Here is a 139,394-nt window from a genome sequence, read left to right as displayed (position 1 = left end):
AAAGCGATTTTTGCGAAGCAATGTGAACACTTCTGCTTCCCAGGCACAGAGAAGGTGTTAGCAGTGAATTCTCTGCATGCCTTTCCCCAGTGCTCTGCAAGCTCTCCAGGACAACATAAAATCTGGGGCTCTGTGCTTTCTTTCCTTCTGAACAAGTGTTACTGTTTTCTGCACAAAAGCGATTCTGCGAAGCAATGTGAACACTTCTGCTTCCCAGGCACATGGAAGGTGCTATCAGGGAATTCTCTGCCTGCCTTTCCCCAGTGCTCTGCAAGCTCTCCAGGACAACATAGAATCTGGGGCTCTGTGCTTTCTTTCGTTCTGAACAAGTGTTACTGTTTTCTGCACAAAAGCGATTCTTGCGAAGCAATGTAAACACTTCTGCTTCCCAGGCACAGAGAAGGTGCTAGCAAGGAATTTTCTGCCTGCCTTTCCCCAGTGCTCTGCAAGCTCTGCAGAAACATAGAATCTGCGGCTCTGTGCTTTCTTTCGTTCTGAACAAGTGTTAGTGTTTTCTGCACAAAAGCGATTCTGCGAAGCAATGTGAACACTTCTGCTTCCCAGGCACAGAGAAGGTGCTAGCAGGGAATTCTCTGCCTGCCTTTCCCCAGTGCTCTGCAAGCTCTGCAGGACAACATAAAATCTGGGGCTCTGTGCTTTCTTTCCTTCTGAACAAGTGTTACTGTTTTCTGCACAAAAGCGATTCTTGCGAAGCAATGTGAACACTTCTGCTTCCCAGGCACAGAGAAGGTGCTAGCAAGGAATTCTCTGCCTGCCTTTCCCCAGTGCTCTGCAAGCTCTGCAGGACAACACAGAATCTGGGGCTCTGTGCTTTCTTTCCTTCTGAACAAGTGTTAGTGTTTTCTGCACAAAAGCGATTCTTGCGAAGCAATGTGAACACTTCTGCTTCCCAGGCACAGAGAAGGTGCTAGCAGGGAATTCTCTGCCTGCCTTTCCCCAGTGCTCTGCAAGCTCTCCAGGACAACATAAAATCTGGGGTTCTGTGCTTTCTTTCCTTCTGAACAAGTGTTAGTGTTTTCTGCACAAAAGCGATTCTGCGAAGCAATGTGAACACTTCTGCTTCCCAGGCACAGAGAAGGTGCTAGCAGGGAATTCTCTGCCTGCCTTTCCCCAGTGCTCTGCAAGCTCTCCAGGACAACATAGAATCTGGGGCTCTGTGCTTTCTTTCGTTCTGAACAAGTGTTACTGTTTTCTGCACAAAAGCGATTCTGCGAAGCAATGTGAACAGGCACAGAGAAGGTGCTAGCAGGGAATTCTCTGCCTGCCTTTCCCCAGTGCTCTGCAAGCTCTCCAGGACAGCAGCAAATCTGGGGCTCTGTGCTTTCTTTAGTTCTGAACAAGTGTTACTGTTTTCTGCACAAAAGCGATTCTTGCGAAGCAATGTGAACACTTCTGCTTCCCAGGCACAGAGAAGGTGCTAGCAGGGAATTCTCTGCCTGCCTTTCCCCAGTGCTCTGCAAGCTCTCCAGGACAGCAGCAAATCTGGGGCTCTGTGCTTTCTTTAGTTCTGAACAAGTGTTACTGTTTTCTGCACAAAAGCGATTCTTGCAAAGCAATGTGAACACTTCTGCTTCCCAGGCACAGAGAAGGTGCTATCAGGGAATTCTCTGCCTGCCTTTCCCCAGTGCTCTGCAAGCTCTCCAGGACAACATAGAATCTGGGGCTCTGTGCTTTCTTTCCTTCTGAACAAGTGTTACTGTTATCTGCACAAAAGCGATTCTGCGAAGCAATGTGAACAGGCACAGAGAAGGTGCTAGCAGGGAATTCTCTGCCTGCCTTTCCCCAGTGCTCTGCAAGCTCTCCAAGACAACATAGAATCTGGGGCTCTGTGCTTTCTTTCGTTCTGAACAAGTGTTACTGTTTTCTGCACAAAAGCGATTTTTGCGAAGCAATGTGAACACTTCTGCTTCCCAGGCACAGAGAAGGTGCTAGCAGGGAATTCTCTGCCTGCCTTTCCCCAGTGCTCTGCAAGCTCTCCAGGACAACATAAAATCTGGGGCTCTGTGCTTTCTTTCCTTCTGAACAAGTGTTACTGTTTTCTGCACAAAAGCGATTCTGCGAAGCAATGTGAACACTTCTGCTTCCCAGGCACAGAGAAGGTGCTATCAGGGAATTCTCTGCCTGCCTTTCCCCAGTGCTCTGCAAGCTCTCCAGGACAACATAAAATCTGGGGCTCTGTGCTTTCTTTAGTTCTGAACAAGTGTTACTGTTTTCTGCACAAAAGCGATTCTTGCGAAGCAATGTGAACACTTCTGCTTCCCAGGCACAGAGAAGGTGCTAGCAGGGAATTCTCTGCCTGCCTTTCCCCAGTGCTCTGCAAGCTCTGCAGGACAACATAGAATCTGGGGCTCTGTGCTTTCTTTCATTCTGAACAAGTGTTACTGTTTTCTGCACAAAAGCGATTCTGCGAAGCAATGTGAACACTTCTGCTTCCCAGGCACAGAGAAGGTGCTAGCAGGGAATTCTCTGCCTGCCTTTCCCCAGTGCTCTGCAAGCTCTCCAGGACAACATAAAATCTGGGGCTCTGTGCTTTCTTTCCTTCTGAACAAGTGTTACTGTTTTCTGCACAAAAGCGATTCTGCGAAGCAATGTGAACACTTCTGCTTCCCAGGCACAGAGAAGGTGCTAGCAGGGAATTCTCTGCCTGCCTTTCCCCAGTGCTCTGCAAGCTCTCCAGGACAACATAGAATCTGGGGCTCTGTGCTTTCTTTCCTTCTGAACAAGTGTTAGTGTTTTCTGCACAAAAGCGATTTTTGCGAAGCAATGTGAACACTTCTGCTTCCCAGGCACAGAGAAGGTGTTAGCAGTGAATTCTCTGCATGCCTTTCCCCAGTGCTCTGCAAGCTCTCCAGGACAACATAAAATCTGGGGCTCTGTGCTTTCTTTCCTTCTGAACAAGTGTTACTGTTTTCTGCACAAAAGCGATTCTGCGAAGCAATGTGAACACTTCTGCTTCCCAGGCACAGAGAAGGTGCTATCAGGGAATTCTCTGCCTGCCTTTCCCCAGTGCTCTGCAAGCTCTCCAGGACAACATAGAATCTGGGGCTCTGTGCTTTCTTTCGTTCTGAACAAGTGTTACTGTTTTCTGCACAAAAGCGATTCTTGCGAAGCAATGTAAACACTTCTGCTTCCCAGGCACAGAGAAGGTGCTAGCAAGGAATTTTCTGCCTGCCTTTCCCCAGTGCTCTGCAAGCTCTGCAGAAACATAGAATCTGCGGCTCTGTGCTTTCTTTCGTTCTGAACAAGTGTTAGTGTTTTCTGCACAAAAGCGATTCTGCGAAGCAATGTGAACACTTCTGCTTCCCAGGCACAGAGAAGGTGCTAGCAGGGAATTCTCTGCCTGCCTTTCCCCAGTGCTCTGCAAGCTCTGCAGGACAACATAAAATCTGGGGCTCTGTGCTTTCTTTCCTTCTGAACAAGTGTTACTGTTTTCTGCACAAAAGCGATTCTTGCGAAGCAATGTGAACACTTCTGCTTCCCAGGCACAGAGAAGGTGCTAGCAAGGAATTCTCTGCCTGCCTTTCCCCAGTGCTCTGCAAGCTCTGCAGGACAACACAGAATCTGGGGCTCTGTGCTTTCTTTCCTTCTGAACAAGTGTTAGTGTTTTCTGCACAAAAGCGATTCTTGCGAAGCAATGTGAACACTTCTGCTTCCCAGGCACAGAGAAGGTGCTAGCAGGGAATTCTCTGCCTGCCTTTCCCCAGTGCTCTGCAAGCTCTCCAGGACAACATAAAATCTGGGGTTCTGTGCTTTCTTTCCTTCTGAACAAGTGTTAGTGTTTTCTGCACAAAAGCGATTCTGCGAAGCAATGTGAACACTTCTGCTTCCCAGGCACAGAGAAGGTGCTAGCAGGGAATTCTCTGCCTGCCTTTCCCCAGTGCTCTGCAAGCTCTCCAGGACAACATAGAATCTGGGGCTCTGTGCTTTCTTTCGTTCTGAACAAGTGTTACTGTTTTCTGCACAAAAGCGATTCTGCGAAGCAATGTGAACAGGCACAGAGAAGGTGCTAGCAGGGAATTCTCTGCCTGCCTTTCCCCAGTGCTCTGCAAGCTCTCCAGGACAGCAGCAAATCTGGGGCTCTGTGCTTTCTTTAGTTCTGAACAAGTGTTACTGTTTTCTGCACAAAAGCGATTCTTGCGAAGCAATGTGAACACTTCTGCTTCCCAGGCACAGAGAAGGTGCTAGCAGGGAATTCTCTGCCTGCCTTTCCCCAGTGCTCTGCAAGCTCTCCAGGACAGCAGCAAATCTGGGGCTCTGTGCTTTCTTTAGTTCTGAACAAGTGTTACTGTTTTCTGCACAAAAGCGATTCTTGCGAAGCAATGTGAACACTTCTGCTTCCCAGGCACAGAGAAGGTGCTATCAGGGAATTCTCTGCCTGCCTTTCCCCAGTGCTCTGCAAGCTCTCCAGGACAACATAGAATCTGGGGCTCTGTGCTTTCTTTCCTTCTGAACAAGTGTTACTGTTATCTGCACAAAAGCGATTCTGCGAAGCAATGTGAACAGGCACAGAGAAGGTGCTAGCAGGGAATTCTCTGCCTGCCTTTCCCCAGTGCTCTGCAAGCTCTCCAAGACAACATAGAATCTGGGGCTCTGTGCTTTCTTTCGTTCTGAACAAGTGTTACTGTTTTCTGCACAAAAGCGATTTTTGCGAAGCAATGTGAACACTTCTGCTTCCCAGGCACAGAGAAGGTGCTAGCAGGGAATTCTCTGCCTGCCTTTCCCCAGTGCTCTGCAAGCTCTCCAGGACAACATAAAATCTGGGGCTCTGTGCTTTCTTTCCTTCTGAACAAGTGTTACTGTTTTCTGCACAAAAGCGATTCTGCGAAGCAATGTGAACACTTCTGCTTCCCAGGCACAGAGAAGGTGCTATCAGGGAATTCTCTGCCTGCCTTTCCCCAGTGCTCTGCAAGCTCTCCAGGACAACATAGAATCTGGGGCTCTGTGCTTTCTTTCGTTCTGAACAAGTGTTACTGTTTTCTGCACAAAAGCGATTCTTGCGAAGCAATGTGAACACTTCTGCTTCCCAGGCACAGAGAAGGTGCTAGCAGGGAATTCTCTGCCTGCCTTTCCCCAGTGCTCTGCAAGCTCTGCAGGACAACATAGAATCTGGGGCTCTGTGCTTTCTTTCATTCTGAACAAGTGTTACTGTTTTCTGCACAAAAGCGATTCTGCGAAGCAATGTGAACACTTCTGCTTCCCAGGCACAGAGAAGGTGCTAGCAGGGAATTCTCTGCCTGCCTTTCCCCAGTGCTCTGCAAGCTCTCCAGGACAACATAAAATCTGGGGCTCTGTGCTTTCTTTCCTTCTGAACAAGTGTTACTGTTTTCTGCACAAAAGCGATTCTGCGAAGCAATGTGAACACTTCTGCTTCCCAGGCACAGAGAAGGTGCTAGCAAGGAATTCTCTGCCTGCCTTTCCCCAGTGCTCTGCAAGCTCTCCAGGACAACATAGAATCTGGGGCTCTGTGCTTTCTTTCCTTCTGAACAAGTGTTATTGTTTTCTGCACAAAAGCGATTCTTGCGAAGCAATGTGAACAGGCACAGAGAAGGTGCTAGCAGGGAATTCTCTGCCTGCCTTTCCCCAGTGCTCTGCAAGCTCTCCAGGACAACATAAAATCTGGGGCTCTATGCTTTCTTTCCTTCTGAACAAGTGTTACTGTTTTCTGCACAAAAGCGATTCTTGCGAAGCAATGTGAACACTTCTGCTTCCCAGGCACAGAGAAGGTGCTAGCAGGGAATTCTCTGCCTGCCTTTCCCCAGTGCTCTGCAAGCTCTCCAGGACAACATAGAATCTGGGGCTCTGTGCTTTCTTTCCTTCTGAACAAGTGTTAGTGTTTTCTGCACAAAAGCGATTCTTGCGAAGCAATGTGAACACTTCTGCTTCCCAGGCACAGAGAAGGTGCTAGCAAGGAATTCTCTGCCTGCCTTTCCCCAGTGCTCTGCAAGCTCTCCAGGACAACATAGAATCTGCGGCTCTGTGCTTTCTTTCGTTCTGAACAAGTGTTACTGTTTTCTGCACAAAAGCGATTCTGCGAAGCAATGTGAACAGGCACAGAGAAGGTGCTAGCAGGGAATTCTCTGCCTGCCTTTCCCCAGTGCTCTGCAAGCTCTCCAGGACAACATAAAATCTGGGGCTCTGTGCTTTCTTTCCTTCTGAACAAGTGTTACTGTTTTCTGCACAAAAGCGATTCTTGCGAAGCAATGTGAACACTTTTGCTTCCCAGGCACAGAGAAGGTGCTAGCAGGGAATTCTCTGCCTGCCTTTCCCCAGTGCTCTGCAAGCTCTCCAGGACAACATAGAATCTGGGGCTCTGTGCTTTCTTTCCTTCTGAAGAAGTGTTAGTCTTTTCTGCGCAAAAGCGATTTTTGCGAAGCAATGTGAACACTTCTGCTTCCCAGGCACAGAGAAGGTGCTATCAGGGAATTCTCTGCCTGCCTTTCCCCAGTGCTCTGCAAGCTCTCCAGGACAACATAGAATCTGGGGCTCTGTGCTTTCTTTCGTTCTGAACAAGTGTTACTGTTTTCTGCACAAAAGCGATTCTTGCGAAGCAATGTGAACACGTCTGCTTCCCAGGCACAGAGAAGGTGCTAGCAGGGAATTCTCTGCCTGCCTATCCCCAGTGCTCTGCAAGCTCTCCAGGACAACATAGAATCTGGGGCTCTGTGCTTTCTTTCCTTCTGAACAAGTGTTAGTGTTTTCTGCACAAAAGCGATTCTTGCGAAGCAATGTGAACACTTCTGCTTCCCAGGCACAGAGAAGGTGCTAGCAAGGAATTCTCTGCCTGCCTTTCCCCAGTGCTCTGCAAGCTCTGCAGGAAACATAGAATCTGGGGCTCTGTGCTTTCTTTCCTTCTGAACAAGTGTTACTGTTTTCTGCACAAAAGCGATTCTGCGAAGCAATGTGAACAGGCACAGAGAAGGTGCTAGCAGGGAATTCTCTGCCTGCCTTTCCCCAGTGCTCTGCAAGCTCTGCAGGACAACATAAAATCTGGGGCTCAGTTCTTTCTTTCGTTCTGAACAAGTGTTACTGTTTTCTGCACAAAAGCGATTCTTGCGAAGCAATGTGAACACTTCTGCTTCCCAGGCACAGAGAAGGTGCTAGCAAGGAATTCTCTGCCTGCCTTTCCCCAGTGCTCTGCAAGCTCTGCAGGACAACATAGAATCTGGGGCTCTGTGCTTTCTTTCCTTCTGAACAAGTGTTAGTGTTTTCTGCACAAAAGCGATTCTTGCGAAGCAATGTGAACACTTCTGCTTCCCAGGCACAGAGAAGGTGCTAGCAGGGAATTCTCTGCCTGCCTTTCCCCAGTGCTCTGCAAGCTCTCTAGGACAACATAAAATCTGGGGTTCTGTGCTTTCTTTCCTTCTGAACAAGTGTTAGTGTTTTCTGCACAAAAGCGATTCTGCGAAGCAATGTGAACACTTCTGCTTCCCAGGCACAGAGAAGGTGCTAGCAGGGAATTCTCTGCCTGCCTTTCCCCAGTGCTCTGCAAGCTCTCCAGGACAACATAGAATCTGGGGCTCTGTGCTTTCTTTCGTTCTGAACAAGTGTTACTGTTTTCTGCACAAAAGCGACTCTGCGAAGCAATGTGAACAGGCACAGAGAAGGTGCTAGCAGGGAATTCTCTGCCTGCCTTTCCCCAGTGCTCTGCAAGCTCTCCAGGACAACATAAAATCTGGGGCTCTGTGCTTTCTTTCGTTCTGAACAAGTGTTACTGTTTTCTGCACAAAAGCGATTTTTGCGAAGCAATGTGAACACTTCTGCTTCCCAGGCACAGAGAAGGTGCTAGCAGGGAATTCTCTGCCTGCCTTTCCCCAGTGCTCTGCAAGCTCTCCAGGACAGCAGCAAATCTGGGGCTCTGTGCTTTCTTTAGTTCTGAACAAGTGTTAGTGTTTTCTGCACAAAAGCGATTCTTGCGAAGCAATGTGAACACTTCTGCTTCCCAGGCACAGAGAAGGTGCTATCAGGGAATTCTCTGCCTGCCTTTCCCCAGTGCTCTGCAAGCTCTCCAGGACAGCAGCAAATCTGGGGCTCTGTGCTTTCTTTAGTTCTGAACAAGTGTTACTGTTTTCTGCACAAAAGCGATTCTTGCGAAGCAATGTGAACACTTCTGCTTCCCAGGCACAGAGAAGGTGCTAGCAGGGAATTCTCTGCCTGCCTTTCCCCAGTGCTCTGCAAGCTCTCCAGGACAACATAAAATCTGGGGCTCTGTGCTTTCTTTCCTTCTGAACAAGTGTTACTGTTTTCTGCACAAAAGCGATTCTGCGAAGCAATGTGAACACTTCTGCTTCCCAGGCACAGAGAAGGTGCTAGCAAGGAATTCTCTGCCTGCCTTTCCCCAGTGCTCTGCAAGCTCTCCAGGACAACATAGAATCTGGGGCTCTGTGCTTTCTTTCCTTCTGAACAAGTGTTATTGTTTTCTGCACAAAAGCGATTCTTGCGAAGCAATGTGAACAGGCACAGAGAAGGTGCTAGCAGGGAATTCTCTGCCTGCCTTTCCCCAGTGCTCTGCAAGCTCTCCAGGACAACATAAAATCTGGGGCTCTATGCTTTCTTTCCTTCTGAACAAGTGTTACTGTTTTCTGCACAAAAGCAATTCTGCGAAGCAATGTGAACACTTCTGTTTCCCAGGCACAGAGAAGGTGCTATCAGGGAATTCTCTGCCTGCCTTTCCCCAGTGCTCTGCAAGCTCTCCAGGACAACATAGAATCTGGGGCTCTGTGCTTTCTTTCCTTCTGAACAAGTGTTAGTGTTTTCTGCACAAAAGCGATTCTTGCGAAGCAATGTGAACACTTCTGCTTCCCAGGCACAGAGAAGGTGCTAGCAAGGAATTCTCTGCCTGCCTTTCCCCAGTGCTCTGCAAGCTCTCCAGGACAACATAGAATCTGGGGCTCTGTGCTTTCTTTCGTTCTGAACAAGTGTTACTGTTTTCTGCACAAAAGCGATTCTGCGAAGCAATGTGAACAGGCACAGAGAAGGTGCTAGCAGGGAATTCTCTGCCTGCCTTTCCCCAGTGCTCTGCAAGCTCTCCAGGACAACATAGAATCTGGGGCTCTGTGCTTTCTTTCCTTCTGAACAAGTGTTAGTGTTTTCTGCACAAAAGCGATTCTTGCAAAGCAATGTGAACACTTTTGCTTCCCAGGCACAGAGAAGGTGCTAGCAGGGAATTCTCTGCCTGCCTTTCCCCAGGGCTCTGCAAGCTCTCCAGGACAACATAGAATCTGGGGCTCTGTGCTTTCTTTCCTTCTGAACAAGTGTTACTGTTTTCTGCACAAATGCGATTCTTGCGAAGCAATGTGAACACTTCTGCTTCCCAGGCACAGAGAAGGTGCTATCAGGGAATTCTCTGCCTGCCTTTCCCCAGTGCTCTGCAAGCTCTCCAGGACAACATAAAATCTGGGGCTCTGTGCTTTCTTTCGTTCTGAACAAGTGTTACTGTTTTCTGCACAAAAGCGATTCTTGCGAAGCAATGTGAACACTTCTGCTTCCCAGGCACAGAGAAGGTGCTAGCAAGGAATTCTCTGCCTGCCTTTCCCCAGTGCTCTGCAAGCTCTCCAGGACAACATAAAATCTGGGGCTCTGTGCTTTCTTTCCTTCTGAACAAGTGTAAGTGTTTTCTGCACAAAAGCGATTCTTGCAAAGCAATGTGAACACTTCTGCTTCCCAGGCACAGAGAAGGTGCTAGCAAGGAATTCTCTGCCTGCCTTTCCCCAGTGCTCTGCAAGCTCTCCAGGACAACATAGAATCTGGGGCTCTGTGCTTTCTTTCCTTCTGAACAAGTGTTACTGTTTTCTGCACAAAAGCGATTCTGCGAAGCAATGTGAACACTTCTGCTTCCCAGGCACAGAGAAGGTGCTAGCAAGGAATTCTCTGCCTGCCTTTCCCCAGTGCTCTGCAAGCTCTCCAGGACAACATAAAATCTGGGGCTCTGTGCTTTCTTTCCTTCTGAACAAGTGTTACTGTTTTCTGCACAAAAGCGATTCTGCGAAGCAATGTGAACACTTCTGCTTCCCAGGCACAGAGAAGGTGCTAGCAAGGAATTCTCTGCCTGCCTTTCCCCAGTGCTCTGCAAGCTCTCCAGGACAACATAAAATCTGGGGCTCTATGCTTTCTTTCCTTCTGAACAAGTGTTACTGTTTTCTGCACAAAAGCAATTCTGCGAAGCAATGTGAACACTTCTCCTTCCCAGGCACAGAGAAGGTGCTAGCAAGGAATTCTCTGCCTGCCTTTCCCCAGTGCTCTGCAAGCTCTCCAGGACAACATAGAATCTGGGGCTCTGTGCTTTCTTTCGTTCTGAACAAGTGTTACTGTTTTCTGCACAAAAGCGATTCTGCGAAGCAATGTGAACAGGCACAGAGAAGGTGCTAGCAGGGAATTCTCTGCCTGCCTTTCCCCAGTGCTCTGCAAGCTCTCCAGGACAACATAAAATCTGGGGCTCTGTGCTTTCTTTCCTTCTGAACAAGTGTTACTGTTTTCTGCACAAAAGCGATTCTTGCGAAGCAATGTGAACACTTCTGCTTCCCAGGCACAGAGAAGGTGCTAGCAGGGAATTCTCTGCCTGCCTTTCCCCAGTGCTCTGCAAGCTCTCCAGGACAACACAGAATCTGGGGCTCTGTGCTTTCTTTAGTTCTGAACAAGTGTTACTGTTTTCTGCACAAAAGCGATTCTTGCGAAGCAATGTGAACACTTCTGCTTCCCAGGCACAGAGAAGGTGCTAGCAAGGAATTCTCTGCCTGCCTTTCCCCAGTGCTCTGCAAGCTCTCCAGGACAACATAAAATCTGGGGCTCTGTGCTTTCTTTCCTTCTGAACAAGTGTAAGTGTTTTCTGCACAAAAGCGATTCTTGCGAAGCAATGTGAACACTTCTGCTTCCCAGGCACAGAGAAGGTGCTAGCAAGGAATTCTCTGCCTGCCTTTCCCCAGTGCTCTGCAAGCTCTCCAGGACAACATAGAATCTGGGGCTCTGTGCTTTCTTTCCTTCTGAACAAGTGTTACTGTTTTCTGCACAAAAGCGATTCTGCGAAGCAATGTGAACACTTCTGCTTCCCAGGCACAGAGAAGGTGCTAGCAGGGAATTCTCTGCCTGCCTTTCCCCAGTGCTCTGCAAGCTCTCCAGGACAACATAAAATCTGGGGCTCTGTGCTTTCTTTCCTTCTGAACAAGTGTTACTGTTTTCTGCACAAAAGCGATTCTGCGAAGCAATGTGAACACTTCTGCTTCCCAGGCACAGAGAAGGTGCTAGCAAGGAATTCTCTGCCTGCCTTTCCCCAGTGCTCTGCAAGCTCTCCAGGACAGCAGCAAATCTGGGGCTCTGTGCTTTCTTTCGTTCTGAACAAGTGTTACTGTTTTCTGCACAAAAGCGATTCTGCGAAGCAATGTGAACATTTCTGCTTCCCAGGCACAGAGAAGGTGCTAGCAAGGAATTCTCTGCCTGCCTTTCCCCAGTGCTCTGCAAGCTCTCCAGGACAACATAGAATCTGGGGCTCTGTGCTTTCTTTCCTTCTGAACAAGTGTTACTGTTTTCTGCACAAAAGCGATTCTGCGAAGCAATGTGAACACTTCTGCTTCCCAGGCACAGAGAAGGTGCTAGCAGGGAATTCTCTGCCTGCCTTTCCCCAGTGCTCTGCAAGCTCTCCAGGACAACATAGAATCTGGGGCTCTGTGCTTTCTTTCGTTCTGAACAAGTGTTACTGTTTTCTGCACAAAAGCGATTCTTGCGAAGCAATGTGAACACGTCTGCTTCCCAGGCACAGAGAAGGTGCTAGCAGGGAATTCTCTGCCTGCCTATCCCCAGTGCTCTGCAAGCTCTCCAGGACAACATAAAATCTGGCGCTCTGTGCTTTCTTTCCTTCTGAACAAGTGTTACTGTTTTCTGCACAAAAGCGATTCTGCGAAGCAATGTGAACACTTCTGCTTCCCAGGCACAGAGAAGGTGCTAGCAAGGAATTCTCTGCCTGCCTTTCCCCAGTGCTCTGCAAGCTCTCCAGGACAACATAGAATCTGGGGCTCTGTGCTTTCTTTCCTTCTGAACAAGTGTTAGTGTTTTCTGCACAAAAGCGATTTTTGCGAAGCAATGTGAACACTTCTGCTTCCCAGGCACAGAGAAGGTGCTAGCAAGGAATTCTCTGCCTGCCTTTCCCCAGTGCTCTGCAAGCTCTCCAGGACAACATAAAATCTGGGGCTCTGTGCTTTCTTTCCTTCTGAACAAGTGTTACTGTTTTCTGCACAAAAGCGATTCTGCGAAGCAATGTGAACACTTCTGCTTCCCAGGCACAGAGGTGCTAGCAGGGAATTCTCTGCCTGCCTTTCCCCAGTGCTCTGCAAGCTGTCCAGGACAACATAAAATCTGGGGCTCTGTGCTTTCTTTCCTTCTGAACAAGTGTTACTGTTTTCTGCACAAAAGCGATTCTTGCGAAGCAATGTGAACACTTCTGCTTCCCAGGCACAGAGAAGGTGCTAGCAGGGAATTCTCTGCCTGCCTTTCCCCAGTGCTCTGCAAGCTCTCCAGGACAGCAGCAAATCTGGGACTCTGTGCTTTCTTTCGTTCTGAACAAGTGTTAGTGTTTTCTGCACAAAAGCGATTCTGCGAAGCAATGTGAACACTTCTGCTTCCCAGGCACAGAGAAGGTGCTAGCAGGGAATTCTCTGCCTGCCTTTCCCCAGTGCTCTGCAAGCTCTCCAGGACAGCAGCAAATCTGGGACTCTGTGCTTTCTTTCCTTCTGAACAAGTGTTAGTGTTTTCTGCACAAAAGCGATTCTGCGAAGCAATGTGAACACGTCTGCTTCCCAGGCACAGAGAAGGTGCTAGCAGGGAATTCTCTGCCTGCCTTTCCCCAGTGCTCTGCAAGCTCTCCAGGACAACATAGAATCTGGGGCTCTGTGCTTTCTTTCCTTCTGAACAAGTGTTAGTGTTTTCTGCACAAAAGCGATTTTTGCGAAGCAATGTGAACACTTCTGCTTCCCAGGCACAGAGAAGGTGCTAGCAAGGAATTCTCTGCCTGCCTTTCCCCAGTGCTCTGCAAGCTCTCCAGGACAACATAAAATCTGGGGCTCTGTGCTTTCTTTCCTTCTGAACAAGTGTTACTGTTTTCTGCACAAAAGCGATTCTGCGAAGCAATGTGAACACTTCTGCTTCCCAGGCACAGAGGTGCTAGCAGGGAATTCTCTGCCTGCCTTTCCCCAGTGCTCTGCAAGCTGTCCAGGACAACATAAAATCTGGGGCTCTGTGCTTTCTTTCCTTCTGAACAAGTGTTACTGTTTTCTGCACAAAAGCGATTCTTGCGAAGCAATGTGAACACTTCTGCTTCCCAGGCACAGAGAAGGTGCTAGCAGGGAATTCTCTGCCTGCCTTTCCCCAGTGCTCTGCAAGCTCTCCAGGACAGCAGCAAATCTGGGACTCTGTGCTTTCTTTCGTTCTGAACAAGTGTTAGTGTTTTCTGCACAAAAGCGATTCTGCGAAGCAATGTGAACACTTCTGCTTCCCAGGCACAGAGAAGGTGCTAGCAGGGAATTCTCTGCCTGCCTTTCCCCAGTGCTCTGCAAGCTCTCCAGGACCGCAGCAAATCTGGGACTCTGTGCTTTCTTTCCTTCTGAACAAGTGTTAGTGTTTTCTGCACAAAAGCGATTCTGCGAAGCAATGTGAACACTTCTGCTTCCCAGGCACAGAGAAGGTGCTAGCAGGGAATTCTCTGCCTGCCTTTACCCAGTGCTCTGCAAGCTCTCCAGGACAACATAAAATCTGGGGCTCTGTGCTTTCTTTCCTTCTGAAGAAGTGTTAGTCTTTTCTGCACAAAAGCGATTTTTGCGAAGCAATGTGAACACTTCTGCTTCCCAGGCACAGAGAAGGTGCTATCAGGGAATTCTCTGCCTGCCTTTCCCCAGTGCTCTGCAAGCTCTCCAGGACAACATAGAATCTGGGGCTCTGTGCTTTCTTTCCTTCTGAACAAGTGTTACTGTTTTCTGCACAAAAGCGATTCTGCGAAGCAATGTGAACACTTCTGCTTCCCAGGCACAGAGAAGGTGCTAGCAGGGAATTCTCTGCCTGCCTTTCCCCAGTGCTCTGCAAGCTCTCCAGGACAACAGCAAAACTGGGGCTCTGTGCTTTCTTTCGTTCTGAACAAGTGTTACTGTTTTCTGCACAAAAGCGATTCTTGCGAAGCAATGTGAACACGTCTGCTTCCCAGGCACAGAGAAGGTGCTAGCAGGGAATTCTCTGCCTGCCTATCCCCAGTGCTCTGCAAGCTCTCCAGGACAACATAAAATCTGGCGCTCTGTGCTTTCTTTCCTTCTGAACAAGTGTTACTGTTTTCTGCACAAAAGCGATTCTGCGAAGCAATGTGAACACTTCTGCTTCCCAGGCACAGAGAAGGTGCTAGCAAGGAATTCTCTGCCTGCCTTTCCCCAGTGCTCTGCAAGCTCTCCAGGACAACATAGAATCTGGGGCTCTGTGCTTTCTTTCCTTCTGAACAAGTGTTAGTGTTTTCTGCACAAAAGCGATTTTTGCGAAGCAATGTGAACACTTCTGCTTCCCAGGCACAGAGAAGGTGTTAGCAGTGAATTCTCTGCATGCCTTTCCCCAGTGCTCTGCAAGCTCTCCAGGACAACATAAAATCTGGGGCTCTGTGCTTTCTTTCCTTCTGAACAAGTGTTACTGTTTTCTGCACAAAAGCGATTCTGCGAAGCAATGTGAACACTTCTGCTTCCCAGGCACAGAGAAGGTGCTATCAGGGAATTCTCTGCCTGCCTTTCCCCAGTGCTCTGCAAGCTCTCCAGGACAACATAGAATCTGGGGCTCTGTGCTTTCTTTCGTTCTGAACAAGTGTTACTGTTTTCTGCACAAAAGCGATTCTTGCGAAGCAATGTAAACACTTCTGCTTCCCAGGCACAGAGAAGGTGCTAGCAAGGAATTTTCTGCCTGCCTTTCCCCAGTGCTCTGCAAGCTCTGCAGAAACATAGAATCTGCGGCTCTGTGCTTTCTTTCGTTCTGAACAAGTGTTAGTGTTTTCTGCACAAAAGCGATTCTGCGAAGCAATGTGAACACTTCTGCTTCCCAGGCACAGAGAAGGTGCTAGCAGGGAATTCTCTGCCTGCCTTTCCCCAGTGCTCTGCAAGCTCTGCAGGACAACATAAAATCTGGGGCTCTGTTCTTTCTTTCCTTCTGAACAAGTGTAAGTGTTTTCTGCACAAAAGAGATTCTTGCGAAGCAATGTGAACACTTCTGCTTCCCAGGCACAGAGAAGGTGCTAGCAAGGAATTCTCTGCCTGCCTTTCCCCAGTGCTCTGCAAGCTCTGCAGGACAACACAGAATCTGGGGCTCTGTGCTTTCTTTCCTTCTGAACAAGTGTTAGTGTTTTCTGCACAAAAGCGATTCTTGCGAAGCAATGTGAACACTTCTGCTTCCCAGGCACAGAGAAGGTGCTAGCAGGGAATTCTCTGCCTGCCTTTCCCCAGTGCTCTGCAAGCTCTCCAGGACAACATAAAATCTGGGGTTCTGTGCTTTCTTTCCTTCTGAACAAGTGTTAGTGTTTTCTGCACAAAAGCGATTCTGCGAAGCAATGTGAACACTTCTGCTTCCCAGGCACAGAGAAGGTGCTAGCAGGGAATTCTCTGCCTGCCTTTCCCCAGTGCTCTGCAAGCTCTCCAGGACAACATAGAATCTGGGGCTCTGTGCTTTCTTTCGTTCTGAACAAGTGTTACTGTTTTCTGCACAAAAGCGACTCTGCGAAGCAATGTGAACAGGCACAGAGAAGGTGCTAGCAGGGAATTCTCTGCCTGCCTTTCCCCAGTGCTCTGCAAGCTCTCCAGGACAACATAAAATCTGGGGCTCTGTTCTTTCTTTCCTTCTGAACAAGTGTTAGTGTTTTCTGCACAAAAGCGATTCTTGCGAAGCAATGTGAACACTTCTGCTTCCCAGGCACAGAGAAGGTGCTAGCAGGGAATTCTCTGCCTGCCTTTCCCCAGTGCTCTGCAAGCTCTCCAGGACAGCAGCAAATCTGGGGCTCTGTGCTTTCTTTAGTTCTGAACAAGTGTTACTGTTTTCTGCACAAAAGCGATTCTTGCGAAGCAATGTGAACACTTCTGCTTCCCAGGCACAGAGAAGGTGCTAGCAGGGAATTCTCTGCCTGCCTTTCCCCAGTGCTCTGCAAGCTCTCCAGGACAGCAGCAAATCTGGGGCTCTGTGCTTTCTTTAGTTCTGAACAAGTGTTACTGTTTTCTGCACAAAAGCGATTCTTGCGAAGCAATGTGAACACTTCTGCTTCCCAGGCACAGAGAAGGTGCTATCAGGGAATTCTCTGCCTGCCTTTCCCCAGTGCTCTGCAAGCTCTCCAGGACAACATAGAATCTGGGGCTCTGTGCTTTCTTTCCTTCTGAACAAGTGTTACTGTTATCTGCACAAAAGCGATTCTGCGAAGCAATGTGAACAGGCACAGAGAAGGTGCTAGCAGGGAATTCTCTGCCTGCCTTTCCCCAGTGCTCTGCAAGCTCTCCAAGACAACATAGAATCTGGGGCTCTGTGCTTTCTTTCGTTCTGAACAAGTGTTACTGTTTTCTGCACAAAAGCGATTTTTGCGAAGCAATGTGAACACTTCTGCTTCCCAGGCACAGAGAAGGTGCTAGCAGGGAATTCTCTGCCTGCCTTTCCCCAGTGCTCTGCAAGCTCTCCAGGACAACATAAAATCTGGGGCTCTGTGCTTTCTTTCCTTCTGAACAAGTGTTACTGTTTTCTGCACAAAAGCGATTCTGCAAAGCAATGTGAACACTTCTGCTTCCCAGGCACAGAGAAGGTGCTATCAGGGAATTCTCTGCCTGCCTTTCCCCAGTGCTCTGCAAGCTCTCCAGGACAACATAAAATCTGGGGCTCTGTGCTTTCTTTAGCTCTGAACAAGTGTTACTGTTTTCTGCACAAAAGCGATTCTTGCGAAGCAATGTGAACACTTCTGCTTCCCAGGCACAGAGAAGGTGCTAGCAGGGAATTCTCTGCCTGCCTTTCCCCAGTGCTCTGCAAGCTCTGCAGGACAACATAGAATCTGGGGCTCTGTGCTTTCTTTCATTCTGAACAAGTGTTACTGTTTTCTGCACAAAAGCGATTCTGCGAAGCAATGTGAACACTTCTGCTTCCCAGGCACAGAGAAGGTGCTAGCAGGGAATTCTCTGCCTGCCTTTCCCCAGTGCTCTGCAAGCTCTCCAGGACAACATAAAATCTGGGGCTCTGTGCTTTCTTTCCTTCTGAACAAGTGTTACTGTTTTCTGCACAAAAGCGATTCTGCGAAGCAATGTGAACACTTCTGCTTCCCAGGCACAGAGAAGGTGCTAGCAAGGAATTCTCTGCCTGCCTTTCCCCAGTGCTCTGCAAGCTCTCCAGGACAACATAGAATCTGGGGCTCTGTGCTTTCTTTCCTTCTGAACAAGTGTTATTGTTTTCTGCACAAAAGCGATTCTTGCGAAGCAATGTGAACAGGCACAGAGAAGGTGCTAGCAGGGAATTCTCTGCCTGCCTTTCCCCAGTGCTCTGCAAGCTCTCCAGGACAACATAAAATCTGGGGCTCTATGCTTTCTTTCCTTCTGAACAAGTGTTACTGTTTTCTGCACAAAAGCGATTCTTGCGAAGCAATGTGAACACTTCTGCTTCCCAGGCACAGAGAAGGTGCTAGCAGGGAATTCTCTGCCTGCCTTTCCCCAGTGCTCTGCAAGCTCTCCAGGACAACATAGAATCTGGGGCTCTGTGCTTTCTTTCCTTCTGAACAAGTGTTAGTGTTTTCTGCACAAAAGCGATTCTTGCGAAGCAATGTGAACACTTCTGCTTCCCAGGCACAGAGAAGGTGCTAGCAAGGAATTCTCTGCCTGCCTTTCCCCAGTGCTCTGCAAGCTCTCCAGGACAACATAGAATCTGCGGCTCTGTGCTTTCTTTCGTTCTGAACAAGTGTTACTGTTTTCTGCACAAAAGCGATTCTGCGAAGCAATGTGAACAGGCACAGAGAAGGTGCTAGCAGGGAATTCTCTGCCTGCCTTTCCCCAGTGCTCTGCAAGCTCTCCAGGACAACATAAAATCTGGGGCTCTGTGCTTTCTTTCCTTCTGAACAAGTGTTAGTGTTTTCTGCACAAAAGCGATTCTTGCGAAGCAATGTGAACACTTCTGCTTCCCAGGCACAGAGAAGGTGCTAGCAGGGAATTCTCTGCCTGCCTTTCCCCAGTGCTCTGCAAGCTCTCCAGGACAACATAGAATCTGGGGCTCTGTGCTTTCTTTCCTTCTGAAGAAGTGTTAGTCTTTTCTGCGCAAAAGCGATTTTTGCGAAGCAATGTGAACACTTCTGCTTCCCAGGCACAGAGAAGGTGCTATCAGGGAATTCTCTGCCTGCCTTTCCCCAGTGCTCTGCAAGCTCTCCAGGACAACATAGAATCTGGGGCTCTGTGCTTTCTTTCCTTCTGAACAAGTGTTACTGTTTTCTGCACAAAAGCGATTCTTGCGAAGCAATGTGAACACGTCTGCTTCCCAGGCACAGAGAAGGTGCTAGCAGGGAATTCTCTGCCTGCCTATCCCCAGTGCTCTGCAAGCTCTCCAGGACAACATAGAATCTGGGGCTCTGTGCTTTCTTTCCTTCTGAACAAGTGTTAGTGTTTTCTGCACAAAAGCGATTCTTGCGAAGCAATGTGAACACTTCTGCTTCCCAGGCACAGAGAAGGTGCTAGCAAGGAATTCTCTGCCTGCCTTTCCCCAGTGCTCTGCAAGCTCTGCAGGAAACATAGAATCTGGGGCTCTGTGCTTTCTTTCCTTCTGAACAAGTGTTACTGTTTTCTGCACAAAAGCGATTCTGCGAAGCAATGTGAACAGGCACAGAGAAGGTGCTAGCAGGGAATTCTCTGCCTGCCTTTCCCCAGTGCTCTGCAAGCTCTGCAGGACAACATAGAATCTGGGGCTCTGTGCTTTCTTTCCTTCTGAACAAGTGTTAGTGTTTTCTGCACAAAAGCGATTCTTGCGAAGCAATGTGAACACTTCTGCTTCCCAGGCACAGAGAAGGTGCTAGCAGGGAATTCTCTGCCTGCCTTTCCCCAGTGCTCTGCAAGCTCTCTAGGACAACATAAAATCTGGGGTTCTGTGCTTTCTTTCCTTCTGAACAAGTGTTAGTGTTTTCTGCACAAAAGCGATTCTGCGAAGCAATGTGAACACTTCTGCTTCCCAGGCACAGAGAAGGTGCTAGCAGGGAATTCTCTGCCTGCCTTTCCCCAGTGCTCTGCAAGCTCTCCAGGACAACATAAAATCTGGGGCTCTGTGCTTTCTTTCGTTCTGAACAAGTGTTACTGTTTTCTGCACAAAAGCGATTTTTGCGAAGCAATGTGAACACTTCTGCTTCCCAGGCACAGAGAAGGTGCTAGCAGGGAATTCTCTGCCTGCCTTTCCCCAGTGCTCTGCAAGCTCTCCAGGACAGCAGCAAATCTGGGGCTCTGTGCTTTCTTTCGTTCTGAACAAGTGTTAGTGTTTTCTGCACAAAAGCGATTCTTGCGAAGCAATGTGAACACTTCTGCTTCCCAGGCACAGAGAAGGTGCTAGCAGGGAATTCTCTGCCTGCCTTTCCCCAGTGCTCTGCAAGCTCTCCAGGACAGCAGCAAATCTGGGGCTCTGTGCTTTCTTTAGTTCTGAACAAGTGTTACTGTTTTCTGCACAAAAGCGATTCTTGCGAAGCAATGTGAACACTTCTGCTTCCCAGGCACAGAGAAGGTGCTAGCAGGGAATTCTCTGCCTGCCTTTCCCCAGTGCTCTGCAAGCTGTCCAGGACAACATAAAATCTGGGGCTCTGTGCTTTCTTTCCTTCTGAACAAGTGTTACTGTTTTCTGCACAAAAGCGATTCTTGCGAAGCAATGTGAACACTTCTGCTTCCCAGGCACAGAGAAGGTGCTAGCAGGGAATTCTCTGCCTGCCTTTCCCCAGTGCTCTGCAAGCTCTCCAGGACAGCAGCAAATCTGGGACTCTGTGCTTTCTTTCGTTCTGAACAAGTGTTAGTGTTTTCTGCACAAAAGCGATTCTGCGAAGCAATGTGAACACTTCTGCTTCCCAGGCACAGAGAAGGTGCTAGCAGGGAATTCTCTGCCTGCCTTTCCCCAGTGCTCTGCAAGCTCTCCAGGACAGCAGCAAATCTGGGACTCTGTGCTTTCTTTCGTTCTGAACAAGTGTTAGTGTTTTCTGCACAAAAGCGATTCTGCGAAGCAATGTGAACACTTCTGCTTCCCAGGCACAGAGAAGGTGCTAGCAAGGAATTCTCTGCCTGCCTTTCCCCAGTGCTCTGCAAGCTCTCCAGGACAACATAGAATCTGGGGCTCTGTGCTTTCTTTCCTTCTGAACAAGTGTTACTGTTTTCTGCACAAAAGCGATTCTGCGAAGCAATGTGAACACTTCTGCTTCCCAGGCACAGAGAAGGTGCTAGCAGGGAATTCTCTGCCTGCCTTTCCCCAGTGCTCTGCAAGCTCTCCAGGACAACAGCAAATCTGGGGCTCTGTGCTTTCTTTCGTTCTGAACAAGTGTTACTGTTTTCTGCACAAAAGCGATTCTTGCGAAGCAATGTGAACACGTCTGCTTCCCAGGCACAGAGAAGGTGCTAGCAGGGAATTCTCTGCCTGCCTATCCCCAGTGCTCTGCAAGCTCTCCAGGACAACATAAAATCTGGCGCTCTGTGCTTTCTTTCCTTCTGAACAAGTGTTACTGTTTTCTGCACAAAAGCGATTCTGCGAAGCAATGTGAACACTTCTGCTTCCCAGGCACAGAGAAGGTGCTAGCAAGGAATTCTCTGCCTGCCTTTCCCCAGTGCTCTGCAAGCTCTCCAGGACAACATAGAATCTGGGGCTCTGTGCTTTCTTTCCTTCTGAACAAGTGTTAGTGTTTTCTGCACAAAAGCGATTTTTGCGAAGCAATGTGAACACTTCTGCTTCCCAGGCACAGAGAAGGTGTTAGCAGTGAATTCTCTGCATGCCTTTCCCCAGTGCTCTGCAAGCTCTCCAGGACAACATAAAATCTGGGGCTCTGTGCTTTCTTTCCTTCTGAACAAGTGTTACTGTTTTCTGCACAAAAGCGATTCTGCGAAGCAATGTGAACACTTCTGCTTCCCAGGCACAGAGAAGGTGCTATCAGGGAATTCTCTGCCTGCCTTTCCCCAGTGCTCTGCAAGCTCTCCAGGACAACATAGAATCTGGGGCTCTGTGCTTTCTTTCGTTCTGAACAAGTGTTACTGTTTTCTGCACAAAAGCGATTCTTGCGAAGCAATGTAAACACTTCTGCTTCCCAGGCACAGAGAAGGTGCTAGCAAGGAATTTTCTGCCTGCCTTTCCCCAGTGCTCTGCAAGCTCTGCAGAAACATAGAATCTGGGGCTCTGTGCTTTCTTTCGTTCTGAACAAGTGTTAGTGTTTTCTGCACAAAAGCGATTCTGCGAAGCAATGTGAACACTTCTGCTTCCCAGGCACAGAGAAGGTGCTAGCAGGGAATTCTCTGCCTGCCTTTCCCCAGTGCTCTGCAAGCTCTCCAGGACAACATAAAATCTGGGGTTCTGTGCTTTCTTTCCTTCTGAACAAGTGTTAGTGTTTTCTGCACAAAAGCGATTCTGCGAAGCAATGTGAACACTTCTGCTTCCCAGGCACAGAGAAGGTGCTAGCAGGGAATTCTCTGCCTGCCTTTCCCCAGTGCTCTGCAAGCTCTCCAGGACAACATAGAATCTGGGGCTCTGTGCTTTCTTTCGTTCTGAACAAGTGTTACTGTTTTCTGCACAAAAGCGATTCTGCGAAGCAATGTGAACAGGCACAGAGAAGGTGCTAGCAGGGAATTCTCTGCCTGCCTTTCCCCAGTGCTCTGCAAGCTCTCCAGGACAGCAGCAAATCTGGGGCTCTGTGCTTTCTTTCCTTCTGAACAAGTGTTAGTGTTTTCTGCACAAAAGCGATTCTTGCGAAGCAATGTGAACACTTCTGCTTCCCAGGCACAGAGAAGGTGCTAGCAGGGAATTCTCTGCCTGCCTTTCCCCAGTGCTCTGCAAGCTCTCCAGGACAGCAGCAAATCTGGGGCTCTGTGCTTTCTTTAGTTCTGAACAAGTGTTACTGTTTTCTGCACAAAAGCGATTCTTGCGAAGCAATGTGAACACTTCTGCTTCCCAGGCACAGAGAAGGTGCTATCAGGGAATTCTCTGCCTGCCTTTCCCCAGTGCTCTGCAAGCTCTCCAGGACAACATAGAATCTGGGGCTCTGTGCTTTCTTTCCTTCTGAACAAGTGTTACTGTTATCTGCACAAAAGCGATTCTGCGAAGCAATGTGAACAGGCACAGAGAAGGTGCTAGCAGGGAATTCTCTGCCTGCCTTTCCCCAGTGCTCTGCAAGCTCTCCAAGACAACATAGAATCTGGGGCTCTGTGCTTTCTTTCGTTCTGAACAAGTGTTACTGTTTTCTGCACAAAAGCGATTTTTGCGAAGCAATGTGAACACTTCTGCTTCCCAGGCACAGAGAAGGTGCTAGCAGGGAATTCTCTGCCTGCCTTTCCCCAGTGCTCTGCAAGCTCTCCAGGACAACATAAAATCTGGGGCTCTGTGCTTTCTTTCCTTCTGAACAAGTGTTACTGTTTTCTGCACAAAAGCGATTCTGCGAAGCAATGTGAACACTTCTGCTTCCCAGGCACAGAGAAGGTGCTATCAGGGAATTCTCTGCCTGCCTTTCCCCAGTGCTCTGCAAGCTCTCCAGGACAACATAAAATCTGGGGCTCTGTGCTTTCTTTAGTTCTGAACAAGTGTTACTGTTTTCTGCACAAAAGCGATTCTTGCGAAGCAATGTGAACACTTCTGCTTCCCAGGCACAGAGAAGGTGCTAGCAGGGAATTCTCTGCCTGCCTTTCCCCAGTGCTCTGCAAGCTCTGCAGGACAACATAGAATCTGGGGCTCTGTGCTTTCTTTCATTCTGAACAAGTGTTACTGTTTTCTGCACAAAAGCGATTCTGCGAAGCAATGTGAACACTTCTGCTTCCCAGGCACAGAGAAGGTGCTAGCAGGGAATTCTCTGCCTGCCTTTCCCCAGTGCTCTGCAAGCTCTCCAGGACAACATAAAATCTGGGGCTCTGTGCTTTCTTTCCTTCTGAACAAGTGTTACTGTTTTCTGCACAAAAGCGATTCTGCGAAGCAATGTGAACACTTCTGCTTCCCAGGCACAGAGAAGGTGCTAGCAGGGAATTCTCTGCCTGCCTTTCCCCAGTGCTCTGCAAGCTCTCCAGGACAACATAGAATCTGGGGCTCTGTGCTTTCTTTCCTTCTGAACAAGTGTTAGTGTTTTCTGCACAAAAGCGATTTTTGCGAAGCAATGTGAACACTTCTGCTTCCCAGGCACAGAGAAGGTGTTAGCAGTGAATTCTCTGCATGCCTTTCCCCAGTGCTCTGCAAGCTCTCCAGGACAACATAAAATCTGGGGCTCTGTGCTTTCTTTCCTTCTGAACAAGTGTTACTGTTTTCTGCACAAAAGCGATTCTGCGAAGCAATGTGAACACTTCTGCTTCCCAGGCACAGAGAAGGTGCTATCAGGGAATTCTCTGCCTGCCTTTCCCCAGTGCTCTGCAAGCTCTCCAGGACAACATAGAATCTGGGGCTCTGTGCTTTCTTTCGTTCTGAACAAGTGTTACTGTTTTCTGCACAAAAGCGATTCTTGCGAAGCAATGTAAACACTTCTGCTTCCCAGGCACAGAGAAGGTGCTAGCAAGGAATTTTCTGCCTGCCTTTCCCCAGTGCTCTGCAAGCTCTGCAGAAACATAGAATCTGCGGCTCTGTGCTTTCTTTCGTTCTGAACAAGTGTTAGTGTTTTCTGCACAAAAGCGATTCTGCGAAGCAATGTGAACACTTCTGCTTCCCAGGCACAGAGAAGGTGCTATCAGGGAATTCTCTGCCTGCCTTTCCCCAGTGCTCTGCAAGCTCTGCAGGACAACATAAAATCTGGGGCTCTGTGCTTTCTTTCCTTCTGAACAAGTGTTACTGTTTTCTGCACAAAAGCGATTCTTGCGAAGCAATGTGAACACTTCTGCTTCCCAGGCACAGAGAAGGTGCTAGCAAGGAATTCTCTGCCTGCCTTTCCCCAGTGCTCTGCAAGCTCTGCAGGACAACACAGAATCTGGGGCTCTGTGCTTTCTTTCCTTCTGAACAAGTGTTAGTGTTTTCTGCACAAAAGCGATTCTTGCGAAGCAATGTGAACACTTCTGCTTCCCAGGCACAGAGAAGGTGCTAGCAGGGAATTCTCTGCCTGCCTTTCCCCAGTGCTCTGCAAGCTCTCCAGGACAACATAAAATCTGGGGTTCTGTGCTTTCTTTCCTTCTGAACAAGTGTTAGTGTTTTCTGCACAAAAGCGATTCTGCGAAGCAATGTGAACACTTCTGCTTCCCAGGCACAGAGAAGGTGCTAGCAGGGAATTCTCTGCCTGCCTTTCCCCAGTGCTCTGCAAGCTCTCCAGGACAACATAGAATCTGGGGCTCTGTGCTTTCTTTCGTTCTGAACAAGTGTTACTGTTTTCTGCACAAAAGCGATTCTGCGAAGCAATGTGAACAGGCACAGAGAAGGTGCTAGCAGGGAATTCTCTGCCTGCCTTTCCCCAGTGCTCTGCAAGCTCTCCAGGACAGCAGCAAATCTGGGGCTCTGTGCTTTCTTTAGTTCTGAACAAGTGTTACTGTTTTCTGCACAAAAGCGATTCTTGCGAAGCAATGTGAACACTTCTGCTTCCCAGGCACAGAGAAGGTGCTAGCAGGGAATTCTCTGCCTGCCTTTCCCCAGTGCTCTGCAAGCTCTCCAGGACAGCAGCAAATCTGGGGCTCTGTGCTTTCTTTAGTTCTGAACAAGTGTTACTGTTTTCTGCACAAAAGCGATTCTTGCGAAGCAATGTGAACACTTCTGCTTCCCAGGCACAGAGAAGGTGCTATCAGGGAATTCTCTGCCTGCCTTTCCCCAGTGCTCTGCAAGCTCTCCAGGACAACATAGAATCTGGGGCTCTGTGCTTTCTTTCCTTCTGAACAAGTGTTACTGTTATCTGCACAAAAGCGATTCTGCGAAGCAATGTGAACAGGCACAGAGAAGGTGCTAGCAGGGAATTCTCTGCCTGCCTTTCCCCAGTGCTCTGCAAGCTCTCCAAGACAACATAGAATCTGGGGCTCTGTGCTTTCTTTCGTTCTGAACAAGTGTTACTGTTTTCTGCACAAAAGCGATTTTTGCGAAGCAATGTGAACACTTCTGCTTCCCAGGCACAGAGAAGGTGCTAGCAGGGAATTCTCTGCCTGCCTTTCCCCAGTGCTCTGCAAGCTCTCCAGGACAACATAAAATCTGGGGCTCTGTGCTTTCTTTCCTTCTGAACAAGTGTTACTGTTTTCTGCACAAAAGCGATTCTGCGAAGCAATGTGAACACTTCTGCTTCCCAGGCACAGAGAAGGTGCTATCAGGGAATTCTCTGCCTGCCTTTCCCCAGTGCTCTGCAAGCTCTCCAGGACAACATAAAATCTGGGGCTCTGTGCTTTCTTTAGTTCTGAACAAGTGTTAGTGTTTTCTGCACAAAAGCGATTCTTGCGAAGCAATGTGAACACTTCTGCTTCCCAGGCACAGAGAAGGTGCTAGCAGGGAATTCTCTGCCTGCCTTTCCCCAGTGCTCTGCAAGCTCTGCAGGACAACATAGAATCTGGGGCTCTGTGCTTTCTTTCATTCTGAACAAGTGTTACTGTTTTCTGCACAAAAGCGATTCTGCGAAGCAATGTGAACACTTCTGCTTCCCAGGCACAGAGAAGGTGCTAGCAGGGAATTCTCTGCCTGCCTTTCCCCAGTGCTCTGCAAGCTCTCCAGGACAACATAAAATCTGGGGCTCTGTGCTTTCTTTCCTTCTGAACAAGTGTTACTGTTTTCTGCACAAAAGCGATTCTGCGAAGCAATGTGAACACTTCTGCTTCCCAGGCACAGAGAAGGTGCTAGCAAGGAATTCTCTGCCTGCCTTTCCCCAGTGCTCTGCAAGCTCTCCAGGACAACATAGAATCTGGGGCTCTGTGCTTTCTTTCCTTCTGAACAAGTGTTATTGTTTTCTGCACAAAAGCGATTCTTGCGAAGCAATGTGAACAGGCACAGAGAAGGTGCTAGCAGGGAATTCTCTGCCTGCCTTTCCCCAGTGCTCTGCAAGCTCTCCAGGACAACATAAAATCTGGGGCTCTATGCTTTCTTTCCTTCTGAACAAGTGTTACTGTTTTCTGCACAAAAGCGATTCTTGCGAAGCAATGTGAACACTTCTGCTTCCCAGGCACAGAGAAGGTGCTAGCAGGGAATTCTCTGCCTGCCTTTCCCCAGTGCTCTGCAAGCTCTCCAGGACAACATAGAATCTGGGGCTCTGTGCTTTCTTTCCTTCTGAACAAGTGTTAGTGTTTTCTGCACAAAAGCGATTCTTGCGAAGCAATGTGAACACTTCTGCTTCCCAGGCACAGAGAAGGTGCTAGCAAGGAATTCTCTGCCTGCCTTTCCCCAGTGCTCTGCAAGCTCTCCAGGACAACATAGAATCTGCGGCTCTGTGCTTTCTTTCGTTCTGAACAAGTGTTACTGTTTTCTGCACAAAAGCGATTCTGCGAAGCAATGTGAACAGGCACAGAGAAGGTGCTAGCAGGGAATTCTCTGCCTGCCTTTCCCCAGTGCTCTGCAAGCTCTCCAGGACAACATAAAATCTGGGGCTCTGTGCTTTCTTTCCTTCTGAACAAGTGTTACTGTTTTCTGCACAAAAGCGATTCTTGCGAAGCAATGTGAACACTTTTGCTTCCCAGGCACAGAGAAGGTGCTAGCAGGGAATTCTCTGCCTGCCTTTCCCCAGTGCTCTGCAAGCTCTCCAGGACAACATAGAATCTGGGGCTCTGTGCTTTCTTTCCTTCTGAAGAAGTGTTAGTCTTTTCTGCGCAAAAGCGATTTTTGCGAAGCAATGTGAACACTTCTGCTTCCCAGGCACAGAGAAGGTGCTATCAGGGAATTCTCTGCCTGCCTTTCCCCAGTGCTCTGCAAGCTCTCCAGGACAACATAGAATCTGGGGCTCTGTGCTTTCTTTCCTTCTGAACAAGTGTTACTGTTTTCTGCACAAAAGCGATTCTTGCGAAGCAATGTGAACACGTCTGCTTCCCAGGCACAGAGAAGGTGCTAGCAGGGAATTCTCTGCCTGCCTATCCCCAGTGCTCTGCAAGCTCTCCAGGACAACATAGAATCTGGGGCTCTGTGCTTTCTTTCCTTCTGAACAAGTGTTAGTGTTTTCTGCACAAAAGCGATTCTTGCGAAGCAATGTGAACACTTCTGCTTCCCAGGCACAGAGAAGGTGCTAGCAAGGAATTCTCTGCCTGCCTTTCCCCAGTGCTCTGCAAGCTCTGCAGGAAACATAGAATCTGGGGCTCTGTGCTTTCTTTCCTTCTGAACAAGTGTTACTGTTTTCTGCACAAAAGCGATTCTTGCGAAGCAATGTGAACAGGCACAGAGAAGGTGCTAGCAGGGAATTCTCTGCCTGCCTTTCCCCAGTGCTCTGCAAGCTCTGCAGGACAACATAAAATCTGGGGCTCAGTTCTTTCTTTCGTTCTGAACAAGTGTTACTGTTTTCTGCACAAAAGCGATTCTTGCGAAGCAATGTGAACACTTCTGCTTCCCAGGCACAGAGAAGGTGCTAGCAAGGAATTCTCTGCCTGCCTTTCCCCAGTGCTCTGCAAGCTCTGCAGGACAACATAGAATCTGGGGCTCTGTGCTTTCTTTCCTTCTGAACAAGTGTTAGTGTTTTCTGCACAAAAGCGATTCTTGCGAAGCAATGTGAACACTTCTGCTTCCCAGGCACAGAGAAGGTGCTAGCAGGGAATTCTCTGCCTGCCTTTCCCCAGTGCTCTGCAAGCTCTCTAGGACAACATAAAATCTGGGGTTCTGTGCTTTCTTTCCTTCTGAACAAGTGTTAGTGTTTTCTGCACAAAAGCGATTCTGCGAAGCAATGTGAACACTTCTGCTTCCCAGGCACAGAGAAGGTGCTAGCAGGGAATTCTCTGCCTGCCTTTCCCCAGTGCTCTGCAAGCTCTCCAGGACAACATAGAATCTGGGGCTCTGTGCTTTCTTTCGTTCTGAACAAGTGTTACTGTTTTCTGCACAAAAGCGACTCTGCGAAGCAATGTGAACAGGCACAGAGAAGGTGCTAGCAGGGAATTCTCTGCCTGCCTTTCCCCAGTGCTCTGCAAGCTCTCCAGGACAACATAAAATCTGGGGCTCTGTGCTTTCTTTCGTTCTGAACAAGTGTTACTGTTTTCTGCACAAAAGCGATTTTTGCGAAGCAATGTGAACACTTCTGCTTCCCAGGCACAGAGAAGGTGCTAGCAGGGAATTCTCTGCCTGCCTTTCCCCAGTGCTCTGCAAGCTCTCCAGGACAGCAGCAAATCTGGGGCTCTGTGCTTTCTTTAGTTCTGAACAAGTGTTAGTGTTTTCTGCACAAAAGCGATTCTTGCGAAGCAATGTGAACACTTCTGCTTCCCAGGCACAGAGAAGGTGCTAGCAGGGAATTCTCTGCCTGCCTTTCCCCAGTGCTCTGCAAGCTCTCCAGGACAGCAGCAAATCTGGGGCTCTGTGCTTTCTTTAGTTCTGAACAAGTGTTACTGTTTTCTGCACAAAAGCGATTCTTGCGAAGCAATGTGAACACTTCTGCTTCCCAGGCACAGAGAAGGTGCTAGCAGGGAATTCTCTGCCTGCCTTTCCCCAGTGCTCTGCAAGCTCTCCAGGACAACATAAAATCTGGGGCTCTGTGCTTTCTTTCCTTCTGAACAAGTGTTACTGTTTTCTGCACAAAAGCGATTCTGCGAAGCAATGTGAACACTTCTGCTTCCCAGGCACAGAGAAGGTGCTAGCAAGGAATTCTCTGCCTGCCTTTCCCCAGTGCTCTGCAAGCTCTCCAGGACAACATAGAATCTGGGGCTCTGTGCTTTCTTTCCTTCTGAACAAGTGTTATTGTTTTCTGCACAAAAGCGATTCTTGCGAAGCAATGTGAACAGGCACAGAGAAGGTGCTAGCAGGGAATTCTCTGCCTGCCTTTCCCCAGTGCTCTGCAAGCTCTCCAGGACAACATAAAATCTGGGGCTCTATGCTTTCTTTCCTTCTGAACAAGTGTTACTGTTTTCTGCACAAAAGCAATTCTGCGAAGCAATGTGAACACTTCTGTTTCCCAGGCACAGAGAAGGTGCTATCAGGGAATTCTCTGCCTGCCTTTCCCCAGTGCTCTGCAAGCTCTCCAGGACAACATAGAATCTGGGGCTCTGTGCTTTCTTTCCTTCTGAACAAGTGTTAGTGTTTTCTGCACAAAAGCGATTCTTGCGAAGCAATGTGAACACTTCTGCTTCCCAGGCACAGAGAAGGTGCTAGCAAGGAATTCTCTGCCTGCCTTTCCCCAGTGCTCTGCAAGCTCTCCAGGACAACATAGAATCTGGGGCTCTGTGCTTTCTTTCGTTCTGAACAAGTGTTACTGTTTTCTGCACAAAAGCGATTCTGCGAAGCAATGTGAACAGGCACAGAGAAGGTGCTAGCAGGGAATTCTCTGCCTGCCTTTCCCCAGTGCTCTGCAAGCTCTCCAGGACAACATAGAATCTGGGGCTCTGTGCTTTCTTTCCTTCTGAACAAGTGTTAGTGTTTTCTGCACAAAAGCGATTCTTGCAAAGCAATGTGAACACTTTTGCTTCCCAGGCACAGAGAAGGTGCTAGCAGGGAATTCTCTGCCTGCCTTTCCCCAGGGCTCTGCAAGCTCTCCAGGACAACATAGAATCTGGGGCTCTGTGCTTTCTTTCCTTCTGAACAAGTGTTACTGTTTTCTGCACAAATGCGATTCTTGCGAAGCAATGTGAACACTTCTGCTTCCCAGGCACAGAGAAGGTGCTATCAGGGAATTCTCTGCCTGCCTTTCCCCAGTGCTCTGCAAGCTCTCCAGGACAACATAAAATCTGGGGCTCTGTGCTTTCTTTCGTTCTGAACAAGTGTTACTGTTTTCTGCACAAAAGCGATTCTTGCGAAGCAATGTGAACACTTCTGCTTCCCAGGCACAGAGAAGGTGCTAGCAAGGAATTCTCTGCCTGCCTTTCCCCAGTGCTCTGCAAGCTCTCCAGGACAACATAAAATCTGGGGCTCTGTGCTTTCTTTCCTTCTGAACAAGTGTAAGTGTTTTCTGCACAAAAGCGATTCTTGCAAAGCAATGTGAACACTTCTGCTTCCCAGGCACAGAGAAGGTGCTAGCAAGGAATTCTCTGCCTGCCTTTCCCCAGTGCTCTGCAAGCTCTCCAGGACAACATAGAATCTGGGGCTCTGTGCTTTCTTTCCTTCTGAACAAGTGTTACTGTTTTCTGCACAAAAGCGATTCTGCGAAGCAATGTGAACACTTCTGCTTCCCAGGCACAGAGAAGGTGCTAGCAAGGAATTCTCTGCCTGCCTTTCCCCAGTGCTCTGCAAGCTCTCCAGGACAACATAAAATCTGGGGCTCTGTGCTTTCTTTCCTTCTGAACAAGTGTTACTGTTTTCTGCACAAAAGCGATTCTGCGAAGCAATGTGAACACTTCTGCTTCCCAGGCACAGAGAAGGTGCTAGCAAGGAATTCTCTGCCTGCCTTTCCCCAGTGCTCTGCAAGCTCTCCAGGACAACATAAAATCTGGGGCTCTATGCTTTCTTTCCTTCTGAACAAGTGTTACTGTTTTCTGCACAAAAGCAATTCTGCGAAGCAATGTGAACACTTCTCCTTCCCAGGCACAGAGAAGGTGCTAGCAAGGAATTCTCTGCCTGCCTTTCCCCAGTGCTCTGCAAGCTCTCCAGGACAACATAGAATCTGGGGCTCTGTGCTTTCTTTCGTTCTGAACAAGTGTTACTGTTTTCTGCACAAAAGCGATTCTGCGAAGCAATGTGAACAGGCACAGAGAAGGTGCTAGCAGGGAATTCTCTGCCTGCCTTTCCCCAGTGCTCTGCAAGCTCTCCAGGACAACATAAAATCTGGGGCTCTGTGCTTTCTTTCCTTCTGAACAAGTGTTAGTGTTTTCTGCACAAAAGCGATTCTTGCGAAGCAATGTGAACACTTCTGCTTCCCAGGCACAGAGAAGGTGCTAGCAGGGAATTCTCTGCCTGCCTTTCCCCAGTGCTCTGCAAGCTCTGCAGGACAACACAGAATCTGGGGCTCTGTGCTTTCTTTCCTTCTGAACAAGTGTTAGTGTTTTCTGCACAAAAGCGATTCTTGCGAAGCAATGTGAACACTTCTGCTTCCCAGGCACAGAGAAGGTGCTAGCAGGGAATTCTCTGCCTGCCTTTCCCCAGTGCTCTGCAAGCTCTCCAGGACAACATAAAATCTGGGGCTCTGTGCTTTCTTTAGTTCTGAACAAGTGTTACTGTTTTCTGCACAAAAGCGATTCTTGCGAAGCAATGTGAACACTTCTGCTTCCCAGGCACAGAGAAGGTGCTAGCAAGGAATTCTCTGCCTGCCTTTCCCCAGTGCTCTGCAAGCTCTCCAGGACAACATAAAATCTGGGGCTCTGTGCTTTCTTTCCTTCTGAACAAGTGTAAGTGTTTTCTGCACAAAAGCGATTCTTGCGAAGCAATGTGAACACTTCTGCTTCCCAGGCACAGAGAAGGTGCTAGCAAGGAATTCTCTGCCTGCCTTTCCCCAGTGCTCTGCAAGCTCTCCAGGACAACATAGAATCTGGGGCTCTGTGCTTTCTTTCCTTCTGAACAAGTGTTACTGTTTTCTGCACAAAAGCGATTCTGCGAAGCAATGTGAACACTTCTGCTTCCCAGGCACAGAGAAGGTGCTAGCAGGGAATTCTCTGCCTGCCTTTCCCCAGTGCTCTGCAAGCTCTCCAGGACAACATAAAATCTGGGGCTCTGTGCTTTCTTTCCTTCTGAACAAGTGTTACTGTTTTCTGCACAAAAGCGATTCTGCGAAGCAATGTGAACACTTCTGCTTCCCAGGCACAGAGAAGGTGCTAGCAAGGAATTCTCTGCCTGCCTTTCCCCAGTGCTCTGCAAGCTCTCCAGGACAGCAGCAAATCTGGGGCTCTGTGCTTTCTTTCGTTCTGAACAAGTGTTACTGTTTTCTGCACAAAAGCGATTCTGCGAAGCAATGTGAACATTTCTGCTTCCCAGGCACAGAGAAGGTGCTAGCAAGGAATTCTCTGCCTGCCTTTCCCCAGTGCTCTGCAAGCTCTCCAGGACAACATAGAATCTGGGGCTCTGTGCTTTCTTTCCTTATGAACAAGTGTTACTGTTTTCTGCACAAAAGCGATTCTGCGAAGAACTGTGAACAGGCTCAGAGAAGGTGCTAGCAGGGAATTCTCTGCCTGCCTTTCCCCAGTGCTCTGCAAGCTCTCCAGGACAACATAGAATCTGGGGCTCTGTGCTTTCTTTCATTCTGAACAAGTGTTACTGTTTTCTGCACAAAAGCGATTCTGCGAAGCAATGTGAACACTTCTGCTTCCCAGGCACAGAGAAGGTGCTAGCAAGGAATTCTCTGCCTGCCTTTCCCCAGTGCTCTGCAAGCTCTGCAGGAAACATAGAATCTGCGGCTCTGTGCTTTCTTTCCTTCTGAACAAGTGTTCTTGTTTTCTGCACAAAAGCGATTCTTGCGAAGCAACGTGAACAGGCACAGAGAAGGTGCTAGCAGGGAATTCTCTGCCTGCCTTTCCCCAGTGCTCTGCAAGCTCTCCAGGACAACATAGAATCTGGGGCTCTGTGCTTTCTTTCGTTCTGAACAAGTGTTACTGTTTTCTGCACAAAAGCGATTCTGCGGAGCAATGTGAACAGGCACAGAGAAGGTGCTAGCAGGGAATTCTCTGCCTGCCTTTCCCCAGTGCTCTGCAAGCTCTCCAGGACAACATAAAATCTGGGGCTCTGTGCTTTCTTTCCTTCTGAACAAGTGTTAGTGTTTTCTGCACAAAAGCGATTCTTGCAAAGCAATGTGAACACTTTTGCTTCCCAGGCACAGAGAAGGTGCTAGCAGGGAATTCTCTGCCTGCCTTTCCCCAGGGCTCTGCAAGCTCTCCAGGACAACATAGAATCTGGGGCTCTGTGCTTTCTTTCCTTCTGAACAAGTGTTACTGTTTTCTGCACAAAAGCGATTCTTGCGAAGCAATGTGAACACTTCTGCTTCCCAGGCACAGAGAAGGTGCTATCAGGGAATTCTCTGCCTGCCTTTCCCCAGTGCTCTGCAAGCTCTCCAGGACAACATAAAATCTGGGGCTCTGTGCTTTCTTTAGTTCTGAACAAGTGTTACTGTTTTCTGCACAAAAGCGATTCTTGCGAAGCAATGTGAACACTTCTGCTTCCCAGGCACAGAGAAGGTGCTAGCAAGGTATTCTCTGCCTGCCTTTCCCCAGTGCTCTGCAAGCTCTCCAGGACAACATAGAATCTGGTGCTCTGTGCTTTCTTTCCTTCTGAACAAGTGTAAGTGTTTTCTGCACAAAAGCGATTCTTGCGAAGCAATGTGAACACTTCTGCTTCCCAGGCACAGAGAAGGTGCTAGCAAGGAATTCTCTGCCTGCCTTTCCCCAGTGCTCTGCAAGCTCTCCAGGACAACATAGAATCTGGGGCTCTGTGCTTTCTTTCCTTCTGAACAAGTGTTACTGTTTTCTGCACAAAAGCGATTCTTGCGAAGCAATGTGAACACTTCTGCTTCCCAGGCACAGAGAAGGTGCTAGCAGGGAATTCTCTGCCTGCCTTTCCCCAGTGCTCTGCAAGCTCTCCAGGACAACATAAAATCTGGGGCTCTGTGCTTTCTTTCCTTCTGAACAAGTGTTACTGTATTCTGCACAAAAGCGATTCTGCGAAGCAATGTGAACACTTCTGCTTCCCAGGCACAGAGGTGCTAGCAGGGAATTCTCTGCCTGCCTTTCCCCAGTGCTCTGCAAGCTCTCCAGGACAACATAAAATCTGGGGCTCTGTGCTTTCTTTCCTTCTGAACAAGTGTTACTGTTTTCTGCACAAAAGCGATTCTGCGAAGCAATGTGAACAGGCACAGAGAAGGTGCTAGCAGGGAATTCTCTGCCTGCCTTTCCCCAGTGCTCTGCAAGCTCTCCAGGACAACATAGAATCTGGGGCTCTGTGCTTTCTTTCCTTCTGAACAAGTGTTACTGTTTTCTGCACAAAAGCGATTCTTGCGAAGCAATGTGAACACTTCTGCTTCCCAGGCACAGAGAAGGTGCTAGCAGGGAATTCTCTGCCTGCCTTTCCCCAGTGCTCTGCAAGCTCTCCAGGACAGCAGCAAATCTGGGGCTCTGTGCTTTCTTTCGTTCTGAACAAGTGTTAGTGTTTTCTGCACAAAAGCGATTCTGCGAAGCAATGTGAACATTTCTGCTTCCCAGGCACAGAGAAGGTGCTAGCAAGGAATTCTCTGCCTGCCTTCCCCCAGTGCTCTGCAAGCTCTCCAGGACAACATAGAATCTGGGGCTCTGTGCTTTCTTTCCTTCTGAACAAGTGTTACTGTTTTCTGCACAAAAGCGATTCTGCGAAGAACTGTGAACAGGCTCAGAGAAGGTGCTAGCAGGGAATTCTCTGCCTGCCTTTCCCCAGTGCTCTGCAAGCTCTCCAGGACAACATAGAATCTGGGGCTCTGTGCTTTCTTTCCTTCTGAACAAGTGTTAGTGTTTTCTGCACAAAAGCGATTCTTGCGAAGCAATGTGAACACTTCTGCTTCCCAGGCACAGAGAAGGTGCTAGCAAGGAATTCTCTGCCTGCCTTTCCCCAGTGCTCTGCAAGCTCTCCAGGACAACATAGAATCTGGGGCTCTGTGCTTTCTTTCCTTCTGAACAAGTGTTACTGTTTTCTGCACAAAAGCGATTCTGCGAAGCAATGTGAACAGGCACAGAGAAGGTGCTAGCAGGGAATTCTCTGCCTGCCTTTCCCCAGTGCTCTGCAAGCTCTCCAGGACAACATAGAATCTGGGGCTCTGTGCTTTCTTTCCTTCTGAACAAGTGTAAGTGTTTTCTGCACAAAAGCAATTCTTGCGAAGCAATGTGAACACTTCTGCTTCCCAGGCACAGAGAAGGTGCTAGCAGGGAATTCTCTGCCTGGCTTTCCCCAGTGCTCTGCAAGCTCTCCAGGACAACATAAAATCTGGGGCTCTGTGCTTTCTTTCCTTCTGAACAAGTGTTACTGTTTTCTGCACAAAAGCGATTCTGCGAAGCAATGTGAACCCCTCTGCTTCCCAGGCACAGAGAAGGTGCTGGCAAGGAATTCTCTGCCTGCCTTTCCCCAGTGCTCTGCAAGCTCTCCAGGACAACATAGAATCTGGGGCTTTGTGCTTTCTTTCGTTCTGAACAAGTGTTACTGTTTTCTGCAGAAAAGCGATTCTGCGAAGCAATGTGAACACTTCTGCTTCCCAGGCACAGAGAAGGTGCTAGCAAGGAATTCTCTGCCTGCCTTTCCCCAGTGCTCTGCAAGCTCTCCAGGACAACATAGAATCTGGGGCTCTGTGCTTTCTTTCCTTCTGAACAAGTGTTACTGTTTTCTGCACAAAAGCGATTCTGCGAAGCAATGTGAACAGGCACAGAGAAGGTGCTAGCAGGGAATTCTCTGCCTGCCTTTCCCCAGTGCTCTGCAAGCTCTCCAGGACAACATAAAATCTGGGGCTCTGTGCTTTCTTTCCTTCTGAACAAGTGTTACTGTTTTCTGCACAAAAGCGATTCTGCGAAGCAATGTGAACACTTCTGCTTCCCAGGCACAGAGAAGGTGCTAGCAAGGAATTCTCTGCCTGCCTTTCCCCAGTGCTCTGCAAGCTCTCCAGGACAACATAGAATCTGGGGCTCTGTGCTTTCTTTCCTTCTGAACAAGTGTTACTGTTTTCTGCACAAAAGCGATTCTGCGAAGCAATGTGAACCCCTCTGCTTCCCAGGCACAGAGAAGGTGCTAGCAAGGAATTCTCTGCCTGCCTTTCCCCAGTGCTCTGCAAGCTCTCCAGGACAACATAAAATCTGGGGCTCTGTGCTTTCTTTCCTTCTGAACAAGTGTTACTGTTTTCTGCACAAAAGCGATTCTGCGAAGCAATGTGAACACTTCTGCTTCCCAGGCACAGAGAAGGTGCTAGCAAGGAATTCTCTGCCTGCCTTTCCCCAGTGCTCTGCAAGCTCTCCAGGACAACATAAAATCTGGGGCTCTATGCTTTCTTTCCTTCTGAACAAGTGTTACTGTTTTCTGCACAAAAGCAATTCTGCGAAGCAATGTGAACACTTCTGCTTCCCAGGCACAGAGAAGGTGCTATCAGGGAATTCTCTGCCTGCCTTTCCCCAGTGCTCTGCAAGCTCTCCAGGACAACATAGAATCTGGGGCTCTGTGCTTTCTTTCCTTCTGAACAAGTGTTAGTGTTTTCTGCACAAAAGCGATTCTTGCGAAGCAATGTGAACACTTCTCCTTCCCAGGCACAGAGAAGGTGCTAGCAAGGAATTCTCTGCCTGCCTTTCCCCAGTGCTCTGCAAGCTCTCCAGGACAACATAGAATCTGGGGCTCTGTGCTTTCTTTCGTTCTGAACAAGTGTTACTGTTTTCTGCACAAAAGCGATTCTGCGAAGCAATGTGAACAGGCACAGAGAAGGTGCTAGCAGGGAATTCTCTGCCTGCCTTTCCCCAGTGCTCTGCAAGCTCTCCAGGACAACATAAAATCTGGGGCTCTGTGCTTTCTTTCCTTCTGAACAAGTGTTAGTGTTTTCTGCACAAAAGCGATTCTTGCAAAGCAATGTGAACACTTTTGCTTCCCAGGCACAGAGAAGGTGCTAGCAGGGAATTCTCTGCCTGCCTTTCCCCAGGGCTCTGCAAGCTCTCCAGGACAACATAGAATCTGGGGCTCTGTGCTTTCTTTCCTTCTGAACAAGTGTTACTGTTTTCTGCACAAAAGCGATTCTTGCGAAGCAATGTGAACACTTCTGCTTCCCAGGCACAGAGAAGGTGCTAGCAGGGAATTCTCTGCCTGCCTTTCCCCAGTGCTCTGCAAGCTCTCCAGGACAACATAAAATCTGGGGCTCTGTGCTTTCTTCAGTTCTGAACAAGTGTTACTGTTTTCTGCACAAAAGCGATTCTTGCGAAGCAATGTGAACACTTCTGCTTCCCAGGCACAGAGAAGGTGCTAGCAAGGAATTCTCTGCCTGCCTTTCCCCAGTGCTCTGCAAGCTCTCCAGGACAACATAAAATCTGGGGCTCTGTGCTTTCTTTCCTTCTGAACAAGTGTAAGTGTTTTCTGCACAAAAGCGATTCTTGCGAAGCAATGTGAACACTTCTGCTTCCCAGGCACAGAGAAGGTGCTAGCAAGGAATTCTCTGCCTGCCTTTCCCCAGTGCTCTGCAAGCTCTCCAGGACAACATAGAATCTGGGGCTCTGTGCTTTCTTTCCTTCTGAACAAGTGTTACTGTTTTCTGCACAAAAGCGATTCTGCGAAGCAATGTGAACACTTCTGCTTCCCAGGCACAGAGAAGGTGCTAGCAGGGAATTCTCTGCCTGCCTTTCCCCAGTGCTCTGCAAGCTCTCCAGGACAACATAAAATCTGGGGCTCTGTGCTTTCTTTCCTTCTGAACAAGTGTTACTGTTTTCTGCACAAAAGCGATTCTGCGAAGCAATGTGAACACTTCTGCTTCCCAGGCACAGAGAAGGTGCTAGCAAGGAATTCTCTGCCTGCCTTTCCCCAGTGCTCTGCAAGCTCTCCAGGACAGCAGCAAATCTGGGGCTCTGTGCTTTCTTTCGTTCTGAACAAGTGTTACTGTTTTCTGCACAAAAGCGATTCTGCGAAGCAATGTGAACATTTCTGCTTCCCAGGCACAGAGAAGGTGCTAGCAAGGAATTCTCTGCCTGCCTTTCCCCAGTGCTCTGCAAGCTCTCCAGGACAACATAGAATCTGGGGCTCTGTGCTTTCTTTCCTTATGAACAAGTGTTACTGTTTTCTGCACAAAAGCGATTCTGCGAAGAACTGTGACCAGGCTCAGAGAAGGTGCTAGCAGGGAATTCTCTGCCTGCCTTTCCCCAGTGCTCTGCAAGCTCTCCAGGACAACATAAAATCTGGGGCTCTGTGCTTTCTTTCATTCTGAACAAGTGTTACTGTTTTCTGCACAAAAGCGATTCTGCGAAGCAATGTGAACACTTCTGCTTCCCAGGCACAGAGAAGGTGCTAGCAAGGAATTCTCTGCCTGCCTTTCCCCAGTGCTCTGCAAGCTCTGCAGGAAACATAGAATCTGCGGCTCTGTGCTTTCTTTCCTTCTGAACAAGTGTTCTTGTTTTCTGCACAAAAGCGATTCTTGCGAAGCAACGTGAACAGGCACAGAGAAGGTGCTAGCAGGGAATTCTCTGCCTGCCTTTCCCCAGTGCTCTGCAAGCTCTCCAGGACAACATAAAATCTGGGGCTCTATGCTTTCTTTCCTTCTGAACAAGTGTTACTGTTTTCTGCACAAAAGCGATTCTGCGAAGCAATGTGAACACTTCTGCTTCCCAGGCACAGAGAAGGTGCTAGCAAGGAATTCTCTGCCTGCCTTTCCCCAGTGCTCTGCAAGCTCTCCAGGACAACATAGAATCTGGGGCTCTGTGCTTTCTTTCGTTCTGAACAAGTGTTACTGTTTTCTGCACAAAAGCGATTCTTGCGAAGCAATGTGAACACTTCTGCTTCCCAGGCACAGAGAAGGTGCTAGCAAGGAATTCTCTGCCTGCCTTTCCCCAGTGCTCTGCAAGCTCTCCAGGACAACATAGAATCTGGGGCTCTGTGCTTTCTTTCGTTCTGAACAAGTGTTACTGTTTTCTGCACAAAAGCGATTCTGCGAAGCAATGTGAACACTTCTGCTTCCCAGGCACAGAGAAGGTGCTAGCAAGGAATTCTCTGCCTGCCTTTCCCCAGTGCTCTGCAAGCTCTCCAGGACAACATAAAATCTGGGGCTCTATGCTTTCTTTCCTTCTGAACAAGTGTTACTGTTTTCTGCACAAAAGCAATTCTGCGAAGCAATGTGAACACTTCTGCTTCCCAGGCACAGAGAAGGTGCTATCAGGGAATTCTCTGCCTGCCTTTCCCCAGTGCTCTGCAAGCTCTCCAGGACAACATAGAATCTGGGGCTCTGTGCTTTCTTTCCTTCTGAACAAGTGTTACTGTTTTCTGCACAAAAGCGATTCTTGCGAAGCAATGTGAACACTTCTCCTTCCCAGGCACAGAGAAGGTGCTAGCAAGGAATTCTCTGCCTGCCTTTCCCCAGTGCTCTGCAAGCTCTCCAGGACAACATAGAATCTGGGGCTCTGTGCTTTCTTTCGTTCTGAACAAGTGTTACTGTTTTCTGCACAAAAGCGATTCTGCGAAGCAATGTGAACAGGCACAGAGAAGGTGCTAGCAGGGAATTCTCTGCCTGCCTTTCCCCAGTGCTCTGCAAGCTCTCCAGGACAACATAAAATCTGGGGCTCTGTGCTTTCTTTCCTTCTGAACAAGTGTTAGTGTTTTCTGCACAAAAGCGATTCTTGCAAAGCAATGTGAACACTTTTGCTTCCCAGGCACAGAGAAGGTGCTAGCAGGGAATTCTCTGCCTGCCTTTCCCCAGGGCTCTGCAAGCTCTCCAGGACAACATAGAATCTGGGGCTCTGTGCTTTCTTTCCTTCTGAACAAGTGTTACTGTTTTCTGCACAAAAGCGATTCTTGCGAAGCAATGTGAACACTTCTGCTTCCCAGGCACAGAGAAGGTGCTAGCAGGGAATTCTCTGCCTGCCTTTCCCCAGTGCTCTGCAAGCTCTCCAGGACAACATAAAATCTGGGGCTCTGTGCTTTCTTTCCTTCTGAACAAGTGTTACTGTTTTCTGCACAAAAGCGATTCTTGCGAAGCAATGTGAACACTTCTGCTTCCCAGGCACAGAGAAGGTGCTAGCAAGGAATTCTCTGCCTGCCTTTCCCCAGTGCTCTGCAAGCTCTCCAGGACAACATAAAATCTGGGGCTCTGTGCTTTCTTTCCTTCTGAACAAGTGTAAGTGTTTTCTGCACAAAAGCGATTCTTGCGAAGCAATGTGAACACTTCTGCTTCCCAGGCACAGAGAAGGTGCTAGCAAGGAATTCTCTGCCTGCCTTTCCCCAGTGCTCTGCAAGCTCTCCAGGACAACATAGAATCTGGGGCTCTGTGCTTTCTTTCCTTCTGAACAAGTGTTACTGTTTTCTGCACAAAAGCGATTCTGCGAAGCAATGTGAACACTTCTGCTTCCCAGGCACAGAGAAGGTGCTAGCAGGGAATTCTCTGCCTGCCTTTCCCCAGTGCTCTGCAAGCTCTCCAGGACAACATAAAATCTGGGGCTCTGTGCTTTCTTTCCTTCTGAACAAGTGTTACTGTTTTCTGCACAAAAGCGATTCTGCGAAGCAATGTGAACACTTCTGCTTCCCAGGCACAGAGAAGGTGCTAGCAAGGAATTCTCTGCCTGCCTTTCCCCAGTGCTCTGCAAGCTCTCCAGGACAGCAGCAAATCTGGGGCTCTGTGCTTTCTTTCGTTCTGAACAAGTGTTACTGTTTTCTGCACAAAAGCGATTCTGCGAAGCAATGTGAACATTTCTGCTTCCCAGGCACAGAGAAGGTGCTAGCAAGGAATTCTCTGCCTGCCTTTCCCCAGTGCTCTGCAAGCTCTCCAGGACAACATAGAATCTGGGGCTCTGTGCTTTCTTTCCTTATGAACAAGTGTTACTGTTTTCTGCACAAAAGCGATTCTGCGAAGAACTGTGAACAGGCTCAGAGAAGGTGCTAGCAGGGAATTCTCTGCCTGCCTTTCCCCAGTGCTCTGCAAGCTCTCCAGGACAACATAGAATCTGGGGCTCTGTGCTTTCTTTCATTCTGAACAAGTGTTACTGTTTTCTGCACAAAAGCGATTCTGCGAAGCAATGTGAACACTTCTGCTTCCCAGGCACAGAGAAGGTGCTAGCAAGGAATTCTCTGCCTGCCTTTCCCCAGTGCTCTGCAAGCTCTGCAGGAAACATAGAATCTGCGGCTCTGTGCTTTCTTTCCTTCTGAACAAGTGTTCTTGTTTTCTGCACAAAAGCGATTCTTGCGAAGCAACGTGAACAGGCACAGAGAAGGTGCTAGCAGGGAATTCTCTGCCTGCCTTTCCCCAGTGCTCTGCAAGCTCTCCAGGACAACATAAAATCTGGGGCTCTATGCTTTCTTTCCTTCTGAACAAGTGTTAGTGTTTTCTGCACAAAAGCGATTCTTGCAAAGCAATGTGAACACTTCTGCTTCCCAGGCACAGAGAAGGTGCTAGCAGGGAATTCTCTGCCTGCCTTTCCCCAGGGCTCTGCAAGCTCTCCAGGACAACATAGAATCTGGGGCTCTGTGCTTTCTTTCCTTCTGAACAAGTGTTACTGTTTTCTGCACAAAAGCGATTCTTGCGAAGCAATGTGAACACTTCTGCTTCCCAGGCACAGAGAACGTGCTATCAGGGAATTCTCTGCCTGCCTTTCCCCAGTGCTCTGCAAGCTCTCCAGGACAACATAAAATCTGGGGCTCTGTGCTTTCTTTAGTTCTGAACAAGTGTTACTGTTTTCTGCACAAAAGCGATTCTTGCGAAGCAATGTGAACACTTCTGCTTCCCAGGCACAGAGAAGGTGCTAGCAAGGAATTCTCTGCCTGCCTTTCCCCAGTGCTCTGCAAGCTCTCCAGGACAACATAGAATCTGGTGCTCTGTGCTTTCTTTCCTTCTGAACAAGTGTAAGTGTTTTCTGCACAAAAGCGATTCTTGCGAAGCAATGTGAACACTTCTGCTTCCCAGGCACAGAGAAGGTGCTAGCAAGGAATTCTCTGCCTGCCTTTCCCCAGTGCTCTGCAAGCTCTCCAGGACAACATAGAATCTGGGGCTCTGTGCTTTCTTTCCTTCTGAACAAGTGTTACTGTTTTCTGCACAAAAGCGATTCTTGCGAAGCAATGTGAACACTTCTGCTTCCCAGGCACAGAGAAGGTGCTAGCAGGGAATTCTCTGCCTGCCTTTCCCCAGTGCTCTGCAAGCTCTCCAGGACAGCAGCAAATCTGGGGCTCTGTGCTTTCTTTCGTTCTGAACAAGTGTTACTGTTTTCTGCACAAAAGCGATTCTGCGAAGCAATGTGAACATTTCTGCTTCCCAGGCACAGAGAAGGTGCTAGCAAGGAATTCTCTGCCTGCCTTTCCCCAGTGCTCTGCAAGCTCTCCAGGACAACATAGAATCTGGGGCTCTGTGCTTTCTTTCCTTCTGAACAAGTGTTACTGTTTTCTGCACAAAAGCGATTCTGCGAAGAACTGTGAACAGGCTCAGAGAAGGTGCTAGCAGGGAATTCTCTGCCTGCCTTTCCCCAGTGCTCTGCAAGCTCTCCAGGACAACATAGAATCTGGGGCTCTGTGCTTTCTTTCCTTCTGAACAAGTGTTACTGTTTTCTGCACAAAAGCGATTCTTGCGAAGCAATGTGAACACTTCTGCTTCCCAGGCACAGAGAAGGTGCTAGCAGGGAATTCTCTGCCTGCCTTTCCCCAGTGCTCTGCAAGCTCTCCAGGACAACATAGAATCTGGGGCTCTGTGCTTTCTTTCCTTCTGAACAAGTGTTAGTGTTTTCTGCACAAAAGCAATTCTTGCGAAGCAATGTGAACACTTCTGCTTCCCAGGCACAGAGAAGGTGCTAGCAGGGAATTCTCTGCCTGGCTTTCCCCAGTGCTCTGCAAGCTCTCCAGGACAACATAAAATCTGGGGCTCTGTGCTTTCTTTCCTTCTGAACAAGTGTTACTGTTTTCTGCACAAAAGCGATTCTGCGAAGCAATGTGAACACTTCTGCTTCCCAGGCACAGAGAAGGTGCTAGCAGGGAATTCTCTGCCTGCCTTTCCCCAGTGCTCTGCAAGCTCTCCAGGACAACATAGAATCTGGGGCTCTGTGCTTTCTTTCCTTCTGAACAAGTGTTACTGTTTTCTGCACAAAAGCGATTCTTGCGAAGCAATGTGAACACTTCTGCTTCCCAGGCACAGAGAAGGTGCTATCAGGGAATTCTCTGCCTGCCTTTCCCCAGTGCTCTGCAAGCTCTCCAGGACAACATAGAATCTGGGGCTCTGTGCTTTCTTTCCTTCTGAACAAGTGTTACTGTTTTCTGCACAAAAGCGATTCTTGCGAAGCAATGTGAACACTTCTGCTTCCCAGGCACAGAGAAGGTGCTAGCAGGGAATTCTCTGCCTGCCTTTCCCCAGTGCTCTGCAAGCTCTCCAGGACAACACAGAATCTGGGGCTCTGTGCTTTCTTTCCTTCTGAACAAGTGTTAGTGTTTTCTGCACAAAAGCGATTCTTGCGAAGCAATGTGAACACTTCTGCTTCCCAGGCACAGAGAAGGTGCTAGCAGGGAATTCTCTGCCTGCCTTTCCCCAGTGCTCTGCAAGCTCTCCAGGACAACATAGAATCTGGGGCTCTGTGCTTTCTTTCCTTCTGAACAAGTGTTACTGTTTTCTGCACAAAAGCGATTCTGCGAAGAACTGTGAACAGGCTCAGAGAAGGTGCTAGCAGGGAATTCTCTGCCTGCCTTTCCCCAGTGCTCTGCAAGCTCTCCAGGACAACATAGAATCTGGGGCTTTGTGCTTTCTTTCGTTCTGAACAAGTGTTACTGTTTTCTGCAGAAAAGCGATTCTGCGAAGCAATGTGAACACTTCTGCTTCCCAGGCACAGAGAAGGTGCTAGCAAGGAATTCTCTGCCTGCCTTTCCCCAGTGCTCTGCAAGCTCTCCAGGACAACATAGAATCTGGGGCTCTGTGCTTTCTTTCCTTCTGAACAAGTGTTACTGTTTTCTGCACAAAAGCGATTCTGCGGAGCAATGTGAACAGGCACAGAGAAGGTGCTAGCAGGGAATTCTCTGCCTGCCTTTCCCCAGTGCTCTGCAAGCTCTCCAGGACAACATAAAATCTGGGGCTCTGTGCTTTCTTTCCTTCTGAACAAGTGTAAGTGTTTTCTGCACAAAAGCGATTCTTGCAAAGCAATGTGAACACTTCTGCTTCCCAGGCACAGAGAAGGTGCTAGCAAGGAATTCTCTGCCTGCCTTTCCCCAGTGCTCTGCAAGCTCTCCAGGACAACATAGAATCTGGGGCTCTGTGCTTTCTTTCCTTCTGAACAAGTGTTACTGTTTTCTGCACAAAAGCGATTCTGCGAAGCAATGTGAACACTTCTGCTTCCCAGGCACAGAGAAGGTGCTAGCAAGGAATTCTCTGCCTGCCTTTCCCCAGTGCTCTGCAAGCTCTCCAGGACAACATAAAATCTGGGGCTCTGTGCTTTCTTTCCTTCTGAACAAGTGTTACTGTTTTCTGCACAAAAGCGATTCTGCGAAGCAATGTGAACACTTCTGCTTCCCAGGCACAGAGAAGGTGCTAGCAAGGAATTCTCTGCCTGCCTTTCCCCAGTGCTCTGCAAGCTCTCCAGGACAACATAAAATCTGGGGCTCTATGCTTTCTTTCCTTCTGAACAAGTGTTACTGTTTTCTGCACAAAAGCAATTCTGCGAAGCAATGTGAACACTTCTGCTTCCCAGGCACAGAGAAGGTGCTATCAGGGAATTCTCTGCCTGCCTTTCCCCAGTGCTCTGCAAGCTCTCCAGGACAACATAGAATCTGGGGCTCTGTGCTTTCTTTCCTTCTGAACAAGTGTTAGTGTTTTCTGCACAAAAGCGATTCTTGCGAAGCAATGTGAACACTTCTCCTTCCCAGGCACAGAGAAGGTGCTAGCAAGGAATTCTCTGCCTGCCTTTCCCCAGTGCTCTGCAAGCTCTCCAGGACAACATAGAATCTGGGGCTCTGTGCTTTCTTTCCTTCTGAACAAGTGTTACTGTTTTCTGCACAAAAGCGATTCTTGCGAAGCAATGTGAACACTTCTGCTTCCCAGGCACAGAGAAGGTGCTAGCAGGGAATTCTCTGCCTGCCTTTCCCCAGTGCTCTGCAAGCTCTCCAGGACAACATAAAATCTGGGGCTCTGTGCTTTCTTTAGTTCTGAACAAGTGTTACTGTTTTCTGCACAAAAGCGATTCTTGCGAAGCAATGTGAACACTTCTGCTTCCCAGGCACAGAGAAGGTGCTAGCAGGGAATTCTCTGCCTGCCTTTCCCCAGTGCTCTGCAAGCTCTCCAGGACAACATAAAATCTGGGGCTCTGTGCTTTCTTTCCTTCTGAACAAGTGTAAGTGTTTTCTGCACAAAAGCGATTCTTGCGAAGCAATGTGAACACTTCTGCTTCCCAGGCACAGAGAAGGTGCTAGCAAGGAATTCTCTGCCTGCCTTTCCCCAGTGCTCTGCAAGCTCTCCAGGACAACATAGAATCTGGGGCTCTGTGCTTTCTTTCCTTCTGAACAAGTGTTACTGTTTTCTGCACAAAAGCGATTCTGCGAAGCAATGTGAACACTTCTGCTTCCCAGGCACAGAGAAGGTGCTAGCAGGGAATTCTCTGCCTGCCTTTCCCCAGTGCTCTGCAAGCTCTCCAGGACAACATAAAATCTGGGGCTCTGTGCTTTCTTTCCTTCTGAACAAGTGTTACTGTTTTCTGCACAAAAGCGATTCTGCGAAGCAATGTGAACACTTCTGCTTCCCAGGCACAGAGAAGGTGCTAGCAAGGAATTCTCTGCCTGCCTTTCCCCAGTGCTCTGCAAGCTCTCCAGGACAGCAGCAAATCTGGGGCTCTGTGCTTTCTTTCGTTCTGAACAAGTGTTACTGTTTTCTGCACAAAAGCGATTCTGCGAAGCAATGTGAACATTTCTGCTTCCCAGGCACAGAGAAGGTGCTAGCAAGGAATTCTCTGCCTGCCTTTCCCCAGTGCTCTGCAAGCTCTCCAGGACAACATAGAATCTGGGGCTCTGTGCTTTCTTTCCTTATGAACAAGTGTTACTGTTTTCTGCACAAAAGCGATTCTGCGAAGAACTGTGAACAGGCTCAGAGAAGGTGCTAGCAGGGAATTCTCTGCCTGCCTTTCCCCAGTGCTCTGCAAGCTCTCCAGGACAACATAGAATCTGGGGCTCTGTGCTTTCTTTCATTCTGAACAAGTGTTACTGTTTTCTGCACAAAAGCGATTCTGCGAAGCAATGTGAACACTTCTGCTTCCCAGGCACAGAGAAGGTGCTAGCAAGGAATTCTCTGCCTGCCTTTCCCCAGTGCTCTGCAAGCTCTGCAGGAAACATAGAATCTGCGGCTCTGTGCTTTCTTTCCTTCTGAACAAGTGTTCTTGTTTTCTGCACAAAAGCGATTCTTGCGAAGCAACGTGAACAGGCACAGAGAAGGTGCTAGCAGGGAATTCTCTGCCTGCCTTTCCCCAGTGCTCTGCAAGCTCTCCAGGACAACATAAAATCTGGGGCTCTATGCTTTCTTTCCTTCTGAACAAGTGTTACTGTTTTCTGCACAAAAGCGATTCTGCGAAGCAATGTGAACACTTCTGCTTCCCAGGCACAGAGAAGGTGCTAGCAAGGAATTCTCTGCCTGCCTTTCCCCAGTGCTCTGCAAGCTCTCCAGGACAACATAGAATCTGGGGCTCTGTGCTTTCTTTCCTTCTGAACAAGTGTTACTGTTTTCTGCACAAAAGCGATTCTTGCGAAGCAATGTGAACACTTCTGCTTCCCAGGCACAGAGAAGGTGCTAGCAAGGAATTCTCTGCCTGCCTTTCCCCAGTGCTCTGCAAGCTCTCCAGGACAACATAGAATCTGGGGCTCTGTGCTTTCTTTCGTTCTGAACAAGTGTTACTGTTTTCTGCACAAAAGCGATTCTGCGGAGCAATGTGAACAGGCACAGAGAAGGTGCTAGCAGGGAATTCTCTGCCTGCCTTTCCCCAGTGCTCTGCAAGCTCTCCAGGACAACATAAAATCTGGGGCTCTGTGCTTTCTTTCCTTCTGAACAAGTGTTAGTGTTTTCTGCACAAAAGCGATTCTTGCAAAGCAATGTGAACACTTTTGCTTCCCAGGCACAGAGAAGGTGCTAGCAGGGAATTCTCTGCCTGCCTTTCCCCAGGGCTCTGCAAGCTCTCCAGGACAACATAGAATCTGGGGCTCTGTGCTTTCTTTCCTTCTGAACAAGTGTTACTGTTTTCTGCACAAAAGCGATTCTGCGGAGCAATGTGAACAGGCACAGAGAAGGTGCTAGCAGGGAATTCTCTGCCTGCCTTTCCCCAGTGCTCTGCAAGCTCTCCAGGACAACATAAAATCTGGGGCTCTGTGCTTTCTTTCCTTCTGAACAAGTGTTACTGTTTTCTGCACAAAAGCGATTCTTGCGAAGCAATGTGAACACTTCTGCTTCCCAGGCACAGAGAAGGTGCTATCAGGGAATTCTCTGCCTGCCTTTCCCCAGGGCTCTGCAAGCTCTCCAGGACAACATAAAATCTGGGGCTCTGTGCTTTCTTTCGTTCTGAACAAGTGTTACTGTTTTCTGCACAAAAGCGATTCTGCGAAGCAATGTGAACACTTCTGCTTCCCAGGCACAGAGAAGGTGCTATCAGGGAATTCTCTGCCTGCCTTTCCCCAGTGCTCTGCAAGCTCTGCAGGACAACATAGAATCTGGGGCTCTGTGATTTCTTTCGTTCTGAACAAGTGTTACTGTTTTCTGCACAAAAGCGATTCTGCGAAGCAATGTGAACAGGCACAGAGAAGGTGCTAGCAGGGAATTCTCTGCCTGCCTTTCCTCAGTGCTCTGCAAGCTCTCCAGGACAACATAAAATCTGGGGCTCTGTGCTTTCTTTCGTTCTGAACAAGTGTTACTGTTTTCTGCACAAAAGCGATTCTGCGAAGCAATGTGAACATTTCTGCTTCCCAGGCACAGAGAAGGTGCTAGCAAGGAATTCTCTGCCTGCCTTTCCCCAGTGCTCTGCAAGCTCTCCAGGACAACATAGAATCTGGGGCTCTGTGCTTTCTTTCCTTATGAACAAGTGTTACTGTTTTCTGCACAAAAGCGATTCTGCGAAGAACTGTGAACAGGCTCAGAGAAGGTGCTAGCAGGGAATTCTCTGCCTGCCTTTCCCCAGTGCTCTGCAAGCTCTCCAGGACAACATAGAATCTGGGGCTCTGTGCTTTCTTTCCTTCTGAACAAGTGTTACTGTTTTCTGCACAAAAGCGATTCTTGCGAAGCAATGTGAACACTTCTGCTTCCCAGGCACAGAGAAGGTGCTAGCAGGGAATTCTCTGCCTGCCTTTCCCCAGTGCTCTGCAAGCTCTCCAGGACAACATAAAATCTGGGGCTCTGTGCTTTCTTTCCTTCTGAACAAGTGTTACTGTTTTCTGCACAAAAGCGATTCTGCGAAGCAATGTGAACACTTCTGCTTCCCAGGCACAGAGAAGGTGCTAGCAAGGAATTCTCTGCCTGCCTTTCCCCAGTGCTATGCAAGCTCTGCAGGACAACATAGAATCTGGGGCTCTGTGCTTTCTTTCATTCTGAACAAGTGTTACTGTTTTCTGCACAAAAGCGATTCTGCGAAGCAATGTGAACACTTCTGCTTCCCAGGCACAGAGAAGGTGCTAGCAGGGAATTCTCTGCCTGCCTTTCCCCAGTGCTCTGCAAGCTCTCCAGGACAACATAGAATCTGGGGCTCTGTGCTTTCTTTCCTTCTGAACAAGTGTTACTGTTTTCTGCACAAAAGCGATTCTGCGAAGCAATGTGAACACTTCTGCTTCCCAGGCACAGAGAAGGTGCTAGCAGGGAATTCTCTGCCTGCCTTTCCCCAGTGCTCTGCAAGCTCTCCAGGACAACATAGAATCTGGGGCTCTGTGCTTTCTTTCCTTCTGAACAAGTGTTAGTGTTTTCTGCACAAAAGCGATTCTTGCGAAGCAATGTGAACACTTCTGCTTCCCAGGCACAGAGAAGGTGTTAGCAGCGAATTCTCTGCCTGCCTTTCCCCAGTGCTCTGCAAGCTCTCCAGGACAACATAGAATCTGGGGCTCTGTGCTTTCTTTCCTTCTGAACAAGTGTTACTGTTTTCTGCACAAAAGCGATTCTGCGAAGCAATGTGAACAGGCACAGAGAAGGTGCTAGCAGGGAATTCTCTGCCTGCCTTTCCCCAGTGCTCTGCAAGCTCTCCAGGACAACATAAAATCTGGGGCTCTGTGCTTTCTTTCCTTCTGAACAAGTGTTACTGTTTTCTGCACAAAAGCGATTCTGCGAAGCAATGTGAACAGGCACAGAGAAGGTGCTATCAGGGAATTCTCTGCCTGCCTTTCCCCAGTGCTCTGCAAGCTCTCCAGGACAACATAAAATCTGGGGCTCTGTGCTTTCTTTCCTTCTGAACAAGTGTTACTGTTTTCTGCACAAAAGCGATTTTTGCGAAGCAATGTGAACACTTCTGCTTCCCAGGCACAGAGAAGGTGCTAGCAAGGAATTCTCTGCCTGCCTTTCCCCAGTGCTCTGCAAGCTCTCCAGGACAACATAAAATCTGGGGCTCTGTGCTTTCTTTCCTTCTGAATAAGTGTAAGTGTTTTCTGCACAAAAGCGATTCTTGCGAAGCAATGTGAACACTTCTGCTTCCCAGGCACAGAGAAGGTGCTAGCAAGGAATTCTCTGCCTGCCTTTCCCCAGTGCTCTGCAAGGTCTCCAGGACAACATAGAATCTGGTTCTCTCTGCTTTCTTTCCTTCTGAACAAGTGTTACTGTTTTCTGCACAAAAGCGATTCTTGCGAAGCAATGTGAACACTTCTGCTTCCCAGGCACAGAGAAGGTGCTAGCAGGGAATTCTCTGCCTGCCTTTCCCCAGTGCTCTGCAAGCTCTCCAGGACAACATAAAATCTGGGGCTCTGTGCTTTCTTTCCTTCTGAACAAGTGTTAGTGTTTTCTGCACAAAAGCGATTCTTGCGAAGCAATGTGAACACTTCTGCTTCCCAGGCACAGAGAAGGTGCTAGCAAGGAATTCTCTGCCTGCCTTTCCCCAGTGCTCTGCAAGCTCTCCAGGACAACATAGAATCTGGGGCTCTGTGCTTTCTTTCCTTCTGAACAAGTGTTACTGTTTTCTGCACAAAAGCGATTCTGCGAAGCAATGTGAACAGGCACAGAGAAGGTGCTAGCAGGGAATTCTCTGCCTGCCTTTCCCCAGTGCTCTGCAAGCTCTCCAGGACAACATAGAATCTGGGGCTCTGTGCTTTCTTTCCTTCTGAACAAGTGTTACTGTTTTCTGCACAAAAGCGATTCTGCGAAGCAATGTGAACAGGCACAGAGAAGGTGCTATCAGGGAATTCTCTGCCTGCCTTTCCCCAGTGCTCTGCAAGCTCTCCAGGACAACATAAAATCTGGGGCTCTGTGCTTTCTTTCCTTCTGAACAAGTGTTACTGTTTTCTGCACAAAAGCGATTTTTGCGAAGCAATGTGAACACTTCTGCTTCCCAGGCACAGAGAAGGTGCTAGCAAGGAATTCTCTGCCTGCCTTTCCCCAGTGCTCTGCAAGCTCTCCAGGACAACATAAAATCTGGGGCTCTGTGCTTTCTTTCCTTCTGAATAAGTGTAAGTGTTTTCTGCACAAAAGCGATTCTTGCGAAGCAATGTGAACATTTCTGCTTCCCAGGCACAGAGAAGGTGCTAGCAAGGAATTCTCTGCCTGCCTTTCCCCAGTGCTCTGCAAGGTCTCCAGGACAACATAGAATCTGGTTCTCTGTGCTTTCTTTCCTTCTGAACAAGTGTTACTGTTTTCTGCACAAAAGCGATTCTGCGAAGCAATGTGAACACTTCTGCTTCCCAGGCACAGAGAAGGTGCTAGCAAGGAATTCTCTGCCTGCCTTTCCCCAGTGCTCTGCAAGCTCTCCAGGACAACATAAAATCTGGGGCTCTGTGCTTTCTTTCCTTCTGAACAAGTGTTAGTGTTTTCTGCACAAAAGCGATTCTGCGAAGCAATGTGAACACTTCTGCTTCCCAGGCACAGAGAAGGTGCTAGCAAGGAATTCTCTGCCTGCCTTTCCCCAGTGCTCTGCAAGCTCTCCAGGACAACATAGAATCTGGGGCTCTGTGCTTTCTTTCGTTCTGAACAAGTGTTAGTGTTTTCTGCACAAAAGCGATTCTTGCGAAGCAATGTGAACACTTCTGCTTCCCAGGCACAGAGAAGGTGCTAGCAAGGAATTCTCTGCCTGCCTTTCCCCAGTGCTCTGCAAGCTCTCCAGGACAACATAGAATCTGGGGCTCTGTGCTTTCTTTCCTTATGAACAATTGTTACTGTTTTCTGCACAAAAGCGATTCTGCGAAGAACTGTGAACAGGCTCAGAGAAGGTGCTAGCAGGGAATTCTCTGCCTGCCTTTCCCCAGTGCTCTGCAAGCTCTCCAGGACAACATAGAATCTGGGGCTCTGTGCTTTCTTTCCTTCTGAACAAGTGTTACTGTTTTCTGCACAAAAGCGATTCTTGCGAAGCAATGTGAACACTTCTGCTTCCCAGGCACAGAGAAGGTGCTAGCAGGGAATTCTCTGCCTGCCTTTCCCCAGTGCGCTGCAAGCTCTCCAGGACAACATAAAATCTGGGGCTCTGTGCTTTCTTTCCTTCTGAACAAGTGTTACTGTTTTCTGCACAAAAGCGATTCTGCGAAGCAATGTGAACACTTCTGCTTCCCAGGCACAGAGAAGGTGCTAGCAAGGAATTCTCTGCCTGCCTTTCCCCAGTGCTATGCAAGCTCTGCAGGACAACATAGAATCTGGGGCTCTGTGCTTTCTTTCATTCTGAACAAGTGTTACTGTTTTCTGCACAAAAGCGATTCTGCGAAGCAATGTGAACACTTCTGCTTCCCAGGCACAGAGAAGGTGCTAGCAGGGAATTCTCTGCCTGCCTTTCCCCAGTGCTCTGCAAGCTCTCCAGGACAACATAGAATCTGGGGCTCTGTGCTTTCTTTCCTTCTGAACAAGTGTTACTGTTTTCTGCACAAAAGCGATTCTGCGAAGCAATGTGAACACTTCTGCTTCCCAGGCACAGAGAAGGTGCTAGCAGGGAATTCTCTGCCTGCCTTTCCCCAGTGCTCTGCAAGCTCTCCAGGACAACATAGAATCTGGGGCTCTGTGCTTTCTTTCCTTCTGAACAAGTGTTAGTGTTTTCTGCACAAAAGCGATTCTTGCGAAGCAATGTGAACACTTCTGCTTCCCAGGCACAGAGAAGGTGCTAGCAGCGAATTCTCTGCCTGCCTTTCCCCAGTGCTCTGCAAGCTCTCCAGGACAACATAGAATCTGGGGCTCTGTGCTTTCTTTCCTTCTGAACAAGTGTTACTGTTTTCTGCACAAAAGCGATTCTGCGAAGCAATGTGAACAGGCACAGAGAAGGTGCTAGCAGGGAATTCTCTGCCTGCCTTTCCCCAGTGCTCTGCAAGCTCTCCAGGACAACATAAAATCTGGGGCTCTGTGCTTTCTTTCCTTCTGAACAAGTGTTACTGTTTTCTGCACAAAAGCGATTTTTGCGAAGCAATGTGAACACTTCTGCTTCCCAGGCACAGAGAAGGTGCTAGCAAGGAATTCTCTGCCTGCCTTTCCCCAGTGCTCTGCAAGCTCTCCAGGACAACATAAAATCTGGGGCTCTGTGCTTTCTTTCCTTCTGAATAAGTGTAAGTGTTTTCTGCACAAAAGCGATTCTTGCGAAGCAATGTGAACACTTCTGCTTCCCAGGCACAGAGAAGGTGCTAGCAAGGAATTCTCTGCCTGCCTTTCCCCAGTGCTCTGCAAGGTCTCCAGGACAACATAGAATCTGGTTCTCTGTGCTTTCTTTCCTTCTGAACAAGTGTTACTGTTTTCTGCACAAAAGCGATTCTGCGAAGCAATGTGAACACTTCTGCTTCCCAGGCACAGAGAAGGTGCTAGCAAGGAATTCTCTGCCTGCCTTTCCCCAGTGCTCTGCAAGCTCTCCAGGACAACATAAAATCTGGGGCTCTGTGCTTTCTTTCGTTCTGAACAAGTGTTACTGTTTTCTGCACAAAAGCGATTCTGCGAAGCAATGTGAACACTTCTGCTTCCCAGGCACAGAGAAGGTGCTATCAGGGAATTCTCTGCCTGCCTTTCCCCAGTGCTCTGCAAGCTCTGCAGGACAACATAGAATCTGGGGCTCTGTGATTTCTTTCGTTCTGAACAAGTGTTACTGTTTTCTGCACAAAAGCGATTCTGCGAAGCAATGTGAACAGGCACAGAGAAGGTGCTAGCAGGGAATTCTCTGCCTGCCTTTCCTCAGTGCTCTGCAAGCTCTCCAGGACAACATAAAATCTGGGGCTCTGTGCTTTCTTTCGTTCTGAACAAGTGTTACTGTTTTCTGCACAAAAGCGATTCTGCGAAGCAATGTGAACATTTCTGCTTCCCAGGCACAGAGAAGGTGCTAGCAAGGAATTCTCTGCCTGCCTTTCCCCAGTGCTCTGCAAGCTCTCCAGGACAACATAGAATCTGGGGCTCTGTGCTTTCTTTCCTTATGAACAAGTGTTACTGTTTTCTGCACAAAAGCGATTCTGCGAAGAACTGTGAACAGGCTCAGAGAAGGTGCTAGCAGGGAATTCTCTGCCTGCCTTTCCCCAGTGCTCTGCAAGCTCTCCAGGACAACATAGAATCTGGGGCTCTGTGCTTTCTTTCCTTCTGAACAAGTGTTACTGTTTTCTGCACAAAAGCGATTCTTGCGAAGCAATGTGAACACTTCTGCTTCCCAGGCACAGAGAAGGTGCTAGCAGGGAATTCTCTGCCTGCCTTTCCCCAGTGCTCTGCAAGCTCTCCAGGACAACATAAAATCTGGGGCTCTGTGCTTTCTTTCCTTCTGAACAAGTGTTACTGTTTTCTGCACAAAAGCGATTCTGCGAAGCAATGTGAACACTTCTGCTTCCCAGGCACAGAGAAGGTGCTAGCAAGGAATTCTCTGCCTGCCTTTCCCCAGTGCTATGCAAGCTCTGCAGGACAACATAGAATCTGGGGCTCTGTGCTTTCTTTCATTCTGAACAAGTGTTACTGTTTTCTGCACAAAAGCGATTCTGCGAAGCAATGTGAACACTTCTGCTTCCCAGGCACAGAGAAGGTGCTAGCAGGGAATTCTCTGCCTGCCTTTCCCCAGTGCTCTGCAAGCTCTCCAGGACAACATAGAATCTGGGGCTCTGTGCTTTCTTTCGTTCTGAACAAGTGTTACTGTTTTCTGCACAAAAGCGATTCTGCGAAGCAATGTGAACACTTCTGCTTCCCAGGCACAGAGAAGGTGCTAGCAGGGAATTCTCTGCCTGCCTTTCCCCAGTGCTCTGCAAGCTCTCCAGGACAACATAGAATCTGGGGCTCTGTGCTTTCTTTCCTTCTGAACAAGTGTTAGTGTTTTCTGCACAAAAGCGATTCTTGCGAAGCAATGTGAACACTTCTGCTTCCCAGGCACAGAGAAGGTGTTAGCAGCGAATTCTCTGCCTGCCTTTCCCCAGTGCTCTGCAAGCTCTCCAGGACAACATAGAATCTGGGGCTCTGTGCTTTCTTTCCTTCTGAACAAGTGTTACTGTTTTCTGCACAAAAGCGATTCTGCGAAGCAATGTGAACAGGCACAGAGAAGGTGCTAGCAGGGAATTCTCTGCCTGCCTTTCCCCAGTGCTCTGCAAGCTCTCCAGGACAACATAGAATCTGGGGCTCTGTGCTTTCTTTCCTTCTGAACAAGTGTTACTGTTTTCTGCACAAAAGCGATTCTGCGAAGCAATGTGAACAGGCACAGAGAAGGTGCTATCAGGGAATTCTCTGCCTGCCTTTCCCCAGTGCTCTGCAAGCTCTCCAGGACAACATAAAATCTGGGGCTCTGTGCTTTCTTTCCTTCTGAACAAGTGTTACTGTTTTCTGCACAAAAGCGATTTTTGCGAAGCAATGTGAACACTTCTGCTTCCCAGGCACAGAGAAGGTGCTAGCAAGGAATTCTCTGCCTGCCTTTCCCCAGTGCTCTGCAAGCTCTCCAGGACAACATAAAATCTGGGGCTCTGTGCTTTCTTTCCTTCTGAATAAGTGTAAGTGTTTTCTGCACAAAAGCGATTCTTGCGAAGCAATGTGAACACTTCTGCTTCCCAGGCACAGAGAAGGTGCTAGCAAGGAATTCTCTGCCTGCCTTTCCCCAGTGCTCTGCAAGGTCTCCAGGACAACATAGAATCTGGTTCTCTCTGCTTTCTTTCCTTCTGAACAAGTGTTACTGTTTTCTGCACAAAAGCGATTCTGCGAAGCAATGTGAACACTTCTGCTTCCCAGGCACAGAGAAGGTGCTAGCAAGGAATTCTCTGCCTGCCTTTCCCCAGTGCTCTGCAAGCTCTCCAGGACAACATAAAATCTGGGGCTCTGTGCTTTCTTTCCTTCTGAACAAGTGTTAGTGTTTTCTGCACAAAAGCGATTCTGCGAAGCAATGTGAACACTTCTGCTTCCCAGGCACAGAGAAGGTGCTAGCAAGGAATTCTCTGCCTGCCTTTCCCCAGTGCTCTGCAAGCTCTCCAGGACAACATAGAATCTGGGGCTCTGTGCTTTCTTTCGTTCTGAACAAGTGTTAGTGTTTTCTGCACAAAAGCGATTCTTGCGAAGCAATGTGAACACTTCTGCTTCCCAGGCACAGAGAAGGTGCTAGCAGGGAATTCTCTGCCTGCCTTTCCCCAGTGCTCTGCAAGCTCTCCAGGACAACATAAAATCTGGGGCTCTGTGCTTTCTTTCCTTCTGAACAAGTGTTAGTGTTTTCTGCACAAAAGCGATTCTTGCGAAGCAATGTGAACACTTCTGCTTCCCAGGCACAGAGAAGGTGCTAGCAAGGAATTCTCTGCCTGCCTTTCCCCAGTGCTCTGCAAGCTCTCCAGGACAACATAGAATCTGGGGCTCTGTGCTTTCTTTCCTTCTGAACAAGTGTTACTGTTTTCTGCACAAAAGCGATTCTGCGAAGCAATGTGAACAGGCACAGAGAAGGTGCTAGCAGGGAATTCTCTGCCTGCCTTTCCCCAGTGCTCTGCAAGCTCTCCAGGACAACATAGAATCTGGGGCTCTGTGCTTTCTTTCCTTCTGAACAAGTGTTACTGTTTTCTGCACAAAAGCGATTCTGCGAAGCAATGTGAACAGGCACAGAGAAGGTGCTATCAGGGAATTCTCTGCCTGCCTTTCCCCAGTGCTCTGCAAGCTCTCCAGGACAACATAAAATCTGGGGCTCTGTGCTTTCTTTCCTTCTGAACAAGTGTTACTGTTTTCTGCACAAAAGCGATTTTTGCGAAGCAATGTGAACACTTCTGCTTCCCAGGCACAGAGAAGGTGCTAGCAAGGAATTCTCTGCCTGCCTTTCCCCAGTGCTCTGCAAGCTCTCCAGGACAACATAAAATCTGGGGCTCTGTGCTTTCTTTCCTTCTGAATAAGTGTAAGTGTTTTCTGCACAAAAGCGATTCTTGCGAAGCAATGTGAACATTTCTGCTTCCCAGGCACAGAGAAGGTGCTAGCAAGGAATTCTCTGCCTGCCTTTCCCCAGTGCTCTGCAAGGTCTCCAGGACAACATAGAATCTGGTTCTCTGTGCTTTCTTTCCTTCTGAACAAGTGTTACTGTTTTCTGCACAAAAGCGATTCTGCGAAGCAATGTGAACACTTCTGCTTCCCAGGCACAGAGAAGGTGCTAGCAAGGAATTCTCTGCCTGCCTTTCCCCAGTGCTCTGCAAGCTCTCCAGGACAACATAAAATCTGGGGCTCTGTGCTTTCTTTCCTTCTGAACAAGTGTTAGTGTTTTCTGCACAAAAGCGATTCTGCGAAGCAATGTGAACACTTCTGCTTCCCAGGCACAGAGAAGGTGCTAGCAAGGAATTCTCTGCCTGCCTTTCCCCAGTGCTCTGCAAGCTCTCCAGGACAACATAGAATCTGGGGCTCTGTGCTTTCTTTCGTTCTGAACAAGTGTTAGTGTTTTCTGCACAAAAGCGATTCTTGCGAAGCAATGTGAACACTTCTGCTTCCCAGGCACAGAGAAGGTGCTAGCAAGGAATTCTCTGCCTGCCTTTCCCCAGTGCTCTGCAAGCTCTCCAGGACAACATAGAATCTGGGGCTCTGTGCTTTCTTTCCTTATGAACAATTGTTACTGTTTTCTGCACAAAAGCGATTCTGCGAAGAACTGTGAACAGGCTCAGAGAAGGTGCTAGCAGGGAATTCTCTGCCTGCCTTTCCCCAGTGCTCTGCAAGCTCTCCAGGACAACATAGAATCTGGGGCTCTGTGCTTTCTTTCCTTCTGAACAAGTGTTACTGTTTTCTGCACAAAAGCGATTCTTGCGAAGCAATGTGAACACTTCTGCTTCCCAGGCACAGAGAAGGTGCTAGCAGGGAATTCTCTGCCTGCCTTTCCCCAGTGCTCTGCAAGCTCTCCAGGACAACATAAAATCTGGGGCTCTGTGCTTTCTTTCCTTCTGAACAAGTGTTACTGTTTTCTGCACAAAAGCGATTCTGCGAAGCAATGTGAACACTTCTGCTTCCCAGGCACAGAGAAGGTGCTAGCAAGGAATTCTCTGCCTGCCTTTCCCCAGTGCTATGCAAGCTCTGCAGGACAACATAGAATCTGGGGCTCTGTGCTTTCTTTCATTCTGAACAAGTGTTACTGTTTTCTGCACAAAAGCGATTCTGCGAAGCAATGTGAACACTTCTGCTTCCCAGGCACAGAGAAGGTGCTAGCAGGGAATTCTCTGCCTGCCTTTCCCCAGTGCTCTGCAAGCTCTCCAGGACAACATAGAATCTGGGGCTCTGTGCTTTCTTTCCTTCTGAACAAGTGTTACTGTTTTCTGCACAAAAGCGATTCTGCGAAGCAATGTGAACACTTCTGCTTCCCAGGCACAGAGAAGGTGCTAGCAGGGAATTCTCTGCCTGCCTTTCCCCAGTGCTCTGCAAGCTCTCCAGGACAACATAGAATCTGGGGCTCTGTGCTTTCTTTCCTTCTGAACAAGTGTTACTGTTTTCTGCACAAAAGCGATTCTTGCGAAGCAATGTGAACACTTCTGCTTCCCAGGCACAGAGAAGGTGCTAGCAGGGAATTCTCTGCCTGCCTTTCCCCAGTGCTCTGCAAGCTCTCCAGGACAACATAGAATCTGGGGCTCTGTGCTTTCTTTCCTTCTGAACAAGTGTTACTGTTTTCTGCACAAAAGCGATTCTGCGAAGCAATGTGAACAGGCACAGAGAAGGTGCTAGCAGGGAATTCTCTGCCTGCCTTTCCCCAGTGCTCTGCAAGCTCTCCAGGACAACATAGAATCTGGGGCTCTGTGCTTTCTTTCCTTCTGAACAAGTGTTACTGTTTTCTGCACAAAAGCGATTCTGCGAAGCAATGTGAACAGGCACAGAGAAGGTGCTATCAGGGAATTCTCTGCCTGCCTTTCCCCAGTGCTCTGCAAGCTCTCCAGGACAACATAAAATCTGGGGCTCTGTGCTTTCTTTCCTTCTGAACAAGTGTTACTGTTTTCTGCACAAAAGCGATTTTTGCGAAGCAATGTGAACACTTCTGCTTCCCAGGCACAGAGAAGGTGCTAGCAAGGAATTCTCTGCCTGCCTTTCCCCAGTGCTCTGCAAGCTCTCCAGGACAACATAAAATCTGGGGCTCTGTGCTTTCTTTCCTTCTGAATAAGTGTAAGTGTTTTCTGCACAAAAGCGATTCTTGCGAAGCAATGTGAACACTTCTGCTTCCCAGGCACAGAGAAGGTGCTAGCAAGGAATTCTCTGCCTGCCTTTCCCCAGTGCTCTGCAAGGTCTCCAGGACAACATAGAATCTGGTTCTCTGTGCTTTCTTTCGTTCTGAACAAGTGTTACTGTTTTCTGCACAAAAGCGATTCTGCGAAGCAATGTGAACACTTCTGCTTCCCAGGCACAGAGAAGGTGCTAGCAAGGAATTCTCTGCCTGCCTTTCCCCAGTGCTCTGCAAGCTCTCCAGGACAACATAGAATCTGGGGCTCTGTGCTTTCTTTCCTTCTGAACAAGTGTTAGTGTTTTCTGCACAAAAGCGATTCTGCGAAGCAATGTGAACACTTCTGCTTCCCAGGCACAGAGAAGGTGCTAGCAAGGAATTCTCTGCCTGCCTTTCCCCAGTGCTCTGCAAGCTCTCCAGGACAACATAAAATCTGGGGCTCTGTGCTTTCTTTCCTTCTGAACAAGTGTTACTGTTTTCTGCACAAAAGCGATTTTTGCGAAGCAATGTGAACACTTCTGCTTCCCAGGCACAGAGAAGGTGCTAGCAAGGAATTCTCTGCCTGCCTTTCCCCAGTGCTCTGCAAGCTCTCCAGGACAACATAAAATCTGGGGCTCTGTGCTTTCTTTCCTTCTGAATAAGTGTAAGTGTTTTCTGCACAAAAGCGATTCTTGCGAAGCAATGTGAACACTTCTGCTTCCCAGGCACAGAGAAGGTGCTAGCAAGGAATTCTCTGCCTGCCTTTCCCCAGTGCTCTGCAAGGTCTCCAGGACAACATAGAATCTGGTTCTCTGTGCTTTCTTTCCTTCTGAACAAGTGTTACTGTTTTCTGCACAAAAGCGATTCTTGCGAAGCAATGTGAACAGTTCTGCTTCCCAGGCACAGAGAAGGTGCTAGCAAGGAATTCTCTGCCTGCCTTTCCCCAGTGCTCTGCAAGCTCTCCAGGACAACATAGAATCTGGGGCTCTGTGCTTTCTTTCCTTCTGAACAAGTGTTACTGTTTTCTGCACAAAAGCGATTCTGCGAAGCAATGTGAACAGGCACAGAGAAGGTGCTATCAGGGAATTCTCTGCCTGCCTTTCCCCAGTGCTCTGCAAGCTCTCCAGGACAACATAAAATCTGGGGCTCTGTGCTTTCTTTCCTTCTGAACAAGTGTTACTGTTTTCTGCACAAAAGCGATTTTTGCGAAGCAATGTGAACACTTCTGCTTCCCAGGCACAGAGAAGGTGCTAGCAAGGAATTCTCTGCCTGCCTTTCCCCAGTGCTCTGCAAGCTCTCCAGGACAACATAAAATCTGGGGCTCTGTGCTTTCTTTCCTTCTGAATAAGTGTAAGTGTTTTCTGCACAAAAGCGATTCTGCGAAGCAATGTGAACACTTCTGCTTCCCAGGCACAGAGAAGGTGCTAGCAAGGAATTCTCTGCCTGCCTTTCCCCAGTGCTCTGCAAGCTCTCCAGGACAACATAAAATCTGGGGCTCTGTGCTTTCTTTCCTTCTGAACAAGTGTTAGTGTTTTCTGCACAAAAGCGATTCTGCGAAGCAATGTGAACACTTCTGCTTCCCAGGCACAGAGAAGGTGCTAGCAAGGAATTCTCTGCCTGCCTTTCCCCAGTGCTCTGCAAGCTCTCCAGGACAACATAGAATCTGGGGCTCTGTGCTTTCTTTCGTTCTGAACAAGTGTTAGTGTTTTCTGCACAAAAGCGATTCTTGCGAAGCAATGTGAACACTTCTGCTTCCCAGGCACAGAGAAGGTGCTAGCAAGGAATTCTCTGCCTGCCTTTCCCCAGTGCTCTGCAAGCTCTCCAGGACAACATAGAATCTGGGGCTCTGTGCTTTCTTTCCTTATGAACAAGTGTTACTGTTTTCTGCACAAAAGCGATTCTGCGAAGAACTGTGAACAGGCTCAGAGAAGGTGCTAGCAGGGAATTCTCTGCCTGCCTTTCCCCAGTGCTCTGCAAGCTCTCCAGGACAACATAGAATCTGGGGCTCTGTGCTTTCTTTCCTTCTGAACAAGTGTTACTGTTTTCTGCACAAAAGCGATTTTTGCGAAGCAATGTGAACAGGCACAGAGAAGGTGCTATCAGGGAATTCTCTGCCTGCCTTTCCCCAGTGCTCTGCAAGCTCTCCAGGACAACATAAAATCTGGGGCTCTGTGCTTTCTTTCCTTCTGAACAAGTGTTACTGTTTACTGCACAAAAGCGATTTTTGCGAAGCAATGTGAACACTTCTGCTTCCCAGGCACAGAGAAGGTGCTAGCAAGGAATTCTCTGCCTGCCTTTCCCCAGTGCTCTGCAAGCTCTCCAGGACAACATAAAATCTGGGGCTCTGTGCTTTCTTTCCTTCTGAATAAGTGTAAGTGTTTTCTGCACAAAAGCGATTCTTGCGAAGCAATGTGAACACTTCTGCTTCCCAGGCACAGAGAAGGTGCTAGCAGGGAATTCTCTGCCTGCCTTTCCCCAGTGCTCTGCAAGCTCTCCAGGACAGCAGCAAATCTGGGGCTCTGTGCTTTCTTTCGTTCTGAACAACTGTTACTGTTTTCAGCACAAAAGCGATTCTGCGAAGCAATGTGAACACTTCTGCTTCCCAGGCACAGAGAAGGTGCTGGCAGGGAATTCTCTGCCTGCCTTTCCCCAGTGCTCTGCAAGCTCTCCAGGACAACATAAAATCTGGGGCTCTGTGCTTTCTTTCCTTCTGAACAAGTGTTACTGTTTTCTGCACAAAAGCGATTTTTGCGAAGCAATGTGAACACTTCTGCTTCCCAGGCACAGAGAAGGTGCTAGCAAGGAATTCTCTGCCTGCCTTTCCCCAGTGCTCTGCAAGCTCTCCAGGACAACATAAAATCTGGGGCTCTGTGCTTTCTTTCCTTCTGAATAAGTGTAAGTGTTTTCTGCACAAAAGCGATTCTTGCGAAGCAATGTGAACACTTCTGCTTCCCAGGCACAGAGAAGGTGCTAGCAAGGAATTCTCTGCCTGCCTTTCCCCAGTGCTCTGCAAGGTCTCCAGGACAACATAGAATCTGGTTCTCTGTGCTTTCTTTCCTTCTGAACAAGTGTTACTGTTTTCTGCACAAAAGCGATTCTGCGAAGCAATGTGAACACTTCTGCTTCCCAGGCACAGAGAAGGTGCTAGCAAGGAATTCTCTGCCTGCCTTTCCCCAGTGCTCTGCAAGCTCTCCAGGACAACATAGAATCTGGGGCTCTGTGCTTTCTTTCCTTCTGAACAAGTGTTACTGTTTTCTGCACAAAAGCGATTCTGCGAAGCAATGTGAACAGGCACAGAGAAGGTGCTATCAGGGAATTCTCTGCCTGCCTTTCCCCAGTGCTCTGCAAGCTCTCCAGGACAACATAAAATCTGGGGCTCTGTGCTTTCTTTCCTTCTGAACAAGTGTTACTGTTTTCTGCACAAAAGCGATTTTTGCGAAGCAATGTGAACACTTCTGCTTCCCAGGCACAGAGAAGGTGCTAGCAAGGAATTCTCTGCCTGCCTTTCCCCAGTGCTCTGCAAGCTCTCCAGGACAACATAAAATCTGGGGCTCTGTGCTTTCTTTCCTTCTGAACAAGTGTTACTGTTTTCTGCACAAAAGCGATTCTTGCGAAGCAATGTGAACACTTCTGCTTCCCAGGCACAGAGAAGGTGCTAGCAAGGAATTCTCTGCCTGCCTTTCCCCAGTGCTCTGCAAGGTCTCCAGGACAACATAGAATCTGGTTCTCTGTGCTTTCTTTCCTTCTGAACAAGTGTTACTGTTTTCTGCACAAAAGCGATTCTGCGAAGCAATGTGAACACTTCTGCTTCCCAGGCACAGAGAAGGTGCTAGCAAGGAATTCTCTGCCTGCCTTTCCCCAGTGCTCTGCAAGCTCTCCAGGACAACATAAAATCTGGGGCTCTGTGCTTTCTTTCCTTCTGAACAAGTGTTAGTGTTTTCTGCACAAAAGCGATTCTGCGAAGCAATGTGAACACTTCTGCTTCCCAGGCACAGAGAAGGTGCTAGCAAGGAATTCTCTGCCTGCCTTTCCCCAGTGCTCTGCAAGCTCTCCAGGACAACATAGAATCTGGGGCTCTGTGCTTTCTTTCGTTCTGAACAAGTGTTAGTGTTTTCTGCACAAAAGCGATTCTTGCGAAGCAATGTGAACACTTCTGCTTCCCAGGCACAGAGAAGGTGCTAGCAAGGAATTCTCTGCCTGCCTTTCCCCAGTGCTCTGCAAGCTCTCCAGGACAACATAGAATCTGGGGCTCTGTGCTTTCTTTCCTTATGAACAAGTGTTACTGTTTTCTGCACAAAAGCGATTCTGCGAAGAACTGTGAACAGGCTCAGAGAAGGTGCTAGCAGGGAATTCTCTGCCTGCCTTTCCCCAGTGCTCTGCAAGCTCTCCAGGACAACATAGAATCTGGGGCTCTGTGCTTTCTTTCCTTCTGAACAAGTGTTACTGTTTTCTGCACAAAAGCGATTCTTGCGAAGCAATGTGAACACTTCTGCTTCCCAGGCACAGAGAAGGTGCTAGCAGGGAATTCTCTGCCTGCCTTTCCCCAGTGCTCTGCAAGCTCTCCAGGACAACATAAAATCTGGGGCTCTGTGCTTTCTTTCCTTCTGAACAAGTGTTACTGTTTTCTGCACAAAAGCGATTCTGCGAAGCAATGTGAACACTTCTGCTTCCCAGGCACAGAGAAGGTGCTAGCAAGGAATTCTCTGCCTGCCTTTCCCCAGTGCTATGCAAGCTCTGCAGGACAACATAGAATCTGGGGCTCTGTGCTTTCTTTCATTCTGAACAAGAGTTACTGTTTTCTGCACAAAAGCGATTCTGCGAAGCAATGTGAACACTTCTGCTTCCCAGGCACAGAGAAGGTGCTAGCAGGGAATTCTCTGCCTGCCTTTCCCCAGTGCTCTGCAAGCTCTCCAGGACAACATAGAATCTGGGGCTCTGTGCTTTCTTTCCTTCTGAACAAGTGTTACTGTTTTCTGCACAAAAGCGATTCTGCGAAGCAATGTGAACACTTCTGCTTCCCAGGCACAGAGAAGGTGCTAGCAGGGAATTCTCTGCCTGCCTTTCCCCAGTGCTCTGCAAGCTCTCCAGGACAACATAGAATCTGGGGCTCTGTGCTTTCTTTCCTTCTGAACAAGTGTTACTGTTTTCTGCACAAAAGCGATTCTTGCGAAGCAATGTGAACACTTCTGCTTCCCAGGCACAGAGAAGGTGCTAGCAGCGAATTCTCTGCCTGCCTTTCCCCAGTGCTCTGCAAGCTCTCCAGGACAACATAGAATCTGGGGCTCTGTGCTTTCTTTCCTTCTGAACAAGTGTTACTGTTTTCTGCACAAAAGCGATTCTGCGAAGCAATGTGAACAGGCACAGAGAAGGTGCTAGCAGGGAATTCTCTGCCTGCCTTTCCCCAGTGCTCTGCAAGCTCTCCAGGACAACATAGAATCTGGGGCTCTGTGCTTTCTTTCCTTCTGAACAAGTGTTACTGTTTTCTGCACAAAAGCGATTCTGCGAAGCAATGTGAACAGGCACAGAGAAGGTGCTATCAGGGAATTCTCTGCCTGCCTTTCCCCAGTGCTCTGCAAGCTCTCCAGGACAACATAAAATCTGGGGCTCTGTGCTTTCTTTCCTTCTGAACAAGTGTTACTGTTTTCTGCACAAAAGCGATTTTTGCGAAGCAATGTGAACACTTCTGCTTCCCAGGCACAGAGAAGGTGCTAGCAAGGAATTCTCTGCCTGCCTTTCCCCAGTGCTCTGCAAGCTCTCCAGGACAACATAAAATCTGGGGCTCTGTGCTTTCTTTCCTTCTGAATAAGTGTAAGTGTTTTCTGCACAAAAGCGATTCTTGCGAAGCAATGTGAACACTTCTGCTTCCCAGGCACAGAGAAGGTGCTAGCAAGGAATTCTCTGCCTGCCTTTCCCCAGTGCTCTGCAAGCTCTCCAGGACAACATAGAATCTGGGGCTCTGTGCTTTCTTTCGTTCTGAACAAGTGTTAGTGTTTTCTGCACAAAAGCGATTCTTGCGAAGCAATGTGAACACTTCTGCTTCCCAGGCACAGAGAAGGTGCTAGCAGGGAATTCTCTGCCTGCCTTTCCCCAGTGCTCTGCAAGCTCTCCAGGACAACATAAAATCTGGGGCTCTGTGCTTTCTTTCCTTCTGAACAAGTGTTAGTGTTTTCTGCACAAAAGCGATTCTTGCGAAGCAATGTGAACACTTCTGCTTCCCAGGCACAGAGAAGGTGCTAGCAAGGAATTCTCTGCCTGCCTTTCCCCAGTGCTCTGCAAGCTCTCCAGGACAACATAGAATCTGGGGCTCTGTGCTTTCTTTCCTTCTGAACAAGTGTTACTGTTTTCTGCACAAAAGCGATTCTGCGAAGCAATGTGAACAGGCACAGAGAAGGTGCTAGCAGGGAATTCTCTGCCTGCCTTTCCCCAGTGCTCTGCAAGCTCTCCAGGACAACATAGAATCTGGGGCTCTGTGCTTTCTTTCCTTCTGAACAAGTGTTACTGTTTTCTGCACAAAAGCGATTCTGCGAAGCAATGTGAACAGGCACAGAGAAGGTGCTATCAGGGAATTCTCTGCCTGCCTTTCCCCAGTGCTCTGCAAGCTCTCCAGGACAACATAAAATCTGGGGCTCTGTGCTTTCTTTCCTTCTGAACAAGTGTTACTGTTTTCTGCACAAAAGCGATTTTTGCGAAGCAATGTGAACACTTCTGCTTCCCAGGCACAGAGAAGGTGCTAGCAAGGAATTCTCTGCCTGCCTTTCCCCAGTGCTCTGCAAGCTCTCCAGGACAACATAAAATCTGGGGCTCTGTGCTTTCTTTCCTTCTGAATAAGTGTAAGTGTTTTCTGCACAAAAGCGATTCTTGCGAAGCAATGTGAACACTTCTGCTTCCCAGGCACAGAGAAGGTGCTAGCAAGGAATTCTCTGCCTGCCTTTCCCCAGTGCTCTGCAAGGTCTCCAGGACAACATAAAATCTGGGGCTCTGTGCTTTCTTTCCTTCTGAACAAGTGTTACTGTTTTCTGCACAAAAGCGATTCTTGCGAAGCAATGTGAACACTTCTGCTTCCCAGGCACAGAGAAGGTGCTAGCAGGGAATTCTCTGCCTGCCTTTCCCCAGTGCTCTGCAAGCTCTCCAGGACAGCAGCAAATCTGGGGCTCTGTGCTTTCTTTCGTTCTGAACAAGTGTTACTGTTTTCTGCACAAAAGCGATTCTGCGAAGCAATGTGAACATTTCTGCTTCCCAGGCACAGAGAAGGTGCTAGCAAGGAATTCTCTGCCTGCCTTTCCCCAGTGCTCTGCAAGCTCTCCAGGACAACATAGAATCTGGGGCTCTGTGCTTTCTTTCCTTATGAACAAGTGTTACTGTTTTCTGCACAAAAGCGATTCTGCGAAGAACTGTGAACAGGCTCAGAGAAGGTGCTAGCAGGGAATTCTCTGCCTGCCTTTCCCCAGTGCTCTGCAAGCTCTCCAGGACAACATAGAATCTGGGGCTCTGTGCTTTCTTTCCTTCTGAACAAGTGTTACTGTTTTCTGCACAAAAGCGATTCTTGCGAAGCAATGTGAACACTTCTGCTTCCCAGGCACAGAGAAGGTGCTAGCAAGGAAGTCTCTGCCTGCCTTTCCCCAGTGCTCTGCAAGCTCTCCAGGACAACATAAAATCTGGGGCTCTGTGCTTTCTTTCCTTCTGAACAAGTGTTACTGTTTTCTGCACAAAAGCGATTCTGCGAAGCAATGTGAACACTTCTGCTTCCCAGGCACAGAGAAGGTGCTAGCAAGGAATTCTCTGCCTGCCTTTCCCCAGTGCTATGCAAGCTCTGCAGGACAACATAGAATCTGGGGCTCTGTGCTTTCTTTCATTCTGAACAAGTGTTACTGTTTTCTGCACAAAAGCGATTCTGCGAAGCAATGTGAACACTTCTGCTTCCCAGGCACAGAGAAGGTGCTAGCAGGGAATTCTCTGCCTGCCTTTCCCCAGTGCTCTGCAAGCTCTCCAGGACAACATAGAATCTGGGGCTCTGTGCTTTCTTTCCTTCTGAACAAGTGTTACTGTTTTCTGCACAAAAGCGATTCTGCGAAGCAATGTGAACACTTCTGCTTCCCAGGCACAGAGAAGGTGCTAGCAGGGAATTCTCTGCCTGCCTTTCCCCAGTGCTCTGCAAGCTCTCCAGGACAACATAGAATCTGGGGCTCTGTGCTTTCTTTCCTTCTGAACAAGTGTTACTGTTTTCTGCACAAAAGCGATTCTTGCGAAGCAATGTGAACACTTCTGCTTCCCAGGCACAGAGAAGGTGCTAGCAGCGAATTCTCTGCCTGCCTTTCCCCAGTGCTCTGCAAGCTCTCCAGGACAACATAGAATCTGGGGCTCTGTGCTTTCTTTCCTTCTGAACAAGTGTTACTGTTTTCTGCACAAAAGCGATTCTGCGAAGCAATGTGAACAGGCACAGAGAAGGTGCTAGCAGGGAATTCTCTGCCTGCCTTTCCCCAGTGCTCTGCAAGCTCTCCAGGACAACATAGAATCTGGGGCTCTGTGCTTTCTTTCCTTCTGAACAAGTGTTACTGTTTTCTGCACAAAAGCGATTCTGCGAAGCAATGTGAACACTTCTGCTTCCCAGGCACAGAGAAGGTGCTAGCAAGGAATTCTCTGCCTGCCTTTCCCCAGTGCTCTGCAAGCTCTCCAGGACAACATAGAATCTGGGGCTCTGTGCTTTCTTTCCTTCTGAACAAGTGTTACTGTTTTCTGCACAAAAGCGATTCTGCGAAGCAATGTGAACACTTCTAATTCCCAGGCACAGAGAAGGTGCTAGCAGGGAATTCTCTGCCTGCCTTTCCCCAGTGCTCTGCAAGCTCTCCAGGACAACATAGAATCTGGGGCTCTGTGCTTTCTTTCCTTCTGAACAAGTGTTAGTGTTTTCTGCACAAAAGCGATTCTTGCGAAGCAATGTGAACACTTCTGCTTCCCAGGCACAGAGAAGGTGCTAGCAGCGAATTCTCTGCCTGCCTTTCCCCAGTGCTCTGCAAGCTCTCCAGGACAACATAGAATCTGGGGCTCTGTGCTTTCTTTCCTTCTGAACAAGTGTTACTGTTTTCTGCACAAAAGCGATTCTGCGAAGCAATGTGAACAGGCACAGAGAAGGTGCTAGCAGGGAATTCTCTGCCTGCCTTTCCCCAGTGCTCTGCAAGCTCTCCAGGACAACATAGAATCTGGGGCTCTGTGCTTTCTTTCCTTCTGAACAAGTGTTACTGTTTTCTGCACAAAAGCGATTCTGCGAAGCAATGTGAACAGGCACAGAGAAGGTGCTATCAGGGAATTCTCTGCCTGCCTTTCCCCAGTGCTCTGCAAGCTCTCCAGGACAACATAAAATCTGGGGCTCTGTGCTTTCTTTCCTTCTGAACAAGTGTTACTGTTTTCTGCACAAAAGCGATTTTTGCGAAGCAATGTGAACACTTCTGCTTCCCAGGCACAGAGAAGGTGCTAGCAAGGAATTCTCTGCCTGCCTTTCCCCAGTGCTCTGCAAGGTCTCCAGGACAACATAGAATCTGGTTCTCTGTGCTTTCTTTCCTTCTGAACAAGTGTTACTGTTTTCTGCACAAAAGCGATTCTGCGAAGCAATGTGAACACTTCTGCTTCCCAGGCACAGAGAAGGTGCTAGCAAGGAATTCTCTGCCTGCCTTTCCCCAGTGCTCTGCAAGCTCTCCAGGACAACATAAAATCTGGGGCTCTGTGCTTTCTTTCATTCTGAACAAGTGTTACTGTTTTCTGCACAAAAGCGATTCTGCGAAGCAATGTGAACACTTCTGCTTCCCAGGCACAGAGAAGGTGCTATCAGGGAATTCTCTGCCTGCCTTTCCCCAGTGCTCTGCAAGCTCTCCAGGACAACATAGAATCTGGGGCTCTGTGATTTCTTTCGTTCTGAACAAGTGTTACTGTTTTCTGCACAAAAGCGATTCTGCGAAGCAATGTGAACAGGCACAGAGAAGGTGCTAGCAGGGAATTCTCTGCCTGCCTTTCCCCAGTGCTCTGCAAGCTCTCCAGGACAACATAAAATCTGGGGCTCTGTGCTTTCTTTCGTTCTGAACAAGTGTTACTGTTTTCTGCACAAAAGCGATTCTGCGAAGCAATGTGAACACTTCTGCTTCCCAGGCACAGAGAAGGCGCTAGCAAGGAATTCTCTGCCTGCCTTTCCCCAGTGCTCTGCAAGCTCTCCAGGACAACATAGAATCTGGGGCTCTGTGCTTTCTTTCCTTCTGAACAAGTGTTAGTGTTTTCTGCAAAAAAGCGATTCTTGCGAAGCAATGTGAACACTTCTGCTTCCCAGGCACAGACAAGGTGCTATCAGGGAAGTCTCTGCCTGCCTTTCCCCAGTGCTCTGCAAGCTCTCCAGGACAACATAGAATCTGGGGCTCTGTGCTTTCTTTCCTTCTGAACAAGTGTTATTGTTTTCTGCACAAAAGCGATTCTGCGAAGCAATGTGAACAGGCACAGAGAAGGTGCTAGCAGGGAATTCTCTGCCTGCCTTTCCCCAGTGCTCTGCAAGCTCTCCAGGACAACATAGAATCTGGGGCTCTGTGCTTTCTTTCCTTCTGAACAAGTGTTACTGTTTTCTGCACAAAAGCGATTCTTGCGAAGCAATGTGAACACTTCTGCTTCCCAGGCACAGAGAAGGTGCTAGCAGGGAATTCTCTGCCTGCCTTTCCCCAGTGCTCTGCAAGCTCTCCAGGACAACATAAAATCTGGGGCTCTGTGCTTTCTTTCCTTCTGAACAAGTGTTAGTGTTTTCTGCACAAAAGCGATTCTGCGAAGCAATGTGAACACTTCTGCTTCCCAGGCACAGAGAAGGTGCTAGCAAGGAATTCTCTGCCTGCCTTTCCCCAGTGCTCTGCAAGCTCTCCAGGACAACATAGAATCTGGGGCTCTGTGCTTTCTTTCGTTCTGAACAAGTGTTACTGTTTTCTGCACAAAAGCGATTCTTGCGAAGCAATGTGAACACTTCTGCTTCCCAGGCACAGAGAAGGTGCTAGCAAGGAATTCTCTGCCTGCCTTTCCCCAGTGCTCTGCAAGCTCTGCAGGACAACATAGAATCTGGGGCTCTGTGCTTTCTTTCATTCTGAACAAGTGTTACTGTTTTCTGCACAAAAGCGATTCTTGCGAAGCAATGTGAACACTTCTGCTTCCCAGGCACAGAGAAGGTGCTAGCAGGGAATTCTCTGCCTGCCTTTCCCCAGTGCTCTGCAAGCTCTCCAGGACAGCAGCAAATCTGGGGCTCTGTGCTTTCTTTCGTTCTGAACAAGTGTTACTGTTTTCTGCACAAAAGCGATTCTGCGAAGCAATGTGAACATTTCTGCTTCCCAGGCACAGAGAAGGTGCTAGCAAGGAATTCTCTGCCTGCCTTTCCCCAGTGCTCTGCAAGCTCTCCAGGACAACATAGAATCTGGGGCTCTGTGCTTTCTTTCCTTCTGAACAAGTGTTACTGTTTTCTGCACAAAAGCGATTCTGCGAAGCAATGTGAACAGGCACAGAGAAGGTGCTAGCAGGGAATTCTCTGCCTGCCTTTCCCCAGTGCTCTGCAAGCTCTCCAGGACAACATAAAATCTGGGGCTCTGTGCTTTCTTTCCTTCTGAACAAGTGTTACTGTTTTCTGCACAAAAGCGATTTTTGCGAAGCAATGTGAACACTTCTGCTTCCCAGGCACAGAGAAGGTGCTAGCAAGGAATTCTCTGCCTGCCTTTCCCCAGTGCTCTGCAAGCTCTGCAGGACAACATAAAATCTGGGGCTCTGTGCTTTCTTTCCTTCTGAATAAGTGTTACTGTTTTCTGCACAAAAGCGATTCTTGCGAAGCAATGTGAACACTTCTGCTTCCCAGGCACAGAGAAGGTGCTAGCAAGGAATTCTCTGCCTGCCTTTCCCCAGTGCTCTGCAAGGTCTCCAGGACAACATAGAATCTGGTTCTCTGTGCTTTCTTTCCTTCTGAACAAGTGTTACTGTTTTCTGCACAAAAGCGATTCTGCGAAGCAATGTGAACACTTCTGCTTCCCAGGCACAGAGAAGGTGCTATCAGGGAATTCTCTGCCTGCCTTTCCCCAGTGCTCTGCAAGCTCTCCAGGACAACATAGAATCTGGGGCTCTGTGCTTTCTTTCGTTCTGAACAAGTGTTACTGTTTTCTGCACAAAAGCGATTCTGCGAAGCAATGTGAACAGGCACAGAGAAGGTGCTAGCAGGGAATTCTCTGCCTGCCTTTCCCCAGTGCTCTGCAAGCTCTCCAGGACAACATAAAATCTGGGGCTCTGTGCTTTCTTTCGTTCTGAACAAGTGTTACTGTTTTCTGCACAAAAGCGATTCTGCGAAGCAATGTGAACACTTCTGCTTCCCAGGCACAGAGAAGGCGCTAGCAAGGAATTCTCTGCCTGCCTTTCCCCAGTGCTCTGCAAGCTCTCCAGGACAACATAGAATCTGGGGCTCTGTGCTTTCTTTCCTTCTGAACAAGTGTTAGTGTTTTCTGCAAAAAAGCGATTCTTGCGAAGCAATGTGAACACTTCTGCTTCCCAGGCACAGACAAGGTGCTATCAGGGAAGTCTCGGCCTGCCTTTCCCCAGTGCTCTGCAAGCTCTCCAGGACAACATAGAATCTGGGGCTCTGTGCTTTCTTTCCTTCTGAACAAGTGTTATTGTTTTCTGCACAAAAGCGATTCTGCGAAGCAATGTGAACAGGCACAGAGAAGGTGCTAGCAGGGAATTCTCTGCCTGCCTTTCCCCAGTGCTCTGCAAGCTCTCCAGGACAACATAAAATGTGGGGCTCTGTGCTTTCTTTCCTTCTGAACAAGTGTTACTGTTTTCTGCACAAAAGCGATTCTTGCGAAGCAATGTGAACACTTCTGCTTCCCAGGCACAGAGAAGGTGCTAGCAGGGAATTCTCTGCCTGCCTTTCCCCAGTGCTCTGCAAGCTCTCCAGGACAACATAAAATCTGGGGCTCTGTGCTTTCTTTCCTTCTGAACAAGTGTTAGTGTTTTCTGCACAAAAGCGATTCTGCGAAGCAATGTGAACACTTCTGCTTCCCAGGCACAGAGAAGGTGCTAGCAAGGAATTCTCTGCCTGCCTTTCCCCAGTGCTCTGCAAGCTCTCCAGGACAACATAGAATCTGGGGCTCTGTGCTTTCTTTCGTTCTGAACAAGTGTTACTGTTTTCTGCACAAAAGCGATTCTTGCGAAGCAATGTGAACACTTCTGCTTCCCAGGCACAGAGAAGGTGCTAGCAAGGAATTCTCTGCCTGCCTTTCCCCAGTGCTCTGCAAGCTCTGCAGGACAACATAGAATCTGGGGCTCTGTGCTTTCTTTCATTCTGAACAAGTGTTACTGTTTTCTGCACAAAAGCGATTCTTGCGAAGCAATGTGAACACTTCTGCTTCCCAGGCACAGAGAAGGTGCTAGCAGGGAATTCTCTGCCTGCCTTTCCCCAGTGCTCTGCAAGCTCTCCAGGACAGCAGCAAATCTGGGGCTCTGTGCTTTCTTTCGTTCTGAACAAGTGTTACTGTTTTCTGCACAAAAGCGATTCTGCGAAGCAATGTGAACATTTCTGCTTCCCAGGCACAGAGAAGGTGCTAGCAAGGAATTCTCTGCCTGCCTTTCCCCAGTGCTCTGCAAGCTCTGCAGGAAACATAGAATCTGCGGCTCTGTGCTTTCTTTCCTTCTGAACAAGTGTTATTGTTTTCTGCACAAAAGCGATTCTTGCGAAGCAATGTGAACAGGCACAGAGAAGGTGCTAGCAGGGAATTCTCTGCCTGCCTTTCCCCAGTGCTCTGCAAGCTCTCCAGGACAACATAAAATCTGGGGCTCTGTGCTTTCTTTCCTTCTGAACAAGTGTTACTGTTTTCTGCACAAAAGCGATTCTGCGAAGCAATGTGAACACTTCTGCTTCCCAGGCACAGAGAAGGTGCTATCAGGGAATTCTCTGCCTGCCTTTCCCCAGTGCTCTGCAAGCTCTCCAGGACAACATAGAATCTGGGGCTCTGTGCTTTCTTTCGTTCTGAACAAGTGTTACTGTTTTCTGCACAAAAGCGATTCTGCGAAGCAATGTGAACAGGCACAGAGAAGGTGCTATCAGGGAATTCTCTGCCTGCCTTTCCCCAGTGCTCTGCAAGCTCTCCAGGACAACATAAAATCTGGGGCTCTGTGCTTTCTTTCCTTCTGAACAAGTGTTAGTGTTTTCTGCACAAAAGCGATTCTTGCAAAGCAATGTGAACACTTTTGCTTCCCAGGCACAGAGAAGGTGCTAGCAGGGAATTCTCTGCCTGCCTTTCCCCAGTGCTCTGCAAGCTCTCCAGGACAACATAGAATCTGGGGCTCTGTGCTTTCTTTCCTTCTGAACAAGTGTTACTGTTTTCTGCACAAAAGCGATTCTTGCGAAGCAATGTGAACACTTCTGCTTCCCAGGCACAGAGAAGGTGCTATCAGGGAATTCTCTGCCTGCCTTTCCCCAGTGCTCTGCAAGCTCTCCAGGACAACATAAAATCTGGGGCTCTGTGCTTTCTTTCGTTCTGAACAAGTGTTACTGTTTTCTGCACAAAAGCGATTCTTGCGAAGCAATGTGAACACTTCTGCTTCCCAGGCACAGAGAAGGTGCTAGCAAGGAATTCTCTGCCTGCCTTTCCCCAGTGCTCTGCAAGCTCTCCAGGACAACATAGAATCTGGTGCTCTGTGCTTTCTTTCCTTCTGAACAAGTGTAAGTGTTTTCTGCACAAAAGCGATTCTTGCGAAGCAATGTGAACACTTCTGCTTCCCAGGCACAGAGAAGGTGCTAGCAGGGAATTCTCTGCCTGCCTTTCCCCAGTGCTCTGCAAGCTCTCCAGGACAGCAGCAAATCTGGGGCTCTGTGCTTTCTTTCGTTCTGAACAAGTGTTACTGTTTTCTGCACAAAAGCGATTCTGCGAAGCAATGTGAACATTTCTGCTTCCCAGGCACAGAGAAGGTGCTAGCAAGGAATTCTCTGCCTGCCTTTCCCCAGTGCTCTGCAAGCTCTCCAGGACAACATAGAATCTGGGGCTCTGTGCTTTCTTTCCTTCTGAACAAGTGTTACTGTTTTCTGCACAAAAGCGATTCTTGCGAAGCAATGTGAACACTTCTGCTTCCCAGGCACAGAGAAGGTGCTAGCAGGGAATTCTCTGCCTGCCTTTCCCCAGTGCTCTGCAAGCTCTCCAGGACAACATAAAATCTGGGGCTCTGTGCTTTCTTTCCTTCTGAACAAGTGTTACTGTTTTCTGCACAAAAGCGATTCTGCGAAGCAATGTGAACACTTCTGCTTCCCAGGCACAGAGAAGGTGCTAGCAAGGAATTCTCTGCCTGCCTTTCCCCAGTGCTATGCAAGCTCTGCAGGACAACATAGAATCTGGGGCTCTGTGCTTTCTTTCATTCTGAACAAGTGTTACTGTTTTCTGCACAAAAGCGATTCTGCGAAGCAATGTGAACACTTCTGCTTCCCAGGCACAGAGAAGGTGCTAGCAGGGAATTCTCTGCCTGCCTTTCCCCAGTGCTCTGCAAGCTCTCCAGGACAACATAGAATCTGGGGCTCTGTGCTTTCTTTCCTTCTGAACAAGTGTTACTGTTTTCTGCACAAAAGCGATTCTGCGAAGCAATGTGAACAGGCACAGAGAAGGTGCTAGCAGGGAATTCTCTGCCTGCCTTTCCCCAGTGCTCTGCAAGCTCTCCAGGACAACATAGAATCTGGGGCTCTGTGCTTTCTTTCCTTCTGAACAAGTGTTACTGTTTTCTGCACAAAAGCGATTCTGCGAAGCAATGTGAACAGGCACAGAGAAGGTGCTAGCAGGGAATTCTCTGCCTGCCTTTCCCCAGTGCTCTGCAAGCTCTCCAGGACAACATAAAATCTGGGGCTCTGTGCTTTCTTTCCTTCTGAACAAGTGTTACTGTTTTCTGCACAAAAGCGATTTTTGCGAAGCAATGTGAACACTTCTGCTTCCCAGGCACAGAGAAGGTGCTAGCAAGGAATTCTCTGCCTGCCTTTCCCCAGTGCTCTGCAAGCTCTCCAGGACAACATAAAATCTGGGGCTCTGTGCTTTCTTTCCTTCTGAACAAGTGTTACTGTTTTCTGCACAAAAGCGATTCTTGCGAAGCAATGTGAACACTTCTGCTTCCCAGGCACAGAGAAGGTGCTATCAGGGAATTCTCTGCCTGCCTTTCCCCAGTGCTCTGCAAGCTCTCCAGGACAACATAAAATCTGGGGCTCTGTGCTTTCTTTCGTTCTGAACAAGTGTTACTGTTTTCTGCACAAAAGCGATTCTTGCGAAGCAATGTGAACACTTCTGCTTCCCAGGCACAGAGAAGGTGCTAGCAAGGAATTCTCTGCCTGCCTTTCCCCAGTGCTCTGCAAGCTCTCCAGGACAACATAGAATCTGGTGCTCTGTGCTTTCTTTCCTTCTGAACAAGTGTAAGTGTTTTCTGCACAAAAGCGATTCTTGCGAAGCAATGTGAACACTTCTGCTTCCCAGGCACAGAGAAGGTGCTAGCAGGGAATTCTCTGCCTGCCTTTCCCCAGTGCTCTGCAAGCTCTCCAGGACAGCAGCAAATCTGGGGCTCTGTGCTTTCTTTCGTTCTGAACAAGTGTTACTGTTTTCTGCACAAAAGCGATTCTGCGAAGCAATGTGAACATTTCTGCTTCCCAGGCACAGAGAAGGTGCTAGCAAGGAATTCTCTGCCTGCCTTTCCCCAGTGCTCTGCAAGCTCTCCAGGACAACATAGAATCTGGGGCTCTGTGCTTTCTTTCCTTCTGAACAAGTGTTACTGTTTTCTGCACAAAAGCGATTCTTGCGAAGCAATGTGAACACTTCTGCTTCCCAGGCACAGAGAAGGTGCTAGCAGGGAATTCTCTGCCTGCCTTTCCCCAGTGCTCTGCAAGCTCTCCAGGACAACATAAAATCTGGGGCTCTGTGCTTTCTTTCCTTCTGAACAAGTGTTACTGTTTTCTGCACAAAAGCGATTCTGCGAAGCAATGTGAACACTTCTGCTTCCCAGGCACAGAGAAGGTGCTAGCAAGGAATTCTCTGCCTGCCTTTCCCCAGTGCTATGCAAGCTCTGCAGGACAACATAGAATCTGGGGCTCTGTGCTTTCTTTCATTCTGAACAAGTGTTACTGTTTTCTGCACAAAAGCGATTCTGCGAAGCAATGTGAACACTTCTGCTTCCCAGGCACAGAGAAGGTGCTAGCAGGGAATTCTCTGCCTGCCTTTCCCCAGTGCTCTGCAAGCTCTCCAGGACAACATAGAATCTGGGGCTCTGTGCTTTCTTTCCTTCTGAACAAGTGTTACTGTTTTCTGCACAAAAGCGATTCTGCGAAGCAATGTGAACAGGCACAGAGAAGGTGCTAGCAGGGAATTCTCTGCCTGCCTTTCCCCAGTGCTCTGCAAGCTCTCCAGGACAACATAGAATCTGGGGCTCTGTGCTTTCTTTCCTTCTGAACAAGTGTTACTGTTTTCTGCACAAAAGCGATTCTTGCGAAGCAATGTGAACAGGCACAGAGAAGGTGCTAGCAGGGAATTCTCTGCCTGCCTTTCCCCAGTGCTCTGCAAGCTCTCCAGGACAACATAAAATCTGGGGCTCTGTGCTTTCTTTCCTTCTGAACAAGTGTTACTGTTTTCTGCACAAAAGCGATTTTTGCGAAGCAATGTGAACACTTCTGCTTCCCAGGCACAGAGAAGGTGCTAGCAAGGAATTCTCTGCCTGCCTTTCCCCAGTGCTCTGCAAGCTCTCCAGGACAACATAAAATCTGGGGCTCTGTGCTTTCTTTCCTTCTGAATAAGTGTTACTGTTTTCTGCACAAAAGCGATTCTTGCGAAGCAATGTGAACACTTCTGCTTCCCAGGCACAGAGAAGGTGCTAGCAAGGAATTCTCTGCCTGCCTTTCCCCAGTGCTCTGCAAGGTCTCCAGGACAACATAGAATCTGGTTCTCTGTGCTTTCTTTCCTTCTGAACAAGTGTTACTGTTTTCTGCACAAAAGCGATTCTGCGAAGCAATGTGAACACTTCTGCTTCCCAGGCACAGAGAAGGTGCTAGCAAGGAATTCTCTGCCTGCCTTTCCCCAGTGCTCTGCAAGCTCTCCAGGACAACATAAAATCTGGGGCTCTGTGCTTTCTTTCATTCTGAACAAGTGTTACTGTTTTCTGCACAAAAGCGATTCTGCGAAGCAATGTGAACACTTCTGCTTCCCAGGCACAGAGAAGGTGCTATCAGGGAATTCTCTGCCTGCCTTTCCCCAGTGCTCTGCAAGCTCTCCAGGACAACATAGAATCTGGGGCTCTGTGCTTTCTTTCGTTCTGAACAAGTGTTACTGTTTTCTGCACAAAAGCGATTCTGCGAAGCAATGTGAACAGGCACAGAGAAGGTGCTAGCAGGGAATTCTCTGCCTGCCTTTCCCCAGTGCTCTGCAAGCTCTCCAGGACAACATAAAATCTGGGGCTCTGTGCTTTCTTTCCTTCTGAACAAGTGTTACTGTTTTCTGCACAAAAGCGATTCTGCGAAGCAATGTGAACACTTCTGCTTCCCAGGCACAGAGAAGGCGCTAGCAAGGAATTCTCTGCCTGCCTTTCCCCAGTGCTCTGCAAGCTCTCCAGGACAACATAGAATCTGGGGCTCTGTGCTTTCTTTCCTTCTGAACAAGTGTTAGTGTTTTCTGCAAAAAAGCGATTCTTGCGAAGCAATGTGAACACTTCTGCTTCCCAGGCACAGACAAGGTGCTATCAGGGAAGTCTCGGCCTGCCTTTCCCCAGTGCTCTGCAAGCTCTCCAGGACAACATAGAATCTGGGGCTCTGTGCTTTCTTTCCTTCTGAACAAGTGTTATTGTTTTCTGCACAAAAGCGATTCTGCGAAGCAATGTGAACAGGCACAGAGAAGGTGCTAGCAGGGAATTCTCTGCCTGCCTTTCCCCAGTGCTCTGCAAGCTCTCCAGGACAACATAAAATGTGGGGCTCTGTGCTTTCTTTCCCTCTGAACAAGTGTTACTGTTTTCTGCACAAAAGCGATTCTTGCGAAGCAATGTGAACACTTCTGCTTCCCAGGCACAGAGAAGGTGCTAGCAGGGAATTCTCTGCCTGCCTTTCCCCAGTGCTCTGCAAGCTCTCCAGGACAACATAAAATCTGGGGCTCTGTGCTTTCTTTCCTTCTGAACAAGTGTTAGTGTTTTCTGCACAAAAGCGATTCTGCGAAGCAATGTGAACACTTCTGCTTCCCAGGCACAGAGAAGGTGCTAGCAAGGAATTCTCTGCCTGCCTTTCCCCAGTGCTCTGCAAGCTCTCCAGGACAACATAGAATCTGGGGCTCTGTGCTTTCTTTCGTTCTGAACAAGTGTTACTGTTTTCTGCACAAAAGCGATTCTTGCGAAGCAATGTGAACACTTCTGCTTCCCAGGCACAGAGAAGGTGCTAGCAAGGAATTCTCTGCCTGCCTTTCCCCAGTGCTCTGCAAGCTCTGCAGGACAACATAGAATCTGGGGCTCTGTGCTTTCTTTCATTCTGAACAAGTGTTACTGTTTTCTGCACAAAAGCGATTCTTGCGAAGCAATGTGAACACTTCTGCTTCCCAGGCACAGAGAAGGTGCTAGCAGGGAATTCTCTGCCTGCCTTTCCCCAGTGCTCTGCAAGCTCTCCAGGACAGCAGCAAATCTGGGGCTCTGTGCTTTCTTTCGTTCTGAACAAGTGTTACTGTTTTCTGCACAAAAGCGATTCTGCGAAGCAATGTGAACATTTCTGCTTCCCAGGCACAGAGAAGGTGCTAGCAAGGAATTCTCTGCCTGCCTTTCCCCAGTGCTCTGCAAGCTCTGCAGGAAACATAGAATCTGCGGCTCTGTGCTTTCTTTCCTTCTGAACAAGTGTTATTGTTTTCTGCACAAAAGCGATTCTTGCGAAGCAATGTGAACAGGCACAGAGAAGGTGCTAGCAGGGAATTCTCTGCCTGCCTTTCCCCAGTGCTCTGCAAGCTCTCCAGGACAACATAAAATCTGGGGCTCTGTGCTTTCTTTCCTTCTGAACAAGTGTTACTGTTTTCTGCACAAAAGCGATTCTGCGAAGCAATGTGAACACTTCTGCTTCCCAGGCACAGAGAAGGTGCTATCAGGGAATTCTCTGCCTGCCTTTCCCCAGTGCTCTGCAAGCTCTCCAGGACAACATAGAATCTGGGGCTCTGTGCTTTCTTTCGTTCTGAACAAGTGTTACTGTTTTCTGCACAAAAGCGATTCTGCGAAGCAATGTGAACAGGCACAGAGAAGGTGCTATCAGGGAATTCTCTGCCTGCCTTTCCCCAGTGCTCTGCAAGCTCTCCAGGACAACATAAAATCTGGGGCTCTGTGCTTTCTTTCCTTCTGAACAAGTGTTAGTGTTTTCTGCACAAAAGCGATTCTTGCAAAGCAATGTGAACACTTTTGCTTCCCAGGCACAGAGAAGGTGCTAGCAGGGAATTCTCTGCCTGCCTTTCCCCAGTGCTCTGCAAGCTCTCCAGGACAACATAGAATCTGGGGCTCTGTGCTTTCTTTCCTTCTGAACAAGTGTTACTGTTTTCTGCACAAAAGCGATTCTTGCGAAGCAATGTGAACACTTCTGCTTCCCAGGCACAGAGAAGGTGCTATCAGGGAATTCTCTGCCTGCCTTTCCCCAGTGCTCTGCAAGCTCTCCAGGACAACATAAAATCTGGGGCTCTGTGCTTTCTTTCGTTCTGAACAAGTGTTACTGTTTTCTGCACAAAAGCGATTCTTGCGAAGCAATGTGAACACTTCTGCTTCCCAGGCACAGAGAAGGTGCTAGCAAGGAATTCTCTGCCTGCCTTTCCCCAGTGCTCTGCAAGCTCTCCAGGACAACATAGAATCTGGTGCTCTGTGCTTTCTTTCCTTCTGAACAAGTGTAAGTGTTTTCTGCACAAAAGCGATTCTTGCGAAGCAATGTGAACACTTCTGCTTCCCAGGCACAGAGAAGGTGCTAGCAGGGAATTCTCTGCCTGCCTTTCCCCAGTGCTCTGCAAGCTCTCCAGGACAGCAGCAAATCTGGGGCTCTGTGCTTTCTTTCGTTCTGAACAAGTGTTACTGTTTTCTGCACAAAAGCGATTCTGCGAAGCAATGTGAACATTTCTGCTTCCCAGGCACAGAGAAGGTGCTAGCAAGGAATTCTCTGCCTGCCTTTCCCCAGTGCTCTGCAAGCTCTCCAGGACAACATAGAATCTGGGGCTCTGTGCTTTCTTTCCTTCTGAACAAGTGTTACTGTTTTCTGCACAAAAGCGATTCTTGCGAAGCAATGTGAACACTTCTGCTTCCCAGGCACAGAGAAGGTGCTAGCAGGGAATTCTCTGCCTGCCTTTCCCCAGTGCTCTGCAAGCTCTCCAGGACAACATAAAATCTGGGGCTCTGTGCTTTCTTTCCTTCTGAACAAGTGTTACTGTTTTCTGCACAAAAGCGATTCTGCGAAGCAATGTGAACACTTCTGCTTCCCAGGCACAGAGAAGGTGCTAGCAAGGAATTCTCTGCCTGCCTTTCCCCAGTGCTATGCAAGCTCTGCAGGACAACATAGAATCTGGGGCTCTGTGCTTTCTTTCATTCTGAACAAGTGTTACTGTTTTCTGCACAAAAGCGATTCTGCGAAGCAATGTGAACACTTCTGCTTCCCAGGCACAGAGAAGGTGCTAGCAGGGAATTCTCTGCCTGCCTTTCCCCAGTGCTCTGCAAGCTCTCCAGGACAACATAGAATCTGGGGCTCTGTGCTTTCTTTCCTTCTGAACAAGTGTTACTGTTTTCTGCACAAAAGCGATTCTGCGAAGCAATGTGAACAGGCACAGAGAAGGTGCTAGCAGGGAATTCTCTGCCTGCCTTTCCCCAGTGCTCTGCAAGCTCTCCAGGACAACATAGAATCTGGGGCTCTGTGCTTTCTTTCCTTCTGAACAAGTGTTACTGTTTTCTGCACAAAAGCGATTCTGCGAAGCAATGTGAACAGGCACAGAGAAGGTGCTAGCAGGGAATTCTCTGCCTGCCTTTCCCCAGTGCTCTGCAAGCTCTCCAGGACAACATAAAATCTGGGGCTCTGTGCTTTCTTTCCTTCTGAACAAGTGTTACTGTTTTCTGCACAAAAGCGATTTTTGCGAAGCAATGTGAACACTTCTGCTTCCCAGGCACAGAGAAGGTGCTAGCAAGGAATTCTCTGCCTGCCTTTCCCCAGTGCTCTGCAAGCTCTCCAGGACAACATAGAATCTGGTGCTCTGTGCTTTCTTTCCTTCTGAACAAGTGTAAGTGTTTTCTGCACAAAAGCGATTCTTGCGAAGCAATGTGAACACTTCTGCTTCCCAGGCACAGAGAAGGTGCTAGCAGGGAATTCTCTGCCTGCCTTTCCCCAGTGCTCTGCAAGCTCTCCAGGACAGCAGCAAATCTGGGGCTCTGTGCTTTCTTTCGTTCTGAACAAGTGTTACTGTTTTCTGCACAAAAGCGATTCTGCGAAGCAATGTGAACATTTCTGCTTCCCAGGCACAGAGAAGGTGCTAGCAAGGAATTCTCTGCCTGCCTTTCCCCAGTGCTCTGCAAGCTCTCCAGGACAACATAGAATCTGGGGCTCTGTGCTTTCTTTCCTTCTGAACAAGTGTTACTGTTTTCTGCACAAAAGCGATTCTTGCGAAGCAATGTGAACACTTCTGCTTCCCAGGCACAGAGAAGGTGCTAGCAGGGAATTCTCTGCCTGCCTTTCCCCAGTGCTCTGCAAGCTCTCCAGGACAACATAAAATCTGGGGCTCTGTGCTTTCTTTCCTTCTGAACAAGTGTTACTGTTTTCTGCACAAAAGCGATTCTGCGAAGCAATGTGAACACTTCTGCTTCCCAGGCACAGAGAAGGTGCTAGCAAGGAATTCTCTGCCTGCCTTTCCCCAGTGCTATGCAAGCTCTGCAGGACAACATAGAATCTGGGGCTCTGTGCTTTCTTTCATTCTGAACAAGTGTTACTGTTTTCTGCACAAAAGCGATTCTGCGAAGCAATGTGAACACTTCTGCTTCCCAGGCACAGAGAAGGTGCTAGCAGGGAATTCTCTGCCTGCCTTTCCCCAGTGCTCTGCAAGCTCTCCAGGACAACATAGAATCTGGGGCTCTGTGCTTTCTTTCCTTCTGAACAAGTGTTACTGTTTTCTGCACAAAAGCGATTCTGCGAAGCAATGTGAACACTTCTGCTTCCCAGGCACAGAGAAGGTGCTAGCAGGGAATTCTCTGCCTGCCTTTCCCCAGTGCTCTGCAAGCTCTCCAGGACAACATAAAATCTGGGGCTCTGTGCTTTCTTTCCTTCTGAACAAGTGTTACTGTTTTCTGCACAAAAGCGATTCTGCGAAGCAATGTGAACACTTCTGCTTCCCAGGCACAGAGAAGGTGCTAGCAAGGAATTCTCTGCCTGCCTTTCCCCAGTGCTCTGCAAGCTCTGCAGGAAACATAGAATCTGCGGCTCTGTGCTTTCTTTCCTTCTGAACAAGTGTTATTGTTTTCTGCACAAAAGCGATTCTTGCGAAGCAATGTGAACAGGCACAGAGAAGGTGCTAGCAGGGAATTCTCTGCCTGCCTTTCCCCAGTGCTCTGCAAGCTCTCCAGGACAACATAAAATCTGGGGCTCTGTGCTTTCTTTCGTTCTGAACAAGTGTTACTGTTTTCTGCACAAAAGCGATTCTGCGAAGCAATGTGAACAGGCACAGAGAAGGTGCTAGCAGGGAATTCTCTGCCTGCCTTTCCCCAGTGCTCTGCAAGCTCTCCAGGACAACATAGAATCTGGGGCTCTGTGCTTTCTTTCCTTCTGAACAAGTGTTACTGTTTTCTGCACAAAAGCGATTCTGCGAAGCAATGTGAACACTTCTGCTTCCCAGGCACAGAGAAGGTGCTAGCAGGGAATTCTCTGCCTGCCTTTCCCCAGTGCTCTGCAAGCTCTCCAGGACAACATAGAATCTGGGGCTCTGTGCTTTCTTTCCTTCTGAACAAGTGTTACTGTTTTCTGCACAAAAGCGATTCTTGCGAAGCAATGTGAACACTTCTGCTTCCCAGGCACAGAGAAGGTGCTAGCAGCGAATTCTCTGCCTGCCTTTCCCCAGTGCTCTGCAAGCTCTCCAGGACAACATAGAATCTGGGGCTCTGTGCTTTCTTTCGTTCTGAACAAGTGTTACTGTTTTCTGCACAAAAGCGATTCTGCGAAGCAATGTGAACAGGCACAGAGAAGGTGCTAGCAGGGAATTCTCTGCCTGCCTTTCCCCAGTGCTCTGCAAGCTCTCCAGGACAACATAGAATCTGGGGCTCTGTGCTTTCTTTCCTTCTGAACAAGTGTTACTGTTTTCTGCACAAAAGCGATTCTGCGAAGCAATGTGAACAGGCACAGAGAAGGTGCTATCAGGGAATTCTCTGCCTGCCTTTCCCCAGTGCTCTGCAAGCTCTCCAGGACAACATAAAATCTGGGGCTCTGTGCTTTCTTTCCTTCTGAACAAGTGTTACTGTTTTCTGCACAAAAGCGATTTTTGCGAAGCAATGTGAACACTTCTGCTTCCCAGGCACAGAGAAGGTGCTAGCAAGGAATTCTCTGCCTGCCTTTCCCCAGTGCTCTGCAAGCTCTCCAGGACAACATAAAATCTGGGGCTCTGTACTTTCTTTCCTTCTGAATAAGTGTAAGTGTTTTCTGCACAAAAGCGATTCTTGCGAAGCAATGTGAACACTTCTGCTTCCCAGGCACAGAGAAGGTGCTAGCAAGGAATTCTCTGCCTGCCTTTCCCCAGTGCTCTGCAAGGTCTCCAGGACAACATAAAATCTGGGGCTCTGTGCTTTCTTTCCTTCTGAACAAGTGTTACTGTTTTCTGCACAAAAGCGATTCTGCGAAGCAATGTGAACACTTCTGCTTCCCAGGCACAGAGAAGGTGCTAGCAAGGAATTCTCTGCCTGCCTTTCCCCAGTGCTCTGCAAGCTCTCCAGGACAACATAAAATCTGGGGCTCTGTGCTTTCTTTCCTTCTGAACAAGTGTTAGTGTTTTCTGCACAAAAGCGATTCTGCGAAGCAATGTGAACACTTCTGCTTCCCAGGCACAGAGAAGGTGCTAGCAAGGAATTCTCTGCCTGCCTTTCCCCAGTGCTCTGCAAGCTCTCCAGGACAACATAGAATCTGGGGCTCTGTGCTTTCTTTCGTTCTGAACAAGTGTTAGTGTTTTCTGCACAAAAGCGATTCTTGCGAAGCAATGTGAACACTTCTGCTTCCCAGGCACAGAGAAGGTGCTAGCAAGGAATTCTCTGCCTGCCTTTCCCCAGTGCTCTGCAAGCTCTGCAGGACAACATAAAATCTGGGGCTCTGTGCTTTCTTTCCTTCTGAACAAGTGTTACTGTTTTCTGCACAAAAGCGATTCTTGCGAAGCAATGTGAACACTTCTGCTTCCCAGGCACAGAGAAGGTGCTAGCAGGGAATTCTCTGCCTGCCTTTCCCCAGTGCTCTGCAAGCTCTCCAGGACAGCAGCAAATCTGGGGCTCTGTGCTTTCTTTCGTTCTGAACAAGTGTTACTGTTTTCTGCACAAAAGCGATTCTGCGAAGCAATGTGAACATTTCTGCTTCCCAGGCACAGAGAAGGTGCTAGCAAGGAATTCTCTGCCTGCCTTTCCCCAGTGCTCTGCAAGCTCTCCAGGACAACATAGAATCTGGGGCTCTGTGCTTTCTTTCCTTATGAACAAGTGTTACTGTTTTCTGCACAAAAGCGATTCTGCGAAGAACTGTGAACAGGCTCAGAGAAGGTGCTAGCAGGGAATTCTCTGCCTGCCTTTCCCCAGTGCTCTGCAAGCTCTCCAGGACAACATAGAATCTGGGGCTCTGTGCTTTCTTTCCTTATGAACAAGTGTTACTGTTTTCTGCACAAAAGCGATTCTTGCGAAGCAATGTGAACACTTCTGCTTCCCAGGCACAGAGAAGGTGCTAGCAGGGAATTCTCTGCCTGCCTTTCCCCAGTGCTCTGCAAGCTCTCCAGGACAACATAGAATCTGGGGCTCTGTGCTTTCTTTCCTTCTGAACAAGTGTTACTGTTTTCTGCACAAAAGCGATTCTGCGAAGCAATGTGAACACTTCTGCTTCCCAGGCACAGAGAAGGTGCTAGCAAGGAATTCTCTGCCTGCCTTTCCCCAGTGCTATGCAAGCTCTGCAGGACAACATAGAATCTGGGGCTCTGTGCTTTCTTTCCTTCTGAACAAGTGTTACTGTTTTCTGCACAAAAGCGATTCTGCGAAGCAATGTGAACACTTCTGCTTCCCAGGCACAGAGAAGGTGCTAGCAAGGAATTCTCTGCCTGCCTTTCCCCAGTGCTCTGCAAGCTCTCCAGGACAACATAGAATCTGGGGCTCTGTGCTTTCTTTCCTTCTGAACAAGTGTTACTGTTTTCTGCACAAAAGCGATTCTGCGAAGCAATGTGAACACTTCTAATTCCCAGGCACAGAGAAGGTGCTAGCAGGGAATTCTCTGCCTGCCTTTCCCCAGTGCTCTGCAAGCTCTCCAGGACAACATAGAATCTGGGGCTCTGTGCTTTCTTTCCTTCTGAACAAGTGTTAGTGTTTTCTGCACAAAAGCGATTCTTGCGAAGCAATGTGAACACTTCTGCTTCCCAGGCACAGAGAAGGTGCTAGCAGCGAATTCTCTGCCTGCCTTTCCCCAGTGCTCTGCAAGCTCTCCAGGACAACATAGAATCTGGGGCTCTGTGCTTTCTTTCCTTCTGAACAAGTGTTACTGTTTTCTGCACAAAAGCGATTCTGCGAAGCAATGTGAACAGGCACAGAGAAGGTGCTAGCAGGGAATTCTCTGCCTGCCTTTCCCCAGTGCTCTGCAAGCTCTCCAGGACAACATAGAATCTGGGGCTCTGTGCTTTCTTTCCTTCTGAACAAGTGTTACTGTTTTCTGCACAAAAGCGATTCTGCGAAGCAATGTGAACAGGCACAGAGAAGGTGCTATCAGGGAATTCTCTGCCTGCCTTTCCCCAGTGCTCTGCAAGCTCTCCAGGACAACATAAAATCTGGGGCTCTGTGCTTTCTTTCCTTCTGAACAAGTGTTACTGTTTTCTGCACAAAAGCGATTTTTGCGAAGCAATGTGAACACTTCTGCTTCCCAGGCACAGAGAAGGTGCTAGCAAGGAATTCTCTGCCTGCCTTTCCCCAGTGCTCTGCAAGCTCTCCAGGACAACATAAAATCTGGGGCTCTGTGCTTTCTTTCCTTCTGAATAAGTGTAAGTGTTTTCTGCACAAAAGCGATTCTTGCGAAGCAATGTGAACACTTCTGCTTCCCAGGCACAGAGAAGGTGCTAGCAAGGAATTCTCTGCCTGCCTTTCCCCAGTGCTCTGCAAGGTCTCCAGGACAACATAGAATCTGGTTCTCTGTGCTTTCTTTCCTTCTGAACAAGTGTTACTGTTTTCTGCACAAAAGCGATTCTGCGAAGCAATGTGAACACTTCTGCTTCCCAGGCACAGAGAAGGTGCTAGCAAGGAATTCTCTGCCTGCCTTTCCCCAGTGCTCTGCAAGCTCTCCAGGACAACATAAAATCTGGGGCTCTGTGCTTTCTTTCGTTCTGAACAAGTGTTACTGTTTTCTGCACAAAAGCGATTCTGCGAAGCAATGTGAACAGGCACAGAGAAGGTGCTAGCAGGGAATTCTCTGCCTGCCTTTCCCCAGTGCTCTGCAAGCTCTCCAGGACAACATAAAATGTGGGGCTCTGTGCTTTCTTTCCTTCTGAACAAGTGTTACTGTTTTCTGCACAAAAGCGATTCTTGCGAAGCAATGTGAACACTTCTGCTTCCCAGGCACAGAGAAGGTGCTAGCAGGGAATTCTCTGCCTGCCTTTCCCCAGTGCTCTGCAAGCTCTCCAGGACAACATAAAATCTGGGGCTCTGTGCTTTCTTTCCTTCTGAACAAGTGTTAGTGTTTTCTGCACAAAAGCGATTCTGCGAAGCAATGTGAACACTTCTGCTTCCCAGGCACAGAGAAGGTGCTAGCAAGGAATTCTCTGCCTGCCTTTCCCCAGTGCTCTGCAAGCTCTCCAGGACAACATAGAATCTGGGGCTCTGTGCTTTCTTTCGTTCTGAACAAGTGTTACTGTTTTCTGCACAAAAGCGATTCTTGCGAAGCAATGTGAACACTTCTGCTTCCCAGGCACAGAGAAGGTGCTAGCAAGGAATTCTCTGCCTGCCTTTCCCCAGTGCTCTGCAAGCTCTGCAGGACAACATAGAATCTGGGGCTCTGTGCTTTCTTTCATTCTGAACAAGTGTTAGTGTTTTCTGCACAAAAGCGATTCTTGCGAAGCAATGTGAACACTTCTGCTTCCCAGGCACAGAGAAGGTGCTAGCAGGGAATTCTCTGCCTGCCTTTCCCCAGTGCTCTGCAAGCTCTCCAGGACAGCAGCAACTCTGGGGCTCTGTGCTTTCTTTCGTTCTGAACAAGTGTTACTGTTTTCTGCACAAAAGCGATTCTTGCGAAGCAATGTGAACACTTCTGCTTCCCAGGCACAGAGAAGGTGCTAGCAGGGAATTCTCTGCCTGCCTTTCCCCAGTGCTCTGCAAGCTCTCCAGGACAACATAGAATCTGGGGCTCTGTGCTTTCTTTCGTTCTGAACAAGTGTTACTGTTTTCTGCACAAAAGCGATTCTTGCGAAGCAATGTGAACACTTCTGCTTCCCAGGCACAGAGAAGGTGCTAGCAAGGAATTCTCTGCCTGCCTTTCCCCAGTGCTCTGCAAGCTCTGCAGGACAACATAGAATCTGGGGCTCTGTGCTTTCTTTCATTCTGAACAAGTGTTACTGTTTTCTGCACAAAAGCGATTCTTGCGAAGCAATGTGAACACTTCTGCTTCCCAGGCACAGAGAAGGTGCTAGCAGGGAATTCTCTGCCTGCCTTTCCCCAGTGCTCTGCAAGCTCTCCAGGACAACATAGAATCTGGGGCTCTGTGCTTTCTTTCCTTCTGAACAAGTGTTACTGTTTTCTGCACAAAAGCGATTCTGCGAAGCAATGTGAACACTTCTGCTTCCCAGGCACAGAGAAGGTGCTAGCAAGGAATTCTCTGCCTGCCTTTCCCCAGTGCTATGCAAGCTCTGCAGGACAACATAGAATCTGGGGCTCTGTGCTTTCTTTCATTCTGAACAAGTGTTACTGTTTTCTGCACAAAAGCGATTCTGCGAAGCAATGTGAACACTTCTGCTTCCCAGGCACAGAGAAGGTGCTAGCAAGGAATTCTCTGCCTGCCTTTCCCCAGTGCTCTGCAAGCTCTCCAGGACAACATAGAATCTGGGGCTCTGTGCTTTCTTTCCTTCTGAACAAGTGTTACTGTTTTCTGCACAAAAGCGATTCTGCGAAGCAATGTGAACACTTCTAATTCCCAGGCACAGAGAAGGTGCTAGCAGGGAATTCTCTGCCTGCCTTTCCCCAGTGCTCTGCAAGCTCTCCAGGACAACATAGAATCTGGGGCTCTGTGCTTTCTTTCCTTCTGAACAAGTGTTAGTGTTTTCTGCACAAAAGCGATTCTTGCGAAGCAATGTGAACACTTCTGCTTCCCAGGCACAGAGAAGGTGCTAGCAGCGAATTCTCTGCCTGTCTTTCCCCAGTGCTCTGCAAGCTCTCCAGGACAACATAGAATCTGGGGCTCTGTGCTTTCTTTCCTTCTGAACAAGTGTTACTGTTTTCTGCACAAAAGCGATTCTGCGAAGCAATGTGAACAGGCACAGAGAAGGTGCTAGCAGGGAATTCTCTGCCTGCCTTTCCCCAGTGCTCTGCAAGCTCTCCAGGACAACATAGAATCTGGGGCTCTGTGCTTTCTTTCCTTCTGAACAAGTGTTACTGTTTTCTGCACAAAAGCGATTCTGCGAAGCAATGTGAACAGGCACAGAGAAGGTGCTATCAGGGAATTCTCTGCCTGCCTTTCCCCAGTGCTCTGCAAGCTCTCCAGGACAACATAAAATCTGGGGCTCTGTGCTTTCTTTCCTTCTGAACAAGTGTTACTGTTTTCTGCACAAAAGCGATTTTTGCGAAGCAATGTGAACACTTCTGCTTCCCAGGCACAGAGAAGGTGCTAGCAAGGAATTCTCTGCCTGCCTTTCCCCAGTGCTCTGCAAGCTCTCCAGGACAACATAAAATCTGGGGCTCTGTGCTTTCTTTCCTTCTGAATAAGTGTAAGTGTTTTCTGCACAAAAGCGATTCTTGCGAAGCAATGTGAACACTTCTGCTTCCCAGGCACAGAGAAGGTGCTAGCAAGGAATTCTCTGCCTGCCTTTCCCCAGTGCTCTGCAAGGTCTCCAGGACAACATAGAATCTGGTTCTCTGTGCTTTCTTTCCTTCTGAACAAGTGTTACTGTTTTCTGCACAAAAGCGATTCTGCGAAGCAATGTGAACACTTCTGCTTCCCAGGCACAGAGAAGGTGCTAGCAAGGAATTCTCTGCCTGCCTTTCCCCAGTGCTCTGCAAGCTCTCCAGGACAACATAAAATCTGGGGCTCTGTGCTTTCTTTCATTCTGAACAAGTGTTACTGTTTTCTGCACAAAAGCGATTCTGCGAAGCAATGTGAACACTTCTGCTTCCCAGGCACAGAGAAGGTGCTATCAGGGAATTCTCTGCCTGCCTTTCCCCAGTGCTCTGCAAGCTCTCCAGGACAACATAGAATCTGGGGCTCTGTGATTTCTTTCGTTCTGAACAAGTGTTACTGTTTTCTGCACAAAAGCGATTCTGCGAAGCAATGTGAACAGGCACAGAGAAGGTGCTAGCAGGGAATTCTCTGCCTGCCTTTCCCCAGTGCTCTGCAAGCTCTCCAGGACAACATAAAATCTGGGGCTCTGTGCTTTCTTTCGTTCTGAACAAGTGTTACTGTTTTCTGCACAAAAGCGATTCTGCGAAGCAATGTGAACACTTCTGCTTCCCAGGCACAGAGAAGGTGCTAGCAAGGAATTCTCTGCCTGCCTTTCCCCAGTGCTCTGCAAGCTCTCCAGGACAACATAGAATCTGGGGCTCTGTGCTTTCTTTCCTTCTGAACAAGTGTTAGTGTTTTCTGCAAAAAAGCGATTCTTGCGAAGCAATGTGAACACTTCTGCTTCCCAGGCACAGACAAGGTGCTATCAGGGAAGTCTCTGCCTGCCTTTCCCCAGTGCTCTGCAAGCTCTCCAGGACAACATAGAATCTGGGGCTCTGTGCTTTCTTTCCTTCTGAACAAGTGTTATTGTTTTCTGCACAAAAGCGATTCTGCGAAGCAATGTGAACAGGCACAGAGAAGGTGCTAGCAGGGAATTCTCTGCCTGCCTTTCCCCAGTGCTCTGCAAGCTCTCCAGGACAACATAAAATGTGGGGCTCTGTGCTTTCTTTCCTTCTGAACAAGTGTTACTGTTTTCTGCACAAAAGCGATTCTTGCGAAGCAATGTGAACACTTCTGCTTCCCAGGCACAGAGAAGGTGCTAGCAGGGAATTCTCTGCCTGCCTTTCCCCAGTGCTCTGCAAGCTCTCCAGGACAACATAAAATCTGGGGCTCTGTGCTTTCTTTCCTTCTGAACAAGTGTTAGTGTTTTCTGCACAAAAGCGATTCTGCGAAGCAATGTGAACACTTCTGCTTCCCAGGCACAGAGAAGGTGCTAGCAAGGAATTCTCTGCCTGCCTTTCCCCAGTGCTCTGCAAGCTCTCCAGGACAACATAGAATCTGGGGCTCTGTGCTTTCTTTCGTTCTGAACAAGTGTTACTGTTTTCTGCACAAAAGCGATTCTTGCGAAGCAATGTGAACACTTCTGCTTCCCAGGCACAGAGAAGGTGCTAGCAAGGAATTCTCTGCCTGCCTTTCCCCAGTGCTCTGCAAGCTCTGCAGGACAACATAGAATCTGGGGCTCTGTGCTTTCTTTCATTCTGAACAAGTGTTACTGTTTTCTGCACAAAAGCGATTCTTGCGAAGCAATGTGAACACTTCTGCTTCCCAGGCACAGAGAAGGTGCTAGCAGGGAATTCTCTGCCTGCCTTTCCCCAGTGCTCTGCAAGCTCTCCAGGACAGCAGCAAATCTGGGGCTCTGTGCTTTCTTTCGTTCTGAACAAGTGTTACTGTTTTCTGCACAAAAGCGATTCTGCGAAGCAATGTGAACATTTCTGCTTCCCAGGCACAGAGAAGGTGCTAGCAAGGAATTCTCTGCCTGCCTTTCCCCAGTGCTCTGCAAGCTCTGCAGGAAACATAGAATCTGGGGCTCTGTGCTTTCTTTCGTTCTGAACAAGTGTTACTGTTTTCTGCACAAAAGCGATTCTGCGAAGCAATGTGAACAGGCACAGAGAAGGTGCTAGCAGGGAATTCTCTGCCTGCCTTTCCCCAGTGCTCTGCAAGCTCTCCAGGACAACATAAAATCTGGGGCTCTGTGCTTTCTTTCCTTCTGAACAAGTGTTACTGTTTTCTGCACAAAAGCGATTCTTGCAAAGCAATGTGAACACTTTTGCTTCCCAGGCACAGAGAAGGTGGTAGCAGGGAATTCTCTGCCTGCCTTTCCCCAGGGCTCTGCAAGCTCTCCAGGACAACATAGAATCTGGGGCTCTGTGCTTTCTTTCCTTCTGAACAAGTGTTACTGTTTTCTGCACAAAAGCGATTCTTGCGAAGCAATGTGAACACTTCTGCTTCCCAGGCACAGAGAAGGTGCTATCAGGGAATTCTCTGCCTGCCTTTCCCCAGTGCTCTGCAAGCTCTCCAGGACAACATAAAATCTGGGGCTCTGTGCTTTCTTTCGTTCTGAACAAGTGTTACTGTTTTCTGCACAAAAGCGATTCTTGCGAAGCAATGTGAACACTTCTGCTTCCCAGGCACAGAGAAGGTGCTAGCAAGGAATTCTCTGCCTGCCTTTCCCCAGTGCTCTGCAAGCTCTCCAGGACAACATAGAATCTGGTGCTCTGTGCTTTCTTTCCTTCTGAACAAGTGTAAGTGTTTTCTGCACAAAAGCGATTCTTGCGAAGCAATGTGAACACTTCTGCTTCCCAGGCACAGAGAAGGTGCTAGCAGGGAATTCTCTGCCTGCCTTTCCCCAGTGCTCTGCAAGCTCTCCAGGACAGCAGCAAATCTGGGGCTCTGTGCTTTCTTTCGTTCTGAACAAGTGTTACTGTTTTCTGCACAAAAGCGATTCTGCGAAGCAATGTGAACATTTCTGCTTCCCAGGCACAGAGAAGGTGCTAGCAAGGAATTCTCTGCCTGCCTTTCCCCAGTGCTCTGCAAGCTCTCCAGGACAACATAGAATCTGGGGCTCTGTGCTTTCTTTCCTTCTGAACAAGTGTTACTGTTTTCTGCACAAAAGCGATTCTTGCGAAGCAATGTGAACACTTCTGCTTCCCAGGCACAGAGAAGGTGCTAGCAGGGAATTCTCTGCCTGCCTTTCCCCAGTGCTCTGCAAGCTCTCCAGGACAACATAAAATCTGGGGCTCTGTGCTTTCTTTCCTTCTGAACAAGTGTTACTGTTTTCTGCACAAAAGCGATTCTGCGAAGCAATGTGAACACTTCTGCTTCCCAGGCACAGAGAAGGTGCTAGCAAGGAATTCTCTGCCTGCCTTTCCCCAGTGCTATGCAAGCTCTGCAGGACAACATAGAATCTGGGGCTCTGTGCTTTCTTTCCTTCTGAACAAGTGTTACTGTTTTCTGCACAAAAGCGATTCTGCGAAGCAATGTGAACACTTCTGCTTCCCAGGCACAGAGAAGGTGCTAGCAGGGAATTCTCTGCCTGCCTTTCCCCAGTGCTCTGCAAGCTCTCCAGGACAACATAGAATCTGGGGCTCTGTGCTTTCTTTCCTTCTGAACAAGTGTTACTGTTTTCTGCACAAAAGCGATTCTGCGAAGCAATGTGAACACTTCTGCTTCCCAGGCACAGAGAAGGTGCTAGCAGGGAATTCTCTGCCTGCCTTTCCCCAGTGCTCTGCAAGCTCTCCAGGACAACATAAAATCTGGGGCTCTGTGCTTTCTTTCCTTCTGAACAAGTGTTACTGTTTTCTGCACAAAAGCGATTCTGCGAAGCAATGTGAACACTTCTGCTTCCCAGGCACAGAGAAGGTGCTAGCAAGGAATTCTCTGCCTGCCTTACCCCAGTGCTCTGCAAGCTCTGCAGGAAACATAGAATCTGCGGCTCTGTGCTTTCTTTCCTTCTGAACAAGTGTTATTGTTTTCTGCACAAAAGCGATTCTTGCGAAGCAATGTGAACAGGCACAGAGAAGGTGCTAGCAGGGAATTCTCTGCCTGCCTTTCCCCAGTGCTCTGCAAGCTCTCCAGGACAACATAAAATCTGGGGCTCTGTGCTTTCTTTCGTTCTGAACAAGTGTTACTGTTTTCTGCACAAAAGCGATTCTGCGAAGCAATGTGAACAGGCACAGAGAAGGTGCTAGCAGGGAATTCTCTGCCTGCCTTTCCCCAGTGCTCTGCAAGCTCTCCAGGACAACATAAAATCTGGGGCTCTGTGCTTTCTTTCCTTCTGAACAAGTGTTACTGTTTTCTGCACAAAAGCGATTTTTGCGAAGCAATGTGAACACTTCTGCTTCCCAGGCACAGAGAAGGTGCTAGCAAGGAATTCTCTGCCTGCCTTTCCCCAGTGCTCTGCAAGCTCTCCAGGACAACATAAAATCTGGGGCTCTGTGCTTTCTTTCCTTCTGAATAAGTGTAAGTGTTTTCTGCACAAAAGCGATTCTTGCGAAGCAATGTGAACACTTCTGCTTCCCAGGCACAGAGAAGGTGCTAGCAAGGAATTCTCTGCCTGCCTTTCCCCAGTGCTCTGCAAGGTCTCCAGGACAACATAGAATCTGGTTCTCTGTGCTTTCTTTCCTTCTGAACAAGTGTTACTGTTTTCTGCACAAAAGCGATTCTGCGAAGCAATGTGAACACTTCTGCTTCCCAGGCACAGAGAAGGTGCTAGCAAGGAATTCTCTGCCTGCCTTTCCCCAGTGCTCTGCAAGCTCTCCAGGACAACATAAAATCTGGGGCTCTGTGCTTTCTTTCATTCTGAACAAGTGTTACTGTTTTCTGCACAAAAGCGATTCTGCGAAGCAATGTGAACACTTCTGCTTCCCAGGCACAGAGAAGGTGCTATCAGGGAATTCTCTGCCTGCCTTTCCCCAGTGCTCTGCAAGCTCTCCAGGACAACATAGAATCTGGGGCTCTGTGATTTCTTTCGTTCTGAACAAGTGTTACTGTTTTCTGCACAAAAGCGATTCTGCGAAGCAATGTGAACAGGCACAGAGAAGGTGCTAGCAGGGAATTCTCTGCCTGCCTTTCCCCAGTGCTCTGCAAGCTCTCCAGGACAACATAAAATCTGGGGCTCTGTGCTTTCTTTCGTTCTGAACAAGTGTTACTGTTTTCTGCACAAAAGCGATTCTGCGAAGCAATGTGAACACTTCTGCTTCCCAGGCACAGAGAAGGCGCTAGCAAGGAATTCTCTGCCTGCCTTTCCCCAGTGCTCTGCAAGCTCTCCAGGACAACATAGAATCTGGGGCTCTGTGCTTTCTTTCCTTCTGAACAAGTGTTAGTGTTTTCTGCAAAAAAGCGATTCTTGCGAAGCAATGTGAACACTTCTGCTTCCCAGGCACAGACAAGGTGCTATCAGGGAAGTCTCTGCCTGCCTTTCCCCAGTGCTCTGCAAGCTCTCCAGGACAACATAGAATCTGGGGCTCTGTGCTTTCTTTCCTTCTGAACAAGTGTTATTGTTTTCTGCACAAAAGCGATTCTGCGAAGCAATGTGAACAGGCACAGAGAAGGTGCTAGCAGGGAATTCTCTGCCTGCCTTTCCCCAGTGCTCTGCAAGCTCTCCAGGACAACATAAAATGTGGGGCTCTGTGCTTTCTTTCCTTCTGAACAAGTGTTACTGTTTTCTGCACAAAAGCGATTCTTGCGAAGCAATGTGAACACTTCTGCTTCCCAGGCACAGAGAAGGTGCTAGCAGGGAATTCTCTGCCTGCCTTTCCCCAGTGCTCTGCAAGCTCTCCAGGACAACATAAAATCTGGGGCTCTGTGCTTTCTTTCCTTCTGAACAAGTGTTAGTGTTTTCTGCACAAAAGCGATTCTGCGAAGCAATGTGAACACTTCTGCTTCCCAGGCACAGAGAAGGTGCTAGCAAGGAATTCTCTGCCTGCCTTTCCCCAGTGCTCTGCAAGCTCTCCAGGACAACATAGAATCTGGGGCTCTGTGCTTTCTTTCGTTCTGAACAAGTGTTACTGTTTTCTGCACAAAAGCGATTCTTGCGAAGCAATGTGAACACTTCTGCTTCCCAGGCACAGAGAAGGTGCTAGCAAGGAATTCTCTGCCTGCCTTTCCCCAGTGCTCTGCAAGCTCTGCAGGACAACATAGAATCTGGGGCTCTGTGCTTTCTTTCATTCTGAACAAGTGTTACTGTTTTCTGCACAAAAGCGATTCTTGCGAAGCAATGTGAACACTTCTGCTTCCCAGGCACAGAGAAGGTGCTAGCAGGGAATTCTCTGCCTGCCTTTCCCCAGTGCTCTGCAAGCTCTCCAGGACAGCAGCAAATCTGGGGCTCTGTGCTTTCTTTCCTTCTGAACAAGTGTTACTGTTTTCTGCACAAAAGCGATTCTGCGAAGCAATGTGAACATTTCTGCTTCCCAGGCACAGAGAAGGTGCTAGCAAGGAATTCTCTGCCTGCCTTTCCCCAGTGCTCTGCAAGCTCTGCAGGAAACATAGAATCTGCGGCTCTGTGCTTTCTTTCCTTCTGAACAAGTGTTATTGTTTTCTGCACAAAAGCGATTCTTGCGAAGCAATGTGAACAGGCACAGAGAAGGTGCTAGCAGGGAATTCTCTGCCTGCCTTTCCCCAGTGCTCTGCAAGCTCTCCAGGACAACATAAAATCTGGGGCTCTGTGCTTTCTTTCGTTCTGAACAAGTGTTACTGTTTTCTGCACAAAAGCGATTCTGCGAAGCAATGTGAACACTTCTGCTTCCCAGGCACAGAGAAGGTGCTATCAGGGAATTCTCTGCCTGCCTTTCCCCAGTGCTCTGCAAGCTCTCCAGGACAACATAGAATCTGGGGCTCTGTGCTTTCTTTCGTTCTGAACAAGTGTTACTGTTTTCTGCACAAAAGCGATTCTGCGAAGCAATGTGAACAGGCACAGAGAAGGTGCTAGCAGGGAATTCTCTGCCTGCCTTTCCCCAGTGCTCTGCAAGCTCTCCAGGACAACATAGAATCTGGGGCTCTGTGCTTTCTTTCCTTCTGAACAAGTGTTAGTGTTTTCTGCACAAAAGCGATTCTTGCAAAGCAATGTGAACACTTTTGCTTCCCAGGCACAGAGAAGGTGCTAGCAGGGAATTCTCTGCCTGCCTTTCCCCAGGGCTCTGCAAGCTCTCCAGGACAACATAGAATCTGGGGCTCTGTGCTTTCTTTCCTTCTGAACAAGTGTTACTGTTTTCTGCACAAAAGCGATTCTTGCGAAGCAATGTGAACACTTCTGCTTCCCAGGCACAGAGAAGGTGCTATCAGGGAATTCTCTGCCTGCCTTTCCCCAGTGCTCTGCAAGCTCTCCAGGACAACATAAAATCTGGGGCTCTGTGCTTTCTTTCGTTCTGAACAAGTGTTACTGTTTTCTGCACAAAAGCGATTCTTGCGAAGCAATGTGAACACTTCTGCTTCCCAGGCACAGAGAAGGTGCTAGCAAGGAATTCTCTGCCTGCCTTTCCCCAGTGCTCTGCAAGCTCTCCAGGACAACATAGAATCTGGTGCTCTGTGCTTTCTTTCCTTCTGAACAAGTGTAAGTGTTTTCTGCACAAAAGCGATTCTTGCGAAGCAATGTGAACACTTCTGCTTCCCAGGCACAGAGAAGGTGCTAGCAGGGAATTCTCTGCCTGCCTTTCCCCAGTGCTCTGCAAGCTCTCCAGGACAGCAGCAAATCTGGGGCTCTGTGCTTTCTTTCGTTCTGAACAAGTGTTACTGTTTTCTGCACAAAAGCGATTCTGCGAAGCAATGTGAACATTTCTGCTTCCCAGGCACAGAGAAGGTGCTAGCAGGGAATTCTCTGCCTGCCTTTCCCCAGTGCTCTGCAAGCTCTCCAGGACAACATAGAATCTGGGGCTCTGTGCTTTCTTTCCTTCTGAACAAGTGTTACTGTTTTCTGCACAAAAGCGATTCTTGCGAAGCAATGTGAACACTTCTGCTTCCCAGGCACAGAGAAGGTGCTAGCAGGGAATTCTCTGCCTGCCTTTCCCCAGTGCTCTGCAAGCTCTCCAGGACAACATAGAATCTGGGGCTCTGTGCTTTCTTTCCTTCTGAACAAGTGTTACTGTTTTCTGCACAAAAGCGATTCTGCGAAGCAATGTGAACACTTCTGCTTCCCAGGCACAGAGAAGGTGCTAGCAGGGAATTCTCTGCCTGCCTTTCCCCAGTGCTCTGCAAGCTCTCCAGGACAACATAAAATCTGTGGCTCTGTGCTTTCTTTCCTTCTGAACAAGTGTTACTGTTTTCTGCACAAAAGCGATTCTGCGAAGCAATGTGAACACTTCTGCTTCCCAGGCACAGAGAAGGTGGTAGCAAGGAATTCTCTGCCTGCCTTTCCCCAGTGCTCTGCAAGCTCTGCAGGAAACATAGAATCTGCGGCTCTGTGCTTTCTTTCCTTCTGAACAAGTGTTATTGTTTTCTGCACAAAAGCGATTCTTGCGAAGCAATGTGAACAGGCACAGAGAAGGTGCTAGCAGGGAATTCTCTGCCTGCCTTTCCCCAGTGCTCTGCAAGCTCTCCAGGACAACATAAAATCTGGGGCTCTGTGCTTTCTTTCCTTCTGAACAAGTGTTACTGTTTTCTGCACAAAAGCGATTCTTGCAAAGCAATGTGAACACTTTTGCTTCCCAGGCACAGAGAAGGTGGTAGCAGGGAATTCTCTGCCTGCCTTTCCCCAGGGCTCTGCAAGCTCTCCAGGACAACATAGAATCTGGGGCTCTGTGCTTTCTTTCCTTCTGAACAAGTGTTACTGTTTTCTGCACAAAAGCGATTCTTGCGAAGCAATGTGAACACTTCTGCTTCCCAGGCACAGAGAAGGTGCTATCAGGGAATTCTCTGCCTGCCTTTCCCCAGTGCTCTGCAAGCTCTCCAGGACAACATAAAATCTGGGGCTCTGTGCTTTCTTTCGTTCTGAACAAGTGTTACTGTTTTCTGCACAAAAGCGATTCTTGCGAAGCAATGTGAACACTTCTGCTTCCCAGGCACAGAGAAGGTGCTAGCAAGGAATTCTCTGCCTGCCTTTCCCCAGTGCTCTGCAAGCTCTCCAGGACAACATAGAATCTGGTGCTCTGTGCTTTCTTTCCTTCTGAACAAGTGTAAGTGTTTTCTGCACAAAAGCGATTCTTGCGAAGCAATGTGAACACTTCTGCTTCCCAGGCACAGAGAAGGTGCTAGCAAGGAATTCTCTGCCTGCCTTTCCCCAGTGCTCTGCAAGCTCTCCAGGACAGCAGCAAATCTGGGGCTCTGTGCTTTCTTTCGTTCTGAACAAGTGTTACTGTTTTCTGCACAAAAGCGATTCTGCGAAGCAATGTGAACATTTCTGCTTCCCAGGCACAGAGAAGGTGCTAGCAAGGAATTCTCTGCCTGCCTTTCCCCAGTGCTCTGCAAGCTCTCCAGGACAACATAGAATCTGGGGCTCTGTGCTTTCTTTCCTTCTGAACAAGTGTTACTGTTTTCTGCACAAAAGCGATTCTTGCGAAGCAATGTGAACACTTCTGCTTCCCAGGCACAGAGAAGGTGCTAGCAGGGAATTCTCTGCCTGCCTTTCCCCAGTGCTCTGCAAGCTCTCCAGGACAACATAAAATCTGGGGCTCTGTGCTTTCTTTCCTTCTGAACAAGTGTTACTGTTTTCTGCACAAAAGCGATTCTGCGAAGCAATGTGAACACTTCTGCTTCCCAGGCACAGAGAAGGTGCTAGCAAGGAATTCTCTGCCTGCCTTTCCCCAGTGCTATGCAAGCTCTGCAGGACAACATAGAATCTGGGGCTCTGTGCTTTCTTTCCTTCTGAACAAGTGTTACTGTTTTCTGCACAAAAGCGATTCTGCGAAGCAATGTGAACACTTCTGCTTCCCAGGCACAGAGAAGGTGCTAGCAGGGAATTCTCTGCCTGCCTTTCCCCAGTGCTCTGCAAGCTCTCCAGGACAACATAGAATCTGGGGCTCTGTGCTTTCTTTCCTTCTGAACAAGTGTTACTGTTTTCTGCACAAAAGCGATTCTGCGAAGCAATGTGAACACTTCTGCTTCCCAGGCACAGAGAAGGTGCTAGCAGGGAATTCTCTGCCTGCCTTTCCCCAGTGCTCTGCAAGCTCTCCAGGACAACATAAAATCTGGGGCTCTGTGCTTTCTTTCCTTCTGAACAAGTGTTACTGTTTTCTGCACAAAAGCGATTCTGCGAAGCAATGTGAACACTTCTGCTTCCCAGGCACAGAGAAGGTGCTAGCAAGGAATTCTCTGCCTGCCTTTCCCCAGTGCTCTGCAAGCTCTGCAGGAAACATAGAATCTGCGGCTCTGTGCTTTCTTTCCTTCTGAACAAGTGTTATTGTTTTCTGCACAAAAGCGATTCTTGCGAAGCAATGTGAACAGGCACAGAGAAGGTGCTAGCAGGGAATTCTCTGCCTGCCTTTCCCCAGTGCTCTGCAAGCTCTCCAGGACAACATAAAATCTGGGGCTCTGTGCTTTCTTTCGTTCTGAACAAGTGTTACTGTTTTCTGCACAAAAGCGATTCTGCGAAGCAATGTGAACAGGCACAGAGAAGGTGCTAGCAGGGAATTCTCTGCCTGCCTTTCCCCAGTGCTCTGCAAGCTCTCCAGGACAACATAAAATCTGGGGCTCTGTGCTTTCTTTCCTTCTGAACAAGTGTTACTGTTTTCTGCACAAAAGCGATTTTTGCGAAGCAATGTGAACACTTCTGCTTCCCAGGCACAGAGAAGGTGCTAGCAAGGAATTCTCTGCCTGCCTTTCCCCAGTGCTCTGCAAGCTCTCCAGGACAACATAAAATCTGGGGCTCTGTGCTTTCTTTCCTTCTGAATAAGTGTAAGTGTTTTCTGCACAAAAGCGATTCTTGCGAAGCAATGTGAACACTTCTGCTTCCCAGGCACAGAGAAGGTGCTAGCAAGGAATTCTCTGCCTGCCTTTCCCCAGTGCTCTGCAAGGTCTCCAGGACAACATAGAATCTGGTTCTCTGTGCTTTCTTTCCTTCTGAACAAGTGTTACTGTTTTCTGCACAAAAGCGATTCTGCGAAGCAATGTGAACACTTCTGCTTCCCAGGCACAGAGAAGGTGCTAGCAAGGAATTCTCTGCCTGCCTTTCCCCAGTGCTCTGCAAGCTCTCCAGGACAACATAAAATCTGGGGCTCTGTGCTTTCTTTCATTCTGAACAAGTGTTACTGTTTTCTGCACAAAAGCGATTCTGCGAAGCAATGTGAACACTTCTGCTTCCCAGGCACAGAGAAGGTGCTATCAGGGAATTCTCTGCCTGCCTTTCCCCAGTGCTCTGCAAGCTCTCCAGGACAACATAGAATCTGGGGCTCTGTGATTTCTTTCGTTCTGAACAAGTGTTACTGTTTTCTGCACAAAAGCGATTCTGCGAAGCAATGTGAACAGGCACAGAGAAGGTGCTAGCAGGGAATTCTCTGCCTGCCTTTCCCCAGTGCTCTGCAAGCTCTCCAGGACAACATAAAATCTGGGGCTCTGTGCTTTCTTTCGTTCTGAACAAGTGTTACTGTTTTCTGCACAAAAGCGATTCTGCGAAGCAATGTGAACACTTCTGCTTCCCAGGCACAGAGAAGGCGCTAGCAAGGAATTCTCTGCCTGCCTTTCCCCAGTGCTCTGCAAGCTCTCCAGGACAACATAGAATCTGGGGCTCTGTGCTTTCTTTCCTTCTGAACAAGTGTTAGTGTTTTCTGCACAAAAGCGATTCTGCGAAGCAATGTGAACACTTCTGCTTCCCAGGCACAGACAAGGTGCTATCAGGGAAGTCTCTGCCTGCCTTTCCCCAGTGCTCTGCAAGCTCTCCAGGACAACATAGAATCTGGGGCTCTGTGCTTTCTTTCCTTCTGAACAAGTGTTATTGTTTTCTGCACAAAAGCGATTCTGCGAAGCAATGTGAACAGGCACAGAGAAGGTGCTAGCAGGGAATTCTCTGCCTGCCTTTCCCCAGTGCTCTGCAAGCTCTCCAGGACAACATAAAATGTGGGGCTCTGTGCTTTCTTTCCTTCTGAACAAGTGTTACTGTTTTCTGCACAAAAGCGATTCTTGCGAAGCAATGTGAACACTTCTGCTTCCCAGGCACAGAGAAGGTGCTAGCAGGGAATTCTCTGCCTGCCTTTCCCCAGTGCTCTGCAAGCTCTCCAGGACAACATAAAATCTGGGGCTCTGTGCTTTCTTTCCTTCTGAACAAGTGTTAGTGTTTTCTGCACAAAAGCGATTCTGCGAAGCAATGTGAACACTTCTGCTTCCCAGGCACAGAGAAGGTGCTAGCAAGGAATTCTCTGCCTGCCTTTCCCCAGTGCTCTGCAAGCTCTCCAGGACAACATAGAATCTGGGGCTCTGTGCTTTCTTTCGTTCTGAACAAGTGTTACTGTTTTCTGCACAAAAGCGATTCTTGCGAAGCAATGTGAACACTTCTGCTTCCCAGGCACAGAGAAGGTGCTAGCAAGGAATTCTCTGCCTGCCTTTCCCCAGTGCTCTGCAAGCTCTGCAGGACAACATAGAATCTGGGGCTCTGTGCTTTCTTTCATTCTGAACAAGTGTTACTGTTTTCTGCACAAAAGCGATTCTTGCGAAGCAATGTGAACACTTCTGCTTCCCAGGCACAGAGAAGGTGCTAGCAGGGAATTCTCTGCCTGCCTTTCCCCAGTGCTCTGCAAGCTCTCCAGGACAGCAGCAAATCTGGGGCTCTGTGCTTTCTTTCCTTCTGAACAAGTGTTACTGTTTTCTGCACAAAAGCGATTCTGCGAAGCAATGTGAACATTTCTGCTTCCCAGGCACAGAGAAGGTGCTAGCAAGGAATTCTCTGCCTGCCTTTCCCCAGTGCTCTGCAAGCTCTGCAGGAAACATAGAATCTGCGGCTCTGTGCTTTCTTTCCTTCTGAACAAGTGTTATTGTTTTCTGCACAAAAGCGATTCTTGCGAAGCAATGTGAACAGGCACAGAGAAGGTGCTAGCAGGGAATTCTCTGCCTGCCTTTCCCCAGTGCTCTGCAAGCTCTCCAGGACAACATAAAATCTGGGGCTCTGTGCTTTCTTTCGTTCTGAACAAGTGTTACTGTTTTCTGCACAAAAGCGATTCTGCGAAGCAATGTGAACACTTCTGCTTCCCAGGCACAGAGAAGGTGCTATCAGGGAATTCTCTGCCTGCCTTTCCCCAGTGCTCTGCAAGCTCTCCAGGACAACATAGAATCTGGGGCTCTGTGCTTTCTTTCGTTCTGAACAAGTGTTACTGTTTTCTGCACAAAAGCGATTCTGCGAAGCAATGTGAACAGGCACAGAGAAGGTGCTAGCAGGGAATTCTCTGCCTGCCTTTCCCCAGTGCTCTGCAAGCTCTCCAGGACAACATAGAATCTGGGGCTCTGTGCTTTCTTTCCTTCTGAACAAGTGTTAGTGTTTTCTGCACAAAAGCGATTCTTGCAAAGCAATGTGAACACTTTTGCTTCCCAGGCACAGAGAAGGTGCTAGCAGGGAATTCTCTGCCTGCCTTTCCCCAGGGCTCTGCAAGCTCTCCAGGACAACATAGAATCTGGGGCTCTGTGCTTTCTTTCCTTCTGAACAAGTGTTACTGTTTTCTGCACAAAAGCGATTCTTGCGAAGCAATGTGAACACTTCTGCTTCCCAGGCACAGAGAAGGTGCTATCAGGGAATTCTCTGCCTGCCTTTCCCCAGTGCTCTGCAAGCTCTCCAGGACAACATAAAATCTGGGGCTCTGTGCTTTCTTTCGTTCTGAACAAGTGTTACTGTTTTCTGCACAAAAGCGATTCTTGCGAAGCAATGTGAACACTTCTGCTTCCCAGGCACAGAGAAGGTGCTAGCAAGGAATTCTCTGCCTGCCTTTCCCCAGTGCTCTGCAAGCTCTCCAGGACAACATAGAATCTGGTGCTCTGTGCTTTCTTTCCTTCTGAACAAGTGTAAGTGTTTTCTGCACAAAAGCGATTCTTGCGAAGCAATGTGAACACTTCTGCTTCCCAGGCACAGAGAAGGTGCTAGCAGGGAATTCTCTGCCTGCGTTTCCCCAGTGCTCTGCAAGCTCTCCAGGACAACATAGAATCTGGGGCTCTGTGCTTTCTTTCGTTCTGAACAAGTGTTACTGTTTTCTGCACAAAAGCGATTCTGCGAAGCAATGTGAACATTTCTGCTTCCCAGGCACAGAGAAGGTGCTAGCAGGGAATTCTCTGCCTGCCTTTCCCCAGTGCTCTGCAAGCTCTCCAGGACAACATAGAATCTGGGGCTCTGTGCTTTCTTTCCTTCTGAACAAGTGTTACTGTTTTCTGCACAAAAGCGATTCTTGCGAAGCAATGTGAACACTTCTGCTTCCCAGGCACAGAGAAGGTGCTAGCAGGGAATTCTCTGCCTGCCTTTCCCCAGTGCTCTGCAAGCTCTCCAGGACAACATAGAATCTGGGGCTCTGTGCTTTCTTTCCTTCTGAACAAGTGTTACTGTTTTCTGCACAAAAGCGATTCTGCGAAGCAATGTGAACACTTCTGCTTCCCAGGCACAGAGAAGGTGCTAGCAGGGAATTCTCTGCCTGCCTTTCCCCAGTGCTCTGCAAGCTCTCCAGGACAACATAAAATCTGTGGCTCTGTGCTTTCTTTCCTTCTGAACAAGTGTTACTGTTTTCTGCACAAAAGCGATTCTGCGAAGCAATGTGAACACTTCTGCTTCCCAGGCACAGAGAAGGTGCTAGCAAGGAATTCTCTGCCTGCCTTTCCCCAGTGCTCTGCAAGCTCTGCAGGAAACATAGAATCTGCGGCTCTGTGCTTTCTTTCCTTCTGAACAAGTGTTATTGTTTTCTGCACAAAAGCGATTCTTGCGAAGCAATGTGAACAGGCACAGAGAAGGTGCTAGCAGGGAATTCTCTGCCTGCCTTTCCCCAGTGCTCTGCAAGCTCTCCAGGACAACATAAAATCTGGGGCTCTGTGCTTTCTTTCCTTCTGAACAAGTGTTACTGTTTTCTGCACAAAAGCGATTCTGCGAAGCAATGTGAACACTTCTGCTTCCCAGGCACAGAGAAGGTGCTAGCAAGGAATTCTCTGCCTGCCTTTCCCCAGTGCTCTCCAAGCTCTGCAGGACAACATAGAATCTGGGGCTCTGTGCTTTCTTTCCTTCTGAACAAGTGTTACTGTTTTCTGCACAAAAGCGATTCTGCGAAGCAATGTGAACACTTCTGCTTCCCAGGCACAGAGAAGGTGCTAGCAGGGAATTCTCTGCCTGCCTTTCCCCAGTGCTCTGCAAGCTCTCCAGGACAACATAGAATCTGGGGCTCTGTGCTTTCTTTCCTTCTGAACAAGTGTTACTGTTTTCTGCACAAAAGCGATTCTGCGAAGCAATGTGAACACTTCTGCTTCCCAGGCACAGAGAAGGTGCTAGCAGGGAATTCTCTGCCTGCCTTTCCCCAGTGCTCTGCAAGCTCTCCAGGACAACATAAAATCTGGGGCTCTGTGCTTTCTTTCCTTCTGAACAAGTGTTACTGTTTTCTGCACAAAAGCGATTCTGCGAAGCAATGTGAACACTTCTGCTTCCCAGGCACAGAGAAGGTGCTAGCAAGGAATTCTCTGCCTGCCTTTCCCCAGTGCTCTGCAAGCTCTGCAGGAAACATAGAATCTGCGGCTCTGTGCTTTCTTTCCTTCTGAACAAGTGTTATTGTTTTCTGCACAAAAGCGATTCTTGCGAAGCAATGTGAACAGGCACAGAGAAGGTGCTAGCAGGGAATTCTCTGCCTGCCTTTCCCCAGTGCTCTGCAAGCTCTCCAGGACAACATAAAATCTGGGGCTCTGTGCTTTCTTTCGTTCTGAACAAGTGTTACTGTTTTCTGCACAAAAGCGATTCTGCGAAGCAATGTGAACAGGCACAGAGAAGGTGCTAGCAGGGAATTCTCTGCCTGCCTTTCCCCAGTGCTCTGCAAGCTCTCCAGGACAACATAAAATCTGGGGCTCTGTGCTTTCTTTCCTTCTGAACAAGTGTTAGTGTTTTCTGCACAAAAGCGATTCTTGCAAAGCAATGTGAACACTTTTGCTTCCCAGGCACAGAGAAGGTGCTAGCAGGGAATTCTCTGCCTGCCTTTCCCCAGGGCTCTGCAAGCTCTCCAGGACAACATAGAATCTGGGGCTCTGTGCTTTCTTTCCTTCTGAACAAGTGTTACTGTTTTCTGCACAAAAGCGATTCTTGCGAAGCAATGTGAACACTTCTGCTTCCCAGGCACAGAGAAGGTGCTATCAGGGAATTCTCTGCCTGCCTTTCCCCAGTGCTCTGCAAGCTCTCCAGGACAACATAAAATCTGGGGCTCTGTGCTTTCTTTCGTTCTGAACAAGTGTTACTGTTTTCTGCACAAAAGCGATTCTTGCGAAGCAATGTGAACACTTCTGCTTCCCAGGCACAGAGAAGGTGCTAGCAAGGAATTCTCTGCCTGCCTTTCCCCAGTGCTCTGCAAGCTCTCCAGGACAACATAGAATCTGGTGCTCTGTGCTTTCTTTCCTTCTGAACAAGTGTAAGTGTTTTCTGCACAAAAGCGATTCTTGCGAAGCAATGTGAACACTTCTGCTTCCCAGGCACAGAGAAGGTGCTAGCAGGGAATTCTCTGCCTGCCTTTCCCCAGTGCTCTGCAAGCTCTCCAGGACAGCAGCAAATCTGGGGCTCTGTGCTTTCTTTCGTTCTGAACAAGTGTTACTGTTTTCTGCACAAAAGCGATTCTGCGAAGCAATGTGAACATTTCTGCTTCCCAGGCACAGAGAAGGTGCTAGCAAGGAATTCTCTGCCTGCCTTTCCCCAGTGCTCTGCAAGCTCTCCAGGACAACATAGAATCTGGGGCTCTGTGCTTTCTTTCCTTATGAACAAGTGTTACTGTTTTCTGCACAAAAGCGATTCTGCGAAGCAATGTGAACACTTCTGCTTCCCAGGCACAGAGAAGGTGCTAGCAGGGAATTCTCTGCCTGCCTTTCCCCAGTGCTCTGCAAGCTCTCCAGGACAACATAGAATCTGGGGCTCTGTGCTTTCTTTCCTTCTGAACAAGTGTTACTGTTTTCTGCACAAAAGCGATTCTGCGAAGCAATGTGAACACTTCTGCTTCCCAGGCACAGAGAAGGTGCTAGCAGGGAATTCTCTGCCTGCCTTTCCCCAGTGCTCTGCAAGCTCTCCAGGACAACATAGAATCTGGGGCTCTGTGCTTTCTTTCCTTCTGAACAAGTGTTAGTGTTTTCTGCACAAAAGCGAATCTTGCGAAGCAATGTGAACACTTCTGCTTCCCAGGCACAGAGAAGGTGCTAGCAGGGAATTCTCTGCCTGCCTTTCCCCAGTGCTCTGCAAGCTCTCCAGGACAACATAGAATCTGGGGCTCTGTGCTTTCTTTCCTTCTGAACAAGTGTTAGTGTTTTCTGCACAAAAGCGATTCTTGCAAAGCAATGTGAACACTTTTGCTTCCCAGGCACAGAGAAGGTGCTAGCAGGGAATTCTCTGCCTGCCTTTCCCCAGGGCTCTGCAAGCTCTCCAGGACAACATAGAATCTGGGGCTCTGTGCTTTCTTTCCTTCTGAACAAGTGTTACTGTTTTCTGCACAAAAGCGATTCTTGCGAAGCAATGTGAACACTTCTGCTTCCCAGGCACAGAGAAGGTGCTATCAGGGAATTCTCTGCCTGCCTTTCCCCAGTGCTCTGCAAGCTCTCCAGGACAACATAAAATCTGGGGCTCTGTGCTTTCTTTCGTTCTGAACAAGTGTTACTGTTTTCTGCACAAAAGCGATTCTTGCGAAGCAATGTGAACACTTCTGCTTCCCAGGCACAGAGAAGGTGCTAGCAAGGAATTCTCTGCCTGCCTTTCCCCAGTGCTCTGCAAGCTCTCCAGGACAACATAGAATCTGGTGCTCTGTGCTTTCTTTCCTTCTGAACAAGTGTAAGTGTTTTCTGCACAAAAGCGATTCTTGCGAAGCAATGTGAACACTTCTGCTTCCCAGGCACAGAGAAGGTGCTAGCAGGGAATTCTCTGCCTGCCTTTCCCCAGTGCTCTGCAAGCTCTCCAGGACAGCAGCAAATCTGGGGCTCTGTGCTTTCTTTCGTTCTGAACAAGTGTTACTGTTTTCTGCACAAAAGCGATTCTGCGAAGCAATGTGAACATTTCTGCTTCCCAGGCACAGAGAAGGTGCTAGCAAGGAATTCTCTGCCTGCCTTTCCCCAGTGCTCTGCAAGCTCTCCAGGACAGCAGCAAATCTGGGGCTCTGTGCTTTCTTTCCTTCTGAACAAGTGTTACTGTTTTCTGCACAAAAGCGATTCTTGCGAAGCAATGTGAACACTTCTGCTTCCCAGGCACAGAGAAGGTGCTAGCAGGGAATTCTCTGCCTGCCTTTCCCCAGTGCTCTGCAAGCTCTCCAGGACAACATAAAATCTGGGGCTCTGTGCTTTCTTTCCTTCTGAACAAGTGTTACTGTTTTCTGCACAAAAGCGATTCTGCGAAGCAATGTGAACACTTCTGCTTCCCAGGCACAGAGAAGGTGCTAGCAAGGAATTCTCTGCCTGCCTTTCCCCAGTGCTCTCCAAGCTCTGCAGGACAACATAGAATCTGGGGCTCTGTGCTTTCTTTCATTCTGAACAAGTGTTACTGTTTTCTGCACAAAAGCGATTCTGCGAAGCAATGTGAACACTTCTGCTTCCCAGGCACAGAGAAGGTGCTAGCAGGGAATTCTCTGCCTGCCTTTCCCCAGTGCTCTGCAAGCTCTCCAGGACAACATAGAATCTGGGGCTCTGTGCTTTCTTTCCTTCTGAACAAGTGTTACTGTTTTCTGCACAAAAGCGATTCTGCGAAGCAATGTGAACACTTCTGCTTCCCAGGCACAGAGAAGGTGCTAGCAGGGAATTCTCTGCCTGCCTTTCCCCAGTGCTCTGCAAGCTCTCCAGGACAACATAAAATCTGAGGCTCTGTGCTTTCTTTCCTTCTGAACAAGTGTTACTGTTTTCTGCACAAAAGCGATTCTGCGAAGCAATGTGAACACTTCTGCTTCCCAGGCACAGAGAAGGTGCTAGCAAGGAATTCTCTGCCTGCCTTTCCCCAGTGCTCTGCAAGCTCTGCAGGAAACATAGAATCTGCGGCTCTGTGCTTTCTTTCCTTCTGAACAAGTGTTATTGTTTTCTGCACAAAAGCGATTCTTGCGAAGCAATGTGAACAGGCACAGAGAAGGTGCTAGCAGGGAATTCTCTGCCTGCCTTTCCCCAGTGCTCTGCAAGCTCTCCAGGACAACATAAAATCTGGGGCTCTGTGCTTTCTTTCGTTCTGAACAAGTGTTACTGTTTTCTGCACAAAAGCGATTCTGCGAAGCAATGTGAACAGGCACAGAGAAGGTGCTAGCAGGGAATTCTCTGCCTGCCTTTCCCCAGTGCTCTGCAAGCTCTCCAGGACAACATAAAATCTGGGGCTCTGTGCTTTCTTTCCTTCTGAACAAGTGTTAGTGTTTTCTGCACAAAAGCGATTCTTGCAAAGCAATGTGAACACTTTTGCTTCCCAGGCACAGAGAAGGTGCTAGCAGGGAATTCTCTGCCTGCCTTTCCCCAGGGCTCTGCAAGCTCTCCAGGACAACATAGAATCTGGGGCTCTGTGCTTTCTTTCCTTCTGAACAAGTGTTACTGTTTTCTGCACAAAAGCGATTCTTGCGAAGCAATGTGAACACTTCTGCTTCCCAGGCACAGAGAAGGTGCTATCAGGGAATTCTCTGCCTGCCTTTCCCCAGTGCTCTGCAAGCTCTCCAGGACAACATAAAATCTGGGGCTCTGTGCTTTCTTTCGTTCTGAACAAGTGTTACTGTTTTCTGCACAAAAGCGATTCTTGCGAAGCAATGTGAACACTTCTGCTTCCCAGGCACAGAGAAGGTGCTAGCAAGGAATTCTCTGCCTGCCTTTCCCCAGTGCTCTGCAAGCTCTCCAGGACAACATAGAATCTGGTGCTCTGTGCTTTCTTTCCTTCTGAACAAGTGTAAGTGTTTTCTGCACAAAAGCGATTCTTGCGAAGCAATGTGAACACTTCTGCTTCCCAGGCACAGAGAAGGTGCTAGCAGGGAATTCTCTGCCTGCCTTTCCCCAGTGCTCTGCAAGCTCTCCAGGACAGCAGCAAATCTGGGGCTCTGTGCTTTCTTTCGTTCTGAACAAGTGTTACTGTTTTCTGCACAAAAGCGATTCTGCGAAGCAATGTGAACATTTCTGCTTCCCAGGCACAGAGAAGGTGCTAGCAAGGAATTCTCTGCCTGCCTTTCCCCAGTGCTCTGCAAGCTCTCCAGGACAACATAGAATCTGGGGCTCTGTGCTTTCTTTCCTTATGAACAAGTGTTACTGTTTTCTGCACAAAAGCGATTCTGCGAAGCAATGTGAACACTTCTGCTTCCCAGGCACAGAGAAGGTGCTAGCAGGGAATTCTCTGCCTGCCTTTCCCCAGGGCTCTGCAAGCTCTCCAGGACAACATAGAATCTGGGGCTCTGTGCTTTCTTTCCTTCTGAACAAGTGTTACTGTTTTCTGCACAAAAGCGATTCTGCGAAGCAATGTGAACACTTCTGCTTCCCAGGCACAGAGAAGGTGCTAGCAGGGAATTCTCTGCCTGCCTTTCCCCAGTGCTCTGCAAGCTCTCCAGGACAACATAGAATCTGGGGCTCTGTGCTTTCTTTCCTTCTGAACAAGTGTTAGTGTTTTCTGCACAAAAGCGATTCTTGCGAAGCAATGTGAACACTTCTGCTTCCCAGGCACAGAGAAGGTGCTAGCAGCGAATTCTCTGCCTGCCTTTCCCCAGTGCTCTGCAAGCTCTCCAGGACAACATAGAATCTGGGGCTCTGTGCTTTCTTTCCTTCTGAACAAGTGTTACTGTTTTCTGCACAAAAGCGATTCTGCGAAGCAATGTGAACAGGCACAGAGAAGGTGCTAGCAGGGAATTCTCTGCCTGCCTTTCCCCAGTGCTCTGCAAGCTCTCCAGGACAACATAGAATCTGGGGCTCTGTGCTTTCTTTCCTTCTGAACAAGTGTTACTGTTTTCTGCACAAAAGCGATTCTGCGAAGCAATGTGAACAGGCACAGAGAAGGTGCTAGCAGGGAATTCTCTGCCTGCCTTTCCCCAGTGCTCTGCAAGCTCTCCAGGACAACATAAAATCTGGGGCTCTGTGCTTTCTTTCCTTCTGAACAAGTGTTACTGTTTTCTGCACAAAAGCGATTTTTGCGAAGCAATGTGAACACTTCTGCTTCCCAGGCACAGAGAAGGTGCTAGCAAGGAATTCTCTGCCTGCCTTTCCCCAGTGCTCTGCAAGCTCTCCAGGACAACATAAAATCTGGGGCTCTGTGCTTTCTTTCCTTCTGAATAAGTGTAAGTGTTTTCTGCACAAAAGCGATTCTTGCGAAGCAATGTGAACACTTCTGCTTCCCAGGCACAGAGAAGGTGCTAGCAAGGAATTCTCTGCCTGCCTTTCCCCAGTGCTCTGCAAGCTCTCCAGGACAACATAGAATGTGGTTCTCTGTGCTTTCTTTCCTTCTGAACAAGTGTTACTGTTTTCTGCACAAAAGCGATTCTGCGAAGCAATGTGAACACTTCTGCTTCCCAGGCACAGAGAAGGTGCTAGCAAGGAATTCTCTGCCTGCCTTTCCCCAGTGCTCTGCAAGCTCTGCAGGACAACATAAAATCTGGGGCTCTGTGCTTTCTTTCCTTCTGAACAAGTGTTACTGTTTTCTGCACAAAAGCGATTCTGCGAAGCAATGTGAACACTTCTGCTTCCCAGGCACAGAGAAGGTGCTAGCAAGGAATTCTCTGCCTGCCTTTCCCCAGTGCTCTGCAAGCTCTCCAGGACAACATAAAATCTGGGGCTCTGTGCTTTCTTTCGTTCTGAACAAGTGTTACTGTTTTCTGCACAAAAGCGATTCTGCGAAGCAATGTGAACACTTCTGCTTCCCAGGCACAGAGAAGGTGCTATCAGGGAATTCTCTGCCTGCCTTTCCCCAGTGCTCTGCAAGCTCTCCAGGACAACATAGAATCTGGGGCTCTGTGATTTCTTTCGTTCTGAACAAGTGTTACTGTTTTCTGCACAAAAGCGATTCTGCGAAGCAATGTGAACAGGCACAGAGAAGGTGCTAGCAGGGAATTCTCTGCCTGCCTTTCCCCAGTGCTCTGCAAGCTCTCCAGGACAACATAAAATCTGGGGCTCTGTGCTTTCTTTCGTTCTGAACAAGTGTTACTGTTTTCTGCACAAAAGCGATTCTTGCGAAGCAATGTGAACACTTCTGCTTCCCAGGCACAGAGAAGGCGCTAGCAAGGAATTCTCTGCCTGCCTTTCCCCAGTGCTCTGCAAGCTCTCCAGGACAACATAGAATCTGGGGCTCTGTGCTTTCTTTCCTTCTGAACAAGTGTTAGTGTTTTCTGCAAAAAAGCGATTCTTGCGAAGCAATGTGAACACTTCTGCTTCCCAGGCACAGACAAGGTGCTATCAGGGAATTCTCTGCCTGCCTTTCCCCAGTGCTCTGCAAGCTCTCCAGGACAACATAGAATCTGGGGCTCTGTGCTTTCTTTCCTTCTGAACAAGTGTTATTGTTTTCTGCACAAAAGCGATTCTGCGAAGCAATGTGAACAGGCACAGAGAAGGTGCTAGCAGGGAATTCTCTGCCTGCCTTTCCCCAGTGCTCTGCAAGCTCTCCAGGACAACATAAAATGTGGGGCTCTGTGCTTTCTTTCCTTCTGAACAAGTGTTACTGTTTTCTGCACAAAAGCGATTCTTGCGAAGCAATGTGAACACTTCTGCTTCCCAGGCACAGAGAAGGTGCTAGCAGGGAATTCTCTGCCTGCCTTTCCCCAGTGCTCTGCAAGCTCTCCAGGACAGCAGCAAATCTGGGGCTCTGTGCTTTCTTTCGTTCTGAACAAGTGTTAGTGTTTTCTGCACAAAAGCGATTCTGCGAAGCAATGTGAACACTTCTGCTTCCCAGGCACAGAGAAGGTGCTAGCAAGGAATTCTCTGCCTGCCTTTCCCCAGTGCTCTGCAAGCTCTCCAGGACAACATAGAATCTGGGGCTCTGTGCTTTCTTTCGTTCTGAACAAGTGTTACTGTTTTCTGCACAAAAGCGATTCTTGCGAAGCAATGCGAACACTTCTGCTTCCCAGGCACAGAGAAGGTGCTAGCAAGGAATTCTCTGCCTGCCTTTCCCCAGTGCTCTGCAAGCTCTGCAGGACAACAAAAAATCTGGGGCTCTGTGCTTTCTTTCCTTCTGAACAAGTGTTACTGTTTTCTGCACAAAAGCGATTCTTGCGAAGCAATGTGAACACTTCTGCTTCCCAGGCACAGAGAAGGTGCTAGCAGGGAATTCTCTGCCTGCCTTTCCCCAGTGCTCTGCAAGCTCTCCAGGACAGCAGCAAATCTGGGGCTCTGTGCTTTCTTTCGTTCTGAACAAGTGTTACTGTTTTCTGCACAAAAGCGATTCTGCGAAGCAATGTGAACATTTCTGCTTCCCAGGCACAGAGAAGGTGCTAGCAAGGAATTCTCTGCCTGCCTTTCCCCAGTGCTCTGCAAGCTCTCCAGGACAACATAGAATCTGGGGCTCTGTGCTTTCTTTCCTTATGAACAAGTGTTACTGTTTTCTGCACAAAAGCGATTCTGCGAAGAACTGTGAACAGGCTCAGAGAAGGTGCTAGCAGGGAATTCTCTGCCTGCCTTTCCCCAGTGCTCTGCAAGCTCTCCAGGACAACATAAAATCTGGGGCTCTGTGCTTTCTTTCCTTCTGAACAAGTGTTACTGTTTTCTGCACAAAAGCGATTCTGCGAAGCAATGTGAACACTTCTGCTTCCCAGGCACAGAGAAGGTGCTATCAGGGAATTCTCTGCCTGCCTTTCCCCAGTGCTCTGCAAGCTCTCCAGGACAACATAGAATCTGGGGCTCTGTGCTTTCTTTCCTTCTGAACAAGTGTTAGTGTTTTCTGCACAAAAGCGATTCTTGCGAAGCAATGTGAACACTTCTGCTTCCCAGGCACAGAGAAGGTGCTAGCAAGGAATTCTCTGCCTGCCTTTCCCCAGTGCTCTGCAAGCTCTCCAGGACAACATAGAATCTGGGGCTCTGTGCTTTCTTTCGTTCTGAACAAGTGTTACTGTTTTCTGCACAAAAGCGATTCTGCGAAGCAATGTGAACAGGCACAGAGAAGGTGCTAGCAGGGAATTCTCTGCCTGCCTTTCCCCAGTGCTCTGCAAGCTCTCCAGGACAACATAAAATCTGGGGCTCTGTGCTTTCTTTCCTTCTGAACAAGTGTTAGTGTTTTCTGCACAAAAGCGATTCTTGCAAAGCAATGTGAACACTTTTGCTTCCCAGGCACAGAGAAGGTGCTAGCAGGGAATTCTCTGCCTGCCTTTCCCCAGGGCTCTGCAAGCTCTCCAGGACAACATAGAATCTGGGGCTCTGTGCTTTCTTTCCTTCTGAACAAGTGTTACTGTTTTCTGCACAAAAGCGATTCTTGCGAAGCAATGTGAACACTTCTGCTTCCCAGGCACAGAGAAGGTGCTATCAGGGAATTCTCTGCCTGCCTTTCCCCAGTGCTCTGCAAGCTCTCCAGGACAACATAAAATCTGGGGCTCTGTGCTTTCTTTCGTTCTGAACAAGTGTTACTGTTTTCTGCACAAAAGCGATTCTTGCGAAGCAATGTGAACACTTCTGCTTCCCAGGCACAGAGAAGGTGCTAGCAAGGAATTCTCTGCCTGCCTTTCCCCAGTGCTCTGCAAGCTCTCCAGGACAACATAGAATCTGGTGCTCTGTGCTTTCTTTCCTTCTGAACAAGTGTAAGTGTTTTCTGCACAAAAGCGATTCTTGCGAAGCAATGTGAACACTTCTGCTTCCCAGGCACAGAGAAGGTGCTAGCAAGGAATTCTCTGCCTGCCTTTCCCCAGTGCTCTGCAAGCTCTCCAGGACAACATAGAATCTGGGGCTCTGTGCTTTCTTTCCTTCTGAACAAGTGTTACTGTTTTCTGCACAAAAGCGATTCTGCGAAGCAATGTGAACACTTCTGCTTCCCAGGCACAGAGAAGGTGCTAGCAGGGAATTCTCTGCCTGCCTTTCCCCAGTGCTCTGCAAGCTCTCCAGGACAACATAAAATCTGGGGCTCTGTGCTTTCTTTCCTTCTGAACAAGTGTTACTGTTTTCTGCACAAAAGCGATTCTGCGAAGCAATGTGAACACTTCTGCTTCCCAGGCACAGAGGTGCTAGCAAGGAATTCTCTGCCTGCCTTTCCCCAGTGCTCTGCAAGCTGTCCAGGACAACATAAAATCTGGGGCTCTGTGCTTTCTTTCCTTCTGAACAAGTGTTACTGTTTTCTGCACAAAAGCGATTCTGCGAAGCAATGTGAACAGGCACAGAGAAGGTGCTAGCAGGGAATTCTCTGCCTGCCTTTCCCCAGTGCTCTGCAAGCTCTCCAGGACAACATAGAATCTGGGGCTCTGTGCTTTCTTTCCTTCTGAACAAGTGTTACTGTTTTCTGCACAAAAGCGATTCTTGCGAAGCAATGTGAACACTTCTGCTTCCCAGGCACAGAGAAGGTGCTAGCAGGGAATTCTCTGCCTGCCTTTCCCCAGTGCTCTGCAAGCTCTCCAGGACAGCAGCAAATCTGGGGCTCTGTGCTTTCTTTCGTTCTGAACAAGTGTTACTGTTTTCTGCACAAAAGCGATTCTGCGAAGCAATGTGAACATTTCTGCTTCCCAGGCACAGAGAAGGTGCTAGCAAGGAATTCTCTGCCTGCCTTTCCCCAGTGCTCTGCAAGCTCTCCAGGACAACATAGAATCTGGTGCTCTGTGCTTTCTTTCCTTCTGAACAAGTGTTACTGTTTTCTGCACAAAAGCGATTCTGCGAAGAACTGTGAACAGGCTCAGAGAAGGTGGTAGCAGGGAATTCTCTGCCTGCCTTTCCCCAGTGCTCTGCAAGCTCTCCAGGACAACATAGAATCTGGGGCTCTGTGCTTTCTTTCCTTCTGAACAAGTGTTAGTGTTTTCTGCACAAAAGCGATTCTTGCGAAGCAATGTGAACACTTCTGCTTCCCAGGCACAGAGAAGGTGCTATCAGGGAATTCTCTGCCTGCCTTTCCCCAGTGCTCTGCAAGCTCTCCAGGACAACATAGAATCTGGGGCTCTGTGCTTTCTTTCCTTCTGAACAAGTGTTAGTGTTTTCTGCACAAAAGCAATTCTTGCGAAGCAATGTGAACACTTCTGCTTCCCAGGCACAGAGAAGGTGCTAGCAGGGAATTCTCTGCCTGCCTTTCCCCAGTGCTCTGCAAGCTCTCCAGGACAACATAGAATCTGGGGCTCTGTGCTTTCTTTCCTTCTGAACAAGTGTTACTGTTTTCTGCACAAAAGCGATTCTTGCGAAGCAATGTGAACTCTTCTGCTTCCCAGGCACAGAGAAGGTGCTAGCAGGGAATTCTCTGCCTGCCTTTCCCCAGTGCTCTGCAAGCTCTCCAGGACAACATAAAATCTGGGGCTCTGTGCTTTCTTTCCTTCTGAACAAGTGTTACTGTTTTCTGCACAAAAGCGATTCTGCGAAGCAATGTGAACACTTCTGCTTCCCAGGCACAGAGAAGGTGCTAGCAAGGTATTCTCTGCCTGCCTTTCCCCAGTGCTCTGCAAGCTCTCCAGGACAACATAGAATCTGGGGCTCTGTGCTTTCTTTCCTTCTGAACAAGTGTTAGTGTTTTCTGCACAAAAGCGATTCTTGCGAAGCAATGTGAACACTTCTGCTTCCCAGGCACAGAGAAGGTGCTAGCAAGGAATTCTCTGCCTGCCTTTCCCCAGTGCTATGCAAGCTCTGCAGGACAACATAGAATCTGGGGCTCTGTGCTTTCTTTCCTTCTGAACAAGTGTTACTGTTTTCTGCACAAAAGCGATTCTGCGAAGCAATGTGAACACTTCTGCTTCCCAGGCACAGAGTAGGTGCTAGCAGGGAATTCTCTGCCTGCCTTTCCCCAGTGCTCTGCAAGCTCTCCAGGACAACATAAAATCTGGGGCTCTGTGCTTTCTTTCCTTCTGAACAAGTGTTACTGTTTTCTGCACAAAAGCGATTCTTGTGAAGCAATGTGAACACTTCTGCTTCCCAGGCACAGACAAGGTGCTATCAGGGAATTCTCTGCCTGCGTTTCCCCAGTGCTCTGCAAGCTCTCCAGGACAACATAGAATCTGGGGCTCTGTGCTTTCTTTCCTTCTGAACAAGTGTTATTGTTTTCTGCACAAAAGCGATTCTGCGAAGCAATGTGAACAGGCACAGAGAAGGTGCTAGCAGGGAATTCTCTGCCTGCCTTTCCCCCGTGCTCTGCAAGCTCTCCAGGACAACATAAAATGTGGGGCTCTGTGCTTTCTTTCCTTCTGAACAAGTGTTACTGTTTTCTGCACAAAAGCGATTCTGCGAAGCAATGTGAACACTTCTGCTTCCCAGGCACAGAGAAGGTGCTAGCAAGGAATTCTCTGCCTGCCTTTCCCCAGTGCTCTGCAAGCTCTCCAGGACAACATAGAATCTGGGGCTCTGTGCTTTCTTTCGTTCTGAACAAGTGTTAGTGTTTTCTGCACAAAAGCGATTCTTGCGAAGCAATGTGAACACTTCTGCTTCCCAGGCACAGAGAAGGTGCTAGCAAGGAATTCTCTGCCTGCCTTTCCCCAGTGCTCTGCAAGCTCTCCAGGACAACATAAAATCTGGGGCTCTGTGCTTTCTTTCCTTCTGAACAAGTGTTACTGTTTTCTGCACAAAAGCGATTCTGCGAAGCAATGTGAACACTTCTGCTTCCCAGGAACAGAGAAGGTGCTAGCAAGGAATTCTCTGCCTGCCTTTCCCCAGTGCTCTGCAAGCTCTCCAGGACAACATAAAATCTGGGGCTCTGTGCTTTCTTTCCTTCTGAACAAGTGTTACTGTTTTCTGCACAAAAGCGATTCTGCGAAGCAATGTGAACACTTCTGCTTCCCAGGCACAGAGAAGGTGCTATCAGGGAATTCTCTGCCTGCCTTTCCCCAGTGCTCTGCAAGCTCTGCAGGACAACATAGAATCTGGGGCTCTGTGATTTCTTTCGTTCTGAACAAGTGTTACTGTTTTCTGCACAAAAGCGATTCTGCGAAGCAATGTGAACAGGCACAGAGAAGGTGCTAGCAGGGAATTCTCTGCCTGCCTTTCCCCAGTGCTCTGCAAGCTCTCCAGGACAACATAGAATCTGGGGCTCTGTGCTTTCTTTCCTTCTGAACAAGTGTTACTGTTTTCTGCACAAAAGCGATTCTTGCGAAGCAATGTGAACTCTTCTGCTTCCCAGGCACAGAGAAGGTGCTAGCAGGGAATTCTCTGCCTGCCTTTCCCCAGTGCTCTGCAAGCTCTCCAGGACAACATAAAATCTGGGGCTCTGTGCTTTCTTTCCTTCTGAACAAGTGTTACTGTTTTCTGCACAAAAGCGATTCTGCGAAGCAATGTGAACACTTCTGCTTCCCAGGCACAGAGAAGGTGCTAGCAAGGTATTCTCTGCCTGCCTTTCCCCAGTGCTCTGCAAGCTCTCCAGGACAACATAGAATCTGGGGCTCTGTGCTTTCTTTCCTTCTGAACAAGTGTTACTGTTTTCTGCACAAAAGCGATTCTTGCGAAGCAATGTGAACACTTCTGCTTCCCAGGCACAGAGAAGGTGCTAGAAAGGAATTCTCTGCCTGCCTTTCCCTAGTGCTATGCAAGCTCTGCAGGACAACATAGAATCTGGGGCTCTGTGCTTTCTTTCCTTCTGAACAAGTGTTACTGTTTTCTGCACAAAAGCGATTCTGCGAAGCAATGTGAACACTTCTGCTTCCCAGGCACAGAGTAGGTGCTAGCAGGGAATTCTCTGCCTGCCTTTCCCCAGTGCTCTGCAAGCTCTCCAGGACAACATAAAATCTGGGGCTCTGTGCTTTCTTTCCTTCTGAACAAGTGTTACTGTTTTCTGCACAAAAGCGATTCTTGTGAAGCAATGTGAACACTTCTGCTTCCCAGGCACAGACAAGGTGCTATCAGGGAATTCTCTGCCTGCGTTTCCCCAGTGCTCTGCAAGCTCTCCAGGACAACATAGAATCTGGGGCTCTGTGCTTTCTTTCGTTCTGAACAAGTGTTACTGTTTTCTGCACAAAAGCGATTCTGCGAAGCAATGTGAACAGGCACAGAGAAGGTGCTAGCAGGGAATTCTCTGCCTGCCTTTCCCCAGTGCTCTGCAAGCTCTCCAGGACAACATAGAATCTGGGGCTCTGTGCTTTCTTTCCTTCTGAACAAGTGTTAGTGTTTTCTGCACAAAAGCGATTCTTGCAAAGCAATGTGAACACTTTTGCTTCCCAGGCACAGAGAAGGTGCTAGCAGGGAATTCTCTGCCTGCCTTTCCCCAGGGCTCTGCAAGCTCTCCAGGACAACATAGAATCTGGGGCTCTGTGCTTTCTTTCCTTCTGAACAAGTGTTACTGTTTTCTGCACAAAAGCGATTCTTGCGAAGCAATGTGAACACTTCTGCTTCCCAGGCACAGAGAAGGTGCTATCAGGGAATTCTCTGCCTGCCTTTCCCCAGTGCTCTGCAAGCTCTCCAGGACAACATAAAATCTGGGGCTCTGTGCTTTCTTTCGTTCTGAACAAGTGTTACTGTTTTCTGCACAAAAGCGATTCTTGCGAAGCAATGTGAACACTTCTGCTTCCCAGGCACAGAGAAGGTGCTAGCAAGGAATTCTCTGCCTGCCTTTCCCCAGTGCTCTGCAAGCTCTCCAGGACAACATAGAATCTGGTGCTCTGTGCTTTCTTTCCTTCTGAACAAGTGTAAGTGTTTTCTGCACAAAAGCGATTCTTGCGAAGCAATGTGAACACTTCTGCTTCCCAGGCACAGAGAAGGTGCTAGCAGGGAATTCTCTGCCTGCCTTTCCCCAGTGCTCTGCAAGCTCTCCAGGACAGCAGCAAATCTGGGGCTCTGTGCTTTCTTTCGTTCTGAACAAGTGTTACTGTTTTCTGCACAAAAGCGATTCTGCGAAGCAATGTGAACATTTCTGCTTCCCAGGCACAGAGAAGGTGCTAGCAGGGAATTCTCTGCCTGCCTTTCCCCAGTGCTCTGCAAGCTCTCCAGGACAACATAGAATCTGGGGCTCTGTGCTTTCTTTCCTTCTGAACAAGTGTTACTGTTTTCTGCACAAAAGCGATTCTTGCGAAGCAATGTGAACACTTCTGCTTCCCAGGCACAGAGAAGGTGCTAGCAGGGAATTCTCTGCCTGCCTTTCCCCAGTGCTCTGCAAGCTCTCCAGGACAACATAGAATCTGGGGCTCTGTGCTTTCTTTCCTTCTGAACAAGTGTTACTGTTTTCTGCACAAAAGCGATTCTGCGAAGCAATGTGAACACTTCTGCTTCCCAGGCACAGAGAAGGTGCTAGCAGGGAATTCTCTGCCTGCCTTTCCCCAGTGCTCTGCAAGCTCTCCAGGACAACATAAAATCTGTGGCTCTGTGCTTTCTTTCCTTCTGAACAAGTGTTACTGTTTTCTGCACAAAAGCGATTCTGCGAAGCAATGTGAACACTTCTGCTTCCCAGGCACAGAGAAGGTGCTAGCAAGGAATTCTCTGCCTGCCTTTCCCCAGTGCTCTGCAAGCTCTGCAGGAAACATAGAATCTGCGGCTCTGTGCTTTCTTTCCTTCTGAACAAGTGTTATTGTTTTCTGCACAAAAGCGATTCTTGCGAAGCAATGTGAACAGGCACAGAGAAGGTGCTAGCAGGGAATTCTCTGCCTGCCTTTCCCCAGTGCTCTGCAAGCTCTCCAGGACAACATAAAATCTGGGGCTCTGTGCTTTCTTTCCTTCTGAACAAGTGTTACTGTTTTCTGCACAAAAGCGATTCTGCGAAGCAATGTGAACACTTCTGCTTCCCAGGCACAGAGAAGGTGCTAGCAAGGAATTCTCTGCCTGCCTTTCCCCAGTGCTCTCCAAGCTCTGCAGGACAACATAGAATCTGGGGCTCTGTGCTTTCTTTCATTCTGAACAAGTGTTACTGTTTTCTGCACAAAAGCGATTCTGCGAAGCAATGTGAACACTTCTGCTTCCCAGGCACAGAGAAGGTGCTAGCAGGGAATTCTCTGCCTGCCTTTCCCCAGTGCTCTGCAAGCTCTCCAGGACAACATAGAATCTGGGGCTCTGTGCTTTCTTTCCTTCTGAACAAGTGTTACTGTTTTCTGCACAAAAGCGATTCTGCGAAGCAATGTGAACACTTCTGCTTCCCAGGCACAGAGAAGGTGCTAGCAGGGAATTCTCTGCCTGCCTTTCCCCAGTGCTCTGCAAGCTCTCCAGGACAACATAAAATCTGGGGCTCTGTGCTTTCTTTCCTTCTGAACAAGTGTTACTGTTTTCTGCACAAAAGCGATTCTGCGAAGCAATGTGAACACTTCTGCTTCCCAGGCACAGAGAAGGTGCTAGCAAGGAATTCTCTGCCTGCCTTTCCCCAGTGCTCTGCAAGCTCTGCAGGAAACATAGAATCTGCGGCTCTGTGCTTTCTTTCCTTCTGAACAAGTGTTATTGTTTTCTGCACAAAAGCGATTCTTGCGAAGCAATGTGAACAGGCACAGAGAAGGTGCTAGCAGGGAATTCTCTGCCTGCCTTTCCCCAGTGCTCTGCAAGCTCTCCAGGACAACATAAAATCTGGGGCTCTGTGCTTTCTTTCGTTCTGAACAAGTGTTACTGTTTTCTGCACAAAAGCGATTCTGCGAAGCAATGTGAACAGGCACAGAGAAGGTGCTAGCAGGGAATTCTCTGCCTGCCTTTCCCCAGTGCTCTGCAAGCTCTCCAGGACAACATAAAATCTGGGGCTCTGTGCTTTCTTTCCTTCTGAACAAGTGTTAGTGTTTTCTGCACAAAAGCGATTCTTGCAAAGCAATGTGAACACTTTTGCTTCCCAGGCACAGAGAAGGTGCTAGCAGGGAATTCTCTGCCTGCCTTTCCCCAGGGCTCTGCAAGCTCTCCAGGACAACATAGAATCTGGGGCTCTGTGCTTTCTTTCCTTCTGAACAAGTGTTACTGTTTTCTGCACAAAAGCGATTCTTGCGAAGCAATGTGAACACTTCTGCTTCCCAGGCACAGAGAAGGTGCTATCAGGGAATTCTCTGCCTGCCTTTCCCCAGTGCTCTGCAAGCTCTCCAGGACAACATAAAATCTGGGGCTCTGTGCTTTCTTTCGTTCTGAACAAGTGTTACTGTTTTCTGCACAAAAGCGATTCTTGCGAAGCAATGTGAACACTTCTGCTTCCCAGGCACAGAGAAGGTGCTAGCAAGGAATTCTCTGCCTGCCTTTCCCCAGTGCTCTGCAAGCTCTCCAGGACAACATAGAATCTGGTGCTCTGTGCTTTCTTTCCTTCTGAACAAGTGTAAGTGTTTTCTGCACAAAAGCGATTCTTGCGAAGCAATGTGAACACTTCTGCTTCCCAGGCACAGAGAAGGTGCTAGCAGGGAATTCTCTGCCTGCCTTTCCCCAGTGCTCTGCAAGCTCTCCAGGACAGCAGCAAATCTGGGGCTCTGTGCTTTCTTTCGTTCTGAACAAGTGTTACTGTTTTCTGCACAAAAGCGATTCTGCGAAGCAATGTGAACATTTCTGCTTCCCAGGCACAGAGAAGGTGCTAGCAAGGAATTCTCTGCCTGCCTTTCCCCAGTGCTCTGCAAGCTCTCCAGGACAACATAGAATCTGGGGCTCTGTGCTTTCTTTCCTTATGAACAAGTGTTACTGTTTTCTGCACAAAAGCGATTCTGCGAAGCAATGTGAACACTTCTGCTTCCCAGGCACAGAGAAGGTGCTAGCAGGGAATTCTCTGCCTGCCTTTCCCCAGTGCTCTGCAAGCTCTCCAGGACAACATAGAATCTGGGGCTCTGTGCTTTCTTTCCTTCTGAACAAGTGTTACTGTTTTCTGCACAAAAGCGATTCTGCGAAGCAATGTGAACACTTCTGCTTCCCAGGCACAGAGAAGGTGCTAGCAGGGAATTCTCTGCCTGCCTTTCCCCAGTGCTCTGCAAGCTCTCCAGGACAACATAGAATCTGGGGCTCTGTGCTTTCTTTCCTTCTGAACAAGTGTTAGTGTTTTCTGCACAAAAGCGATTCTTGCGAAGCAATGTGAACACTTCTGCTTCCCAGGCACAGAGAAGGTGCTAGCAGGGAATTCTCTGCCTGCCTTTCCCCAGTGCTCTGCAAGCTCTCCAGGACAACATAGAATCTGGGGCTCTGTGCTTTCTTTCCTTCTGAACAAGTGTTAGTGTTTTCTGCACAAAAGCGATTCTTGCAAAGCAATGTGAACACTTTTGCTTCCCAGGCACAGAGAAGGTGCTAGCAGGGAATTCTCTGCCTGCCTTTCCCCAGGGCTCTGCAAGCTCTCCAGGACAACATAGAATCTGGGGCTCTGTGCTTTCTTTCCTTCTGAACAAGTGTTACTGTTTTCTGCACAAAAGCGATTCTTGCGAAGCAATGTGAACACTTCTGCTTCCCAGGCACAGAGAAGGTGCTATCAGGGAATTCTCTGCCTGCCTTTCCCCAGTGCTCTGCAAGCTCTCCAGGACAACATAAAATCTGGGGCTCTGTGCTTTCTTTCGTTCTGAACAAGTGTTACTGTTTTCTGCACAAAAGCGATTCTTGCGAAGCAATGTGAACACTTCTGCTTCCCAGGCACAGAGAAGGTGCTAGCAAGGAATTCTCTGCCTGCCTTTCCCCAGTGCTCTGCAAGCTCTCCAGGACAACATAGAATCTGGTGCTCTGTGCTTTCTTTCCTTCTGAACAAGTGTAAGTGTTTTCTGCACAAAAGCGATTCTTGCGAAGCAATGTGAACACTTCTGCTTCCCAGGCACAGAGAAGGTGCTAGCAGGGAATTCTCTGCCTGCCTTTCCCCAGTGCTCTGCAAGCTCTCCAGGACAGCAGCAAATCTGGGGCTCTGTGCTTTCTTTCGTTCTGAACAAGTGTTACTGTTTTCTGCACAAAAGCGATTCTGCGAAGCAATGTGAACATTTCTGCTTCCCAGGCACAGAGAAGGTGCTAGCAAGGAATTCTCTGCCTGCCTTTCCCCAGTGCTCTGCAAGCTCTCCAGGACAGCAGCAAATCTGGGGCTCTGTGCTTTCTTTCCTTCTGAACAAGTGTTACTGTTTTCTGCACAAAAGCGATTCTTGCGAAGCAATGTGAACACTTCTGCTTCCCAGGCACAGAGAAGGTGCTAGCAGGGAATTCTCTGCCTGCCTTTCCCCAGTGCTCTGCAAGCTCTCCAGGACAACATAAAATCTGGGGCTCTGTGCTTTCTTTCCTTCTGAACAAGTGTTACTGTTTTCTGCACAAAAGCGATTCTGCGAAGCAATGTGAACACTTCTGCTTCCCAGGCACAGAGAAGGTGCTAGCAAGGAATTCTCTGCCTGCCTTTCCCCAGTGCTCTCCAAGCTCTGCAGGACAACATAGAATCTGGGGCTCTGTGCTTTCTTTCATTCTGAACAAGTGTTACTGTTTTCTGCACAAAAGCGATTCTGCGAAGCAATGTGAACACTTCTGCTTCCCAGGCACAGAGAAGGTGCTAGCAGGGAATTCTCTGCCTGCCTTTCCCCAGTGCTCTGCAAGCTCTCCAGGACAACATAGAATCTGGGGCTCTGTGCTTTCTTTCCTTCTGAACAAGTGTTACTGTTTTCTGCACAAAAGCGATTCTGCGAAGCAATGTGAACACTTCTGCTTCCCAGGCACAGAGAAGGTGCTAGCAGGGAATTCTCTGCCTGCCTTTCCCCAGTGCTCTGCAAGCTCTCCAGGACAACATAAAATCTGAGGCTCTGTGCTTTCTTTCCTTCTGAACAAGTGTTACTGTTTTCTGCACAAAAGCGATTCTGCGAAGCAATGTGAACACTTCTGCTTCCCAGGCACAGAGAAGGTGCTAGCAAGGAATTCTCTGCCTGCCTTTCCCCAGTGCTCTGCAAGCTCTGCAGGAAACATAGAATCTGCGGCTCTGTGCTTTCTTTCCTTCTGAACAAGTGTTATTGTTTTCTGCACAAAAGCGATTCTTGCGAAGCAATGTGAACAGGCACAGAGAAGGTGCTAGCAGGGAATTCTCTGCCTGCCTTTCCCCAGTGCTCTGCAAGCTCTCCAGGACAACATAAAATCTGGGGCTCTGTGCTTTCTTTCGTTCTGAACAAGTGTTACTGTTTTCTGCACAAAAGCGATTCTGCGAAGCAATGTGAACAGGCACAGAGAAGGTGCTAGCAGGGAATTCTCTGCCTGCCTTTCCCCAGTGCTCTGCAAGCTCTCCAGGACAACATAAAATCTGGGGCTCTGTGCTTTCTTTCCTTCTGAACAAGTGTTAGTGTTTTCTGCACAAAAGCGATTCTTGCAAAGCAATGTGAACACTTTTGCTTCCCAGGCACAGAGAAGGTGCTAGCAGGGAATTCTCTGCCTGCCTTTCCCCAGGGCTCTGCAAGCTCTCCAGGACAACATAGAATCTGGGGCTCTGTGCTTTCTTTCCTTCTGAACAAGTGTTACTGTTTTCTGCACAAAAGCGATTCTTGCGAAGCAATGTGAACACTTCTGCTTCCCAGGCACAGAGAAGGTGCTATCAGGGAATTCTCTGCCTGCCTTTCCCCAGTGCTCTGCAAGCTCTCCAGGACAACATAAAATCTGGGGCTCTGTGCTTTCTTTCGTTCTGAACAAGTGTTACTGTTTTCTGCACAAAAGCGATTCTTGCGAAGCAATGTGAACACTTCTGCTTCCCAGGCACAGAGAAGGTGCTAGCAAGGAATTCTCTGCCTGCCTTTCCCCAGTGCTCTGCAAGCTCTCCAGGACAACATAGAATCTGGTGCTCTGTGCTTTCTTTCCTTCTGAACAAGTGTAAGTGTTTTCTGCACAAAAGCGATTCTTGCGAAGCAATGTGAACACTTCTGCTTCCCAGGCACAGAGAAGGTGCTAGCAGGGAATTCTCTGCCTGCCTTTCCCCAGTGCTCTGCAAGCTCTCCAGGACAGCAGCAAATCTGGGGCTCTGTGCTTTCTTTCGTTCTGAACAAGTGTTACTGTTTTCTGCACAAAAGCGATTCTGCGAAGCAATGTGAACATTTCTGCTTCCCAGGCACAGAGAAGGTGCTAGCAAGGAATTCTCTGCCTGCCTTTCCCCAGTGCTCTGCAAGCTCTCCAGGACAACATAGAATCTGGGGCTCTGTGCTTTCTTTCCTTATGAACAAGTGTTACTGTTTTCTGCACAAAAGCGATTCTGCGAAGCAATGTGAACACTTCTGCTTCCCAGGCACAGAGAAGGTGCTAGCAGGGAATTCTCTGCCTGCCTTTCCCCAGTGCTCTGCAAGCTCTCCAGGACAACATAGAATCTGGGGCTCTGTGCTTTCTTTCCTTCTGAACAAGTGTTACTGTTTTCTGCACAAAAGCGATTCTGCGAAGCAATGTGAACACTTCTGCTTCCCAGGCACAGAGAAGGTGCTAGCAGGGAATTCTCTGCCTGCCTTTCCCCAGTGCTCTGCAAGCTCTCCAGGACAACATAGAATCTGGGGCTCTGTGCTTTCTTTCCTTCTGAACAAGTGTTAGTGTTTTCTGCACAAAAGCGATTCTTGCGAAGCAATGTGAACACTTCTGCTTCCCAGGCACAGAGAAGGTGCTAGCAGCGAATTCTCTGCCTGCCTTTCCCCAGTGCTCTGCAAGCTCTCCAGGACAACATAGAATCTGGGGCTCTGTGCTTTCTTTCCTTCTGAACAAGTGTTACTGTTTTCTGCACAAAAGCGATTCTGCGAAGCAATGTGAACAGGCACAGAGAAGGTGCTAGCAGGGAATTCTCTGCCTGCCTTTCCCCAGTGCTCTGCAAGCTCTCCAGGACAACATAGAATCTGGGGCTCTGTGCTTTCTTTCCTTCTGAACAAGTGTTACTGTTTTCTGCACAAAAGCGATTCTGCGAAGCAATGTGAACAGGCACAGAGAAGGTGCTAGCAGGGAATTCTCTGCCTGCCTTTCCCCAGTGCTCTGCAAGCTCTCCAGGACAACATAAAATCTGGGGCTCTGTGCTTTCTTTCCTTCTGAACAAGTGTTACTGTTTTCTGCACAAAAGCGATTTTTGCGAAGCAATGTGAACACTTCTGCTTCCCAGGCACAGAGAAGGTGCTAGCAAGGAATTCTCTGCCTGCCTTTCCCCAGTGCTCTGCAAGCTCTCCAGGACAACATAAAATCTGGGGCTCTGTGCTTTCTTTCCTTCTGAATAAGTGTAAGTGTTTTCTGCACAAAAGCGATTCTTGCAAAGCAATGTGAACACTTCTGCTTCCCAGGCACAGAGAAGGTGCTAGCAAGGAATTCTCTGCCTGCCTTTCCCCAGTGCTCTGCAAGCTCTCCAGGACAACATAGAATGTGGTTCTCTGTGCTTTCTTTCCTTCTGAACAAGTGTTACTGTTTTCTGCACAAAAGCGATTCTGCGAAGCAATGTGAACACTTCTGCTTCCCAGGCACAGAGAAGGTGCTAGCAAGGAATTCTCTGCCTGCCTTTCCCCAGTGCTCTGCAAGCTCTGCAGGACAACATAAAATCTGGGGCTCTGTGCTTTCTTTCCTTCTGAACAAGTGTTACTGTTTTCTGCACAAAAGCGATTCTGCGAAGCAATGTGAACACTTCTGCTTCCCAGGCACAGAGAAGGTGCTAGCAAGGAATTCTCTGCCTGCCTTTCCCCAGTGCTCTGCAAGCTCTCCAGGACAACATAAAATCTGGGGCTCTGTGCTTTCTTTCGTTCTGAACAAGTGTTACTGTTTTCTGCACAAAAGCGATTCTGCGAAGCAATGTGAACACTTCTGCTTCCCAGGCACAGAGAAGGTGCTATCAGGGAATTCTCTGCCTGCCTTTCCCCAGTGCTCTGCAAGCTCTCCAGGACAACATAGAATCTGGGGCTCTGTGATTTCTTTCGTTCTGAACAAGTGTTACTGTTTTCTGCACAAAAGCGATTCTGCGAAGCAATGTGAACAGGCACAGAGAAGGTGCTAGCAGGGAATTCTCTGCCTGCCTTTCCCCAGTGCTCTGCAAGCTCTCCAGGACAACATAAAATCTGGGGCTCTGTGCTTTCTTTCGTTCTGAACAAGTGTTACTGTTTTCTGCACAAAAGCGATTCTTGCGAAGCAATGTGAACACTTCTGCTTCCCAGGCACAGAGAAGGCGCTAGCAAGGAATTCTCTGCCTGCCTTTCCCCAGTGCTCTGCAAGCTCTCCAGGACAACATAGAATCTGGGGCTCTGTGCTTTCTTTCCTTCTGAACAAGTGTTAGTGTTTTCTGCAAAAAAGCGATTCTTGCGAAGCAATGTGAACACTTCTGCTTCCCAGGCACAGACAAGGTGCTATCAGGGAATTCTCTGCCTGCCTTTCCCCAGTGCTCTGCAAGCTCTCCAGGACAACATAGAATCTGGGGCTCTGTGCTTTCTTTCCTTCTGAACAAGTGTTATTGTTTTCTGCACAAAAGCGATTCTGCGAAGCAATGTGAACAGGCACAGAGAAGGTGCTAGCAGGGAATTCTCTGCCTGCCTTTCCCCAGTGCTCTGCAAGCTCTCCAGGACAACATAAAATGTGGGGCTCTGTGCTTTCTTTCCTTCTGAACAAGTGTTACTGTTTTCTGCACAAAAGCGATTCTTGCGAAGCAATGTGAACACTTCTGCTTCCCAGGCACAGAGAAGGTGCTAGCAGGGAATTCTCTGCCTGCCTTTCCCCAGTGCTCTGCAAGCTCTCCAGGACAGCAGCAAATCTGGGGCTCTGTGCTTTCTTTCGTTCTGAACAAGTGTTAGTGTTTTCTGCACAAAAGCGATTCTGCGAAGCAATGTGAACACTTCTGCTTCCCAGGCACAGAGAAGGTGCTAGCAAGGAATTCTCTGCCTGCCTTTCCCCAGTGCTCTGCAAGCTCTCCAGGACAACATAGAATCTGGGGCTCTGTGCTTTCTTTCGTTCTGAACAAGTGTTACTGTTTTCTGCACAAAAGCGATTCTTGCGAAGCAATGCGAACACTTCTGCTTCCCAGGCACAGAGAAGGTGCTAGCAAGGAATTCTCTGCCTGCCTTTCCCCAGTGCTCTGCAAGCTCTGCAGGACAACAAAAAATCTGGGGCTCTGTGCTTTCTTTCCTTCTGAACAAGTGTTACTGTTTTCTGCACAAAAGCGATTCTTGCGAAGCAATGTGAACACTTCTGCTTCCCAGGCACAGAGAAGGTGCTAGCAGGGAATTCTCTGCCTGCCTTTCCCCAGTGCTCTGCAAGCTCTCCAGGACAGCAGCAAATCTGGGGCTCTGTGCTTTCTTTCGTTCTGAACAAGTGTTACTGTTTTCTGCACAAAAGCGATTCTGCGAAGCAATGTGAACATTTCTGCTTCCCAGGCACAGAGAAGGTGCTAGCAAGGAATTCTCTGCCTGCCTTTCCCCAGTGCTCTGCAAGCTCTCCAGGACAACATAGAATCTGGGGCTCTGTGCTTTCTTTCCTTATGAACAAGTGTTACTGTTTTCTGCACAAAAGCGATTCTGCGAAGAACTGTGAACAGGCTCAGAGAAGGTGCTAGCAGGGAATTCTCTGCCTGCCTTTCCCCAGTGCTCTGCAAGCTCTCCAGGACAACATAAAATCTGGGGCTCTGTGCTTTCTTTCCTTCTGAACAAGTGTTACTGTTTTCTGCACAAAAGCGATTCTGCGAAGCAATGTGAACACTTCTGCTTCCCAGGCACAGAGAAGGTGCTATCAGGGAATTCTCTGCCTGCCTTTCCCCAGTGCTCTGCAAGCTCTCCAGGACAACATAGAATCTGGGGCTCTGTGCTTTCTTTCCTTCTGAACAAGTGTTAGTGTTTTCTGCACAAAAGCGATTCTTGCGAAGCAATGTGAACACTTCTGCTTCCCAGGCACAGAGAAGGTGCTAGCAAGGAATTCTCTGCCTGCCTTTCCCCAGTGCTCTGCAAGCTCTCCAGGACAACATAGAATCTGGGGCTCTGTGCTTTCTTTCGTTCTGAACAAGTGTTACTGTTTTCTGCACAAAAGCGATTCTGCGAAGCAATGTGAACAGGCACAGAGAAGGTGCTAGCAGGGAATTCTCTGCCTGCCTTTCCCCAGTGCTCTGCAAGCTCTCCAGGACAACATAAAATCTGGGGCTCTGTGCTTTCTTTCCTTCTGAACAAGTGTTAGTGTTTTCTGCACAAAAGCGATTCTTGCAAAGCAATGTGAACACTTTTGCTTCCCAGGCACAGAGAAGGTGCTAGCAGGGAATTCTCTGCCTGCCTTTCCCCAGGGCTCTGCAAGCTCTCCAGGACAACATAGAATCTGGGGCTCTGTGCTTTCTTTCCTTCTGAACAAGTGTTACTGTTTTCTGCACAAAAGCGATTCTTGCGAAGCAATGTGAACACTTCTGCTTCCCAGGCACAGAGAAGGTGCTATCAGGGAATTCTCTGCCTGCCTTTCCCCAGTGCTCTGCAAGCTCTCCAGGACAACATAAAATCTGGGGCTCTGTGCTTTCTTTCGTTCTGAACAAGTGTTACTGTTTTCTGCACAAAAGCGATTCTTGCGAAGCAATGTGAACACTTCTGCTTCCCAGGCACAGAGAAGGTGCTAGCAAGGAATTCTCTGCCTGCCTTTCCCCAGTGCTCTGCAAGCTCTCCAGGACAACATAGAATCTGGTGCTCTGTGCTTTCTTTCCTTCTGAACAAGTGTAAGTGTTTTCTGCACAAAAGCGATTCTTGCGAAGCAATGTGAACACTTCTGCTTCCCAGGCACAGAGAAGGTGCTAGCAAGGAATTCTCTGCCTGCCTTTCCCCAGTGCTCTGCAAGCTCTCCAGGACAACATAGAATCTGGGGCTCTGTGCTTTCTTTCCTTCTGAACAAGTGTTACTGTTTTCTGCACAAAAGCGATTCTGCGAAGCAATGTGAACACTTCTGCTTCCCAGGCACAGAGAAGGTGCTAGCAGGGAATTCTCTGCCTGCCTTTCCCCAGTGCTCTGCAAGCTCTGCAGGACAACATAAAATCTGGGGCTCTGTGCTTTCTTTCCTTCTGAACAAGTGTTACTGTTTTCTGCACAAAAGCGATTCTGCGAAGCAATGTGAACACTTCTGCTTCCCAGGCACAGAGGTGCTAGCAAGGAATTCTCTGCCTGCCTTTCCCCAGTGCTCTGCAAGCTGTCCAGGACAACATAAAATCTGGGGCTCTGTGCTTTCTTTCCTTCTGAACAAGTGTTACTGTTTTCTGCACAAAAGCGATTCTGCGAAGCAATGTGAACAGGCACAGAGAAGGTGCTAGCAGGGAATTCTCTGCCTGCCTTTCCCCAGTGCTCTGCAAGCTCTCCAGGACAACATAGAATCTGGGGCTCTGTGCTTTCTTTCCTTCTGAACAAGTGTTACTGTTTTCTGCACAAAAGCGATTCTTGCGAAGCAATGTGAACACTTCTGCTTCCCAGGCACAGAGAAGGTGCTAGCAGGGAATTCTCTGCCTGCCTTTCCCCAGTGCTCTGCAAGCTCTCCAGGACAGCAGCAAATCTGGGGCTCTGTGCTTTCTTTCGTTCTGAACAAGTGTTACTGTTTTCTGCACAAAAGCGATTCTGCGAAGCAATGTGAACATTTCTGCTTCCCAGGCACAGAGAAGGTGCTAGCAAGGAATTCTCTGCCTGCCTTTCCCCAGTGCTCTGCAAGCTCTCCAGGACAACATAGAATCTGGTGCTCTGTGCTTTCTTTCCTTCTGAACAAGTGTTACTGTTTTCTGCACAAAAGCGATTCTGCGAAGAACTGTGAACAGGCTCAGAGAAGGTGGTAGCAGGGAATTCTCTGCCTGCCTTTCCCCAGTGCTCTGCAAGCTCTCCAGGACAACATAGAATCTGGGGCTCTGTGCTTTCTTTCCTTCTGAACAAGTGTTAGTGTTTTCTGCACAAAAGCGATTCTTGCGAAGCAATGTGAACACTTCTGCTTCCCAGGCACAGAGAAGGTGCTATCAGGGAATTCTCTGCCTGCCTTTCCCCAGTGCTCTGCAAGCTCTCCAGGACAACATAGAATCTGGGGCTCTGTGCTTTCTTTCCTTCTGAACAAGTGTTAGTGTTTTCTGCACAAAAGCAATTCTTGCGAAGCAATGTGAACACTTCTGCTTCCCAGGCACAGAGAAGGTGCTAGCAGGGAATTCTCTGCCTGCCTTTCCCCAGTGCTCTGCAAGCTCTCCAGGACAACATAGAATCTGGGGCTCTGTGCTTTCTTTCCTTCTGAACAAGTGTTACTGTTTTCTGCACAAAAGCGATTCTTGCGAAGCAATGTGAACTCTTCTGCTTCCCAGGCACAGAGAAGGTGCTAGCAGGGAATTCTCTGCCTGCCTTTCCCCAGTGCTCTGCAAGCTCTCCAGGACAACATAAAATCTGGGGCTCTGTGCTTTCTTTCCTTCTGAACAAGTGTTACTGTTTTCTGCACAAAAGCGATTCTGCGAAGCAATGTGAACACTTCTGCTTCCCAGGCACAGAGAAGGTGCTAGCAAGGTATTCTCTGCCTGCCTTTCCCCAGTGCTCTGCAAGCTCTCCAGGACAACATAGAATCTGGGGCTCTGTGCTTTCTTTCCTTCTGAACAAGTGTTAGTGTTTTCTGCACAAAAGCGATTCTTGCGAAGCAATGTGAACACTTCTGCTTCCCAGGCACAGAGAAGGTGCTAGCAAGGAATTCTCTGCCTGCCTTTCCCCAGTGCTATGCAAGCTCTGCAGGACAACATAGAATCTGGGGCTCTGTGCTTTCTTTCCTTCTGAACAAGTGTTACTGTTTTCTGCACAAAAGCGATTCTGCGAAGCAATGTGAACACTTCTGCTTCCCAGGCACAGAGTAGGTGCTAGCAGGGAATTCTCTGCCTGCCTTTCCCCAGTGCTCTGCAAGCTCTCCAGGACAACATAAAATCTGGGGCTCTGTGCTTTCTTTCCTTCTGAACAAGTGTTACTGTTTTCTGCACAAAAGCGATTCTTGTGAAGCAATGTGAACACTTCTGCTTCCCAGGCACAGACAAGGTGCTATCAGGGAATTCTCTGCCTGCGTTTCCCCAGTGCTCTGCAAGCTCTCCAGGACAACATAGAATCTGGGGCTCTGTGCTTTCTTTCCTTCTGAACAAGTGTTATTGTTTTCTGCACAAAAGCGATTCTGCGAAGCAATGTGAACAGGCACAGAGAAGGTGCTAGCAGGGAATTCTCTGCCTGCCTTTCCCCCGTGCTCTGCAAGCTCTCCAGGACAACATAAAATGTGGGGCTCTGTGCTTTCTTTCCTTCTGAACAAGTGTTACTGTTTTCTGCACAAAAGCGATTCTGCGAAGCAATGTGAACACTTCTGCTTCCCAGGCACAGAGAAGGTGCTAGCAAGGAATTCTCTGCCTGCCTTTCCCCAGTGCTCTGCAAGCTCTCCAGGACAACATAGAATCTGGGGCTCTGTGCTTTCTTTCGTTCTGAACAAGTGTTAGTGTTTTCTGCACAAAAGCGATTCTTGCGAAGCAATGTGAACACTTCTGCTTCCCAGGCACAGAGAAGGTGCTAGCAAGGAATTCTCTGCCTGCCTTTCCCCAGTGCTCTGCAAGCTCTCCAGGACAACATAAAATCTGGGGCTCTGTGCTTTCTTTCCTTCTGAACAAGTGTTACTGTTTTCTGCACAAAAGCGATTCTGCGAAGCAATGTGAACACTTCTGCTTCCCAGGCACAGAGAAGGTGCTAGCAAGGAATTCTCTGCCTGCCTTTCCCCAGTGCTCTGCAAGCTCTCCAGGACAACATAAAATCTGGGGCTCTGTGCTTTCTTTCCTTCTGAACAAGTGTTACTGTTTTCTGCACAAAAGCGATTCTGCGAAGCAATGTGAACACTTCTGCTTCCCAGGCACAGAGAAGGTGCTATCAGGGAATTCTCTGCCTGCCTTTCCCCAGTGCTCTGCAAGCTCTGCAGGACAACATAGAATGTGGGGCTCTGTGATTTCTTTCGTTCTGAACAAGTGTTACTGTTTTCTGCACAAAAGCGATTCTGCGAAGCAATGTGAACAGGCACAGAGAAGGTGCTAGCAGGGAATTCTCTGCCTGCCTTTCCCCAGTGCTCTGCAAGCTCTCCAGGACAACATAGAATCTGGGGCTCTGTGCTTTCTTTCCTTCTGAACAAGTGTTACTGTTTTCTGCACAAAAGCGATTCTTGCGAAGCAATGTGAACTCTTCTGCTTCCCAGGCACAGAGAAGGTGCTAGCAGGGAATTCTCTGCCTGCCTTTCCCCAGTGCTCTGCAAGCTCTCCAGGACAACATAAAATCTGGGGCTCTGTGCTTTCTTTCCTTCTGAACAAGTGTTACTGTTTTCTGCACAAAAGCGATTCTGCGAAGCAATGTGAACACTTCTGCTTCCCAGGCACAGAGAAGGTGCTAGCAAGGTATTCTCTGCCTGCCTTTCCCCAGTGCTCTGCAAGCTCTCCAGGACAACATAGAATCTGGGGCTCTGTGCTTTCTTTCCTTCTGAACAAGTGTTACTGTTTTCTGCACAAAAGCGATTCTTGCGAAGCAATGTGAACACTTCTGCTTCCCAGGCACAGAGAAGGTGCTAGAAAGGAATTCTCTGCCTGCCTTTCCCTAGTGCTATGCAAGCTCTGCAGGAAAACATAGAATCTGGGGCTCTGTGCTTTCTTTCCTTCTGAACAAGTGTTACTGTTTTCTGCACAAAAGCGATTCTGCGAAGCAATGTGAACACTTCTGCTTCCCAGGCACAGAGTAGGTGCTAGCAGGGAATTCTCTGCCTGCCTTTCCCCAGTGCTCTGCAAGCTCTCCAGGACAACATAAAATCTGGGGCTCTGTGCTTTCTTTCCTTCTGAACAAGTGTTACTGTTTTCTGCACAAAAGCGATTCTTGTGAAGCAATGTGAACACTTCTGCTTCCCAGGCACAGACAAGGTGCTATCAGGGAATTCTCTGCCTGCGTTTCCCCAGTGCTCTGCAAGCTCTCCAGGACAACATAGAATCTGGGGCTCTGTGCTTTCTTTCCTTCTGAACAAGTGTTATTGTTTTCTGCACAAAAGCGATTCTGCGAAGCAATGTGAACAGGCACAGAGAAGGTGCTAGCAGGGAATTCTCTGCCTGCCTTTCCCCAGTGCTCTGCAAGCTCTGCAGGACAACATAGAATCTGGGGCTCTGTGATTTCTTTCGTTCTGAACAAGTGTTAGTGTTTTCTGCACAAAAGCGATTCTTGCGAAGCAATGTGAACACTTCTGCTTCCCAGGCACAGAGAAGGTGCTAGCAGGGAATTCTCTGCCTGCCTTTCCCCAGTGCTCTGCAAGCTCTCCAGGACAACATAAAATCTGGGGCTCTGTGCTTTCTTTCCTTCTGAACAAGTGTTACTGTTTTCTGCACAAAAGCGATTCTGCGAAGCAATGTGAACACTTCTGCTTCCCAGGCACAGAGAAGGTGCTAGCAAGGAATTCTCTGCCTGCCTTTCCCCAGTGCTCTGCAAGCTCTCCAGGACAACATAGAATCTGGGGCTCTGTGCTTTCTTTCGTTCTGAACAAGTGTTAGTGTTTTCTGCACAAAAGCGATTCTTGCGAAGCAATGTGAACACTTCTGCTTCCCAGGCACAGAGAAGGTGCTAGCAAGGAATTCTCTGCCTGCCTTTCCCCAGTGCTCTGCAAGCTCTGCAGGACAACATAAAATCTGGGGCTCTGTGCTTTCTTTCCTTCTGAACAAGTGTTACTGTTTTCTGCACAAAAGCGATTTTTGCGAAGCAATGTGAACACTTCTGCTTCCCAGGCACAGAGAAGGTGCTAGCAGGGAATTCTCTGCCTGCCTTTCCCCAGTGCTCTGCAAGCTCTCCAGGACAGCAGCAAATCTGGGGCTCTGTGCTTTCTTTCGTTCTGAACAAGTGTTACTGTTTTCTGCACAAAAGCGATTCTGCGAAGCAATGTGAACATTTCTGCTTCCCAGGCACAGAGAAGGTGCTAGCAAGGAATTCTCTGCCTGCCTTTCCCCAGTGCTCTGCAAGCTCTCCAGGACAACATAGAATCTGGGGCTCTGTGCTTTCTTTCCTTATGAACAAGTGTTACTGTTTTCTGCACAAAAGCGATTCTGCGAAGAACTGTGAACAGGCTCAGAGAAGGTGCTAGCAGGGAATTCTCTGCCTGCCTTTCCCCAGTGCTCTGCAAGCTCTCCAGGACAACAGAGAATCTGGGGCTCTGTGCTTTCTTTCCTTCTGAACAAGTGTTAGTGTTTTCTGCACAAAAGCGATTCTTGCGAAGCAATGTGAACACTTCTGCTTCCCAGGCACAGAGAAGGTGCTAGCAGGGAATTCTCTGCCTGCCTTTCCCCAGTGCTCTGCAAGCTCTCCAGGACAACATAGAATCTGGTGCTCTGTGCTTTCTTTCCTTATGAACAAGTGTTACTGTTTTCTGCACAAAAGCGATTCTTGCGAAGCAATGTGAACACTTCTGCTTCCCAGGCACAGAGAAGGTGCTAGCAGGGAATTCTCTGCCTGCCTTTCCCCAGTGCTCTGCAAGCTCTCCAGGACAACATAAAATCTGGGGCTCTGTGCTTTCTTTCCTTCTGAACAAGTGTTACTGTTTTCTGCACAAAAGCGATTCTGCGAAGCAATGTGAACACTTCTGCTTCCCAGGCACAGAGAAGGTGCTAGCAGGGAATTCTCTGCCTGCCTTTCCCCAGTGCTCTGCAAGCTCTGCAGGACAACATAAAATCTGGGGCTCTGTGCTTTCTTTCCTTCTGAACAAGTGTTAGTGTTTTCTGCACAAAAGCGATTCTTGCGAAGCAATGTGAACACTTCTGCTTCCCAGGCACAGACAAGGTGCTATCAGGGAATTCTCTGCCTGCCTTTCCCCAGTGCTCTGCAAGCTCTCCAGGACAACATAAAATCTGGGGCTCTGTGCTTTCTTTCCTTCTGAACAAGTGTTATTGTTTTCTGCACAAAAGCGATTCTGCGAAGCAATGTGAACAGGCACAGAGAAGGTGCTAGCAGGGAATTCTCTGCCTGCCTTTCCCCAGTGCTCTGCAAGCTCTCCAGGACAACATAAAATGTGGGGCTCTGTGCTTTCTTTCCTTCTGAACAAGTGTTACTGTTTTCTGCACAAAAGCGATTCTTGCGAAGCAATGTGAACACTTCTGCTTCCCAGGCACAGAGAAGGTGCTAGCAGGGAATTCTCTGCCTGCCTTTCCCCAGTGCTCTGCAAGCTCTCCAGGACAACATAGAATCTGGGGCTCTGTGCTTTCTTTCCTTATGAACAAGTGTAAGTGTTTACTGCACAAAAGCGATTTTTGCGAAGCAATGTGAACACTTCTGCTTCCCAGGCACAGAGAAGGTGCTAGCAAGGAATTCTCTGCCTGCCTTTCCCCAGTGCTCTGCAAGCTCTCCAGGACAACATAGAATCTGGGGCTCTGTGCTTTCTTTCCTTCTGAACAAGTGTTAGTGTTTTCTGCACAAAAGCGATTCTTGCGAAGCAATGTGAACACTTCTGCTTCCCAGGCACAGAGAAGGTGCTAGCAGGGAATTCTCTGCCTGCCTTTCCCCAGGGCTCTGCAAGCTCTCCAGGACAACATAAAATCTGGGGCTCTGTGCTTTCTTTCCTTCTGAACAAGTGTTACTGTTTTCTGCACAAAAGCGATTCTTGCGAAGCAATGTGAACACTTCTGCTTCCCAGGCACAGAGAAGGTGCTAGCAGGGAATTCTCTGCCTGCCTTTCCCCAGTGCTCTGCAAGCTCTCCAGGACAACATAGAATCTGGGGCTCTGTGCTTTCTTTCCTTCTGAACAAGTGTTACTGTTTTCTGCACAAAAGCGATTCTGCGAAGCAATGTGAACATTTCTGCTTCCCAGGCACAGAGAAGGTGCTAGCAAGGAATTCTCTGCCTGCCTTTCCCCAGTGCTCTGCAAGCTCTCCAGGACAACATAGAATCTGGGGCTCTGTGCTTTCTTTCCTTATGAACAAGTGTTACTGTTTTCTGCACAAAAGCGATTCTGCGAAGAACTGTGAACAGGCTCAGAGAAGGTGCTAGCAGGGAATTCTCTGCCTGCCTTTCCCCAGTGCTCTGCAAGCTCTCCAGGACAACAGAGAATCTGGGGCTCTGTGCTTTCTTTCCTTCTGAACAAGTGTTAGTGTTTTCTGCACAAAAGCGATTCTTGCGAAGCAATGTGAACACTTCTGCTTCCCAGGCACAGAGAAGGTGCTAGCAGGGAATTCTCTGCCTGCCTTTCCCCAGTGCTCTGCAAGCTCTCCAGGACAACATAGAATCTGGTGCTCTGTGCTTTCTTTCCTTCTGAACAAGTGTTACTGTTTTCTGCACAAAAGCGATTCTTGCGAAGCAATGTGAACACTTCTGCTTCCCAGGCACAGAGAAGGTGCTAGCAGGGAATTCTCTGCCTGCCTTTCCCCAGTGCTCTGCAAGCTCTCCAGGACAACATAAAATCTGGGGCTCTGTGCTTTCTTTCCTTCTGAACAAGTGTTACTGTTTTCTGCACAAAAGCGATTCTGCGAAGCAATGTGAACACTTCTGCTTCCCAGGCACAGAGAAGGTGCTAGCAGGGAATTCTCTGCCTGCCTTTCCCCAGTGCTCTGCAAGCTCTGCAGGACAACATAAAATCTGGGGCTCTGTGCTTTCTTTCCTTCTGAACAAGTGTTAGTGTTTTCTGCACAAAAGCGATTCTTGCGAAGCAATGTGAACACTTCTGCTTCCCAGGCACAGACAAGGTGCTATCAGGGAATTCTCTGCCTGCCTTTCCCCAGTGCTCTGCAAGCTCTCCAGGACAACATAGAATCTGGGGCTCTGTGCTTTCTTTCCTTCTGAACAAGTGTTATTGTTTTCTGCACAAAAGCGATTCTGCGAAGCAATGTGAACAGGCACAGAGAAGGTGCTAGCAGGGAATTCTCTGCCTGCCTTTCCCCAGTGCTCTGCAAGCTCTCCAGGACAACATAAAATGTGGGGCTCTGTGCTTTCTTTCCTTCTGAACAAGTGTTACTGTTTTCTGCACAAAAGCGATTCTTGCGAAGCAATGTGAACACTTCTGCTTCCCAGGCACAGAGAAGGTGCTAGCAGGGAATTCTCTGCCTGCCTTTCCCCAGTGCTCTGCAAGCTCTCCAGGACAACATAGAATCTGGGGCTCTGTGCTTTCTTTCCTTATGAACAAGTGTAAGTGTTTACTGCACAAAAGCGATTTTTGCGAAGCAATGTGAACACTTCTGCTTCCCAGGCACAGAGAAGGTGCTAGCAAGGAATTCTCTGCCTGCCTTTCCCCAGTGCTCTGCAAGCTCTCCAGGACAACATAGAATCTGGGGCTCTGTGCTTTCTTTCCTTCTGAACAAGTGTTAGTGTTTTCTGCACAAAAGCGATTCTTGCGAAGCAATGTGAACACTTCTGCTTCCCAGGCACAGAGAAGGTGCTAGCAGGGAATTCTCTGCCTGCCTTTCCCCAGGGCTCTGCAAGCTCTCCAGGACAACATAAAATCTGGGGCTCTGTGCTTTCTTTCCTTCTGAACAAGTGTTACTGTTTTCTGCACAAAAGCGATTCTGCGAAGCAATGTGAACACTTCTGCTTCCCAGGCACAGAGGTGCTAGCAGGGAATTCTCTGCCTGCCTTTCCCCAGTGCTCTGCAAGCTGTCCAGGACAACATAAAATCTGGGGCTCTGTGCTTTCTTTCCTTCTGAACAAGTGTTACTGTTTTCTGCACAAAAGCGATTCTGCGAAGCAATGTGAACAGGCACAGAGAAGGTGCTAGCAGGGAATTCTCTGCCTGCCTTTCCCCAGTGCTCTGCAAGCTCTCCAGGACAACATAAAATCTGGGGCTCTGTGCTTTCTTTCCTTCTGAACAAGTGTTACTGTTTTCTGCACAAAAGCGATTCTTGCGAAGCAATGTGAACACTTCTGCTTCCCAGGCACAGAGAAGGTGCTAGCAGGGAATTCTCTGCCTGCTTTTCCCCAGTGCTCTGCAAGCTCTCCAGGACAACATAGAATCTGGGGCTCTGTGCTTTCTTTCCTTCTGAACAAGTGTTAGTGTTTTCTGCACAAAAGCGATTCTTGCGAAGCAATGTGAACACTTCTGCTTCCCAGGCACAGAGAAGGTGCTAGCAGGGAATTCTCTGCCTGCCTTTCCCCAGGGCTCTGCAAGCTCTCCAGGACAACATAAAATCTGGGGCTCTGTGCTTTCTTTCCTTCTGAACAAGTGTTACTGTTTTCTGCACAAAAGCGATTCTGCGAAGCAATGTGAACACTTCTGCTTCCCAGGCACAGAGGTGCTAGCAGGGAATTCTCTGCCTGCCTTTCCCCAGTGCTCTGCAAGCTGTCCAGGACAACATAAAATCTGGGGCTCTGTGCTTTCTTTCCTTCTGAACAAGTGTTACTGTTTTCTGAACAAAAGCGATTCTGCGAAGCAATGTGAACAGGCACAGAGAAGGTGCTAGCAGGGAATTCTCTGCCTGCCTTTCCCCAGTGCTCTGCAAGCTCTCCAGGACAACATAAAATCTGGGGCTCTGTGCTTTCTTTCCTTCTGAACAAGTGTTACTGTTTTCTGCACAAAAGCGATTCTTGCGAAGCAATGTGAACACTTCTGCTTCCCAGGCACAGAGAAGGTGCTAGCAGGGAATTCTCTGCCTGCTTTTCCCCAGTGCTCTGCAAGCTCTCCAGGACAACATAGAATCTGGGGCTCTGTGCTTTCTTTCGTTCTGAACAAGTGTTACTGTTTTCTGCACAAAAGCGATTCTGCGAAGCAATGTGAACACTTTTGCTTCCCAGGCACAGAGAAGGTGCTAGCAGGGAATTCTCTGCCTGCCTTTCCCCAGTGCTCTGCAAGCTCTCCAGGACAACATAAAATCTGGGGCTCTGTGCTTTCTTTCCTTCTGAACAAGTGTTACTGTT

Source organism: Strix aluco, unplaced genomic scaffold (assembly GCF_031877795.1).
Source record: "Strix aluco isolate bStrAlu1 unplaced genomic scaffold, bStrAlu1.hap1 HAP1_SCAFFOLD_37, whole genome shotgun sequence".
NCBI classification, from domain to species: Eukaryota; Metazoa; Chordata; class Aves; order Strigiformes; family Strigidae; genus Strix; species Strix aluco.
This window is presented reverse-complemented; position numbering follows the sequence as displayed.